The sequence below is a fragment of the Cucurbita pepo genome, chromosome 6 (genome assembly GCF_057944985.1).
Source record: "Cucurbita pepo subsp. pepo isolate OVF chromosome 6, ASM5794498v1, whole genome shotgun sequence".
In the NCBI taxonomy this organism is placed as follows: Eukaryota; Viridiplantae; Streptophyta; class Magnoliopsida; order Cucurbitales; family Cucurbitaceae; genus Cucurbita; species Cucurbita pepo.
Window position 1 is genome coordinate 3,842,421 of NC_141803.1, and position 119,469 is coordinate 3,961,889.

Sequence of the window (119,469 nt, forward strand, 5' to 3'; positions counted from 1 at the left end):
TATTTCATCTTATAGGAACCCAATAATAATAAATAAAACAAATATTTATATAAATTCAAAACATTTTATTATTTTTACGATTTAATAATTTTTGTTGCAATTCAATATTTATTATTTTTACAATTTAATAAATACAATTGTTTTTTTAATGGGTGTGGAGTATACATTTTAAAATTTTAAAATAAAATAATTATAAAACGACATCTTAAATATACTTCAGATTTAAATATAGTTAAAAAATTAAATTCAGTAATGTAATATTTTAAAATATAGAGATTAAATTAAAATTAACTAGAGAAAATATAATATTTTAAAAATAAAAGACTAAATTAAAATTGTTCCAAAAATTCAAGAATTTTTAGAATTTTTTTAATGTTATTAATTGATTAAATAAAGGCGGGAAATTTCAAATACAAGTGGACTAAACTTGTTCCGTCTTACTAGTCTAAAGAAAGGGAGGGGAAAAGTCCACACGTTATTGGGTGTGTTGTCCTATTTGACTGGGCCCTTCCCCATAAGACCCCACCGTTCGGGTAGAAGCGCCATCTTGCTACCCATTTGCAAGGCGACCCTTAGCTTTTTCCGACTAGGGTTGCTCCCACACGAGTAGCGTTCGTGATCAGACTACTCAACTATGGATCGACCACCAACCAAAGTAGTTTATTACATCCAATATGTCCCTCTTATTCGGGACATGTTATGATACCATGGGATGGGTAGGAGTGAGTCGAATACGTATCGCCACAAAGCAACCATCGCGTCCCTAATATGATTTATCTACTTCGCAATTCAGGGGTGAATTTAAAAAAAAAAATTAATTTATAACTTTATAAGAAAATTTAAGAATTAAAATATTAAATTTATAATTTAATCTGTACATTAAACAACAAAATAAAATAAAATAAAAAGAAAAAAAAGTTTATTTTATTTTATTTTTTATTAAAAAAAAAAAAAAAAAAAAAAAAAAAGCGAAGGGGAAAAAGGGCTGAAAGCGGCAATGCTATAATGACAAAAACAAATCGGTTACCAACGGCGGGTTCCACGAGTCTCGTGTTCCTCTGTTTCTGCCCTTCCTCCTCTTCTTCTTCATTCCGACTCTGAATTTCGATTCAATTTCTCTGAAACACACAGATAAACAGCTACGCGAGTGAATCGAGGAAGAAGAAGAAGATCCACTGGACAAAATTTGTTCAGATCTCCACCTTCACGCATTCCGATGTCTGGTTTTTCGTTTCTTTCTATTATTCGAAGTCTTTTGCTTAATTGTTTATGTTTAAAATCACTGCAATTTGTGAATTTCGGTTCTTGATTTTGTTTTCAGAATTGGGATTTCTGTTTTTGATCCCTTGAAGTATTCATTCTATCTTTTTCTCTCTCTGTCTCTGATTCTGTGCTCCTCGCATGGATGGCTATTACGTATTCTCATCGATCTCAACGGTTAGTGGTTCTCTTCCTTCTTGAGCTGTGCGCAATTTCCCTCTCAACGATTAGTGATTCTTTTAGCTATGCTGTTCGCACTTGGAGGTTTTCTGTAATGTGTGTAAATCTGAGCTCGGCAATTCTCGTTGGAGTTGATTTTTTTTTTGTATGATCTGATTCTGTGATTTGTCTTCTCTCGTCTATGCTGTTCGATTCATTTGATTTATTCTCCACATTCTATTTTTCTTGTTTTGCGTGGTTTGTTCTGAAATTTGTTTTTCTTGTCCAGTAGATTATTTCTGGATCTGGAGTGGTTGATGTTGCTCATAATGATTCTACCTGTTTTTCGTTTCCATCGATTTGGAATCGGACGGACATGGCAGCCATGATTACGCGGGGTATGCTGGTGTTCTACGGTGGTATTGGCCTAGGGTTTTGCTCTGGGGTTTTTCTGTGGTTTCTGTTGCCATGGGCTGTGGAGGATCCAAGGTAGACGAGCTTCAATTAGTGAGTCTCTGCAGAGAGAGGAAGGAGTTAATCAAAGCTGCGTCTCGACATCGTTATGCTCTGGCTGCAGCTCATGTTACGTATTTTCAGTCTCTCAAAGACATTGGCGAAGCTATACACAAATTTGTCGACGAAGAGATTGTGATCTCTGGTGCCGAATCATCATCCTCTCATGGCTCTCCTGTTCTTACACTGCCATCCGATGAAGGGAAAGGGAAGAGGAAGAAACCGACATCTGGCGAGAATCACATAAGCTCGTCTTCATCGTCCCCGATTTTACATTCTCTTTCGATTTCACAGTCTCCTCATGAGGACGAGATTAACGGTCACTTGCATTTATCATCTGGATCGGAGTCAGAATCTGAACACAACTCTTCCGGTCATATTCAAATTGAGGATAGCCCTTTACATGATGAAGGTTATAGCCATCCTCCTTATGCTTATCCGCCAAGGGATTGGAGCTCTCCGATGAATAGCCATCCTCCTTTTGCTTATCCGCCAAGGGATTGGAGCTCTTCGACGAATACATACGCCTATTATATGCAGAGGTCAACCACTCCGGCAACGACTGTTATGTATAATGGGCCGGAAACACATACAGCTTCAGATGGGCAGTGGCCTGATCCTTCGCACAACTATCCACCATATCAGCAGTATGGAAACGGAGGGTTCTATGGGTTTCCAATGGGTTCACCACCGGATTACAGCTTGCATAATCAGCAGCCAAGGCGCACTGCTACTTCACCGCCTCCCCCTTCTCCGCCGAAGGTCTCTGCTTGGGATTTTATGAATGTTTTTGATGACTATGATAATGGTTACCAGGTTTATAATTCGGGAAATAAATATGGGTATGGTTCCATTCAGAGCAGTCCTGATTCCAACGAAGTGAGGGAGAGAGAAGGGATACCTGAGTTGGAAGATGAAACGGAGCCTGAAGCTCTGAAAGAAATTAAAGAGAGGAAGAAATTGAACGTAGAAGCAATAAAAAAGAATATGAATTCAGGGGAGGGAACTTCAAAGTTTGTACCTCAACAGAGTAGTGAGGACAGCTCAAAATCAGTGCCATTGCCAAATAGCGGTAGCTCAACGGTAAGTAAGGAAAAGGGAATAAATAACAGTCCTGATACAATTGTGTCGAAAAAATCGGAACAGGAGGAGTCAGTGGGGAAGAAGGAGGTGAGTTTCGAGATCGAGGAGACTTCGACATTAGATGTTGAATCTTCCAAGAAAAGTAATTTAACCGCATTCACTGCTTTTGGTACAAGGGACCTCCAGGAAGTTGTAAGTGAAATTAAGGTTGAGTTTGAAGCTGCTTCTAGCTATGGGAAAGAGGTTGCCATGTTGCTTGAAGTGGGGAGATTGCCTTATCGGTCTAAGATCGCTGTACTTAAAGGTTGGTACCCTTAAAACATCTCTCTCTTTCTCTCTGAAAGGGTTTGATTGATTTAACATATATGTTTTGGCCTTGTTTGATAATCAATTTTTAGTTTTTGAAAATTAACCATATAAACACTATTTTTACTATAACTTTATATGTTTTATCACTCACTTTTTACTGATGTATTCGAGAACCACGTGAAGTTTGGAAAACTAGAAAAAAAGAGAGTAGTTTTTAAGGACTTGTTTTTATTTTTATAACTTGACTAGGAATTAAAGTGTTTGTTCTCAAAATGTGGAAAGTATAATTAGATAATTTGGAGAATACATGCATAAATAAAAAAACAGAAAACTAGACTTGAAGTAGCTATCAAATGCAGCATTACTCTTTGGATCCTTTCTATTTCCTACTGCTTATATAATTCCCATATAGGTAACAAATTAGTTTGCAGTGTTACAAAAATTCCTGTTATTGTGCAGTTATTCTTTCTCGGATCCAGTACTTGGTGGCCCCTTCCTCAGCATCTTCTCGGCCGCCATTGATTTGGTTGGACCCTAAGACAGTGAAAATGGCTAAAGCATACTCTGGGTCTGGCAGTCCTGGCAACGAGCTTGACCTGAAATCTGGAAGCCTTTCATCTACGCTGGAGAAGCTTTATGCATGGGAGAAGAAACTGTATAAAGAAGTTAAGGTATTGATGAATATGAGCTATATGCTAATTATTGCTTCTTGATTATGTAGTTGATTTGATTCCAGAGGTGTTCCTTAATAAATGCATTCAAATATAAATTTGTAGAGAGTCTAGATAAGCTTGATAGATTGGCATCCTTTTTAATGTCAACACCGTCAGAATGCGTTTTAAGATAAGGAGAATTCATGTCTACACAACTAAATTCTACACTAATAAAAAAGAAAGGAATTGTTATTGAGTAAGAACACATGCTTTTGATTTTGATTCAATGAACCTGATTTGTGTACTCTACTTTTGCTGAAGAGAAGACAAGCTCATTCTCATTGCGACTTCCTTTTGGTTTTCTGTTACTAGACCAGTTGTTCTTGTGATCCTTAGCATTCGCGTCTTGTTTTGTTGGTGGAAAGTGTTGGCTTTAGCAAAAGGAGCTTTCTCGTGTTAAGTTCTAAATGAAATTGTATCCCATATGTTAGTTACATGCTAACATTAAAAATACTCATTAAGCCATTTCCCCTCCTGCTTGACTATTAATTTTATCTACGTGGTTCTAGCTTTGTAAGTATATGAATGACCTTTAACGATGACTGGAGGTTATGAAATCATCGGGTGAAGATAGCTACAATTTTTTTAGGTAGAATAAAAAAAAGACTTGAATGATGTTGTGCATTGACATGAAAAGGCTGTCCTATTCATAACAAATCTCTAATGTGATGTTCTAGGATGGATGAATGTAGCTTCATTGCTTTTAGTTAGGTGTTTGGGTATAAATAACTTTCCTGACTACTGTTTTGTGTTTTTTGCCAGGATGAAGAAAGGTTACGTGTTATTTATGAAAAACTGTGCAAGAAGTTGAAAAGGTTAGACGACCAAGGAGCTGATTCCACTAAAATTGATGCTGTGCATGCCTCTATTAGAAGATTATCAACCAAGATCGACGTCTGTATCAAAGCCGCTGATGCTATATCGAGCAGTATACATAAGTTACGGGATGAAGAACTGCAGCCTCAATTAACTGAGCTGATTCATGGGTATTCAAACACTTCCATTCTTGATTATTCAATTCTTTATAATCTATAGTTGCAATGATTTGTGAAATAGATTTCATATCCTTAGTTTGAATGTTTATTGAGGGAACTTGCTAAATCACCGATCAATATTAATATTAATTTGAAGAGGAAATGACATTACAGATGGGATGTTCTGTTTTAATACCATACTAAAGTACTCATTAGCCAAATAAAACTAAGTTTAAGCTGATGGTTACTGTAAAATTAATTCTATCAATACTTCAACAAAACTGTATAAGATTTTCTCTTTGGCTTAAGATGAAATAGAGAGATGCAATGTAAGATCCCACATCGGTTGGAGAGGAGAGTGAATCACCCTTTATAAGGATGTGGAAACGTCTCCCTAGCAGATGTGTTTTAAAAACCTTGAGGGTAAGTCTGAAAGGGAAAGCCCAAATAGGACAATATCTACTACCGGTGGGCTTGGGCCGTTACATGCAATTTGCATAAGTTATTTTAACATGGGCTTTCACATGATACCTTTTGAATTCTTGGATTATATCACTATAAACAGCATATAAAGATAACCTGCCTATTAACTTTGGCAGTTTCCATGGCATCTTTGTTTGCAAGTGGCTAGACATGAACATGTAATGAATTTTGCTCTTTTTTACATGCAGGTGGATAAAAATGTGGAGATCCATTCTCAAATGCCACCAGAAACAGTTTCAAGCACTCATGGAGAGTAAGTTTCGGTCATTAAAAGCTAGAACGGGCTCGAGAAGAGATGAGAGTTTGAAAGCTACTGTGGATCTTGAAATGGAACTTGTCAATTGGTGCACCAGATTTAACAATTGGATCCACACCCAAAAAGCTTATGTTGAATCATTAAATGGATGGCTCTTACGATGCCTTAACAAGGAGCCTGAAGAAACCGCCGATGGAGTCGCTCCTTTTTCGCCAGGTCGAATGGGAGCTCCACCGGTTTTCATTATTTGCAATGATTGGCACCAAGCTATGCTTGAAATCTCAGAAGATAAAGTGGTTGGTGCCATTCATGGTTTTGCTTTGAACTTGCATGAGTTATGGGAAAGACAAGATGAGGAACAACGTCAGAGAATCAAAGCCAACTTCCTTTACAAGGATTTTGAAGAACATCTTAGATCCTTAAAAATCGAGAGGGCAACGATAAAACCCGACCAGGACGAGGCATCGGGAGGAACTGTACTTTCAAAAGCTCCTACTGAAAGTGGAGTTTCGCCACCAGAGGATGTGAAAGTTAATTTGGATTCATTGAGGAGGAAGCTATATGATGAGAGAGCAAAACACAAGGATGCCATTAAGCTGGTTCACAATGCTGCTTCAAATAGCATACAGGCAGGCTTGGTTCCAATCTTTGAGGCTTTGGAAAAATTCAGTTCTGAGGTCACAAAAGCTCATGAGCAAGTCAGGCTTTAAACCTTTTACAGGCTAATACCTGAAGTACGATTTGGCCCGCTACATCACGTTGTCGCATTTCATTCGGCCGGACAGGATTGTACCACAGCAGGTTGCGTGCACTCGGGGGACTCGCTACGACATACCGGCGCTCGTAAATCCTGGTAGATTCATGTAAGAATCCCCTCTCTTTCATGTACATATATATATATAAGCCATTGAGATGACCTGGTGTATGTAAACTATTAGTCTAGCTAGCAGATAGAAGCCATGGAAATGGATTAGACACACTGAGATAAAAAAGAATGAATAAGATAGCTAGAAGTGAGATTTTTGGAACAGAAAATTGGATGAGGAGAGGGGTCTTCTTAATCCTAAGGAGAACACAGATTTTAGTGGTTTGGTCAGTGTTACGGTCCTGCTTGTCCAGATCGTGTCCATAATTGTGTTGCAAGTTCAGAAGGAGTGTAATTGTGGCGCTTTTCACCTTCATTTGAGGAACATAGATGTTAGAAGTTTGCTTAGTGTTACGGTCATACTTGTCCAAAGCATGTTCATAATTGTATTGCAAGTTTAGAACGAGTGCAATCTTGACACTTAGCACCTTCATTTGAGGAACATAGATTTTAGAGGTTTGCTTAGTGTTGCAGTCATACTTGTCCACAACGTGTTCATAATTGTACTGCAAGTTCAGAACGAGTGCAATCCTGATACTTAGCACCTTCATTTGAGGAACATAGATTTTAGAGGTTTGTTCAGTATTACGGTCATACTTATCCAGAGCGTGTTCATAACTGTGTTGTGAGTTCAGAACGAGTGCAGTTGTGACACTTAACACCTTCATTTGAGGAACATAGATTTTAGAGTTTGTTTAGTGTTATGGTCATGCTTGTCCTGAGCATGTTCACAATTGTGTTACGAATCTTGAACGAGTGCAACTGTGGCACCTTCTTTGAGGAATGATGTATAGAAATTCATTTATCGATACATTTTTTTAGATTCTTCTAGAATCTCCGAGATGGAAGAACTTCCCAAAATTTTGATGATCTATGATTGAGGGAGGAGTACAGTTGTTGAATTATTATTATTATTATTATTATTTTTGCATTAAATTGAGTAGTAAGTAATGTATTGACGTTTCTTTTAGGGAAAATAATTCAAATTTAACCATGAATCGTTAGGTTTTATGAATTTGAGCTATAAACTTCCAATTTCATTTATTCAATTAATCTATTTATCCACTAATTTTAAATAAAAATAAAATAAAATTACGACTTTGTCAAAATTCATAAATTTTCAAAAAAATAATTAAGCTGTATATTAGTTTTTAAATTATAAAATTATAATGTGTTTGACTAATCTATGCTCAAATTAGCAATAATTAAATCATTGTTACAATTTATTTCTTTTTAAAAAATATAATATTGCAATCATTTTTTATTGTAATTATTTTTTAATTTCATAGGAGAAAATGCAAATATTTAACTTTATCACAAAAGTATTAAAATCAGAATAATATTTTAACAAATTTAATTTTAATAGAAAAATAAATATTTAATATTTTGGTGAATTTTAAACATGGAATAGGTAAATAAAATATTAAATTTTGTAAATTAAATAATCACAATTAACGTAATAATTGTGGTGTAAAAATAAATAAATAAATACGCATTATAAACGTTTTTTTTTTTTAATATGACGAAAATAAATTGTAAATGCCAAAGAGCTCAGAGTGGTCCTATCCAGGTTTGTCTTAAGCATGCGAAGCACGTGGTCGGCAAATGGCGCGATTTTCTCTCTTCTCTTGATCTCTACAATCAATGCTGTAAGCAGGCGAGAGAGAGCTCTGACCAACGGCTATGGCTATGGCTATGGCGATGGCGTCCGCCATTTCTCTCTGCTTCGTTGCTCTTTTTGCCTTACGTTCTTCTTTCTTCGTGCTCACAGTTGCTGCGACGTCCGATAACCCGGAGTTCGTCGTCGAGTTGGACCGTTCTAACTTCACCAACTTCGTAAGCAAGCTCGATTTCCTTATCGTCTCCTTCTACACTCCGAGGTATACTGATTTATCTGCTTAATTTGTGGTTCTTTTGTGTAGTTCAATTCCTTCATTGCTCGGTTCTTACTTGTTGCTTTTGTTATTTTACCTCTACGTCTTACTATCTTAAATTGAAGTATGTAAAACTAGGTGTTGCCGTTGTTTTTTACATTTCTTTCTTCATTTCGTTGTGGATTGTTCACTTTTCCTTGTATTTTGGTTGGTCGGTACTATCCTCTAAAACAATCGCGCGTTTCCTTTTTCTTGGCTATTAGTCGTGGCGTTTGATTACAACTTGCAATGATTTCGTTTCAGATGTGGACATTGTAAGAGGCTGGCACCGGAGGTGATATATATCTCTGTTCCTAATATCAGTAATTTGTAATCTGATTTTCGGAGTGCTATTGGACTGATCTTGAATCTCGAGAATTTAGGTATCGTAACTGACTGACTTGTTGAAATATTTTGCAGTATGAAAAAGCTGCTAATATTCTGAGTAAGCATGATCCTCCTTTGACTTTAGCAAAGGTTAATATTTTCAATGAAGCAAATGAGGGACTTGCTGGATCCGACGGCACAATTTCTATCAAGATTGTGAGAGAGGGAGGTAAGAATGTTCAAGAGTACAAGGGCCCTCTTGATGCAGATGGTATTGTTGAATACGTGAAGAGACAGTATGGGCCTGCCTCTGTTGAAATAAACACTGTGGAGGATGCCCAAAATTTCATATCTGACAATAAGATTGCTGTTGTGAGTACTCTATTTTGGGTACTCTCATCTTGCTGAAGCAAGTTAATAAGCTTGACTTAGCATTAGAGCAATTTTAGGATAATAGATTTTAGGATAATAGAAGTTATTGACTTGAATAGGTTTAGAAAAATTGTTAGTCTTTGATTAGGAAGAATTCGTTAGAAACTTGACGAGAAAGTTTAGGAGATCAATTGTGTTTTATCCAATACTCATGAGATGCATGTTATTTTTACGTCAACAAAGAGAATTGAAAAGCATAAGTGTTTAAGATTGCTTTGTTCCAAAAAGCTTTGTTATTTGGCTTCAATTATTTGTTTCGACATATTTAGATCGTGGGTCATTCATTTCAACATAATTCTCATATTTTCTCTACTTGCAGGTGGGCATATTCCCTCAATTTTCTGGGGAGGAGTTTGAAAACTATACTATCCTAGCCAAGAAATTGCGTTCTACTGAAGAATTTTTTCATACTTCAGATGCTAAACTTCTTCCGCGTGGTAAATCATCTGTCACTGGTCCCTTAATGAGGGTGCTCAAGCCATTCGATGAGCTCTTTGTTGATACTCAGGTAAAGGAGAATTCTCCATGTCTCTATGTTCTTGAATACCAATTATCCTGACATATCATAATTGGCTGCGAACTGGGATTCTTATGGAAGCTAAACTTTCAGGATTTCGACGTGGATGCCCTCGAAAAATTTGTTGAGAAATCAATTGTGCCTACAGTAACCATCATGGATGGTGACAAGAACAATCAACGTCTAGTTGATAATTTCATGTATAATTCAAATTCAAAGGTTAGAAGGAATCTAGGAACTACTTATTGGTTTATATAGATGATTTAATACTAGTAGTTGGAGATGGAAATTTTGCGTGGACAGGTGAGCATTCTAACAGTTCATATGCTAAAGTTATTCTTTTCTCGAGGATTTTCTAATCAAAATCCCGTCTCCAAATTTTGTAGGTCATGTTGTTTATAAATTTTAGCAGTGAGATTGCTGCTTCCTTTGAATACAAGTATCGTGAACTTGCTGAGCTATACAAAGGAGATGGCCTCAGTTTTCTGATGGCAGATATTGATGCTAGTTTGCATGCGATTAAGGTCCATAATTCGGTATCCCTTTATTGTCATTGTAATATATATGTTCAAAAACTTTATTGTTCTCTGTTCTTGTAAATTACAGCAATATGGAGTTAAGGATGGTCAAATACCCTTTATTATCTTACTAAGTGATAAAACAAAGTATCTGAAATCCAATGTGGAGCCTGATGAACTTTCTCCTTGGTTGAAAAGATATAAGGTGATACCTCTCCCTCTGTTCAAGTGTTCCATATTTCAAAATTTCCGATGAGTTTTTTCATTTCTCATCCTCAGTTTTGATGGTTAATTAGTTCATATTAATTGCTCTGGGATTTTGTTATGACTAGTTTCATTTCTGCAGAATAGAGAATTGGAACCATACATAAAATCTGAACCTATACCAGAGCATAATGACGAGCCCGTGAAAGTGGTGGTATCTCACACATTTCAGGACATAGTTTTCAAATCAAGGAAGAATGGTATGTATAAGCACATTCATTGGAACACATGTGAGTTTAAACGGTTATTTACTGCTGTTTTCGATTTTGATCTGGGTATTTACATGGCTCAAAATTGGAAATTGATCCTATCACTTTTGGTTAGTGATCTTGCATTGCAACTTAATTGATCAGTATCCAGAGAAAGTTGTTAATGGAGTGAAAATAGGGATTGCTGTGAATTAGTTTATGATATTCAACCATTGAAATTGGCTGAGATAACCGTCAAAAATCGAGCACGAATGTTACTTTTCGTGTCGTTTAATAACTATTTTGTTTTCTCAAACCTTTTTAGTAAGTTTTTCACCTTTTTAAAAAACACATTTGAATCTTTAGCCAAATTTCAAAAACCAATTCAAGTTTTTTAAAATTACTTATATAGTTTCAAAACTTTTGAATACGTTTTTTTAGAAGGTACATGATAAAACAAGAAAACTATACAGGGGTAGTAGTAGTGGTAAAAAATAAAATAGTTATCAAACGGGTCTTTCGTTTTTGTTATTCAGTTTGCATTTCTTAGTTGCATGATTACAATAGAATTGGCACGTCCCTGATACATGCTTCACCGCAGTTCTGCTCGAGTTTTACGCTCCTTCGCATAAAGCCTGCAAACAGCTGGCTTCAGTCTTTGAGGATCTTGCCATGGCATATCGAAGTGATCCTGATGTCATAATTGCTAAATTCGTAAGATATATTCTATACCCTTTTTTAATGCTTCTCTGCTACATCTTGTTATCTTTATACGCTTGCTTGCTCCGTATGCTAAAAAATAGATGGACATCATAGTGGCTGTTAGCACAATAAATCCATTTTTTTAGCATGCATGAAAACTGAAAAAAAAAACAGTCTCAGTGACTAGTTGCCAGTGATTGCTCCGTTTTGATCTTCGATCGAAGTAGTCAAAACGAATAACCGAAGCATAATGAAACACTCACAAATCACACTACGTACTAAAATACTTTAATCACAATACTTTTTCTACTCCAAAATAAGAGATTATTAACAATACTTTGTACTAATAACTTTTCTCCTAGAAATGCTCAACGATTAATAATTTCTCATAGTAATGCTCTACTCCACCATTAATAAATCATGGGTCAACAATGCACTTATAATATGACATGTAATTATTTCAAACAGTTTATTAACTTTTCAATGCATGATTCCAACGTTCAACTTTGAATAAGTCCTTCGGACATATATATATTAAAATAAATATTATTTTTGTCCAAATAATAGTTTTTATGATCTGAATAATTGCATCCCCTGTATATCTATTGTCCCTAAACTCCTATAAATTCTTGCATCACATCGTTTTGAGTCGTTTTCGAAGTAAATTTACACTAATTTTTATCATTGACGTACATGGTGACTTCTTCAGGATATTTTTGCAAATGACTTAGTACATGACTTTGAGATCTGGACACTCCCTACTATTTACTTCAAATCAGCTGATGGGAACATATCAAAATACACCGGGTATGCAACGAAGAAAGACTTAAGAGATTTCATTGAAAAGAATAGATCGAAAGCTGCTGATGAACATTCGGATTTGAAGGATGAGCTCTAATGGCGGTAAGCTCTCTGTTCTTACACATTATCTGTAGAATGTTTCTATTTTTCTTTTCTATGGGTATCAAATGGGTTAGATCTCTAACATTGCTAGCTCTCTACCCTTGAAAATTAGCATAAATTTAGCAAACGTAAATCATCTTAAATCTTTTGATATTTGTTTCTGTTTTATTGGAGTTTAGGATAACCAATTGTGAGAGCTATTATAGGCCAGAGACTAGGATTTGACACGTGGATATTAGATGAAGGGCTAAATTAATAAAAATATCTTAAACTTTTTACTTTCTTTCCAACCATACTTTTAAACTTTCCAAAGTTTCAAATTAACCCCTTTTAACTTTCAAAAATGTTTTAAAAAAACTTCAAAAAATGTTTTAAAATATTTTTACCGTTATTATTTTTTTTTTTATTTAATGAAAATGACGAGTGTTTTGTTTAAAAAATCTTTCTAATAGTAGTATTAATACGCTTTTTAACTTTATTAAAAAAAAACAAAAAAAAAAACTCATAAATTGTCTTTAAGCTTTTTATACATGTGTAGTTTTGATTATTTTTTTTTTAAATTAAAGGTATTTTTGAGGTTGTTTAATGGTATTAAAAATTTGAGGGTATTTTTTAAATAAATTATTAATGAGTTTTATTCAAAAATAAAAATAGGATATTTTCAAACTTTTTTGTTAAATATTTTTTTAGAGTTTATCTTTTAAATGATGTTATTAAAACTTTTAAAATTTTAGGAGTATTTTTTTTGTTTGATAAATTGCAAAAATTATTTTTATTAATTTAGCCTAGATAAAAAAAAATTGATCTTAGTTTTTAGGATAATTAATTAAATAAGTATGAACTAACTATGATATTAGATTTCGTTCTATAATATTATCAAAATCTTATGAATTTCTCGATAAATTATTGGCCCAATATTTATACAAACATAATTAAAAAAAAAAAAAAAAAATCAACATTTTTCTCTTCAAATTAAACCAAAAATAATGAACACTCAATTCATTACAACATCGAAACCCTTCGAAGCAAATTATTAATTGCTATATCATAAGCATCTTGGAATTTCCGAATCAAATTATTCGAATCTCCATAAACCAAGCCAGGCATTAGTTCATAAACAATATACCTTCTCATTTCCTCTCTTTTTTCCAATGAAATCCCTTTCAATTTTTCCACCACATTTTCTCCACTTCTCTTCAACTCTTTCTTGTCAATCATCACTGAATATTTCCCATAATCCTCCGGTAAATGCCATGGATACTGATAGTACGCCGTAAACGGATCGAAAAACACCGGAATACAACCTGAAATCAACGAATCAAATACCGATTTCCTGGTCGGACTGTCTCCGGGCGGCTGCAGGCAAAATTCCGATTCCAAAAACAGCTCAATCACCGCCTCCGGCCGGTCGCAGTCTCCACTCGTGCAGTCCATATGCCGGCAGAGCCGTTCCGCCGCCGCTGCTGCTGCGGCGCAATGGTTGATTAATAACGACCGTATGTTTTCCGGCGAGTCGGGTCGGGCTGCTCCTGCGAACCCGACGAGATGTTTCCTCTTCGATCGGTGGGCTTTTCGTTGCCAAGCGAAAACGTCGTCGTCTTTGTGAGGATGGAAGAATGTAGGATGGGGTATTCCGACGTCGTTTTGATGCCATGGTTGTCGTTCTATTAAGAGCTTGATAGGGTTCTGTAATTCGTCGAATTCTAGAAATTTTGTTCCCCAATTTGCGTTTCTTCGAAAATCCCATGAGATTTTCCCCAAAACAAAGACGTGATCCTTGCCGGAGTTTTGAATCCATGGCTTCTGATCCGACAGCCATTGAATTAGCTCTAAGCCTAATGAATCCTTCAGAGAATTCGTTACATTGTTCTTGAAATGCCATCGGAGAATGTCCATTCCGCCATAGTAGGGCACGTAGAAAAGCTTCGCTTCGTCTTGCTTGTAAACTCTGCAAGGATGCTTTAGAATCCTGGAATGGAAGATCGGCTCGAGCGCGTACTGATGAGTATTGTACCATCCTTTCCCCAGCGCCGGAATCGGATCTCCTAACCCTTCGTTTCTGAAATGTTTGCAGAAATCCATCCATGGAACCATCTCGCCGCACTGCTCCACCAGCTCTTTATTGAACTTCGCCGGAAGTTCGTACACGTAAATGCCTCTTCCGCCGCACTCCGCCGCCTCAACATTATTGTTCCCCGTCGACACCTTCATCCACGACCTCTGCCGCCGTAGCTGCTCTTCAATGGCCTTCATTGCATTCATAATCTCCTCTTCGTCTCCGCTTCCGGCCGTGATTCGACGGCCATCGACGGAATGTTCGCCGTCGTCGTCGTTGATCTCCTTGTTCTTCATGGAAGGTTCTGGAACTTCAACGATCTCGTTTATATACCCATTATTGGAACTGGAATTTCGTAGTTCTCTCGTTTCTAATTCCCTGTATGGAAATATTTATAAATAATTATTTAAATTGAGAATTAAATTAATATTTTATGGTTATTTATAGTAATACCATCACTAATAATTAATATTTATATCTAACGCTCCAATTAATTAAAAATAATAATAAGGAGAATTAAATCAATTTAACGCTTGCTGTAATAATAAAAAAAAAAATCAATTGAACATTTTAATTTTCTATTTTCTATTTTTTATTTTAAAAGTTAGAGAAAACTAATTGTGAATAAGCTAGGGATTATTTGGTTAATAATGATAATAATAATAATTTATTAAGGTTAAATTAAAACTTTCATTTTTGTATCTATTATTTTACTTAATTAAATCTATAGAAAAATATATATAACATTTTCATTTACTTTTAGAAAATTACAAATAAATCCTTTCCAATTGGCTTGTATCTATTATCGATTAAATCTATAAAAAAAATAATAATAATAGAAAATATCCCATTTTCATTAACTTTTAAAAAATTATAAATAAATCCTTAAAACTTTCAAATTTGTATAATCTATAAATAAATAAAAAGTTCCATTTTTATTCACTTTTAGAAAATTGCAAATAAAACCTTAAAACTTTCAAATTTGCATACTGTCCCATTTTCATTACTTTTAGAAAATTGCAAATAAATCCTTAAAATTCTTAAATTTGCATAAATTTATACCAAAGTAGAAAATGTCCCATTTTCATTACTTTTAAAAAATTGCAAATAAATCCTTAAAATTCTTAAATTTGCATAAATTTATACCAAAGTAGAAAATGTCCCATTTTCATTACTTTTAAAAAATTGCAAATAAATCCTTAAAATTCTTAAATTTGCATAAATTTATACCAAAGTAGAAAATATCCCATTTTCATTACTTTTCTAGTAAATCCTTAAAATTCTTAAATTTGCATAAATTTATACCAAAGTAGAAAATATCCCATTTTCATTACTTTTAGAAAATTGCAAATAAATCCTTAAAATTCTTAAATTTGCATAAATTTATACCAAAATAGAAAATGTCCCATTTTCATTACTTTTAGAAAATTGCAAATAAATCCTTAAAATTCTTAAATTTGCATAAATTTATACCAAAATAGAAAATGTCCCATTTTCATTACTTTTAGAAAATTGCAAATAAATCCTTAAAATTCTTAAATTTGCATAAATTTATACCAAAATAGAAAATGTCCCATTTTCATTACTTTTAGAAAATTACAAATAAATCCTTAAAACTCTCAAATTTGCATAAACTTATACCAAAATAGAAAAGTTCCTATTTACCTCACTTTTAGAAAATTGCAAATAAATCCTTAAAACTTTCAAATTTGCATAAACTTATACTAAAATAGAAAAGGTCCCGTTTTCATTACTTTTAGAAAATTGCAAATAAATCCTTTAAATTCTCATACTTTCATCTTAATCTATTAAATCTATATTAAAAAAAAAAAAAAAAAAAAAAAACATTTTGGTTCCCTTAAAAAAAAATATATGAAAGGTACTAAACTCGTAATTTAACAAAATAAAAACGAAAACATTACCGAAGGGCGAGCTCGGGACGACTATGATTAACAACTTGTACCGGAATCTCGAAGTCGGGGCGGGAGCCAGCAGAGAGGCAATAAAGATTGGTAAGCTTTCTAGAGGAAACACAAACATGAATGAATCTCCGAGAAACAATGGAGGTTGAAGAAGACCATAAAAGCATAAACAATGTCAACAAAATTGCAGCAGGGGTTCCGTACAAAACGGCGCCGTATAGACCCGCCTTCCTTCTTTCGTCCACTTTCTTGGATTGCTTGGCAATGGCGGACGACCTTCTAGAAACCGCCATTTTTGGGCTGGACTGAAGAAGCTTGTAGGTCGTGGCCATGGCTTCTCGAGTTTTTTTTTTTTTTTTTTTCTTTTATTTTCTCGAGGCTTAAATATGGCTTTATAGGGTACAAATTCGTAATTATTTCTATTTATTATGTAATTATTTCGAAAAATATTGATTTTTTAAAAAAGAAAAGTAATTAAATTGTGAATTTCTTGTTTTTTAAAGTCTAAATTCAATGGGAAAAAATGTATTTTTTTTTTCAGTTAATATATTTGAATTATTATTGTTTTTTAAGTACAAATGTGATGACTAGGAAGTACGGAAAATACAAAATAAAATGAAATTAATAAATAATAATAATAATTTGTTTAAAAATTAAACCCGAAAAAAATATATTTACTAAACCATTTTTTAAAAAATTAAATATATATATATTTTTTAGTTTAAGGATATTAATATTATTTTTAAAAATTTAATTAAAAGTATTTTTTAAAAATTTATAAAATATTTAAGGATATTTTTAAATTTTTAAGAGGAGTTTAAGAGATTAATAGTTTTTTTTTTTTTTAATTTTAAAAATTTAAAAGTTGGAAGGATATTTCTTTTTAATTAATTTAGTCCTAATAAATAAACATTGATTTAGTAATATAATGGAAATATTTATGAATATGTCCATATTTTAAAAGTTGGAAGGATATTTCTTTTTAATTAATTTAGTCCTAATAAATAAACACTGTTTTAGTAATATAATGGAAATATTTATGAATTGGAGGTTCAAAATCAAACAATTAATTACATACCATAAATTTGGAAGTAAAATTGTGAATTATTAATTTAATAAATTAATACACATTTTTTTACTCAGAGTAATATTATTTTAGCGATAAATCTATAAAATTAAAATCTCCAACGTCAATATTGATATTTTAGTTCCTTTAACTAATTTATACATATGAATTAAATACCGTCTATAAAAATAGGTGAAAATGCACGTTTTTTCAACATTCTTTAAGATTGAAAATTCGATCCCGAAATTTTATAATGAAGACCCGTTTGCTCCGGTTATTTGTTTACATTTATTTGAAAATGTGTGCATAGACTCGAAATAGATTTAAAAAAAAAAATTGAATACATTTATTATTAAACTAGGGGTGGTTGGAGGGCTTGGGCGTTTGGCGTACACTCAATAGCGTAAGTTTATAATTTAGTATTGATGGTAATAATTGAGGCAATAATACAGTAAATTTTTAATGCAGTAAATAATTTGTCCATTTTTGTATATTTATATTCATTTAAAAATAAATAAATAAATAATCTCTCTCTCTCTATATATATATAGACACACACACGTACACGTCACAACTAAAGGTTCTAGCTTTGTTGGACTGACTTGCTAAGTGACTAGGATGATTGTCCTGACTCTCGAGCCACTTTTATTCTCTGCCCCTTTAAGGTTGGGTTGGATTGTAACTTTATTTTCGAGTGGGTTAAGTTAATACTGTTTGATGAAAGTCTCACGTCGGTTATTTTAAGGAATAATCATGGTTTTATAATCAAGGAATACTATCTTCATTGTACGAGTCTTTTTGGAGAAGCCCAAAGTAAAGTCATGAGAGCTTATGCTCGAAGTGGACAGTATCATACCATTGTGGAGAGTCGTGTTCATCTAACATGGTATCAGAGTCATGCCCTAAACTTAGCAATGTTAATAAAATTCTCAAACGTCGAACAAATGACTCCAAAGAAAAAGGAGTCGAGCCTCGAGCTTCCTCGAAGGTATAGTAAAAAATGACCAAGACTCTAAAAGAAAAGGAGTCGAGCCTCAATTAAGGAGAGACGTACTTTAGAAAATGATCATTGGTTTATAATATAATACTATCTTCATTGTATAAGGTAATTTGTTCGAGGGGAGGTGTTGGATGAAAGTGTCGGACAATATCTTACCATTACTCAGTTTTAGGTATTTTTAAACATGTTTTAAAAAATAAAATTAATTAAAATTTGTAAAGCCCACTAATAATAATGGGCCGATTCATGTAACTGGGCCTTATACTGTTGGGCCATTCTGAGACGATGGTTGGGTCCTTTCTTCTCTCTACCGCTTACGGAGTATATAAGATGTAATGCATTTTCTTTTAGGCGGCAACGGATCGTCGTCGAGATTCCGAATTTTTTGTTCGACTTCCTTTCGTGTTCAGTTGCTAACCGGCGGTTCTAGTGCGTACCTTTTCTTCTCGGAGCCCCTTTCGTTGGCGGCGAGTGATTTATTGCGATCTGCGCGTTTCGGTTGTTTGATCAACATCGTAAGTATTCCATCAACTTATCATGCTTGTGATCTTTAATGTTATGTATGAAAATTGAGGATCGATTGTTCTTGGATTTTTCTGTTTGTTTACCTTCTGCCTCTCTTAATTGGAACATATTTAGGTCAAGCATCATCGTTTTTATCTTCCAGTTATCTAGGTTAGTTTTAAGGTTAGCCAATGATGAACTGAAGTTTTAGTACGTTGGTTTTCTGGTGAAGGCGATTCTTCTGCATTTGTTCAACCGATTTTTTAGTATGCCTTGAAAAGAAGGGTGGAAATACAGTAGACGTAAATGTGAAGTTAGTTCTCACGGTCTTGTTTTGTATTTTTGTATTTGTACATTGAAATAACAACTTTATTTTCGAGAAGGAGAATTCGGATATTGATCGTCAGTGTAATTCTCTTATGTTCATTAAATTTGCTTCTCAAAAAACGTCGGGCGGGAATTAGCATTTTTATTGAATTTGGAAGCATTTAGTCATTGTTATAATATATTTGACAATTCCAGTTTGTCTTTCTTATTTATTCTTGAGATGACATGTTTCTGGTTGGAACTATTTTTTTGGTTTGAGAAGGCTGACAAGTGTGTCACTGGACGTCGTAGCTTAAGAACGCTTTCTGTTTCTCTTTTCTTTCTCTCTTTCGTTTCGTTTCTTTTCGAACAACTACGGCTTTCTGGTATTAGTAGATTGTCATCGTCCATAGTTTTAAAAGATATAACATCCAGTTATTGAAACTGATTGCATTTTGATATTTGTAAATGTTGCTGTCGTTTTCAGATGAAAACTGCTGAGGCATCATTGTTCAGTGTGTTGTGCGAACATAAGGATGAAGATTCTTCATCCGATGATGAGTCAGAGGATCTTGGTGATGTTCTTGACAGTGAGGTGTCCTACTACTTAGCTTCTGGTTTCTTAAATTCTTGCATGTGTTGGTGTGGTGTTTTAACCTGTAGTTTTTCACAAATTATAGGTGAACTCTTACCTAAACACTAAGGAGGAGGCACATTATAAAAAGATTATTTGGGAGCAAATGAACAAAGATTATCTTCAGGTTAAAGGCTTCTTGTCCCTCTCAATAACCCTTTGATTGCTAAATAAAACTCTTCACTTATACTTACATTGGAAAAAGGCGTTTTATGCGTCGATCATAGTTTAATTTCCAAATCAATGCTATGCATGGGTTTCAGGAACAAGCAGCTAAGAAAGAAGGCCATGATGTTGTTGGAGCTGCGGCCATTGTCAAAAAGTCAAAGAAGGTATTTAGCTATCATTGCATTTTATGTTTGGTAAAAAGTTTCTTATCCAGGAAAACATTGGATAAGAATTTTGAATCTTTTCATTTTATAGTATGATTTATGTTTTCTCATCCTGTTGGAAAGCAGAGGCAAAGGGTAACAGAAGCTCCAATAAACAAACCTGCTCAAGCCGAAACAGATGCAACACGCGAAATGCTAACTAAGAAGGTATATCAGCAGCATAAACTAATGAATAGAATCATTGGGTGGGCATGTGTCTCGTTGAATCCGTTCTAGTCTCAATTTTCAATCGTTACGTTTCTTAACTTCGCATTCCTCAGGCATGTTACTTTCCAATTCTATAGGACCAACTTTGTATATAGAATCATCGGGTGGGGATGTGTCTCGTTGAATCTGTTCTAGTCTCAATTTTCAATTGTTATGTTTCTTATCTTCGCATTCCTCAGGCATCTTACTTTCCAATTCTATAGGACCAACTTTGTAATGCTTCAAGGCCACCGATAGCAGATATTGTCCTTTTTAGGCTTTCCCTTTTGAGCTTCCCCTCAAGGTTTTTAAAACGCGTCTGTTAGGAAGGGGTTTCCACGTCCTTATAAAAAAGGCTTCGTTTTCCTCTCCAATCGACGTGGGATCTCACAAACTTCCACTCACGATTATCTTATTGCACGTGAATAGGATGTGGTTTTATGAAAAAATTTCTTTGATATTCTTTTTCTCAAATCATTTTCTCACGAAAGTCTCGTATGTTATCCACATGATTGTTTTGGGATTGTTTTGGCATGGGGAAGGGTATCTATATCCATAATGCCATGATTTTCGTGCATGCTAAGCTAGTTTGTTTGTTTACGTTACACCTATTCAACCCATTAGCTTATTTCCCACAATTATTCTCTGCAGAGGCTCAGCTCAAAATTCAACTTTGATGTGTTGGACAAACTCTTCACCGACACGGTATGTTTATCGATTTCTTCCATATTGTTTCGGTATTTACATAATGACTGTAATTGTATCAGCAGATGAGGTCACCAAAGCTTAACCTTCCTGATTATTTCAATTAGTACTCAACGACACATGGTTCTTATAACTGCCTAACAATTTGTGTGCAGCCTGCCCCTGACTCAAGCAAAAAGCAGGAAGCCTCGAGTTTCGAAGAGAATAGTTTATCCGCACAAAACCACTCTATGAACCAGCTTGAAGAAGACCTAGAAGGCAATAATCATGTCGATACGATATCTGAAGAGAACGCCATCGACTTTGAAGATGAAGATCCCACAGAAGCTTATGGTAACGAGTATTATGATTACGAAAACGAAGAAGAGTATGGTTATGGATACGGTGACTATGGTGGTGAGGAGGAAGATTAGTTGATCAGTTCTTATATAGAAAGCTTCTTCTTCATTGGGCAAACTTCATGAGAGAAGAAAGGCAACATTTTTGGTCCAAATCTAACGCATCGACCGGAGAGGGGAACAAAACATTTCTTATAAGAGTGTAGAAAACTCTTCTTAATAGGTTCATTTTAAAATCGTGAAGTTGATGACGATATATAACGAGCTTAACCGTGATGTTGATGATAATACACAACGGGTCAAAGTAGATAATATCTATTAGTAATATGCTTTGAGCATTACAAATGGTATCAGAGCTAGACATCGAGCAGTGTGCCAACGAGGACGTTGGACCCCTAAAGGGGTGGAAGTGAGATATCACATAGTACTTTATAAGGGTGTGGAAACATCTTAGTAACGCCACCCAAGAGTGAATTGTGAGGTCCCACATCAGTTGGGGAATAAGGGTGTGGAAACATCTTAGTAACGCCACCCAAGAGTGAATTGTGAGGTCCCACATCAGTTGGGGAGTGGATTGTGAAGTCCCACGTCAGTTAGAGAGTAAAATGAAACATTTCTTATAAAGTTGGTCAGTTAGAGAGTAAAAATGAAACATTTCTTATAAAGTTGGTCAGTTAGAGAGTAAAATGAAACATTTCTTATAAAGTTGTGGAAATCTCTCTTTAATACGCTATTTTATTTAAAATCGATACGTAATAAAGCTAAAGTGAACACTATCTAATAGTTGTGGGCTTGAATCATAGTACGAAAATAATTAAAGTGTCAAAAATCTAAAAAAAAATATTATTGTTAAAATAAGTATAGAGATTTAATAAGGTCTAAATTCGACTTATTTGACGATCAAAATGACCAAAAAAAACATTTATAAATCTCGTATTAAATGCCACGTCATTAATTTAATTACGTCCAAAATTAAATAATATAATAGTATAAAACGATAATTTTTTAATCCTCAAAATAATTTCATCTATTTCCATTCCCCACTGTGTTGGGAGAGGGGACAGGGACCAGAAGGTTGGGGGTTAAATTACAGCCCCACGATCAGAATCTTAAATTACGTACCAATTCACAACAAAAGGGAAATCGAGGCTGGTTTCGGTTGATTTCTCTTCAATTTTTCCTACAGGATTGAGGATTTTACTCAAAATCATTCTACAAGGGAAGAATCCATTGCGCACTCATGGCTTCAGGTATGTTGTCGTTGATGTTCTGTAATTCGATCAAGTTCATACTCGGCCGAATTTTATGATTTCATCTGGGATCTTGCTTTGAGTTTATAGTGATTTCATTGATCTTTCTTTTCCTTTTCTGTTTTTTGTTTTTTCTAGGGTTTAGGCATGTCTTAATTTCTTCGCGTTGATTTCTCCTATCTTGATTGTCTTTCTCGAAAGGGCTTAATTAAGCCGTTTGCTACGAAGTACGAACTTGGAATTGAAGTTTTTAGGAATTATACTAATTTTTATCATGGTTTTATGATTCTACGAAGTACGAGCCCATTTCTTCTCTCTTGATTGCGTAGTTTTTACGTTAGATGAATTTTGTTGCTAGAATACACGTTTTTTCATTCATAAACACGCACATAGAAGCTTAGAATTTGGAATCGGGATAAATTTCGTTGTCTGTGTTCATTTTTTCTGGTATAAAGTTTTCCTGTTCTCTTGCAGATTATGCGTTGAAGGTCCCTGCTGAACTCGAATCAGCTTTGCGGTTGAAGACTGTTCAATACTTCATTACAAAAAGGCCGTGGCTTGGTAATTCCCCATGGCTCTAGCCCTTGTTTGTCGAGATGTTTAACGCTTCTGTTCCTCTCCTATAGAATTTAGTTTCTGTATTATGGTTTTTTTATATGTTCTTATTGTTTCAGGTCTTCTATTTCAGATCTCTATGGGGTTAATGTTAGACCTGTTGCGCCATTTGGAAGTTCCAGTCGTCAGCCATTTGTTGATCCAGCATTAATACATCGATGCTTGCCTGATGAGCTACTGTTTGAGGTAAGGTTTTCATGGTGGATCAATGCCTTGTTTCGAATTTTTTGCTTTCTTCCAGAACTTACTATAGATAGAGCTCTATTTTTCTTAAATAGGTCTTTGCCAGAATGACTCCTTTTGACCTGGGACGGGCGTCATGTGTCTGTCGAAAATGGAGATACACTATTCGTAATCCTGTATTCTGGCGTAGTGCTTGCTTGAAGGCTTGGCAGGTGAAGTAATCATAGGTGTAATGGCTGAATCTTCGTGATATATAGCATATAAATATTAAACACGAAATCTTACACGAGTTCTATTGTCTACAGCTCTCTGGTGTGGTTGAAAACTACAAGTTTTTGCATCATATGTATGATGGGTCTTGGAGAAAAATGTGGCTTTTACGGCCAAGGATCCGCACCGATGGTGAGAACTGTTAGATATATGAATCCTCATGAATTGACTTGGAGTATGTGATTTACCTTTGTTGTTTTCTTCTCCTCCCAAAATTATTAAACTATATAGGTTTTTCATGACTGAGATAGCCTCATAATTATTTCACGTTTTGGATAGCAAATATACATTTTCTTTAGACTTGCTTATTAAGTTTTAAAATGCCATATCAACATTTAAAATACATAATGCATCTTTCTTCCAAGATGCCTGGGTGTTATGTGCTAGAAAAGCTGAGGAATTGGGTTTAGCTTTGTTGATGGATGAGAGGTCTTCGTTGTTGTTTCGGAGATTGCCAACGGTGCTCATGTGCATCGGCCCGTTTGGCCATTTGTCTTCTGAGGAATATGTTTTCTACTGCCTTCTTGTTATCTGCCTTTTGGATTGAAAGGCATAGATCTAATTTTTGTTATGAGCTTCAGGTCTTTACGTTAGCAGGAATACGTATATACGTGCTGGGGTTGCAGAGTGGAAGATTACCAATCCAGTTCACCTGGTATGTTTGAGGAAATCAAAGGAGTGAGGTTATTTTGAGTTTTTTTTTTTTCCTTTCTTTTTGTTGATAAAAGGCCAACTTTCATGGAGAAAATAATGAATAAATACAAGGGCATACAAAAAAATAAAGCCCACAAAGGGGAGAAACCCTATAGAAAGAGACTCCACTCAAGAAAAATAAGACCCAACAAGAGAAACATGAAATCTCACAATGGACCAAACATGAGAAGACTCCCTATCAACGCTCTGAAATTTCTATTGTTTATCTCTCCTAAAAAATACCCCACAACGAATTGCACACCCTTGCTTGCCGTAAAAAACTCCTCTTCACCCGACATGGCTGATGAAGAAGAAATTCCTCGATTATATCACTAAAAACTATGTGTTGGAACAAGCCGAAGGTCAAACATACCAAAGTAGTTCTCGATTCTTCCCATTCTTTTCTCTATGTTAAATTGTATCTCCTTTTCCTTTGCCCAACTTCTGCAGGTCTGCTACTTCCGTTACATCAGATTTTTTCCTTCTGGGCGGTTTCTCTACAAGGTGCCTGTTAACTGTCATCTAGTCTTTCTAAATAGTTCATGTATGTGTTTTGTATCTAATTGCTGCCATTTGCATTTTTTATCTGTTACTTCTAGAATTCTTCACAGAAGATCAAGGATGTGGCTAAGTGCATGAACTTTCGTGCTTCAAAAGCAGACTGTATTTTTGGTGGACACTATACCTTGTCAGATGATAAGGTAATCTAAATTTGGTCTTTTTGGAGTGTTTCGTTCAACAACGTTTTTCAGATTGTAATCCGCAGGCTTTCTTTATGGTGCATTGACCCTCTCTGTAAAGTGGGGGATTCAATCCCTAGAGTGGGGGATTCAATCCCTAGGTGGACAAAAGCCTTAAATTTCTTTTGCATTTGTAGTAATTAATTTCGTTCTAACAGTTGGCTCTTACGCTTTGGCTTTCAACTAGCTATTTGTCCAAACCTGTTCTTTCTTTCCCAGTTTTTACACCAGAACTTATGATCATGTCACTGCAGGTTGAAGCTGCTGTTTTGTACCCGGGCGCACGTCCTACTGTGCTCAGAATCCGCATGAGGTTTGTTCTTGGCTTGTCTAATTTTTTAAACTGTGTTGATCTTGTTTAGTTCGGGGTTTTGGTCACCTATACGGTAGAATGGGTCTTGCATATTGTTCCTTCGTATCAGCCAAAGAATTTGGTGCTTTTTTAAAAAAGAAAATGAAGCAATCTAGTAATAGAACACCCTTGAATTGTGTTCCGCTTTATAAAAGAGTCTGGATGCAAATTGACTAACGAAGCACTAGTTGTAAAGAGGATTGAATTAAACTTATTTAAAGTCATTTAAGAGCGTTAATAATGAAACTTACTACAATTAGCTGAAGGTTTCTTTTGTTATCTGTTGTTCTATATAGGCTGAGAGGAACCTCGACAGGGGCTAACAACCGAATGGATCTATTGACCCTTGTTACCAGCGGTATGAACAATAATGAGGTTAGTGATCCAGAAGAAGACATCCTTGGCATAGTGGAAAGGTGGCGGGATGATGAAACACACAACCCAGATGTGCCTGCAGTTTCTCATAAGCGGGGTCTGACACCTTTTATATTTGTTCCTTTTGATCAGGTATTTCCTTTTACTTCATAGCACCGTGCCCGTTATAATTTAGAGATTTAAACACGCATTTAAAGTGAGGAAGATACCAGGATCTTGTCTTTTGAATTGCACAATAGTTCAAGTGGAATCTAGTGGGAAACACCAATGTTGGCTTGTAGTTGAACACCATTTAGATCTGCGGTTAAGGTAGAGTGGATATCCATGGAGATACTGTCTTCTTTGGGCTTTCCCTTTTGGGGTTTCTCTCAAGGTTTTTAAAACGCGTTTGCTAAGAAGATGATTCCACACCCTTGTAAAGAATGCTTTGTTCCCCTCTCCAACCGATGTGAGATCTCACAATCCACCCTTCGGGGCCCAACGTACTCGCTGACACTCCTTCCTTTCCCCAATCAATGTGGAATCTCACAATCCACCCCCTTTGGGGCTCAGCGTCTTCATTGGCACTCGTTCCTTTCTCCAATCGATGTGGGATCTCACAATCCACCTCCTTTCGGGGCTGAACGTCCTCGCTGACCTACCGCCCGTTGTCCACCCCCTCAGGGCTCAACGTCCTTGCTAGCGCACCGCCCGATGTTTGGCTCGAATACCATTTGTAACCGCCCAAGCCCACCGCTAACAGATATTGTCTTCTTTGGGCTTTTCCTTTTGGGGTTCCCCTCAAAGTTTTTAAAATGCATATGCTAGTGAGAGGTTTCCACAGCCTTGTAAAGAATGTTTCGTTCCCCTCTCCAACCGATGTGAGATCTCACAAATTAACTCGAACTCGAAGTTAGAATGTCATGCAAGACTTTGAAGTTCCAACTTTTGTGTTGTTCGGGTGGATATGTGAATGTAAAGTTAACAGTTTTTAAACTGCCATTTACCATCTTAGTTTCATTAGTAAATGAAATCCATGGTATAATTGAACAATTTTTTTTTTTTTTTTTCTATAACTGTTTGTATACTATGGTCCAAAAGTTTGGTACATGGACTGGACCCTTAATTTAGAAATGTAGTCTTAGAATCTCTGTTAAACGGTTCGAAATTTTTGGTATCTCAATGTTTTTGAATTCTTTGGCTGATACAGGTGGAAACATCAGAACTAAACTTGCCTGTAGAGAAGATGGACTATTTTTTACCTGGCTGATGCTCCAACTTTACTGCATCTTTCTGTATATATTAGTCAGTCCAGCCTTAGAGATCATATTTATTTATTTATTTCCCGGTCGCTGCCTGTGTATAAATAACGAAGCACGTGAAGTTGCCCGAAAACGTGACAATTTCTTTGTTTCCTCTCGTTCTTGCAAAAATGATGCCTGAGTTTGTTTATGAACAATGGTACCTTAGGAGATTGAAGATTGTAAATGTTTAAATTGTTACTAGGCTTGTTGAACAACACTTCTTGACCTAGATCCGCTGCTTAACTTATCACATGGATTACTCGTTTGCCATGGAAGGACTTGCAAGATACAAAATTGAAAGTTCGCATTTTTATTAAATTTACGTTTGAAAATTATATTTACTAGATTGATTCTTGTTTGAAAAATTCAAAATTTTCATGAACACATGAACACGCAAAAAGAGTACAGAGATTTGTTAGACACTTAAAGAATTGATTCTTGTTTGAAAAATTCAAAATTTTCATGAACACATGAACACGCAAAAAGAGTACAGAGATTTGTTAGACAGTTAAAGAAAGTTCGTAAATAAAATAGATAATTTGATAAAATATCGCACAATACTTTGTATTACAAATTTTACTTTATTTATATATATATATATAAAAAAAAGTGAAACATTTATTTATAATTGAGGGTTCGGATTTTTTTTTGAATTTTTTAAATTTTTTTTGAAAGAGTACTTTTTTAAATAAATTATTAAAGATTCCCGTCCAAAATTAATAGCAAAAGTATTTAAAAACCTTTTTCGAGGTTAAATATATTTTTGAGATTTTTCTTGAAAGTTCGAACGTAAAATTTATAAATATTTTTAATAATTTAGTCGGGTTTTAAAAATATTATGCTATGATTTATTTATTAATTTAGTAGATTTTTAAAATATGAATAGAAAGTAAATAACAAAATAAAAATAAATTTATAGTTATCAAATTAAAAATAAGTCTTTCCATCTTAAATCGACTAATTGATTTAATTTTTAACTAATTAAGCTATATTAGAGTTAATTTAGGCATAATATTGAAAAATAAAATAAAATAAAATAAAGCGGCGCTCTCCAGACTCTAGTAACGGCGGTTCGGTTTCCCTGGTTTTGATATAAAACCGAAAGTTTTCGGTCGTCTATACAAATAAACCGAAATAACCGAACCACTCCGGTCCATAAGAACCGATATGATTCGGGTTGGGATTTCATCGGTTTTTTTGGTTACCCATCTTCTCACGCGCTCATTGGCGCGGGAGTCTCTTGAAATGCTAACGAATTGGCGCCCTTACCAGAAATTCACTCTCCTTCTGCCCATTGCTCACTTCTCTTGTGGTCTCTTCATCCGTTTGGTGCTTGCGTTTTCCTCAACCCTCACCTTCGCGCTTTACTCTCCACCCTCCCAATTAGGGCTTCGTAGTTCAGGTCTTAGCAAATGGATCAGTCTTCGCTGCAACTCATCCACGACGTTGGAACTAAATTGAGCAAACAGTCTTGCCCAACTAAGGATTTCATCGTTAAATCCCTCCGGGTAATGTTCCTACGTCGAATTTTCTGTTGTATTACGCTCTGAAATTCCTCTTTGGTCGGTGTCTGATTGCATTGTCCCCGGGTGTGTTATTCTTTGCTTACTGAATAAGTTGACGATGGTTTTGTATTTGTGGTTAATTGTAAGTTCATACGTGTTTTTTTATACGAAGATCGAAGGGTTTTCTAGGGGTTTGTTTAAATTTAGGTGGGAGGTTGTCAGTGTCAGTAGCTTATTTGCTATTTTTGTCCAATTTGAAATGTTAGAAGGAGGTGCTTCTGTTCGTACTTACGCAGTTATGCTTATGAAGAACATGTCTAGTTCGTTGAGTTGTTTGGACTTGGACCTTCCGACACGCTCGAGATGAATCCATAAAACTTGGGATCAACTAATAGCTCGCTTTCTCCCTCTTTGGCTCTTTGCATTCACTATTGATAGGCGTTGAGCTGATAGGACAACATTTTCCATTGAATGTTAAAAAAATTACGCATTAAACTTGTCGGTTCCTCTGTTGTATTTTGATTTCTAATTAATTCCGAGCATTTCCGTGATTTTCTTAATTCATCAGAATGAAAACAATTCACCTGTAATATCTCGTCGATAAAACTCCGAGTTTCCTTTTGTTTTGCGCCAATTTATGAGTCATCATGTTCCTTAGTTCAGTTCTTACAAATTCTATCTGTCCATAAATGGGGGGTTTTCATTTCTTGACTATCTTTTCCATGTTACTTGATCTTCAAAATTTCTATTGCAGCAAGTTGTCGATGCTTTTGCATGTTTGGAACAGTCTTACGTTCCAGATGCCAGCGGGAAGTCAGAAGCAGCCAAGAAAATGGAGAGTTCTATAAACCCTCTAAGGAAATCTATAATTAATGGTCTTCTACGGAATAGAGATAAAGATGTGAGACTTCTATTAGCCATATGTGTTAGTGAGATTTTCCGGGTTTTGGCACCAGAACCACCTTTCGAAGATAAATATCTAAGGGTAATTCAATAATTTTGTTGAAATATACACTCCCTTCGTATTATAGTGAGTGTTCATGCGCTAATTTATCTTTCTGTTTACTATCCAATTTGTCCCAATTTTTAATTCTTTTTAATTTTAATTATTATAGGATGTTTTTATACTTCTTTTGAGTTCTTTTTCGGAGCTAGCGGATACAACAAGCCCACTTTTCTCTTGGAGGGTTAAAATACTAGAGACAGTGGCACGATGTAAATGTTGTGTGATAATGCTCGACATTGGATGCAACGACCTGGTATTGGAGATGTTCAATACATTTTTCTCTGTTTTGAGGTCAGTACCCTTTATCTTGCACTTCTCTAGTATTGGGGCTTGCAGTTTTTTTCTTCCAGTGTGTTCAATAAGTTTACTGATTTTCGGTTATGCCAATTTTTTTAAGTTACTCTTTTTCTTAATTCCTCCAAGTATTTTACAACCCGAGGCCTTATTTCATACATATCATCCTTAATGCTTTCAACTTTAATGGGTCAGTTTTGTTGTGTTTGAGACAACAAGTTGTATTGTATATTGGGGTATTTGTAGTTTATCAGAGGAATAATTTAATTTATCCCGTGCCTTTTGGAGGATTTTTATCACAGAAGAATTTAAAAAGGTTCATTTTATGCTCAGTTATAAACTAAGCAAGTTTCCTTCGAGGTAGTGGATTCGTGTTGGGGAGTATTGGCCCTCAACTAAAATGTAATGTCTTTTTTGCTTGCTCGTTTTTTTCTAATACATGCAAGCTTGAATGAAGAAAAAGTACTACTTGTACAAAATATGTATTTTTGGATCGCATAAGTTGTTAGTGTGTTTAGTATGATAATTTCTATTGGTTCTCGAACTTCAACTTATATATGCTTCTTTTAATATATGCTTCCCTATATTTTATTTGTTTGGTTACATTCACCGTAACAACCCTTTTAAATGGTTTTATATTAACAATAGCTCTTTTTTCTGTAGAGACTATCACGAGCCTAGTTTGGTTAACAACATTCTATCAATAATGACCCATATTCTTAGCGAGGATGCCTCTCTACCGCTAGTAGATGTGGTTTTGCATAATCTTGTAAAGGAGGAAAAGGTAATTAAATATATTGATGTTTTTTTCTCTCTCTTTGGAGTGATTAGAAATATTCGTCATGGAGAACATTATCTATGGGACAAAATTTAAGGTAACTGTAATTATGATACTCTTTTACTTACATAGTTTAGTTTTAGTACGATAGTTGTAGTAATCTTCTTGAATGATGGTGCATTCTGCATTGTATAATTAGTCGATTTTGTGAGAGAAAACAATTTAGGGCTATTTGATTGATAAAAAATCTAATGTTTTCAAAAGTAAAGTTAATTAGAACACAAGAGTTAAAAAAAAAAAAAAAAAAAAAAAGACAGTAAGAGAAGTACACTACATAAGAACTCCTTGAGTTCATAATTGATCCTCATTATGAGAAGGGTAACAGGTAACTAGATCAGAAATGTTGATTTTAGCTGACAAGTCCAACATACAGGTGTTATTCCTAACTCTCTTCACAATTTTGAAAAGCTCAAATGACACTGCACTAATTTTTCTACATCCCCATGAATCTGTGGTTAATGAAATCTAATGATTCTTCTTCTCTTGAGAAGAGTTGAAAATGACGGTTCTTCTATGGGTCTGAGTTATTGGCCTTCTGACAATTTGACTTCCAGGTGCTTGTCATTAGATCTACAGCTAGTAATTTCCTATCAATGAACAAACTCCTTCCTTTTGCAAGTCACTATAGAGATTATATTTATTTTTTGTTTTAGGAAATTTTTGTTTCCATTATAGGTGTGTCATTAACTCTACATCTAATCTCCAGTGTGCTAATAATTTCCAATTTATAAACAAGCTCTCTCCTTTTGCAGGTCACTGCTGAAACATTTTATTTTTATTTTAAAGAAATTTGTGTCTGTTTTAGACCCTGATTTAGTTAGTAAATGACCAATGATTACTTTTTTAAACGTGTGTTTGAGTGACTTCGTGTTTCCCTGACAACTCTCCTTTTCACATTTTCAGGGTGAACCTACAGCTGCTTCTCGCCTTGCAGTTTCCATCATTGAAACTTGTGCTGAGACGCTTGAACCATTTATTTGTGGATTCTTAACATCTTGTATTTCAGAGAGAGATGTTGTGGGGAGTGAACTCAAAGAATTTTACCATGAAATAATTTTTAGAATTTTCCAATGTGTCCCTCAAATGCTTCTTCCTGTGATTCCAAACTTGGCTCTAGAGCTTGTGGTATGTCATTTATTAATTTGGTTGGTTCATTTTTTTTTCCTTTTCACTCCTGTGTTGCAACTGTGGTATATGACTAGCAAATGGTTTTATACAATGTAACTAAGTTAACAAAAGGCAGAAGAAGATCAAATGAATGACCATAAAAATCTCCAGTTGGTCTGATATGAGATGAGTAGTTATAATGAAATGCCTTTGATTTTAGACTCCAAAAAGTAAAGACAACATCCCAGAACTAGTCTAGGCTTTCCTTATTTAGCTCTCTTCCTTTACGCTCAAATTTCACAAAACTGACTCAAAGCCTTTTCTTCTGATCCTTGAAGATGTGCCCACAAAATTACTGCACCACGAAATCTTTGATCAATTTTTCAGATTTATTATTATTATATTTTGTGCGTGTTCAAAGGCAACAACAATTTTTGCTTCTTGTAAAGAGTCCATTAGAGAACCTTACACTCTTAGGAATTTTGTTTTATCATCAAAGCTATTCACAAAAAGCTGACTGAATACTAAGAACTCTTTTTGGCCGAATGATTGGATAGAAATTTAACAGAAAATTTGTCACTCCTTTCAACCACCCTTTCTCATGCTCCCCAAAGTTTGCCTTCAACCATCTACACTGCACCCACTGGTCTCTAATAGTCACTCCTACACAATTTCCAGATGCTTAATTTGTTTGTTTCCTCATTATATCTCTATCCTTTGTAGACAGATCAGGTTGATGTAAGAATAAAAGCAGTTAAACTCATCGGTAGACTTTTATCTCTACCTGGACACTGTGTAGCACAGAAGTACCGAGGACTTTTTATGGAGTTCTTGAAAAGATTTTGTGACAAGTCTGCAGAAGTTAGAATTCATGCCATCCAATGTGCTAAAAATTGTTATACGGCCAATCCTGCTAGTTCAGAATCTCTGGAAGTTCTTGGTCAGTGGTTAAGTAGTTATGATGTTTTTGGATTCTTAATCCATTATGTATAGTATATCTGATTAGTTGGTACTCATGATCTCAGCTGCAGTTGAAGAACGGTTACTAGACTTGGATGATAGAGTGAGAACACAAGCAATAGTTGTTGTTTGTGATATTGCCCGATCAATTAGCAAATTTGTTCCAGTGACACTAATATCTCAAGTTGCTGAAAGACTACGAGATAAGAGGGTATGGTATTTTATTGTATGTGGTTTCTGTTTGCACTAGCAATCAAAACTCACCTATTATTTGATTCATTGATTTATTTTATTTGTAGATATCAGTTAGGAAAAAAGCCCTTCAGAAATTGTTGGAAGTATATCGAGATTACTGTGATAAATGTTCCAAAGACCAATTGACTATGAACAATGACTTTGAACAGATCCCATGTAAAGTCTTGATGCTTTGCTATGATAAAGATTGTAAGGAGTTCAGGTTGGCTTATCATCTCTTGGATTGAAACTATTTACATTATCTTTATATATAATAATTATTACCACATTTTAGGTCCCAGTGCATGGAACTTGTTCTTGTGGAAGATTTGTTCCCAGCTGATCTCTCTGTTGAGGAAAGAACTAGGCACTGGATCCATTTATTCTCTCTTTTCAATATCCATCATGAAAAGGCTCTCGGATACATTTTGCTGCAAAAACAGAGGTATTATCACTAGCATGTTTTTCATAGTAAGATTAATTAAAAGGTTTTACATTTTTCTTTTATTATTTTCCTTTATAGGTTACAAAATGAGTTGCGAACATATTTGGGTCTACGTAAAAAGGACAAGGTATGTTGCCTCGCTTCTCTTCCAAATTCTGTTGTTTGGTAAATTGTTTGCTGGATTATAGATTCATTTGTTCATGATACTGATCACATTGTGAAGATGTAATCCACTTATGTTTTATTTATTTTGTACATATAATATAATAACACTAGAACTGATATTGAGTCTTCCAAATGCATCTTAAGTCATCGGAGTGTGAAATTTTTGTGCAAAATGCATTTTAGAAGTGGACACATTGTTTAACCTTGCAAAGTTGTGATTTGCTCCGTTTCCCTTAAAAGGGGGTAAAAGAAACTCAACTCTATATTTCGTCCAAAGTGGTTCTGTGAGGCATGCGCTCTATTGTTAACCATAGAATCGAAGTCCCATACTCGCTTTTTCCTTTTTGCCAAAGGTAAAATTCATAACATGGTTTATTGTCACAGTTGAATTATGATCAAGAGAAAAAAACTTCTTAACAATCAGATGTCTGCTTTCTGAACATACGATTTGATGGTTTTCTTTTTCCTAGTAACATTTTGTTGTCTTGTTGCTACAGGAGAACCGATCAGAAGAAACAGAAAAGCAAATTGAAACTGCATTTGTCAAAATGGCAGCCTGCTTTCCCGATGCTACAAAAGCAAAGGAGTCCTTTCATAAATTAAATCAAATTAAAGATAATAATATTTTTAATTATTTGGAACTTCTACTCGATCAATCGACAATTGTTGAAGCTGAGGCCACCAGAGTGCGTAGTTTACCTTTTTTTCTTTTCTTTTTGTAGCTTATTTTTTGGCTGATATTTTAGTTGAATTATATGGTGTTTCAAGTTTTTGCTGCTGCTCTTTCTATTATTTGATTTGGAATAGTTCTTTACCTTGACTTGTTGATATATAAGATTATAAGATAGGTTTATTAATTCAGTATCTCCCTTATTGCTAATTGTTTGTCTCAATTACACAATTAGCAATACTTAAATTCAAAGCAATTATGTGCTAGTAATATATTTAGTCAATGGATGAACTTATTGCTTTAGTACATGATAGAGTTGTAACCTATTACTTTATTGCATGATGGAGTTTGCATCAAGTCGTATCAAACTCACTTTTCTGGGTTCACTGATTGTCGACAGGTTGAGTGGCTCTTATGTTTTCTTTGGCAATGAGCATTAATGACCTTGACTTTGTTTTATTTATAGGTTCCACTTGTTCTTTTTGTGGACTTGTATGATCTCATTAGAACCGTTGAACTAAAAATAATCATATTCATTAGAAGATGGGAAAAGAAAAGGTTTGACTGTGGCTGTTTATATATGATTTGTATATTTGACGGATGAGGCCTTGACTAGTTTACTCTCCTATGTGGGATTGTTACACAAATGATTGATGTATGTCATCTTGCATGGATTAATAGATTTTAACTTTTTTTAATTTTTTCTTTTCAGGACAAATTGTTGAGGATGATAGGAAGTAAACAGCCTCATTTTGAGTTTTTGAAATCACTCTCCTTAAAGTGCTCATATAGTTTATTCAGCACCGAACATGTACACTTTGCATTAGACTGCATTCTTAGCAACAGAGTCGGAAACAAACATTTGGAGAGTCCGACTGGCAAGCTTCTACTGGTAAGTAAAATTGCAACATGTTGTTGATTCTAGGTTGATGCGGCCATATTTAAATAACATTGGTTATGTAACTTATTTACTCTCATTTCTTTTAAATAATGATTTTTAGTAATTTCAGACCAAATTTTTTTTTTGGAGTTGGAATATTATGCATTATCACCACTAAACATCAATGCTTAAGCTGCTAGGCTAGGGTGTATTATATCTTATAATATATTCTTAACTATACAATTAACATAAACTCTAGGATTCACAACAATGCATTAGCTTCATTGTGAAGTTCAAACAAAATGTGTGGTTAGAAATTGTTTGGAACTTTGCGATAAACATAAAAAAACCATCTCCTTTTTCTTGCTTTTGTGGATTTCTTATTGGTATGCTGCTAGCAATGTTACTTGTTGAAAATTTTTATTGGACGAACTGTAGAAGTTTGTATAAAAGAACTAATTGATGACAAGGAGTTTTGGACAAGGCAGGTTACTTAGCTTCTGGGTGGAGTTTTTTTTCTTTGTATTTTATTTTTGTTTAAACTTTGTTATCATTATCCTATTTTGATTAGTGATAGTTGTGCTAGCTGAAACAAAAAAATCTATAAAACTAGTCAAACCATGTCGATTATGTCTTATAAAGTATAAAACTAAAAAATAGTTGAAAAAATAGTTGGTGAGTTTTGGCAAACAACTGACAGACCTGAACTTACTGCTTACACATTTGAATTCGTGATAGCTGGAGAGCCCTGTATTCTCTCTAGAAAATTTGAGTTGATAGGATGCCTTATTTCTTTCGTTGTTAAGGTTTTTTTTTTTTTTTTTTTTTTGCACTAAGAAAAGTTCTCAAAGCTTTCAAGGAATTTTAGTTATGATCTTATTTCCAAGGAAAAAAATCACTGCTTTACAATAAACACGCTATAGTTGTGGACCTCAGTACTTAGTCAGCACGGCCATTTGTTCTCAGGCTATCATCAGCATTTTCCCCTCACTCCTCAGAGGCTTGGAAGGCCAACTGCTGAGGTTGTTGGAAGAAAGCAATCCAATTGATAGTAAGCTGATCGAAGTATTGTCTAAAGCTGGCCCTCACTTATCAATTGAACTCAGGTAATCGCCATTAGCAGCTCATGTATGCATTCATAAAACATCATTTTACTTTTCAAGATGTTAACAAATGGAAACTTCGAAGTTATAATGTTGGGCAGTGTTTTTGTTAATGTGAGTTGATTGTGCCTGTTCTTTAATGTGTACTTTGCAAGTTAAATTTGAAATCTTTTCCTGTCTTGTATTCTCTCAATGAAAATTTGGTCGATTAAAAAAAACCTTCTACAGCTTTTAGATGATTATTGCAGACTCTGGATTCTCTTTCTGCTTTAATGAACATTAAGTAATTGTTTCTTATAAACAATAAATGAATTAATGAACATTAAGTGATGTTGAGAAGGCATAGATGCCTTGCTTTACATAAGTATCTCATTCATGGAGAAACTACACTTTTACTTTGAAGTTTGGGGTAGAATTTTAGGATAACCAATTTTATATCTTGTTCTTCCTATTAAAAGAGGTAGACAATTGATATAGGACATATTCTTGAATGTTTTTTTTTTCTTTTTTGGATAAGAAACAATTACATAGATAAAACTAAATTGTACAAAAAAGGTGAAAATCGCCTCCAAAGGAAGTTCCAACAAATTTCTTCAATTGGGTAAAAGTGTTCAATCTATACTAGCAAAAGGGGGAGACATTTTTGCACCATTATAAGATGTATGCTTGAATAATGTTTATACTATAGAAATCTTCCTCTTGAATAATCTTTTTGAATGACTTATTGGTTGATAATTGATATAAAAAATGTCTTGTAACTTTTTCCTCTTTTCTTGTTTGTATCTATGTTTGAAGTCTTTGGTCGCTAGCTGTATGCTTAGATAATGTTTTCCAGTGTTCTGGTGTTAGTTGGATGCAGAGTCTTTAGATGTGCAATATGAGTGTTATGGTGCACATGACGAAATCTTCTGGATAGTTGTGGATGGAGAGTATCCTAAAATTTCTTGTTTCTTTCTGTTTCTCTTCCCCTAATAGAGATGTATACCCATTTCTGGAGAGGTTATGCTTGGAGGGTACTCGTGCTGAATCAAAAAGAGCTGTTTCTGCCATTGCAGCTTTAGCTAGTACTTCTGGGCATTTTTGGTTCTCTAAATTATGTAAGGTACGCACAAATATCTTTTGGAGGTATTGCTATTCATATATTCTTTTAGTTATAGGTTAGTGACATTCAGAAGAATAGCTTATGGAACCCTTCTTCTACATTTTTTCTTCCAGGAACTGGTTGATTCTCTACACAGGGGATTGAATCTCCCAACAGTACTGCAGTCTTTAGGTTGTATTGCAAAATATTCTGTTTCAACATTTCATGATCAGGATGCAGGGATCATACCTTATATATATGAGAACATCTTCCACGTAATTCTTTTGAACTTCCTTTTTTAAGTTCATTTTTCTATAATGATTATATGCATATCTGATCTTCAATGCCAGTGCCTTCTAGTTTTGTTGATTTTTTTGCTTCCATGAGTTTTCTTTTTACCAATATGTTAACCTTATATATGAAGGTGGACTTATCAGATAATTTAAATAAATTAGACGACGATGCTGCAGGCAGCAATTCTTCCGATTTGAAGGTAAACATATGGCGACTTGGGTTTCATTTATTTTTCAGTTTACAAAGTTGCGATTTTCATCTGTTTTGAACCTTAATATTAGATGGGCATTGGAGGATGTTTGTATGAGGAGATAACATGTCATTTACTTGGGTAGTTTTTTCTTTTTCTTTTTATTATTTTTCAGGAAAGGAATCCTTTTTTTTTTTTTTTTTTTTCTGTTTCTTTAAAAAAGTAAGCACTGCAGAATGGAGGGGAAGATAAGATATAAACACTTTAGTTTGAAGGCAAGTGGGTATTATAAAAAGTTTCTCCAAATACCCCGTAACAAAAGAATGGAATAGTTAAAAAAACTTGAAAAGCACCATAAGGAATCCAAAAAAGAAGCTATTCCCAGATGCCATCACCGTGACCTCCTTATTTGTTTTATCTTCAACATTCTACCGGTTCTTTCAACACTGCCCATAAAATGGCTTTTATGTCATTCACGTTGAAGAAACAAGTTCAAAAGGAAAGAGACAAATACTTAGAAGAAAAAAACTTCTATTGAGATAGTAACAAAGATGTCTATTACTTATTTGAAAAGAAAAACAAACGAAGATGGTCATTTTTAAGCGAAGGCTCTCTCTCTCTCTCAATCCCTCACTTCACTCACTTTTCTCACTTATTGTAGCTTCGTTCCCTCTCTTTATATGTGGGTACACACCTCCTACTTATAGGCAAGAGATACTTATGGCTTGAAGGAAAGAGATTTTTCTTGGGCCCTTCATGAATATAAAATATCCGTGATATTTCTTTGAAATCTATCCTAACTGAAATAAATTATTTCTTATTTCTTGGAGCCAAATGAAAGACTAAGAAATTTATTTACTATCTCTAAGATAAATTTAGAGACTACATATATTTATGTCATTTACGTAGATACTCCAAGATACTTCTTAGTGTTGTATTTTATTTTAACAATTGAACTATAGAACTCTGATCTTCCGTTTGCAAATATGACCGCATATCATTTGTTGGATATTACCTGTTGACCAAACACCTTCAGTGTTTCAGCTCGCAATCCTTAGTCACCTCACTCCGAAGAAAAAAAAAGTTGCAGGTTCACTTTTTGTCCAGCGAAGTTGATGAAAAGAACAAATGCTGACTTTCTTTTTGGAATAACCTCCATAGTATAGATATTGCTAAAAGACCACATAAAGACCAAGAACTTCAACTTTTAGGGCATTCTATCCTCAAAATGCAGAGATAAAAGCATTGTCCAACATCAATTAACGAATAGACATTGAAGGAAAGCATAAAAATTTGGTCGAGAGAGTGAAGACACTTGACATCCAACTAATATCTTCTATCTTCTGTGAGGCTGGCATCCAAGATTATAGAAAGGCCAAACCCTGAAACTCTAGATTGTCACAAGAAAGGGAATTACTCTTGGACTATGGGGAAGCAGTCTAAAGTAGCCTTCATTGTCCTTCAACTCTAGAGCTGTTAAACCAGCCATCCACCTCTGAAATCAATCATTCCAGGACATTACAGGAGAATCCCTCACATTAGACTAGGAGAAATGACGGTTGGACATGGGAAGTTCAATCAAATTATGATCTTCAATCGTCCTATTTACTCTCATCATTGCTTCTAGAAAATGTACTATTAAAGGATTTTTCCAGGGATCTCTCAATGACATCGAACAATAAAGAGAATTTCTATCAATGGCAAACTTCTTTCTGAAGGATGAAAAAAAACTACTAAGCCATATTAATTCAATATCTCAGAGAAAATCGTTTCTTGCCATTTTAAATTGAGTTTTTTATGGTGAAAGATCTACTTGTTAGGCATTGAATTCATGTAACGGGAGGTACACTGTATTCTTGCATCATTAGAAGGTATTAGTCTGGTGGCCTATGGATGATTTTTTTTTCGTGTTGTAGTGTTATTAATTTCTTTATTTGCAGATTTATGGGCTGAAAACACTCGTTAAGAGTTTCTTGCCACATCAAGGAACTCCTAAAAGAAAGGTTGGCGAGTTTCTGAACATTTTATCACGGATGCTGAACAAGTGCGAAGCTTCTGTTGAAATCATTCCTATGTATGTATTGAAGTGCAATGATGGACAAAACTTGTTTTTAGAAACTTTTCCTTATCACACAAGGTTGCTACAGATTATGAATTGTTCCTTGTTTTGCAAGTTCTACACACCTATAATCTTAGGTTTGAAGCTGCAATTTTGTCATCCTTCTGAAGATTACATGATTTATTGTTATCGAATTAAATCTTTTCTTGACTATTGCAATTTCCCTAGCTGTTGAATTCTTTTCTAAACATGCACTTTTTTTTTGGCGCTCCTACTTTCAACAGATTACACTTGTCTTTTAATCTCTCAGTCAAGATTGATATTTTTTACTTCCACTAAGCTTGTATGTAACCGTAGTCGCTAATAAAAATATATTAGGGCATTATTTGCTTCTCCCAAGCTTTAAAATCCTGGAGATTTTATGATACAGTGAGGACAATCAGGCTCGGATCAGACTAGCTGCTGCAAAATCAGTTCTTCGTCTTGCCAAAAGATGGGATTCACAAATTACACCAGAGATTTTCCATTTGACAATCTTGATGGCAAAGGTACATTTCTTTGGTTTTGCTCATAAATCTGCATACAGACAGATGAACATGAATTGTAAGAAAACTGGGGCAATGTGAATTCTTAATTAATTAAACAAAAGACATGACTAATTATGACTGGTGCATGAGAGACCCTAGATTGAAAAAACAGTCAACTGTTATTCCATTTAACAAGTGTTGATGGCAGTTCATGTTAATGTTTTTATTAAGTTTAATGCTTATGATTGCAATTTATTTTTTTACCCTAGGATTTAACGTTCCTCATTCAGTAATTTTGTTCGAAGTATTACTGTAATGCTCCAAACACTGCCCAGAAATTGCCATGACCGAAACTTCAGGAATTGGTCCTGTCCTTGCTTTGTAAAAGAAATAAAAGTAAGCCTATTAAGTAAAGGCAAATGGCTTTCTTTTAGTTCTCATGAGACATCAACTGTTGGGCGTAATCCATACTATGGTTGCCAGATTTATGGAGAATTTGTGAGATCTAATGAAATGAACAAGTGAATGGTTTGAAAATTAAGGTGGGTAGTTATAAAACAATTGAAACAATTGGTCTTATGATTAGGCAGTTCATGAGTCTACCATCCAAAGTGGTGGGTTTTCCAATTCTGAGAAACTGATTTTCTTTATCGAGTTTTATTAAAATGTGTATATAGTAGACGCTATTCAGTTTAACCTGCTTCATCTTCATCTATTTTGCTTGACGTCAATTTATTTTTCTTTGACATTTACTCCTTGATTGCTATTTCTAGTTGATCTGATGGATATTAGTTTCCAAGCAACCCCTTTATGACCAGTTGGTACTTATTTCCTGTTACATTCCAGGACCCTTCTTCTTTTGTTAGAAGGCTATTCATTGACAAAGCACACAAGTTATTAAAGGAGCAGGCTATACCTACTCGATATTCTTGTGCTTTTGCATTTTGCATTTCGGACAGCATGAAAGATCTTCAGGATGATGTATGCCCATCTTTATCAGTTATGCAGTAATATTATTGTGCTTAGGTACTTTTGTCCTTTGGTCTAATGATTTACTTTCTGATGATACTATTCATTTCATTTCAGTCACTTAAATATATGGCAGAATTTATTGAGCAATACAGTAAGATAGCACGGATGCATCAAACATCTGTGGTTCAAGAAGAATCAATGACTTTTGTCCCTGCGTATATAGTAGTATTCTTGATATATATTCTAGCTCATGATTCAGACTTCCCACATGTAGACTGTCAAGATGAAAATGTATATGCTCAATTTTGTAGGTAAGTGTGCCTTTGGTTTGAATCTGGTTAAAATTTTTCCTGTCCTTAATATCAATTGGTGCCTCTGCTTGAAACATGCTCTTTTTTGCAGCCCACTCCTATTTGTGTTGCAGATGTTAGTCAATGCAGATGTAAATGGTTCCAAGGAGACTGTTTTGTATCTGCACAGTATTTTTCGTGCCATTAAGAGGGTTGAGGATGCTGTGGATATGGATTCATCGCATGTGAGAGTTTGTAGAAATGATTTTATATTCCCACTGGCCTTTGTTATCACACAGTTTTATTAACTGAAAGGGTTTTTCTTTTTATTCTTTCCTATTTTCTTTTTATATATATTTCAGAAATTGCACATCTTGGCGGACATTGGACTCTCTTTTGTAACAGCTCTAAATTCTTCTGGAGTTTCCCTGTCATGTGCCCCAAAGCAGATTTTGTTGCCGTTATCTCTATATAGAGTAAGTTTTCCAAAGATTTGACTCAGTGTGTGCTTGAGGAATCCGATCTCAAATGAACATATGATAGTTACCCTTTTTCTTGCAGGTAAATTCCAGGAAGCTTTCTCGACATGCTTATGATGAATGTTTTGTTGGAAGAGTTATTAAAGCATTTCAATCTCAAATCATTTTGGTATGTCTCTTAAGTGATTCTTTAATCTTTACTTATCATTTTATGAGTTCCATATGATTTGTGATTTGTCCTTTTGTTGCATGAATTATGTTTTTGCCCATGAAAGCCCGCTAATACTTCTATAAGAGGTGATCAAAAGTGCTTGGAGGAGGATATCATGCAAACCAATATCAACCCGTGTTCCTCAATGAGCATGAGAGCTTGTAAGCAAGTTGAAACCATTTCCTCCAGAGCAATGAAGATCAATAAAACTGTGAATCAGGAGATTATTGTTGGACGTAGACGAAAACGGGCAGCCTCTCCAACAATGTCTGCACCAATCGAATTGCGTGAATGTTCTCAAGTTCAACAAAATTTCCCAGCAAATAGAGAAAAAAGTAAATTTTCTTCTCAACGTGGAACTACAGAAGCTTCTCTGATTGAAGGCGACGCATCAATCCAGAATGTAGATGTAAATGTAACTTCTCAGGACGATGAGTTGGCAAAGAGAAGTTTGGATGATGCATCCCCAATGTACGTCAATGACCAGCTTACTGATCCTTACAGTATGAAGGTTGAAATTATTCTTAAGCTTTGTTTGTTGATCTCTGAGTAATATATCAAGTTATGCAGTCAAATTTTTATGAAATGGTATGGTTAATCAACTAATCAAAGGGCTCTCTCTCTTTACCTTACTGTTCCTTTTTGAAAAAAGAAACAGAACTTTTTTTTTGGGCATGGTTGATTTGTTACGACTTTTCAAAATTCCACGCAACAGTTTTTGCTGCAGTCTTCAATCAACGTGCCTTGTGATGATTGTTAATTAATGAAAACATGTTGACTGCTTTGAGTTTTGCATCCAGGTTGTATGTTTATTGGTTTATTTTGTATTTAATGGGCAAATGTTGCAGGTCGCAGATATCAGTGGGAATGTTGAACTGCTAAGCTCGGAAACTGAGAGTTAGGATACTATATCACATGGTTTCCTGGTGGAAAGGGTGAGAGCAATTATTATTATTTGCTGTACGTACGATCTATAATTTAGATGAATTTTACTTCCGGTGTTTACGAAAGATCTTCCCAATTTGCAACGAGGGAGGTATAACTATAGGAAGTAAAAATATTAGACAGTTTGTACCAAGATAGCTTGGTAAACAACATTGTCAAAAAGTTTTGTATAAGTCAGTGTCTTTTCTGCGAATATTCTCTGATTTCTTTCTTTCCACATATTCCAAAAGAAAGTCATGATGAGGTTTTTCTATAGTAGAGCTTTTGCATTCTTGAAAGGGTGGTATGTTAAGGTCATGTCCAATGGAGGAAATGTGATATGTCATCCGAATATATTGAGAATCGTTGTCTAGAAATTATGAGCGTATGTGGATTGCATAAATAAGTGGCTTTGTGATTCGCTTTCTTGCATAATGGACACTGATTTGGAGAAAGAGTGATATAAGGCATTCTCTTTTGAAAATTTTAACTTGTGCTAATGGCTTTATTGCTATTTTCGAAAGAGCTAAGGCAGGATATTATTTCTTCTTGTGGTTGTGGACTTCTCAAACTAACCTCTGCCTTTTGGTTTACCTTCGTTGTCATGAAATATTCTAGCACCTGATGAGTATTTTCTTCTCCAGGCCATGAAGATGGGCAATGGGTCACAGACATGTCATACGCAACATTAGTGAGTCAACCCTCTCTCTCAGCCTCCTTCAATGAGTATTAGGGACCCCTTTGAAATCGATTTCATTTTAATTTTTCAGTTTTTGAAAGTTATGGTTGTTTCTTCCCAATTTCCTTGTTTTCACCCTTTTTTTTGTAAACACTAGTTGTGAGATCCTACATTGGTTAGAGAAGAGAACGAAGCATTCCTTATTAGAGTGTGGAAACCTTTCCTTAATAGACACGTTTTAAAACTGTGAGGCTGACAACTATATGTAACGGGCCAAAGTAGACAATATCTGCAAGCAATGGCCTCGGCTGTTACACTAGTAGACAACAAAAGCCAAATGAGCATAATTTATTTATGCCCAAGTATATGCTCCCTCAAGTTTTAAAACAAAATCCAATTATCAGTTGAATTAATCAAGTTATGAGCTTAACCATACCCTTCCAAAAAGGGTGCTATCTTTAAAACTTCACTGATTCATCCCTTGAGAACCATATTTCTTCACTGGTTGTGTTTCCTTTATTCTCTTTGAAGACAAACAATTGGATAATATTTGCAAACACTCTAGCAGTCGTTCTTGAAAAAATCTATATTGGAGTGATGATGATGATGATAATATGAACCAATTTTCTTGCTCCTTTTCAGGTTGCTACAATCAACACGAATCAAATACGAGCATTTGCTGTGTTGAGGTGTTGATTTCCTAACTTTAAACCATTTTTTTAGCAGTTTATGAAATGGTATGGTAGTGTGTTTGTTTGATCTTATAGAAATGAAATTAGATGAACTGAAACCCAACACAGGGCATTCAATCTATGGCTTGTTTGAAGCCTTTCCGTATGTGTATATATATATATATATATATATATATATATATATATATATATAGATTCCCCATAACATTGGAGAAAAATTATCCTTGTATAGTCAAACTTAACTTTCTTTCAGATGATCATTTTTTAATCCCAGGATCAATTTTCCAGAGCTTTAATTCATGGCTTTTGAATCCATCTTTCACCAATTACTGTTTCTTTCTCATTTGTTCATTCCTTTTTTCTTCTTTTAGTTATGCTCAGATGTATTCATGTGTATACATACATATATATACATACATATGTATAGTTACGTGCCTATGGATCCTTAGAAGCATGTGTACAAGCTCGTAATGAGGGACGTGATCTTGCTCGTGAGGGTAATGAAATTATCCGTGAGGCTAGTAAATGGAGTCCTGAACTAGCTGCTGCTTGTGAAGTATGGAAGGCGATCAAATTCGAATTTGAGGCAGTAGATACTTTGTAATCCAGTAATTACTCTTCGTTCTTTTAATTGACTTTCAATTAAACAAAACTCGGCCCAATCTTTTACTAAAAGGATTGAGCCGAATACAATACAAAGATACTATTGTATATCTTTTCACTAGATATACAAAATTCAAAATTGAAATAAAAATCTAAGACGAAACAACGTAAACATTTTTGTTGTTGTGTCGGATCCGCAATTAAGCTTATGGATCCTTAGAATTGGTGTAGTCGTTTAATATATTATATATGTGATTCATGAAACGGAAAAAGACTTTGGTTCTTAATATCCGAACTCAACTTTTGCTTGTGTTAAGGATGAGAAATGGAGGCAGGATTGAAAGTCCAATTTTCATTAATGTTAACAATCTTTAAATAAAATACACACTACAGACTTCTTTAAATTTTTTTAAATTTAAAAAATAAGAGAAAATATTTTACTGATCAATCTTGGAAATAAGATAAAATATATCAAATATACTATTAACCAAATTCTGAGAAGGGAAAAGAATCATAATTGGTTTCGGCTATATAAAATATATTTCAATAGTTTTTAAATCGGTTTTTTCCCAATCCAATATAACTTCATAGAAATTAACTATTTAAACTACTAAACTTCTTATATTTATGTTTGAAAATACTAAAAAATGATAGAAAAATGATTGAAGTTGTAGAGATCAAAGATCGAAAGTAGATTAAAACGGTATTCAAGAAACCGACCTAAAAAAAATTAAGAAATAAAAAATTATTGAGTCATAAAACAAAAAAACAAAAAAACAAATTATCTATGAGGTGTAAATAATTGATTTTGATCGGTATTGTAAGAAATTTTTCGAGGAAAAAGACATTAACATTATTTTTAAAAGTTTGGTTTTTATATATATTATAATTTTAAATCTTTTAAAAAGTTTAAAAATATTAATAAATATTTTTGAAAATTGGAAATTATTTTTTTTGAATATTCTAAAGGTTAAGGTATTATAGATTTTTTAATTTAAGTTTGTATTTTCTAAAATTAATTTTGCGATTTTGTTATTAATTAAATGTGCACAGTAATACACGTTATTCGATTCCTACCTCTCTCTCTCTCTCTCTCTCTCTCTCTCTCTCTCTCTCCTCTTCTGTTCTCACGAAAAGTATATTTGGGTTGGAAGTTACCGCCATTCTTCTTTTACTCTTCACCACCATCAATCATAAGCTTCTTAAGCTTCTCAACTTCCTCAACGTTCCTGGAATTCCGAGCATTCTCTGCCCCGTCGCCGGATTTTTCCTCAGACCTCCATTTTAGGTTTACAGGCGGAGCCTCGCTTTTATCATGTGCGTTTCTCCATGGCTAACTTGAGAACCGACTCTCCAGTCGCTTGTCGCATCGTTCGTGCCTTTCTCGACTTCCTTAACTCCGGTTTGTACATTTCTCCCTTTCTTTGATCGCTTTTGTTCTTGTGTTGAGCTGTTTTCTGCGTTCTTCACTCGGCTTTCTTTTCTTCTTATGGCTAGCGCGATTGGACAGTAGGTTTTTTTTTTTTTTTTTTTTTTTTTTGGAAAAAAATCTTAATATGTTTCTTCGCTGTTGTATTCTTGAAAATGCTTCTTGTGAGATGTCATGTTGAATTTGTGTAAATTAAGCGATTTTGGTGGAGTGGAGCGTTGTGTTGTATTATGTAGTGTTCAATTACTCTTTGATGGTTGTTTTAGGGTTTTCACTAAGCAATTCGTTATGTGATGATATTTTTCTTCTTGTCTGCAGTGGAACCGGGTCCAGGTGTTGATGTCGAAGGCCTCGAGGTCGCAAAACAATGTTTAGAACAAGTGTTTCAAGTTGAGTCTCCTGCTGCCGACGAGTTGACGAAATTCGATTCACTGGTAGACATTTTTAGTTCTCCGGAATCTTCTCAGCGTTCTGGAACCAGTTCATTTGTTGATAATGGAGCTGTTCCAATGGATCATCACAGTTCTCTCGATGTGAATGATTCTGATGCCAATTTGTTAAAGTCGAATCCTCAGGTGAGCTTTGGTTTCAATCTTCTGTTCTCTATGAGAATTTCAACAATATTAAGTCATCAATTCTCTGTGATAATTTCCATTTGTTCATCTTCATATACGCATTAGGTTCCAACCATATGTGTTTATAAAACTAACATGCTAAGTTTATCATCACTAGGATAACACTGAAATATGTAATCATTTGTATACAATATGTAAGCATGGAAAAATGTTCAATCGATATATAGCCAGTTGGTAGTTAACTGCCCCGAGTGTAAGGTATTAATTTAATCCCCTTTCCTTGTGGCTGATCTTGTGTAATAATTTTTACTTCTTGAAAAAATGGTATTGCTAAGTATTGTTACTCTGCACTTTGAAAATATCCAAAGTATATAATTTTGTGAACACTCTCGTAAATGTTTCTATTATTAGCCTTCTTGTTCATTTGAAATATATTTTGAATTCAATCAATTGATATCTACCTGATCAAATCATTGCATAGTTTTGATTTTTGTTGAGTTTTGACTTCCTTCTCTCAATTTATCCAGGGGAATGATTGGTCGAGAGAATCTCATCCTGTTGGTAGGTTTTTTTTCTCTCCTCTTTTTTTTTTTTTTCTTTCTTGCATACCCTTGTCTTTGTATTTTTCTTTTTGGAACGTAAGTTTAGCTGTCACTATAGAAAACAGAAACTACACATCAGCATCCCACCTTTATTACCTCTTGTTCTTCAAGATTCCCTCTTAGGTTTTCAAGGGTTATGGAGAAGTTGTGAACAATTGTTGGAAAGGTGTTTAAGAAGTAGAAGGTTCATGCTTGGCTTGTTTGGAAATTTATTCTACTTCTTTGGTATGTTTTTCACTATTCTTACTAATAAATTTGATTTTTTAGCCAAATTTCAAAAATGAAAACAAGTTTTCAGAAGCTACTCCTTTTTTTTTTTTTTCTTTGTTAGTTTTATAACTTTTGACTTAGATTTTTTAAAATGTTTTTGAAAAATAGATAACAAAGCAAATAAACATGTGGGAGTTTATGTTCTAAATTTTCAAGAAGAGTAAATAGAAGACAAAATTGTTATCAAACGTGGTTAGCAATTTGTTGTAGAAAGGAAGGTCTTTGCCTCCCTGTATCATATTGGTTGTTCTTTTTGTAGTTGGGCCCATGAACCCTTCTTGGTTAAACATATTTCTTCTCTCACATAACTTTACTCTTAGATCATGGATCAAGTCTTATATCAATTTAATATTTATTGCAACTTTCAAAGAAAGCATCGTTCTTTGTTTCATGGAGACGTTCTTGGAGGAGCTGCTAGTAGGAAGAAGGGTTATTTTAAAATGTTCACTTTAAGCAATTTTTTGGATTAGTTGGGGTGAAAGAATCAAGTCTCCCGGAAGATAAGGAGAGTATGGAAGACTTGGGGAAAAGTTATAAATTTTCTTCAATAACCTTGTATTCTTGATGAGCAGCCTTTTTGTTCTTCATTTTCTTTTCCTTCTTGAAAGAGGGGATTGCCTTTTCTTTTCTAATTGGAAAATTGAAAAGGGATTTTTTTACCCTCTTCTTTTGTATATTCCCCTCTTTTGTTAGTATATTATATGTTTTTCTGTAAAAGAATTTTATAAGATTATACACCTTGAATCAATTAAATTGGTGGTTTGGATTTTCTTTTTTCTTTTTTTTTTTTCATATTGATCATCATTTTTGCAGGAGTATTGCAAGATGAACTTTTTGGGCAATTTGTTCTTGCACTTGAAAAACTTCACTACTTCAGGACAACAGCAGATGGGAGGGATGATCCTGACCAACTCGAGCGAGCAACACGTTTGTTTCATGATGCTCTTGGAGTATGATTTTTCTTGTACTTTTGTTTTAAATGTATTTTATTTCTTTGTATGCACCATTTTCTTTCCCTTTCACGCATACCAGTGTCTGTTTTTTGATATTCTTAATGCAGTTAATATCATCTGTTACTGACTCATTGTCTCTCAGACATGCCTTTACTTTTGAAGTGTACCGCTCTCTCTCTCTACCCCTGCCTGCTTCCTTGCATAATCCTCAACCAAATTTCTTATTGTATCAGGAGATGAAAAGATCTGGATGCACTGAAATTAATCACAAAAATCTGGCTGAGTCCTTGAAATCCCTTGGTACCAAGACTACTACAAATCTTTACTCTAGGAATAATCTTTTTTTCCTCATTTTCTCTTATGATGTCCTGCTTTTCTGCACACTCATTTAATGTGGTAAAGGTAAAAATAGGTTCCCCTCACACAAATGTACTGCTTAAATCCTTTTCTCCTTATACTTTCAGGCCTACGTTTATCCTTTAGTTGATAAAATAAGACATTGTTTATGCAGTACAATTGGAAAATTTTCATTTCTTTTTTCTCCCATTATTCGATAATTTCCACAGGACAAATTCAATTTTCTATCAGCCCCACTTGCTGAGGTGTTCTAATATGTAATAAAATGTTTTGTTTTAGGTAACAGGGCTATGCAGTCAAAACTATACACTGACGCAATTGAGTTGTATAGCTGTGCAATCGCACTATGTGAAAATAATGCCATTTACTACAGTAACAGGTAGAATGCTGTTAATTATAAAGATCATGCATGTGAATTGCGATTGAGTAGCTTATCATGGAAAGTTAAGGAATATCTTTTTCTTTTGTGTGCCCGAGATAAGAAACAGATTAATACATTCATTCATCTTTCTGAGTTAATGGAACTTAATATTTATCAAATTTTCCTAAAAAGACTTATGGATGATTTAGATTCCTGGACTTAATTAGGCTTTCTTTTTCCTCATGAAGCAGAATGTTAGACCCCCAATGATGATACAATATATCAGGAGGGGTAAGAAAAGGATTGTCATCGACCAGTTTGTTAGACGGGTGAGGGGACCACGAGGGAATGTGGCAGTCTTTCTTTACATTACTGCAGTATTTTTACGAATATCTTATTATCCTTCAATTTTTTTTTGACACTAAATGCTGTAGGATCACACATGCAGATACTGATCACATCTTTGTGCATAGTTGTTCTGGTTAACTTGCCTTTTCTTCCAATTTTTGTTTCAATTAATTTAAATGTATAGAAGTCAAATTAATCGCTGTTATTTTCCTCACCCCTGCTTTTTATTAATGATTTTTCTTTTCAATATGTCATTAATTGTATTTTTTTTCAATGTCAAAAAAAAAAAAAAAAAAAACTCCTTAGGGCTGCTGCTTACACCCAAATTCAGAAATACTGTGAAGCAACAAGAGACTGTTTGAAATCCATTGAGATTGATCCAAATTATAGCAAGGCATATAGTCGTCTGGGCTTGGCTTTATATGACCAGGGAAACTATCGGGATGCCATTGATAAGGGATTTATGAGAGGTTTGTTTGACTATAAACATTAGAAACCGTGCAAGTTAAATTTAGTGAAAGGAGAATCGAGATTTGTTCTCTCTCTAGGCATAAAACTTGTATTAAATTATGCAAGTACTTGTTACACAGACTATGTTTCGTTACTCGTATCTGCGTGCATTTAAAATGTTAGCTTTAACGTGCAGCCTTGCAGTTGGATCCAAACAACGACGCTGTCAAGGAAAATATTCGAGTTAATACACTGACTTTCACCATTACTGCAACTGATTCTTATATTACTTCAAACTCTACTAGTGTATGACAACGTTTTATTTTGAATTATCATAGGTAGCTGAACAGAAATTAAAGGAAGCACAGCGTCAAACTCAACATGAGCAGGTACAATGTGCTTCATTTTCTCATGAAATAAAGGGTCCTTATACACTCATAATATCATTTATGAAGACGGAGCTTTTTGTTTGACCAGCATTTTTCGATTCAAATTGTCGGTAAGGTGTAAATTACATTTACCGTTTTGATAGATTCGTGTAGGTCCTAATTCATTTAGCCCTCTATATTTTCTCGTATAGCTTCGTATTGGAGGCCCTCAGATCATTGCTAGAGTATTTTGGTCTACATTTATTATCCTTCTCTCTTAAGTTGTGAGACAATAATGGAGTTATAGTAGTTAAAGAGTGCAGGAACCCAGAGACAATTTGCTAGTTCTCTCTTAATATTCAACCTTTACATTACGTTACATAGTCGCTCGTACTGGTCAGGGTTCGCAGGTGTACTTTTTTTGTTTTCCATAGTGTTTTTAGTATGTAATATCTTTCTATGGCCGTCTAGAGCTGTTGGAAAACTGACTTCATTGATGTGATGTCAATGAAATGGCTTCGCCTACCAACCATGCCATTGTTCAGCTTTGCTATGGTTTTTCGCGCTCATCCTTTTGCTATAAACTCGTTGCAGTCCGCTACCTAGTTGCAATGCTGACCTGCACGGTTTATCTACGATTCTATGCAGGGTTCAACAAGTCGAAGTCGAGAATCCCAAAACCAGTCTGGTGGTGGAGGGTCAAGGAATGACACCCCCCCATCTCCTCCTCCTTTTCCTTCTATGCCATTTAATGTCACTCTACCTTCTGAAATTTCAAACATGTTCATGAACATGGCTGCCAATGCTACAAACCCATTGCACGGGCAACTTCCCGAAGACAGAGGAGAAGCAAATAGAAGCGGAAACAGTTCAGGCGATCCCGGAACGAATATGGATGGAAATTTCAGTTTCAGCATTGGAGATGGAATGCCACAGGATCTCAATGGTGCTTTGAGATCTATGATGCAGATGTTCACCGGAGCAGCAGCAGCCCCTGGTGGAAACCCTCAGGAGAACGTCAATGGAAGGCCCCCACAAGGCTGAAAACAATTGGTTGGTATTTTATTGCACAGAATCCCTTCTATTTTACTACTCTTTTATTGCCTTCTTCTCTGTTTGCTCGTATTTAGCTGTGATTTCCATGCCTTTTACATCCTTCCTTTGGGCGGTGGGTATGAATCTTTGGGACAAAAGTCTTCAAATAAGTGTTCTATATTAGCCACTTAACTAGCTTGTTTTTTTATTTTTATTTTTTTTAAAAAAATTGAACTGTTCTATGAATTTTGCATCTTATTATTATAGAAGCTAATTCGATTTTTTTTTGTCCAAGTCAGCTCTCGAACTCGGTCTCTATCTATGCAAAACGACTGTATATCATTTTCATTTTTTATTCCCCTCTTTTCTGTTTGCTAGTTAGCTGATTTCCATGCCTTTTTATATCCTTTGGGCGGTGGGTCCCTTTTTTCTGAAAAAGTCAACTCATGGGATTTGGATTTTTTTTAACTTAATATTGCTAAAAGGAAATTGTATTTTTCTTTTAAAATACTTGATTTTTTCTTTTTTTAATTTTAGGCTAAATTAATTAAAAAAATCCGAACTTTGTGTTTTATTTCAAAAATACTTTTGAATTTTAAGTAACAGCATCAAACTTTGAAAAAATAAAAATAAAAATAAAAAATACCCTTAAATTTTTTTAAAAAATATATTAATTTATAATTTTCAGCAGAAAACCGGGTAAAGAATAATGAAATATACTTTACCCATCAAGACTTGTCCAATGGGGAATGATTGTATTTACATTTTCTTACATATCGACATTCTCAATATTTCAAATTATTTTCCTAATTTATCCTTTTAAATTATTAAATTACTTAAATCAAAATAATTAATTACCCTTATTTTCTACATTTAATTAATAAACCATTAAATTACTTAAATCAAAATAATTAATTACCCCTTTTTTTTTCCTACATTTAATTAATAAACCATTAAATTACTTAAATCAAAATAATTAATTACCCTTATTTTCTACATTTAATTAATAAACCATAATGCTTTTTTAATGTGCTAATAAATTGTTATTGATTAGTACATTTTAACAAAATTTATTATAAATTTTATGATATTTGTTTTTGATTGACATTCACTGTAATCTTATCTGTACATACATTCCTTTAATTATAATTAATTAATTACAATAATTAAACTCCTAAATAATCATCAATTTATTATAATTTAATTCATTTTTTATTTATTAAACTTATAGCCGTAGGAATCCGACCACAAAAAAAATATAATAACAAATAAATAAAATTTTATTGTATTATTTTTACTTGCTATATATATATATTTATATTTATTTGAGAATTGCTGTCAATACCTTGGTGTAGGTCTGGGATAATCCTTTGTTACACAGTCTGACTCTCTGACTCTATTACAATCAGTCAATTAAGAATTCTCAAATTACTAGCAAGTGCATTTTTGATACCGTCATCGATTCTCCCGAGAGATCACAATTACTGTGAACAAACATACTAATGATTTTTGCTATTCTACTAATACTTGTACTTGCTCTGCTATTCTGCCGAAGCCTGGCTGAAAAAGAATTACGGGCGCGTAAAACAAAAAAAAAATACTGATTCGGGTTGATATATATATTGAAAGATAATATTACTTTATATTTCTTTGAAAGGGGAGTGGTTAAAAAACTCACGTCATGTAAAATTAAATAAATATTAATCAAAATTCTCAAGAAAGGAAAAAAATAAAAATAAAAATAAAGAAAATATTAAATTTTGTAGAAAATTATTTATTTAGTTTTAAAATATTAAACACTATCAAATACCAAATATAAAATTAAAAAGTATGGTTTGATTATATTAAAAAAGAATTAATTGAAAAAGATTTATTATCAAAAAATTTAAAAATAATTTATTAAAAAAAAGACACATATTTGGAATGGGTCAGGAACTAAAATGAACGGCCAGGATTTAAATCAGAAATGTGGAATTTATCAGCTACTTCTCACAGTCCGTGTTCCCATTTTCTGATAGCCGAGAGTTGGGGAGTTCCAAATCCGAACGTGGATCCGTACGGTAAAGCCCACAGCCAATAGCCATAGCCATAGCGTGCTGCTGTCGCCTTCATTCATTGCTACGCTTTGAAAGTCATGGCCTAAACTCAAAGCTGATTCGCTTTCAATCTCTCTCTCCCGCATGGACGCCTTCGCCTGATTCCGTTTTTCGCTTTTAAGTTTGGTCGCTTTCTTCTTCCATACTCGGATTTTACTATTACGAGCTGCTTTTGCCGCGCATCTGTTTCTGGATCTTGATCTTTGTTAATGTGTAATCTGTGAATTCGCCTCCTGTTGTTCCGTTGTTCGTTACGTCGGCGGTGAGCGAAGAAGCTTAAGGTATGAATGCTTGATTCGTCTGCTTTAGAAAATTCGGTTTTGCATTGTGATTGCTTGTGTGACGGTATCTCGAATTGTTTTTTTTTTTCTCTCTCTGTCTCTATTTTCTTTTTGGCGTTTACTTTGTTGGTTGGTTTAGTTTGCCTCGCATGTATGGTAATGTGGATTCGAAAGGAATTTCTGTTTTTGGCTATTGTTTCTTCGTTTGTGATACTTTCATGAGACGTTCCTGTTGGTGTTTGGATGGAATTTGGGAAGGTGTATGCGGCGTAGCTTTCATCGAAGGGCCGTAATTAGTTTTTTGAAAGGAGAACTGTCAGACTTCAAGTATGAGAAATTTTATATTCGGTTTAGTCGTTTTGTTTATTTTTGTTGTTATTTATCAACAGCTATTGATCGAGTCTTCATGTTGATTCATTTTGTTGTTTGTGATCAACTAATACTCTGTAAATGATCTTGCTGAATTTAGCTTTTTTCTTTTCATCTCTTAGTTACACTGGTGCTTGAAATCTTCAAGAAATGAGTGCATACATCGTTGGTGCTCTCTTACCTATTGTAGTTACACTTGTCTTACGGCATTCCAAAAAAGCAAAGAAAAGAGGATTGCCTGTTGATGCTGGTGGAGAGCCTGGGTTTGCTGTTCGGAATATTAAGTACACTTCGCCTGTGGAAACAGCATGGGAAGGCGTCCTTACTCTTGCTGAACTGTTTGAGTACTCATGCAAGCAGCACCAAGACAGACGCTTACTTGGAACCCGCAAATTGATCTCAATAGAAACTGAGGTAACTGCAGATGGAAGATCCTTTGATAAGGTTCATTTGGGCGACTATGAGTGGCTAACATATGGACAAGCATTTGAAGCCGTGTGTAGCTTTGCTTCTGGACTAGTGCAAATTGGGCATAATAAGGGAGAACGTGCAGCAATCTTTGCTGACACTAGAGAAGAATGGTTTATTGCTTTGCAGGTTCTTCTCCTTCATGCTTTGTTTTGTGTAAATTTAATCAATATTTGGAATAAGTTTTGGGACTTGTTTTTCTTTCGTCAAGAAATGTTGTCTATGCATTTTTTGATATTTTATTCTCATTAATTTATTTGAGCTCTAACTTTTGCCAATTTATAGAAATTGTATCGCCAAATGTTCTTTGTAATTCTATGATATGACCCGTGTGTTTTCTTGTTCCAGGGATGCTTTAGACGCAATATCACTGTTGTAACTATCTATGCATCTTTAGGGGAAGAGGCATTATGTCACTCGTTGAACGAGGTACTCTCTCGCTCTCTCTCATATGTATGCGCATATGCCACACACAAAATTAAATGAAGCTACATTTTTTAATTCTCCAAATTCATCGTACCACCATTATTCCTACTTAAAATTTTCAGAAACCAGGATCAGGAAACGAGCCAAATGTTTATATAAATATGTTTTTGTTCTCAAATTCTATCCCCTATTTCCTTCACGCTCAATTGTTTTGTTGGTTATCTCCTTACCAAGCATTGAACTCTTTTGATTATTTATACATGATGTATGATCTTTTTTTTTTTTTTTTTCATCTCCAGACAGAAGTCACGACTGTGATATGTGGCCAGAAAGAGCTGAATAAACTGTTAGGTATCAGTGGACGGCTTAAGACAGTGAAGAATGTGATATGTATGGATGAGATTCCTCAAAGCATTATAAACTCTGAGAAGAACGGGAACTGGAAAATTGCCTCATTTTCTAAAGTTCAATTGCTTGGCCAAGAATGTAATGTCGGTGCCGAGTTACCCATTTCAACTGACATTGCTGTTATAATGTATACAAGCGGAAGCACTGGATTACCCAAGGTGGGAAACGTCTATGTTTGTATGTAGGTACTTATATACACGCACACATACACATATATGTACATTTGCACATTTACCTATACCTTACTCAAGTTTCATTTCTGATATTTCCAAATCTCCAATTATTGTGTTATATACATTATATTTCCTACGCTTCTGCTATGAATATTCTCTCTGCATATAGGAAACTTGAGAGCTTAATATATCTTGGAATTTAATCTTTGTTTAGATAAACTATGATTCTCCTTAGCTTCTGTGTTGTTTTTCCACTGCATCTCAGTGTTGTTTGCATCTGGTAGTTGACTGTTTTGTTTGAAATTTCCGTGATGACCTGGAACCCTTTCTGATAGTTAATTAATAATGGCTGTGAGAACAGGGTGTGATGATGACACATGCAAATGTCCTGGCCACAGTTTCTGCTGTCATGACTATAGTTCCTGGTCTAGGGAAGAAGGATACCTATCTCGCATACTTACCTATGGCTCATATCCTTGAGTTAGCAGCAGAGGTCTCTATTCTTTTAATATCATAATTTTGGTAGCTTATGTTACGTTTATGCTGTTCAGTAAAATTCAACCATACATTTCTCTTTTTCTACTTTGTGACTAATTCTTATGTGTGATATTTGTTTCTATAGAGTGTAATGGCTGCTGTTGGATGTGCTATTGGATATGGGTCTCCTTTGACACTTACTGATACATCTAACAAGATTAAACGAGGGACAAAGGGCGATGCAACTGCTCTTGTGCCAACAGTAATGACTGCTGTCCCAGCAATTTTAGATCGTGTTCGAGAAGGGGTTCTTAAAAAGGTCTGTCAATTTTGCATGCACATTCTGTTCATGTTGCATTTATTTGAACACTCATGCTTTGCTATCCATTTATCTGGGTGCTAATAATAATATAATCTTCTGATTTCAGTTGAATGTGACAGGTGGATTAGCAAAGAAATTGTTTGATTTGGCATATTCTCGTAGGCTATCTGCCATGAATGGTAGTTGGTTTGGGGCTTGGGGTCTGGAAAAGCTTTTTTGGAACTTTCTTGTGTTTAGAAAGGTACGAGCAATTCTGGGAGGCCGGCTTCGTTTTCTGTTGTCTGGAGGGGCTCCCCTTTCTGGCGATACCCAAAGATTCATCAACATCTGTCTCAGGTATGCATGCCATGAAAATCTTATGAATGCCATAGACTTTTACTGTCAGAGTTGATGCACATATCATACAGACAATTATCCAAGAAACAAATGAACCTTTACTGCTGGATTTTTAAATTTCAGATGCCTAGGGACTATTTGATATCCGGATACTAATTACACGAGATACCAAATAATGTGCTTGCATAGATTCATATAGGGTTATAAACTGTTTCGTGAGGTTTGAACCTCAGTGTATCTTTTTTTTAATGTCATCATATGTTGTTGATCCAATCATATCTGCGGCAAAAACTATCCAGGATTATTGTTAATAAATAAATGCTAATGAATGCTGCACGTGACGGATACAATTTGGTAGTTGACAGAGATGCTAAAGTCCTGCAACCAATAATAGGCATTAAAACTTGGTTCACGGTCTATTATTGTACTATATATGCATGTGCATGCATTAGCATTGCAGGTACCATCTTGCTTATGTATCTCGTGGTATCCTATTCTCAGTGCTCCAATAGGTCAGGGTTATGGTCTTACTGAGACTTGTGCTGGTGGGACATTCTCTGAGTTTGATGACTTAACCGTTGGTCGTGTAGGAGCTCCACTTCCTTGCTCATTTGTTAAGGTATCTATGCACCCTTGTAATTCATTGATCCTTTATTGATACGTACAACTATCTGTGTACAAGTATAGGTATTTGTATGGGTTACAGGGTAGTTTACAAGTATGCTGGGCAAGAATAGTTTGCTGCTGTATTTGTCATATCAAAATCTTGGGCCTGAATGTATTACGTCCAACATTAGAGACTTGGAAAAAGTGCTTAAACAAAATATCCAACCTTGACAATTATACTAGATGTTCTTCTTCTGTGATCATACCATTTGTTCTCCAGGGTTCAACTTTAAGGCATTTGTTTTACTTTCTCAGTTGATTGATTGGCCCGAAGGTGGATACTTAACCAGTGATTTGCCAAGGCCACGGGGAGAAATTGTAATTGGTGGCCCAAATGTTACACTTGGATATTTCAAAAATGAAGAAAAAACTAGAGAATCATACAAGGTAAAGCCTCCCTGTTGATAGCTGTAGTATTTTTTTTGTCCCTCAAATTTGCAAATGATGCAATGTCTCTTTGTTGCAAAGGTCGATGCGAAGGGAATGCGGTGGTTCTACACCGGTGACATAGGACAATTTCATGCTGATGGTTGCCTTGAAATTATTGACCGCAAAAAGGATATAATTAAACTTCAACATGGAGAATATGTTTCTCTGGGGAAGGTATAACATGCAGGATTCCTTCTTTTATTTATCTTTTCTATGATGTTTTAATGGTTATTTTTTCCCTACAGGTTGAATCTGCACTCAGTGTGAGCCCATATGTTGACAATATCATGCTGCACGCTGATCCTTTTCATAGTTACTGTGTTGCTCTTGTTGTGGCCTCTCAACAAGCAGTACAAGCGTGGGCTTCTAAGCAAGGAATTGATACAAATGATTTCTCTGAACTCTGTCGTAAAGAAGAAGTAGTGAAGGAAGTGCAAGCTTCACTCGTAAAGGTACTTATATTCTGCCATGGATTTGGTTCTTGCTTCTTAATCCCATCCCAAGATGCCTTTCACGAGCACCTTGGGTTCTTCATTTACTATCTTCCCAAAACAACCAACTTCCTAATCCTAATCCTCCCCTGCCTCACACGAAGATTTTCAATCCTCTGCTCTACCAACTGAGCTATCCTCTGCTCTACCAACTGAGCTATACCGGCCATTTCATTTCCAAAACATTATCCTTATTTTAATAGCATATTTGAATCGGTGACACAAAGATTTTCAATCCTCTGCTCTACCAACTGAGCTATACCAACCATTTCATTTTCGACACATAAGACTTATTTATTTTAATAGCATATTTGAACTGAACCGGTGACACGAGGATTCCTAATGCAAAAATTGGAACGTTTTGAAATCCTCCTTTTTTGATACACACTCAATACACATACAATTATTGAACCAAATTGATATGAATATTTATTCTAGCCCAAGTTTCTTTGGTGTTCTTGAAGGAAACTAAAAGAATGGCACCATGTTTTTATTCTAATTGACAGGAAGCAAAGAAAGCACGATTAGAGAAGTTCGAGATCCCTGCAAAGATCAAATTGCTGTCTAACCCATGGACGCCTGAATCTGGGCTTGTTACTGCAGCGCTCAAGCTTAAAAGAGATGTAACTAGAAAGGCTTTCTCCGAAGACCTCTCTAAATTATATGCTTGATCATGATGCTTCTCCACAGCTTTGGATTAATCTCTCAATTTGGCCGTCTTGTGATTTTGGTTTGCTCTTAAATATTTTTCAAGGCTGTCGTCAACTATTCATGAGTTCTGGAATTTAACTTCTAATAAGAAATGAGAATGGCGCCAGTTTTGCTTTTCCTAGTAACATTTTATGTCATTTATGTTATTAAATTAACACTTTCGAGTGTGAACCAGTCGCACTCGTACCCTAAAGAAAGGCTAAATATCACTTAGGTACGTGTACATTTTAGTTCTTTAACAATTAAGTTAAATATTTTTAAATTTGTAACACGAATGGTGAAAATTGCTTTTGTTTATAAGTTTGTTTTGGTCATTCAATTAGTTTATCGATCTATACACATAAGAAACTATGAATTAAATCAACATGTTTTTTAACCGGAAAGAAGAGAATAGAATTACTATACTGTCATGATCAACTATACTTAATTCATTATCTCGATCGTGGGTGGATTAGTGGGAACTAGCCTTTAAACTAGGCTATCCTCATGTTACCGTAGTTAGTAGTCGCTACCTGGACGAGTACTGTAGTTGTGATAATCAAAGTCATTCCATTCCGGAGACTATCCTCGATCAAAAAATCGTATTTCTAAATTTTCATAAGGTCCCCCTAGAATTCCTTCCAAAGCTTGTTGAATAATTTTTATGGATTCCGTCATCTCACCAAGTTTGACTAAATAACGAGCTAATGAATCTCCTTCTTTTTGCCAAACTTCCCAATCAAATTCGTCATAACACTCGTAATAATCAACTTTATGTCATAAAGAGGCATTGGAATGAATCTTATAACTAAATTAAGATACTTATTTACTTCTATACTGTAAATAAATACAGATGAAAATGCATTGTTGCAAAACAAAAATAATGAAAAAACAAGCCAGAAACACAACAGTAGCTTTGAGACAATTCATTCTTATAAATCATACTTCAGTTTGCAGGAACAATATAAACTGTGAATCCTTTTCCTTCACACTTGGCTTCTTCCATTTCAGACCCGATTCTTCTATTCACAAGTAAAACAGCACATATCGAGAATCCTGCATTTGTTTCTGCTAGTAACTCTTGACCAATTCATAAACCTTTGTCCTTGTCCTTGTTTAAATAACTGGGAGACCGGTTTCGTGGGAGGACGAGGGTTGTAACGCACGAATTTTCACTTCATATTTCATGCACCTAGAGACTTCATTAGGCAAAGATGAATCTGATCCATCTGAAACAAGTGGGGAGGAGGAAGTATGGCTACTGTATGCATTTCCAATATGGTTTCCACATTTTCGACACAGTAGTTTGATTCTACGTTGAAACAGACCCCAAGAGTGCTTCGAGAAATGAGGCACACATTGAAGTTGATCAACCTGTGTAAATCTGCTCTCGTCGATGTTTAGAAACGATATGATCCCTCGCTTTATTGATTTTCCATATTTAGAGCCAATGGTCGATATATTGCGGTTAGAAGAGCTCAAGTTCAGTTCATATCCACAAGCACCACAGCTGTATGAAATAAACCATTGTCATTACAAGTTCACCAGAAACTAAGAAACTAAGGAATTGGAGGATTCCCAACTCTGAGGCATATCATTGTTGGCCCTATTAATACTCGTGCTTAACAAAACTGATCTTGGGTATATAGATATATATATATTTGACAATGACTCACAGATGTATAATTGTCATTACCTACCATTTCAAACAAAATTAGAAAATAATAAAAGTGTTTTCGATTCTCACCCAACACAAAGCTACTCGAATCCCCATCGTCACATGTCAAGGTTTCCAATTCCATGGGTAGCCATAATGCTCTGAACTCAACGGCTGCAAAGGAGTTATCGGTTCCAAGCCTTTTCTCGATCTTTATGTTCTAAGGGGTCAATTTAACTAAGAGGTTTCTACAAGGTGTCATAATATGAGGCAAGTTCATGACCTCTTGATTTGTTGTCTGGATCAATCTCAGGCCTTTTCAAGGAGTTATAGGAGAGTTCAATTAGCATCTTCCAAGAACATCTCACATCCCTCAAGAGTCTGGGATCAAATATATGTTTGCTACTGCTGCATTTATGTTTAATTGTCTGAGGAAAAAAAATCCTCTCCACTAGAAAGATCAGCTGACAGTAGATTTTATGTTCGACATCGTCGAGATGGTCTTAGACCCTACTCACCGGTCCAACGTCTATCTACAAAAGGGTCCTATCAGTTAAGCTCTTTCGTATAAGAACTTTTGGGTAGTTGTTCTTCTCTTTTTCTTCATGAAATGTGGAAAAACTACAGGGCTACCACAGAAAGCAGAGGGAAGAATTTCAAATATGAAAAAGAAGGGAATGCCATATATACAGCAAAGATGTCACATGGCAGAGTTCATTATGTGTTCCCCAACAGTTGGTTTAAATAAATTCTTAATAGGTCAGACCAGTCGGTGCCCTACAGTTCTGCTCTATTACAGTTCTTGACAATTCTCCAATTCCATTGTAAGCATAGAAAAATCTTGTTTATGTATTTGCCCTAAAATCTGCTGAATTCCCCTCGACTACTGTCCAATGTAACCCAACCCAAACAATCTTTCACCAAAAGCCGGATCAGATCGTTCTCAAAAGGCAATCACGATTTTAGGAATACTAATCAGTTCGAAATCGATTCAATTAACGCTACAAACCAAGAAATAATCGCCAAACCATCCCTTAATCAGGCAAATCAACCCAATTCTTCGATCAGAACATGAGAAAAAAGAAAACAAAAAGAAATTCAGAGGCTCCTACAGCATAAAGTAGAGCAATAAATTGACTGCACAGTAAGATATAAGCCAGAGATTAGATTGAACCTGTAATAAACATCTCTGAGAGAAGAAGAAGGGCAGAGCGAAGGCGACGAAAAGGCCCGAACGTGAGTTCCTTCGACGTGATCGTCTTCGAAGACCGGCGACTGTCTCATTCTTCTGCTTCAGAATACGACGCCGACTTCGATGCTGCCTGCAACGGTTGACAGAGATATCGAAGCCGTAAATGGCGAATCACAGTTGCTACAAAAAAATGATTAAATCTTGGCAGTAGCGATCAAGTTCCGACATAATCTGAGCGAGCATAGAAACCAACAACAAAAGCTGTGACCTAAGAACAAAAATTGAAGTTTCTACGAGACAAATTGCGGTGAAAGAGAGAATCGGAGGAAGAACGATGATCAAAAGCGCAGCTTGAAGACGAAAAATTGAAGAAATCGACGGGGAAAGGGAAACAGATTGTTTTTTCTTGTCTATCTGTATTTTCTCAATAATTTCTCAACACCCAAAACCGCATTTTAACGGAAAAATAAGATTTAATTTGATTGTGACATTTCAATTTGGCTAAATACCTTAAATTATACACTTTTTTTTTATAATAAATAAATAAATAATGAGTTGATAGAAATATTTTTCCTTTAATAAATATAATTAGCAAAAATATTTAACCGAGCGTTCCCGAGTTCGGTTAAGGTGGGTTGGAATAGAATTTTCAACCAACCCGAAACTACTCAAATAAACCGAATAACGTTCACAACGGATTGGATTTTTACAGTGTTTAATTTTTCTAGATTATTTTAAAAAATATTAATTATCCACAATATATATCCTAATAATAACTAAAATTTCATAAATTCAAATATAAAATATTATCGAGTATCGAACCTTAAATAATCTTAATTTTCGCAATAAACAAAATTAGAAAAAAAAAAAGTATATAATATTAGAAATAATTGTAAAGAAAAACCCTAATTTCTCAAAATTAAGTACAAAAACCAATTTAAATAAAAAATATTATATTATTATTAAATATAATTTTTGTAGGAATTACTCCAAAAAGGGTTCTATGGTGTAGTGGTTAGCACTCTGGACTTTGAATCCAGCGACCTAGGTTCGACTCCCGGTAGGACCTTTTTATTTTCCGACTTTATTTATGTAAAGGTTTTGTTAATTTTGAAAATATTCATTTAAAAATTAATATATTTTCGTCTTTAAAAAAAATAATTCATAAAATTCGAATAAAAATAAACACCCGAAGTTCTCGTGACTACACGTTCCAGATCAGATACGGTAAATAGAAAAGAATAGTAGGGCTATTAAGGTAATTTCACCTGATTAATCAGACTACTCCTGGCCTTTCTCCTGTTCGAAGAATCACCGGTGTTGCTATATCTTCATCTAAAGAACACATAAAGATTTTTTTTAAAAAAAAAAAAAAAAAAAAAAACAAAAAAAAAACCTAGAAAAGGTTACCGGAGTCTTGAGATCGGAAGCTATATTGGTTGCTCTGATCCGATGGCGTCTACTTTCAGTGGCGATGAAACTGCTCCTTTCTTCGGCTTCCTCGGGGCCGCTGCAGCTCTTGTGTTCTCATGTAAACTTCGCATCTCTGTCTTCCTTGTTTTCATTTTTCCTTTTCTCCATTTTAGTTGCGATGCGATGTGGATCGATCAGATTGGTTCTATTTCTTGTTATGTTTTTGGTTTGAATTCTAATTTGGCTGCTGATTGAATCTGAGAATTCAATCGGGATAATGAACTCTGTGGCTTGGTTGACGGAGATGAATCTTTTGTAATTGGTCAATTTGGAGATCTTTTGTTTGGGTGATGTAAGTGGCGTGGATCTATTGTGAGATGAGATTTGATCGATCGAAGCGGATCCTATGCTGTTTTCTTTGATCTGCGGAGATTTTTTTTTTGTTTTAATTCCTCGGAAAAGTAACTCGGATGATCAAATTGGCTCCTGAAACTCAAGATACAATTTAGATGATTGTCTTTTGTATTATTTTGTATTCCAGTACAACATATGAAGGTTTATGGTGTTTTCTTTCCTAGTGAAGTAACGCATCATAGCATTTTTTACCTATTTTTTCCTATCTGGAGCACGCAATCATCCAGTTGAAGCGGTAGTATGATGAAACGGGTGCTCAATAATTTCTCTTTTACAGGCATGGGTGCTGCTTATGGGACTGCAAAGAGTGGAGTTGGAGTGGCCTCCATGGGAGTTATGAGGCCAGAGCTTGTCATGAAATCTATAGTTCCTGTTGTTATGGCTGGAGTGTTGGGTATTTATGGATTGATCATTGCTGTTATTATTAGTACCGGAATAAACCCGAAAGCGAAATCGTACTATTTGTTTGATGGTTATGCTCATCTGTCTTCTGGACTTGCTTGTGGACTTGCTGGTCTCTCTGCTGGAATGGCAATTGGGATTGTTGGTGATGCTGGTGTTCGGTAATGTTTATACTCTATACCTTTTGGCTGTTAGGTTTTGATGTTTTTTGTCTTGTGGTTTGATATGATAATAGTATAATTACCCTGAATGGCTACGTTTCTGATAAATGCTTCAATTTTGTAGAGTCACAAATGTAGTTCAAAGTGGATAATAATTGCCTCTAGTGTTGGAATATCTTGTGTTTTGGCATAGAATTCTATCAACATGTTAGATTTCGAGAATAGTATCATGAACCTCCTTGTGAATAGGTGTGTGCTCCCATATTGATTAGATAGAGGAACGAGTGCCAGCGAGGACGCTGGGCTCCGAAGGGGGTAGATTGTGAGACCCCACATCGATTAGAGAGGGGAGAAACATTCTTTATAAGAGTGTGGAAACTTTTATCTAGCAGACACGTTTTAAAAACCGTGAGGGGAAGCTCGAAAGGGAAAGCCCAAAGAGGACATCTCCTAGCAGATGCGTGTTAAAAATCTTGAGGGGAAGCCCGAAATGGAAAACCCAAAGAGGACAATATCTGCTAGCGGTGTGCCATCACCGAAAGGAGGTGGATTGTGAGATCCCACATCAGTTTTAGAGAGAAATGAAACATTCTTTATAAGAATGTGGAGACCTCTCCCTGGGTTTTAAAAACCTTGAGGGGAAGCTTGAAAGGGAAAGCCTAAAAAGGACAATATCTGGTAGCGGTGGGCTTGGGCTGTTACAATAGGTGTCGATATTGGATGCGTAATTAAGCCATTTCTTTCAATGTTCAATGTTTGCTCTTAATCATCGCATGAGTTGTCTAACAGAGAGGATACTTTACCATCTGCTCTATCATTCTCAAGATTAATGAGTCTTCTTTCTCGTTCTTGGAGAGTTAGAACTACAATTCATTTGAGTTCTCTTTATTTTATGACTAGGTATTGATGCTAGCTTATACTGTTCTAGACCCGAAATATATTCCCGTCCTTTCGCTCGACCATTTCTTTCTACTGGTTTTCCTTTTGCTTTCATGCATCTGTACTTTTTGTCATACAGCATTAGATAACGACAATACTCGACATGGTTTACAGATCATTTTTCGAATTCTTTTCTCCCTCACTACGTAGCTAAGTCATTCTCAAATGATATTCTTACTCTTCCCTAACATGTTCTTGGGACTCAGGGCCAATGCACAACAACCTAAGCTCTTTGTTGGAATGATTCTCATCCTCATCTTCGCCGAAGCTCTCGCCCTCTACGGTCTCATTGTTGGTATCATTCTTTCCTCTCGAGCAGGCCAATCCCGTGCAGATTAAAGTACGTAAAGTCGATCCACCGTCTTTGAATTTGTGATTCAAATGTTTTAAGGAGATTTTGGTACTGTGTTACTTCTGTTGATGTCAAACTGAACCTATTGTATTGTATTGAGTTATGGTAATGAGCAGGTTTTATGACAAACCTCCATGCTCTTCTGGTTGTTTTGTGTGATATTCTTTCTAAATTTAGTCGGTGTGGACATTACCTTTGGATGCAGATTCCTTTGAAAATTACCCAAATATTCTTCAAATAAAATACCTTCCTTACTATGTTCTTAAAAATAGTATATATATATATATATATATATATATATATATATATATATATTTTTTTTTTTATTACCGTTAGTTTTGGATCGAAACCGTTAACGTTTTGTTTCAAATATACCTTTTTCACTTTAAAAAATGTCTAGAAAATACTAAGTTTTAAAAAATTTAATAATACCCTTAAACATTTTTAAGAATTCACCTTAAAATATATATATATATATATATATATATATATATATATATATATATATATTTTATGATAACTTCAAAAAACACTTTTAAACTTTTTTTAAAAATTCTAAAATATATTTATCGTAATATTACGTTTCAAAAATACTCTTACTAACCATCGTTCATGGTTCGATATTCTGGTGTCTCTGCTTGTCAACTTCTCCCTACCCGATAGTTATATGTAGTAAGCCATTGTTGTTGCCTTTTGCTTACATTCTCATTTAACACCAATTTCAATTTCTCAAATCTTGCTTTCAAAACCCTTCTCAAATCTTGCTTTCAAAACCCTCTTTCGAAATATCTCTGCCCCGTTTTCTAAAACTCTCTTCTTGTACCCCGTTTTTTAAAACTCTCTTCATGTATCGAAGCCAAAGAACGAATAGGCTTAATAGGAAGTGAGTCCCCTGTGACAAGCTTAACACCTCTAATCTATATAAGTGTCAATAGATAGTTTGGTGGTGGATGGTAATAATTTTTTTAATTTCTTTTTTATAATTTTAAGATTCAAAATTTGATGGATATTTGTTAAATATATTGGTAGCTAAGCGGAAACGAAAAAATCCGACCAGACAGGCAAGCAGCTAGACATCTAGTTAAGGCATAGTCCAAGGTTCCAATTCCAAAATAGAAAACCTCGAATTCCAAACAACGTAGCTATCTCCGAGGTTGAGCAGCCAAGGATTTCAAAGGGACAGCCATGGCGACTCCAAACCCTATAGCAGGATCTGGAACCAACCCTCCAAAGATAATCTGGAATGAAGCCCAACGGAGGTTCGAAACAGAGGACAAGAAGGCATATCTTCAGTACGTCATCAAAAACCAAGGTAAAGTCATTGATATGATTCACACTTTCGTTCCTTCTTCCAAAAGGGGTTTGGGATTGGCTTCTCATCTCTGCGCCGCCGCCTTCAATCACGCCGCCGCTCATTCCTTGGCCGTCGTTCCCTCTTGTTCTTACATTTCCGTGAGTTCTCTTCTCTCCAACTTCTAGGGTTTCTTCTAATTTTGATCCCCTTAGTTTCATTTAGTTCTGAATAACTTGTTTTAGTCTTAATTTCCTTACTGGGTTTGTGTGGTTTTGGTTTGTTTTGCTCATTTGGGTATCATTGCTGCGTTCTTGTGTGCTTCTTTTGGTACTCATCTTGAAATTTAATACCTCTGTTTGCTTGTGCGTTTGTATATGGCTATGGATTTCCAATAGGTTTAGATTTTTTTCCTTGGAACAGAAAGTAATCTGTCATTCACGTCGTTTGGAGAGGGGAACGGATCATTTCGTTTAAGGGGTGGAAACCTCGCTCTCTAGCCGACGCGTTTTGAAATCTTGAGGGGAAGTCTAGAAGAGAAAGCCCAAAAAAGACAATATCCGCTAGGGGTGGGTTTGGGCTGTTACAAATGGAATCAGAGCACCAGACACCAGGCGGTGTGTGCCATCCAGGACGTTGGGCTCCTAAGGAAGGCGGATTGTGAGATCCCACATTGGTTGGAGAGGAAAACGAATCCTTTCTTATAAGGGTGTGGAAATCTCTCCATAGTATACATGTTTTAAAACCGTGAGCTTGATGGCGATACATAATGGGCCAAAGCGGACAATATCTACTAGCGGTGGACTTGGGTCGTTACAAATGGTATTAGAGCCAGACACCGGACGGTGTATGCCAGCAATGATGCTGGGTTCCTAAGGGAGGTGGATTGTGAGATCCCATGTTGGTTGGAGAGGGAAACGAATCATTTCTTATAAGGGTGTGGAAACCTCTCCATAGTAAACGTGTTTTAAAACCGCGAGGTTGATGGCGATACATAATGGCCCAAAGTGGACAATATCTACTAGCGGTGGACTTGGGTCGTTACAAATGGTATCAGAGCCTGATACTGGACGTTGTGCCAGCAAGGACTCTGGGTCCTCAAGGGGGTGGATTGTGAGATCCCACATCGGTTGGAGAGGAGACCTTTTGGAGAAATAAAAAACAAAACCATGATGGCTCATGCTCAAAGTGGACAATATTATACCATTGTGAGAGTCGTGGTACCCAACATTTTTATTGTTAGATCCCACGTCGGGTTGGAGAGAGAAACGAACCATTCCTTATAAGGGTGTGGAAACCTCTCTTTAATAGATGCGTTTTAAAATCGTGAGATTGACAACGATACATAATAGGCCAAAACAGATAATATCTACTAACAGTGGACTTAGGTCGTTACAACCTTCCAACAGCCTAGAAATACTTCCCTCGAATTGACGTGGAAAATGGCACAACAAAACCATAGAACGTTATACAACCTTTGATGGTGCTCCTTGCAAAAAGATACACCGCCCAGGGAAATGGTTGTCGAGGAGGAATTCTACATGAAGTTGATGGTTTTCATCGTCAAAAAGAGAGAGATTTTGACTTCCCATAACTTACGCAAGATGGGGGAGCGGAAAATGCGTCTCACGGTTTTAAAATGCGCTAGGAAAAGGTTTTCACATCCTTATAAGGAATACGTTGTTTCTCTCTCTAACCGATGTGAGATCTCACAAGGGAACTTAGCTTCCTCGCTAGCACACCGTCCGGTGTCTGGTTTGATATCTTTGTAACTGCTCAAGCCCACTAATAACAAATATTGTCCACTTTAGCTCGTTACATATCGCTGTCAATCTCATAATTTTAAAAATGTCTGTTAAGAAGAGGTTTTCACACTCTTATAAAACTTTTATGAGCTTCTATGGGTACAGGGTATAGTGATTTGTTGTTCATAGCCATTAAGTTGACGTTTCCAATGAATCATTTTTGTGGCTTTCAGGACACCTTTCTCCCGAGGAATCCAACTTGGAACCATCTTTTATACTCTGAAGACAAGACATCGAACCTGTAAGCAACCTCGTATTATGTTTATAAATTTGTCCGTGTTCATCATTAGATAAGTCACAGATGCTCCTTGTGCACGTGCGCGTGCGCGTGCGTGTTCTTCGAGAAAGTCGACCTACTGCTTATATTACTACATTTAGGACGAACTGATCTGCTTGATCTATCAAATAAGTTTACAACAACATAAATGTGTTCTCTCTGCATATATCAAATGCAAATGGATCTGTATGTGCCCAAATTGAATGGTTTGAGTATGTTATGCTGTATATTGTAAAACTTGAATAAATGCCTTGGTTCGTGGAGTGTATATGACACTAACACGAGCATAGCTAAATTCGTTAAGGTATATATGCCTTTGATCGAGGGGTCGGAACTTTCCTAAATATTGTGTCGACCTAAAAAAATGGAGATATTTTGAGAATGCACTGATTGCAAATGCTCGCTGTGTGGTAGTAAAAACTAGAATGTTCGCTGGGAGGGGTGTGATTAGGGGTATACATGGTTTGGATTGAGTTGGGTTGAGTTTAGGGATTTTTTTTGTACCAACTCAAAAGTGTGGGTTGGTTGGATTGGTAACTCAACTCAACCCGAAAATTTTCACAACCCAACTCTTTATTTTTGGGTTGGGTTCAGGTTGTGAAACAACGGAGTGTCGAGTGGAGAAGTCCGACGTAAGTGGAACGGAGCGCCGAGCGGAGAGATAATTGGGAACGACGTCCGAGGAGAAACATAGAGACGAGATCAAGCGGAGAAATGGGAAATGAGAAGAGAGTCCAACGGAGAAATAAAGAGGCGAGTGACGTCAACGTTGGGAGAAACGTAGAGGCGAAACGAAGTCAAAGACGAACGTTGCGTGAGACTACAAGACAAAGTCTCGGGCTCACGGTCAAAGAGCAGGGAGAGTTAGTGAGTGTAGACTCGCCTGGGACAGGGGCAGATGTAAACGATGATTCATGGGCTTTGGCGATGTGGACTTGGGTCTATTTTATTTAAGGTTTTTGGGTCGGGTTGGGTTGGGTTGACCCAGTAATTTGAATTTCGAACTCGAACCTAACCCGAACTGGACCAGGTTCCAAAAAACGAACCCAACCTCAAGCTTTTTCCGATCCATTTTGTAATAGGTTTATGTTTCATATTTTTGTTAAATACACATGAAAATATACTTTTTTTTTTTTTTTTTTTTTTTTTTTTTTTTTTTTTTTTTTTTTTTTAATGGCTAAATTAATAGTTTCAATATAAAATTTAAATTAAAATTACGATAATTATTTAAATCTATAAATTTGAGTATAGGGATCGGGTTCAATTCTTTTGGCAAATAATGTATTTAATTAAGTTTAATTCCCTCCATTAACATATATAAAATTAAAAAATTTCTAGATTAAATTACAACCTCGTCCCTATTATTTGAAGAAATTTCATTAATAGTTAGATCTATCGGAGGACTAAACTGTCATTTACTTAAGATGCTCTTCCAATGGAATGTAGTGGGCCGTAAGCCCACTTTACGACCCAATTCATTTCAACTATGGGCCGGGAAAGCCCACGAAGATCTTTCTTCCCCCAAAAGAGGAAGACGACGGCGACGCGGCTGAAAAACCTCAGGGTTCCCCGATCTTCCCTGCAGAATGGACTTGGCCACCAAATTTCTTCGCACTGTAACCAGCGCCACCAACAACAACACCCTAATCAACGTCTGTTTGGTCATTTCCTTTGGCGCATTGAGCGCAAGATCAATCAAGCAGCAGCGGGAAATCGAAGCTCTGGAGGCTGAGAAAGATTCGCTTCTCAATTCCAATAAATCGCTGAAGAAAACCATGTGGGATTGGAAGCAACAGCTATACTCTGATGCCTCAACAGATTCCGCTTTGGTACCTCTCGCCAGGATCAAAGCTATCTATGGCGAAGCTCCGGTATCCCCGTCCGGTAATATACGCCTTCCTTCTTTCTTCGCTCTCTTGTTCTCTGATCTATTCTTTGTTTTTTTTTATATTCTGCTGTTGGAAGTGTGTGTGTTTAGTAGGATTTTGAAATTTTTGCTAGTTTTTTAAGGAAATGGTACAAGGCTTTATCCATATAGGACTCGTGTTAGAAATTGAGTTCGTCGTCGGGACATTCCAAGCACTTGAAACTCCCTTGGAAAATTATTGGCTTCCATTACCACTTCATCTATCATTGTTGGCCTGATTTTTCTCATTGTCGAATTCTGAAGTTCAATGTTGTCATAATGGATTAACGCGTTCTTGGTTGTCATTGATTCTAATTGTCTAAGAACTACCAGCCAAAACCAAAAGATTATGGATCTAAAGAGAATGGTTGTCATCACCATTATAGGCAAATAAGTGTTTGAGAATTGAATGTTCTATTATTGGATGCTGTAATTGATGACCAAATTTAAGATAAAAGAATGAACCAAAATCCGGTCAAGCCTAAAGCCACTATATACTTGTTTGTAAGAATTTGTGGATAGTATAAGATGCATAAAACTTTACCCAGAAAACATGGTAATTCAACTGTGATTTTGTGAGATCCCACATCGGTGGGAGAGGAGAACGAACCATTCTTTATAAGAGTGTGGAAACCTCTCCCTAGGAGACCTTTTTTAAAACTTTGAGGGAAAGCTCGAAAGTGGAAGCTCCAAGAGGACAATATCGGCTAGCAGTAGGCTTGGGCTGTTACAAATGGTATCAGAGCCAGACACCGAGTGATTTGCCAGCGAAGAGGCTGAGCTCCGAAGAGGGTGGACATGAGGTGGTGTGCCAGCAAGGATGCTACGCCCTGAAGGGGGTGGATTAGGGGGTCCCACATTGATTGGAGAAGGAAACAAGTGTTAGGTAGGACGCTGGGCCCGAAGGAGGTGGATTGTGAGATCCCACATCGGTTGGGGAGGAGAACGAAACATTCTTTATAAGGGTGTGGAAACCTCTCCCTAGCAGATGCATTTTAAAAACCTTGAGGAGAATCCCGAAAAGGACAATATTTGCTAGCGGTGGGCTTGGGCTTGGGCTTGGGCTGTTATAGAAAGGAAGGAGATGCTTTAAAAGCTTATATGGAAAACGAAGTAATTTCTCCTGCTCAGAATTTAAAGAGGGAAGTTAATTGCGAAGGTAGAATAGTCACAAAAGGAGATGGAAGAGGAAAATAAAAAAGAACATTGAACCTCTCTAAATTTCAGACTTCTTCCCTATATCTCTCCCTATTATTATAACTCTGTTAATATCAGATCCTGACTCTTAGTCCTAGACTGCATTCTTCCCTAGAATCACTGTTTTTCATTAGAATTGATTCCATACCGAAGCTGCATTGGACTATCCTTGGTTGAGAAACAAAAAACCGAAAATTTTGATGTAGAGGAAAAGTGCTTCACAAACCTTTCTGCCCAAGGAGAAGAAAACTAGTAATGGCTTTGTGTTTCCTTTGGATTCCCATATAAATGTTCACCAACTTGGTTGTAAAATCATCAATGGACATGGCATCTTCTTTGTAGTCTCTTTATTCTGTTTAGCTCAAGGCACACCAACCAGCAGAAACGCTCGGTTTTTATGGGTTGGTTACCTTTCCAAATTAAGAGTGATAAGTTTCTAGGTAGCAAGGAAACCAGTCCACCATCGAGTCGTGATTTAGTTTGTTTTAGTTTCGTCAACGGTGTGATAATAATACCATGTGGACGATGACTGTAGTTTGTATTTCACAACTTGTGTGGAGTTATAAAGATCTTTACTCCAGAACTGGTAATCATGTTAACGTGACTCAAATGTCTGCTTTTAGTAGAAACGGATCGTCAGCCCAAGTATAGACTGGATGAAAAAAACCATTCAAATGCATGTTTGATGCAAAACTCTTACCTTTTTTCTTGCTGAATCCATTCATAACAATGTAGGTAATGCATAAAACGATTACCTATGATAACCAGTTTTAAGTCTCAATTGAGATTTTAGGTCAAATTCCATCCATCTTATTTAGTTGAAGTGTTGAACATATGAACCAAATACTCTTGAAAGAGCTTTGTCAAGCTCGATAACGAAAAGAAGACCGACTTGGAATGACTTTTTAACGACACTTAGAAAGCCATTCTAAACCGGTCCAAGATCATAGTCGGATCTTTCAACACTGATCCAATTCTTATGGACTCATACAGGAGCAGAACAAGCTGCAACGGGAGATGCAAATTCACAAGGCTCCAAACTCATGGTTTAATCTTAGTTTAGTTAGCCGACTCTAGTTTCTGAAGTTTTGTTCCCAAGTTCAGGAAATTAAAACTCCATATTGTATGCTTGAGCCCCAGGAAAGTAGTGCAGAGAAGTATAAGGATTTAGATTTTCATTTCCATTTTCCATTAACCCCTCGAGAATAAAACAGCTATTTAGTACTGTGGTCAAAAGCTCTAAGATACAATCTTTTACATCTATTTTATAATATATTATCAAAAAAAATGAAAAATATAATACAAAAATAGTTTAGAAATACTATTTTGCTTTATATACGTTACAATTTTTTGCCAAATATTGAACAAAAAAATATCAAAATATTACTAATATAGACATTGATTATTTATCTATTTTTGTAAAATTGAAGATATTATATTTTCTTCTATCTTTGATATTTTACTTATTTACATTTTCTTTATGATAATTTGTGGTAAATTTTTTTTGTTGGTAAAAAATAGATATTGCTGCTATGAATGAGTTGTGTACGTGTTACAAAGTAATGAAAACGGTATCAGAAAAATGTCCCTTTTAAGAAAAAGCATTATAAAAATTATATTTTAAAAAAAAGATTAAAAAATCAACAAACCTGAATTAAAGTCAAAATTATTTTTATTACATGCATCCATCCAACGGTCAAAATCTAACCAATATCTATAAATAAGAATGAATGGAAAGGTTTGAAAAGTGGGGAAGCCGTGATGAAATTGCGCTCTTTAGCATTCCCACATCGGAATTGCGTTGCGTTTTCGCCTAATACATTATAGATCGTGCTAGCGTATTTATTGCGCGGGATGTATTTGAGATTAATAAATGCATATAAAATTGATTACCGAAAAGAAAAGTAACAGCCTTGTTTTTCCGGTTCATTTATTTGCTAATAATGTTTCATTAAATCATATTAATATATTTGACGGTTCCTAAAAACTTCCAAAACGCTTCTATTATTTTATTCTTGTTCTTCTTTATTAAATTATTGTCTATATATATATTATCATCTGCTACTATTTTTAAAATATTTATTTTATTATAAGTAAATTTTAGATTTATTTAATTTTAAAATTATTGAAATAAGATTGCTTTTAAACTCCAATATTCTTTTTGCTACACATCACTCTAAATTAAAACGAAAAATAAATAAAATTAATCAAAATGAGAGATAATATTTTTATTTTATAAAAAAAAAAAAAAAAAAACATGGGTCAAATTCTGTAATCCGTCAAAAACAAGGAACCAACGGCTGAGATTCGTCTAACGTGTCGTTGACGGTTTGACCTTCTTTAGTAATGGACACGTGTAAAGTGGTGGGACCCACAATCCCCAAGCCTTTTGGTGCGTGTAAAAAGGAGGAGAGAATATAAGCCAAAAGCTATTAGCCATAGCCATAGCCATAGCCATAGAGCCATGCCCTTGCGCTTGCCGTTCTCTTTTATGAGCACAGAGACCCTTAGAACAAACGAAAGCTGAAGCCATAGACGTGACAAACTGAAGCGTGTTTAGGATTTCAATGAATTAGTGAGAGAATTTCGAGTACGATCCTTGGCGGATGCCATGCCTTCTGCGTTTTTTTCGGGTTCAAATTCATCCGTTTCATGTACTCTAACTTCTAGCTGCTAAACCATTTTCTCAGGTCCCAACTACGCTCAATTGAGCGTTTTCCAATTCCGAATTCAGGTGGAGGTTTTTCGTTTAATCGGAATTTCGGTGTGATTGGGATTTTGTGGTCGGTCATTCGGTCATCTGAGGTCTGAAGCGAGAGAGATGGAGGAGGCTTGGTTGTGCCACTGGAGCACCATTAGATCTCTCTTCGCGATTCTTCAATGGTGGAGTTTCAATGTCACCGTCATTATCATGAACAAGTGGATCTTTCAGGTATTGCTGAATTTCCGCTGTTTTCTTCCATTTCTTGTTTAGTTCTTTCTCGATTCGGTTGCTTCCAGTTCAATTTGTTCGTGTTTTTATTCCTTGGATGTTTAGCGTCGTTGTGAATTTGATCTGTTTGTTTTCTGCAGAAATTGGATTTTAAATTTCCTCTAACAGTGTCTTGCATTCACTTCATCTGCTCCGCCATTGGAGCGTATATAGCGATTAAAGTGTTGAAAGTTAAGCCGCTGATTTCTGTTGACCCTCAAGATCGGTGGAGAAGGATATTCCCCATGTCGTTTGTGTTTTGTATCAACATAGTTTTGGGGAATGTGAGCTTGCGTTATATTCCGGTTTCTTTCATGCAGACAATAAAGTCCTTCACTCCTGCAACAACCGGTACGCTTTTGAATTCAAATTGTTTGGTGATTACCTGTTCTTTGTCATTGTTCTAAGTTTCTTTGATTTTTGCAATTTCAATTGAAAATTGTGTGGTTACATTCATTGTTCTTGACTTAAATTGGTTGTAAACAGTTGTCTTACAATGGCTAGTATGGAGAAAGTACTTTGACTGGAGAATATGGGCATCTTTGATACCCATTGTTGGAGGAATTCTTCTTACTTCTGTGACTGAGATGAGCTTTAACATGTTTGGGTTCTGTGCTGCCTTATTTGGTTGTTTGGCTACCTCAACAAAGACCATCCTTGCTGAGTCCTTATTGCATGGATACAAGTTCGACAGGTACTACTGCCCTTATGCGTGGTTAATTCATTTTGGATTTCAAGTTTCATCCTGAATTCCTGGGTGTTGCATTCTTTTTCTGGGTTTAGATGGATAGCTGTTGCTTGAAAACCCCAATTAAGAAATACCCTTAAGGAACAGATATCTGATATGTGTTCAGTATCGTTCATGCAATTAGTAGGACCATAGATACTGAAAAGTTAATTCCCTGTCAAGTATAAATTAAAGCCCACCGGTAAAGTTAATTCCCTAGTCTACAATGAATTGGTAGAGCTGTTCAAGCCCAAGTATAAGAAATCCAAGCCCACCGGTAGTAGATATTGTCCGTCCTCCCTTGGGGACCAGCGAACGTATTGCCATCAGCTTCACGATTTTAAAACGCGTCTACTAGGGAGAGGTTTCCACACTCTTATAATGGATGCTTCATTCCCCCCTCAAACCGTCGTGGGATCTCACAATCCAACCACTTGGAAGCCCAGCGTCCATGCTGGCACACCACCCGGTGTCTGGCTCTGATACCATTTGTTATAGCTCAAACCTACCGCTAGCAGATATTGTCCTCTTTGGGCTTTTCCTTTCGGGTTTTCTCTCAAGGTATTTAAACGCGTCTGCTAGGGAGAGGCTTCCACACCCTTATAATTCGCCAACCGATGTGGGATCTCACAATCCGCCCCCGTCCTCGTTGGCACACTGCCCAATGTTTGGCTCTGATACCATTTGTAACAACCCAAGCTTTGGCCAGCAGATATTGTCATCTTTGGGTTTTCCGTTCAAGGGCTTCCCCTCAAGGTTTTAAAGCAAAAACCTTGAGGAGAAGCCCAAAAAGAGAAAGCTCAAAGAGAACAATATCTGCTGCGGTGGGCTTGGGCGGTTACATTAGTCCTCGCCATTTGCTTTCATCCAGCTGCCTTTTTCTCTCTGTTTTTTGTTCTTTTTGGATCTGTCAAGAGAACATTACCATCTCTGAATATCAATTCTGCCATTACTAGTAATTTGTTCTTTGTTGCAGTCTGTATTATTCTCTCTTTAGCAATTCAACCTTTTCGATTTTCTATTGACTCCTGTCAATGTTATCAAAATACCGTGCTGTCGGTTCCGTTTCTTGCATCCTTCTCTTTTTGTAGTAATCTAAAAGAGTGACCTTCAAGAATGATATTCTTGGTGCTGGATTCTTATTATGGGAAGAACGACTACCTTAGCTTAGGTATTGTGTCAGTGTCCACCTCCACCAATTGTTGACATTTTGATACTCATTGGTCACTCGAATTACAATACAATTTATTACAATCCTTTTCTAGTTGTATGCATTCTCGCACTGTCACAAGTAATGAATTATGAGAATAACAACGGAACCAATTATGGATGCCTTTTAAGATCACATAATTGTAGGAATCCATGTAATGTTGAATTTTCTTTCAATGTTTTTAATATAGAACGTTGAATCATTAAAAATTTACTGTTTTTTACAAGTATTTTTCATTAGGTGTTGCATTTAATTTAGAACGATTGATATTATTCAGTCTTCTTGTTTGTAATCTTGATTTTATAGATACAATCCTTATAAACATGAACATTTGAATGGCTTCAATTATGTACGTGATATGCATACATGTATTATCACTGGCATTGATGGTTAAATGAAATGGCTTCTTCCTCCCACATATATTATAATATGACATGGTTCAGTTATCAGTAGTTGATCTTTATTTAATAGATAGTGATTGAACTTTTAAATCTTTTCCAATAAAACCCTCTTTTCCCCGAACCCCTACTGGTTTTCATTTTCCATTGATTCTCTACCATCCAACGAATAATCATCTGTGTCGTTCTTTGTTATTCTATTGTTTCATATATGTTTTGCTAATAATGTTGGATCTTTGGTGTTGGTTTTCTTTTGGACACACCAGCATAAATACAGTGTATTACATGGCGCCGTTCGCGACCATGATCTTGGCAGTACCTGCAATGCTCCTTGAAGGTAACGGTGTTCTCGATTGGCTTCACACTCACGAGTCAATTTCCTCGTCACTCATCATCATTTTCAGCTCTGGGGTGATGGCTTTCTGTCTGAACTTCTCCATATTTTATGTGATTCATTCTACCACTGCTGTGACGTTCAATGTTGCTGGAAACCTAAAGGTAAGATCTACCTGATACAATTGCCATGGATATTAGTCTTATAAACCACTATAATTGCATTCTCCCTACACAAATTTCCTTTCTTAATACTACGATGAGTTCATTTGAATTTTCATTTTGCTCAGGTAGCTGTTGCTGTTCTTGTTTCATGGTCGATATTTCGAAACCCGATTTCAATGCTAAATGCAGTTGGATGTGCAATTACACTTCTGGGTTGTACATTCTATGGCTATGTAAGACATCTTATCTCACAGCAGCCCCCTGGAACCCCTCGAACCCCTAGAACACCTCGGACCCCTCGGAGTCGGATGGAGCTGCTCCCCCTTGTAAATGATAAATTGGATGATACGGTCTAATTGGTTCCGTTGCGGTTGAAGTCTTGGTAGTTGGCACACGGGTAATAGAGAAAAGGAGTACTAAAAAATACAAGAGCAGAATACTGGGGCTTGTTTGTTCTGTCCACCTGCTTTAGGCGAACTTCAATTTTTTTTCCTCTTCATAATTCTATCTTTTTATCTCCCTGCCTCATATATCGTTGTTTGTAGCTTTAGCATATCAATGAGAGACTGATATTACCTTTTCCTTTGCTAGTTATCCCACGTATCTGTGATTATAGAGGCAATTATTGTTAGAGTTCCAATCAATTTTGTTCTTAAGCTTGCTTTCCATTCAAATTCTGTAACCAAAACATAAAACTATTCCCAGATTTCTGATGCTTAACTTGCTCCATTGCTTGGCAACCATCACAGTTTTCAAGTTCATCTGAATGGATGAATTATTAAATTTTGTTAGACTGAAAGATCTGAAGTTCGGATCATTCCAACTTTGATGGAGTGTTCTAAGGTCATCTGCATTTAGTTACAGGGTTAAGATAAGATTAGAGACAACTAAGCAAGAAGCCAGAAGTTCTTCTGCCACCTGGTGTTGATAAGGTAACCACCCATGCCATTGCTCTGTTTTCTAACTCCAATTGTAAAGCAATCGGCATGGCTGATGCACTGTTCCACAAGCTGCTCTGAGCTGCTGGTCCCACAGAAGCTGCAAGGAAATGACCATGTCGACCAGGTTAGTATTCATGATCATTCAAACTTTTTACTGCTTTTGTTTTTTTTTTGGATGAAAAAGGGGCCAAGATAAGATAATGAAAGGGTTGGTACCCACCATCCAAACAGAGAAGGCTTTTTCTGGGGCACCACCAAAACAGATGCCTCAAGCTTCTTCACTTGGCTCAAAATTGTCTCTAGTTTCGGGCCTTGTATCACCAGTGCTTCAACTTCCACCTGAAATTTTGCACCAGAAATAAGAAAAAGTCACCCACAGAACCCAACACCGCACTGATGTAATACTTAAAAAGATGGTTCCACCTCGATTTCCCCTTTCATTTGTCATTTACAAATGGCCCTCGAATCATCCGGATGATGGGGGAGCACTAGGAAAGGGCTAGCTACTAGTAGTCACTATGCTTTCTTTTTCCCTTCATTTTATTTATTAACACATGCATTAGAGGGACACCAATGGGTTAAATTAGAGATAACCCAATATGACCCATTTCCCACATAATAGTTCATCCATAACCTTCCCACTTCATATATTCAGTCTAAAGATGAAAATGCAAATTAAAGGCTAACAAATGGATGAAAAACAGAAGTTATATACCTCAGGTCTAGAAGCTTTGCAGAGGTAGCCAAGAGAGTTAGCAAGAAATGACGAGGAAGAAGAATGAGAAGGCGTTTCAGAGAGGAGCTTGTTTGAGTGAGAAACAACGTGAAGAAGAGTGAGGAAATCACCATTATTGGCCACATGGGTTAGAGCCCACATCATAGCATGCTTGGACTGCGATGTATGATCTACCACCACCATCACCCTCTTCTTATTACCGTACTTCTCAAACCCTTCCATTGTCGTCGCTCAGTTTAAAGCTTCTTTTGCTGCCAACCAGCCAACTTTTCTTGTAGGGTAAAACTCAAACCCCACCTCTTTCAAGCCTCTCTTTCACCTTTGGTTGCCTTAAAAATTGAACCCCTTTTCACTAGGAAGATGGTAGTTGGTTGGTTATATAGAATCTTTAGTTTTTTACTTGTAGGAGAGAGAGAGAGAGAAAAGGAGAGTTGGAATGGAATGGGGTTGAGATGGGACAGAGTGATAAATACAAAGCCATGATTTAGAACTTTTTTTTTTTGAGTCACGGGAGTCACTGAAGCTGATGGTGGGTGGCTTTTACAGATTACCTGAAACATCGATGCAAATAAGAAGGGTACCGTACCCCGCAAACTGGCTATTTTGATGATGACAGGGAAGACTCTCTCTACTGTTACCATCTTGCATCTTTTGCTAATCGTTTCAAAAATCTTATCATTACCAAGAAAGCTTTATTAGGGGTGGGAAGGGAAAGGTCTTTCAAAGAGATGAACTAATAGGGTAAAAAATGGCCAATTCTCATTGAAAGAAATGGTTGGGGAGTTCCGTCAGGACACGACTAGGCCTCTTTGAAAAGCCTAATTTTATTGGAACTTTTTCTTAATGCAACCGACAGGCATTAATGCAAAGGGCGGATTTTTTGTTCATCAAAATTTTCAGTCCAGATTCAAGACGAGCTTGACATGCATGGCAGATATGAAATGCATTGATTAAACTACAAATTTCTTTCATTTTCCACCTTCCCGCACCCCTAACTTATTTATGAAAGAAAGTAAGAGGTCCTATTAACTTCTAGAATCAATGAAATAACATCGATTTTGACTTAGTTAGCTACAACAAGAAGCCATACAAAGTACACTGCATCCCCATTCTAGAGTTCAATTTAGGCCAATTTTGCTGATAACTAATTCAAACAAAATTGAATTACAAACTTTAGTCTTGTAACTTATTTTCGTTGACAAAAGAAAAATTGAATGTCGAAAATTGAAATGAAAGTTTAATCTATTAAACAGTTTTGAAAGTTAAAAAGAGATTAACTAAATACATAGAAACCAAATTTAAGAGGAAAAAAAAAACATTTATTTGTAAGTTCATTCTGCCACTCATTTCACAATGGCAACCCACATGCCAACCAAATCGTGAGTAATGGTCTACTAAGAAGTATTTTTCAAGAGTAACTCATTTCACAATGGCAACCCACATGCCAACCAAATCGTGAGTAATGGTCTACTAAGAAGTATTTTTCAAGAGTAACAGTTGGTGCATGTTTGACTGGACCCATTTTTGTGGGTTAAGTCACAATCGTATTAGAAAAAAGTAATTTGTGACTCATATTGTGTACAAGAGTGGTGGTGGCATGCAAGTGTCGTGTCAGTAATGTGTGACCAAAGAAGACAATGCATCATCTAACACACCAAGAAGAAGATAATGCATCATCTAACACACCAAGAAAAGTGAGCAAATTCGTCAAACTCAAATGCAAGCAAGAATAGAGCAACATTCATGTCAAGAGTTTAGAGATGACTTCAATGAAGGTCGAAATGAATCTCCAAGCCATAACCTTGAAAGTCAAAGTTTTGTCATGAGTTTTGCTCTAGAGTGAACAAAAAAAAAAGGCAAAAACAAATTCAGCATAAAGTGTTCATCGTTGTCCGACTTAAAAGAAGGGGTTTATGTTGTCTGCTTTAAAGGCTTTCCTCTTACTTCCGTGGGTGGGAAAGTCTAGACTAGGATCGATGAAGTTCACATTAATATAGATGTAACCTCACTAGAGTCAAACCAACACCAAACAAACATTCCAATTGTGGCCATTTTGAAGTGCATGGTGTCAAATCAAAATATTAACATCAAAGTTTGTTGTGAGTTTTGAAAGCATGACTGACCTCTAAATCTTTTACCCTGGCACCAGAACTGAAGAAACACAATGCTTTTCCGTATATCTTTGTGGCAACAATGAATAATACCTTAAAGTAAGAATGGTTGGTTGCTGACTCCTTCAGCAACACAAATCTGAAAGGTAACCGATAACGAATCAACTGAATGGAAATTAAGCTATATGTCATTAGTAGTAGATGAGCCAGAAGCACGCACCTTATATTAAAATGGCTGAGTAGCTCCGTTGATGGTGATCGTATAAAAAAGACCTGTAGCCTATCCAAAAGTATTAAGGAGAACAGGATTGCTACCTGTAGTTCAACGATAAAACAAGAGTGAATAAATCATTGTAAACTGTAAACAAAATGAAATCGATTCCACAAGTAAGCACTCTCACTATTGCTGGTCAAAATTATGGGTTCCTGTGTCAGCAATCTCTTGAATTGCAGAAACAAAACCAGGATCCTCAAGAAAAATGATATCCACGTCCTCTAAAAGAATTAAAAGGCTTAGCTTCAACTTGGTTGCTGGGGCTTACAGATGCGATGAATTCAAATTCTCCAACACCTTTAATGTAATCTTTAGAATCATCGTCTGATGAAGGGATAAGTTCAATCACCTTAGTCGCTAAACATTTGGATGGTGTACTCTCTTGAAGAGAACAACATTTCCCAATAAAATTGTTCCTCGACCCCTGGAAATGTTTTACTGACCTATAATATAATCATCTTTTCAGTCATTATTAAAGAGATTTATGGCCAGCGAAAAGGAGAATTTGATAAAGAGCTAATTTCACAGTTGGTTGAGTTGGTTGAACAACATCATAATGTCCCAATTTGATGCTCTTTTTGAAGGAGAAATCAGCAATACAGATTCACCAGACAACGAAATTTAAATTTTTTTTTTTTTCTTTCTAATACCATTCTCTTCAAGGAGTAACCAAACACATGCAGAACGAGCAAGGCCATAAAGTTCAAGAAAGAAATTATAACATGGAGAAATCCAAGCCAAAATTGAAATAGAACGGACCATTTTAGCTGATGAGATTGTAAAGCCTCTCCAATCATATGCTCGAGAACAGCTCCCGATTGAATGACAGATGCACTGAACTGAAGAAGAATATATTAGACACAGTCAAGTTTTTTTTTTTTTTTGTATGAAACAATATTTATACTTTATATTTATATTCATAATCCATCAATCAAAAATGGAGTCACTACACAGGCTGCGGGTAGAGGAGACCAGCACTAAGGAATCCATTGCAAAAAAGGCCATCCATCGAGGTTGAACAAAAGAGCACTGTGGTTATTAACAATCGAAGTCCCTTGATTTCTTTGTATCCATAAAAGCAACAACAACAAAAGTTTTTTAAAAAAAGAGTAGTCCAGACTCCAAGCAAACAGTGCAAAGTTAGCAAATTTTGAGTAGATAAATTGGCATATAGAATAAAAACACACAGCAAATTCATACTCAATTAGTTTTTCCTTCATAACAAATATTCCTCAAGTAAACATTCAATTCATAGGACAAATGAAACAATAAAAAAAATAAAAACAAAAACTATTTGATATTCGACAATAGATGCCATTCTAATATGATAATTTGCAAGAATTAAAGACGAATTCCACTAAAAATATGGCACAGCTGCACCTCAAAACAAATTTTCAGTTGCCTTCATAGCCATCTAACACCATACAAGTAGCAAATATTCAGAAGAGATTTGGAGGTGGAATAAAATGGCAAAGAAACATATAACGGCCAAAAGAATGATTTATTTACTTGTATTTACAATGATGAACAAAAACAACCCAACAGAGTTTCACAAAACCAGCTTCAACATAATTTTAAGATATCATCAAGACTAAAAAGAAGAAACTGCATAGACGAGACACATTGTTTCAATGAAAAGTACAAAATCTAAACAACGTAAACATAGATCAGGTGATAATAGTGAGTTTCTGCATACCCCGTGATGAGGAGAATATTCTTCAGGCTTATCATCTCTTTAGACACCAAAGATACCTATAGAAAACTACCACTGAAATGTTGAAACATTTAGAAATGCAAGAAGCCATTCATAAGAATGAATGATGCCTTAATCGAACAAAAATAATATAATCCAAGACATTACAGAACTATGAAGGTTTAAAACTACTAATTCCTCATGTAAATTATGAATCGACCACAATTCAAGTTTGCTTGTCAACGGAAGTAATAAACTGACAGCAGCAACTAAATGAGCAGTAAAGGAACCAAGTGATATATTAAAAATCCCATATCCTTAAATGGAGGAACATTATAATCGTGAAACGAATAAGTGAAATGAGCACACATTTGCAGGAGGTATCATACACTGAAGCCATAAGTCTTCGCAGCATTTTCAAATTATGGTCAACAGCTCTGCATAGCATGCTTCTTCCACCTCTCATATCAATTAATTCTCTCGGTAGTTAAAAAGAAACGTTCACAATAAAATTAAGCAGGAAAATGGCAGGAAAAGATGGGGGAATATACTAAAATTCAACCCACAACACAGAACAACGTGTAAAATTTTAAACGACGTTATAGAGCTTTAAACTTTCTTTTAAGAAAGTTTATTGTTGTGTAAAATAGAAATACGTAACTGTTAGAGTTCAATATCATAATTAAGGCAGGCAGCGTTTGAGAGGAAGGGGGTAAATGTAAATAAAAGTCATGGTTCTCTAGGAAGAAGAAGAGAGATCAAAGAACTTAATCATTCATAATTAGTAATAACCTGTCCTGAAGAAATCTACTTTGATGCTCAAGAATTGGCCTTTCTGCAGAATCACTAAACCCAAGTGTTTTATTCAGGTTATCATCCTGATAATAAATCACGAGAAGTAGATGATAAGCTCAAAAATAGACATCGGCAGGTTACAACTTGTGAAGTTTAAGTTGAAACAGTTCAACTTTCAAAAGTAGAGAAAGAAAGAAAGTAACACTTGAATGCAGGATGAAATATACCATTTCTGCACTTTTTGGGAGGTGATGGAGCACTATTTCCTTGTCAGCATCCACGTTAGCACATTGCTAATGTTGGCCCCAACTCTTCTGTGGGAAACACTCATACTTTTTATTAAGACCAAGTGATTATAAGACACTCTTTAGAGGATACTACTACAATTCTCTTTTCTTAGATGAAAAACTTGGTGGAGTGGAAGGGTATTTATATATGGTCTAGATTTATTTCTGAAGTATCTAGATATCTAAATCTTTTTAGAACATTTGAAACTTCTAGATAATAGACTCGTAAAATTATTGAGCTTGACATTATTAGGCTAGTGATAATCTTTTAACATCCTCCCTCAACACTAACACTCATTCATTGTACCATATTGGTCATCCGTCTTCTATAATAGTTGCGTTGACGTACTTAGGATTTGACTTTTGGACTTTATTGGTCATTTGTCTTCTCTAATAGTTGCATTGACATACTTACGATTTTCCTTTTGGATTCTTTAGGATCGCCTAAGTTGTTGAGGTGTCATTTCCTTTTCACCGAGTTTGCTTGGTTGAGCATTTCTTGCTAACCAACATCAGTGTCACTTGGATATTCAAGCGCATCAACACTTGACCAAATGTGTGCAGTTTGCTTCAGTCTTCTACTGTAGAATTTCTTCAATGTTGTTCGAGAATGGTAAGACTTTCTTCTTCAATGCTTCATCAAAAGCTACATCTCTGGAAGTGTAGCATCTTCCACTTGTTGGATCAAACACTTCCTTTTCTTTGGTTGTCATATCCAACAAATATATACTTGACTGCTTTCTTGTCAAACTTGTTGGGTAGATGACTAGGCACAAATACGTAGCAAATTCAACCAAATACTCGAAAGTAGCTAAATGTTTGTGAGATTGATAATACCTGTTCTCTAGAAGTTGTAACCTTGTATCATTCTTCTTTTTTCAAAAAAAAAAAAAAAAAAGTGTCACAAACGTGTCCCATGCTTCTTTCGGCATCTTGTTATCCCGAATGTGCTCCAACATTTCTTCTTTGGTTGTGGTCTTCAAGGCATGCATTGTTTTGTTTGCTTTGATTTTCCAATTGCATAAGGTGCCATTAGCATCCTCCTCTGGGGGCGTAATTTCGCTTCCGCCAACAACTTTCCAAAGGTCTTGTCCTTGTAGATAGAACATCATACATGTTGTCCACGTGTTATAGTTGTTGTTGTTGAGTTTCTTGATTCTTCCGATGACTTGGAGATCACTCATCGTGTTAGTCGTGCCTCAGCAATACCAAACAAGCTTTTTCGACACATAACTCGCAGACCACGTATGACACGAAGAAACTCACTCACTAATAATCTCAAGAGATTGTGTCAGATGTGGAAAATTAAGCAGAGCTGCAACTACAGAGCAAACTAAGAATTTCAAAAGATCAGACAACCTATACCAACCTTGCTCTGATATAACAATCCATAGAACACAACTCTTTGTGGAAACACTCACACTTTTTATTAAGATCAATCAAGAAGATATTACAAAACACTATCTACGACACTACTACACTTTTCTTTTCTTGGATGAAAATCTTAGGGGTGAAAACTTGGTGGAGGTGGAGGGTATTTATAGTAGATGCTAGATAATGTAGACCACACATTTGTGATCTTCTATCATATCTTTTGCATATTTGTGATCTTCTATCTTATTTTTTAAAATCTTCTAAATTTATTCCTGAAATATCTAGATATCTAAATATCTATTTCTAAAATGTCTAGATAGCTAAATCTTTCTAGAACATTCTAAAAACTTCTCAATGGACTCGTACAATTATTGAGTTTGACCCTACTGGGCTAGTGATGAGTGCTTACTCAGTGGGATCATGATCCATGGGCTCCTCATTTGCACCCGGAGAAGAATCGGAGGGTGGCAACACATATGGAAGGTCGTCTAAACTTAAAGAGTTAACAAGCCTTCGAATACTGAAGAACAAGCTTTTTGTAATGTATGGTCATTATTTACAATATTTTCTGTCAGTGAATGTCCAATTTTTCCAGTGTGGAGATAGTTCATCATCCTGCTTGGTATTATCAATATTGTCACCCTCGATTAAAGAAAAGAAAAGGCAAGGATAAATGCAACAATCACTTCGTATACAAACTCCAAATTCAAGGGTGGAAATTTCAAAACCGAGATATAAACTAAAATCTCAACGAGTAGCACATCATGAAAACACAAACAGCAACTGATAGAACACAAGTTCATAATTGACATGCGGAACTTAAATATGTGAGAGCAACAAAAGGCTATAAACTGACCTCTCTAATCATTTTTACCTACAGACGCATGTCGGGAATTGTCGGTGTTGCCTCTTCAGAATGAACAATTGTCTTAGGCGTCAAGTTTATGGCTCGCTTTTCCTTCGCCTGCTGTTTGTAAAACATAGTTATTTCATCTTGGAGATGACTATAGTTTGATGTAAAGGTGCAAACCTAGTCCAATTTGAAATCACCGAAAAAAAAAACATATCATATATCATATTTCAGGACCTAATTCCAGCATTTTCCCTATTCGCAACTCAAACATCGAGTAGTTTTGTCTAATTGAACTACTCATGCTACAACGATTCTCGGACCTATCGACAATCATGAAGAAATTAGAGTAGTAATTTATCCAATTAAATCCACTTCACCTTCTTCGAACTTCTCGACTGAGGCGTCGTCTTCCCCTTCGACTTACTTTTCTTCTTGTTCCGACTCCCGCATAACTCCACATCCTCACCGTAATTGTTCCTTCTCGGGATCGACTCCATTCTCCTCCTGTTCTTGACGGCGAACACTTCTGAGCGACCGTTTAACGATCTCAGTGGCGCCAACTTCCGCCGCATTCCCCGATTGCTCAGCCGGTCAGTCCATGAATTTACGCCTAGTTGTCAGTGATCTGATTACTGAAATGTGGGTGCTAGGGTCGAGAATCTCTTAGAGTGAGATTAAGCATTGTTCCTAACGAAACGCGATCCGGAGTACAGCAGGAACCTCGGAAGGGAAAAGGGGAGTTAAATTTGGAGGGAATCGGCTTGTTTGTTCCGGCTCTAACGATGATTGTTTTATATGTATTTATATACTTATGACACGTGTCGAGTTTTTATTGGATTGTAAAACAATTTGGACCGAGATCGGACCCCTCACAATTCAACATATTTTTTTTATTATTACTAATTACAAAATATATTTACCCACTTTATATATTACATTAATTTAATATTCTAAATATTCCTCAAATATAACCCAACACAAATATTAGTTACAAACATTAAATATTATTTATGATTAAATAATCTTAAAAGTTGGATTGAATTGAACCCTATTTTTAGATCGGTTGATTTGACCCGACAAAAAAAAAATTTACCCAATCGTACCTTTATAGTTTGAGTTTGATAGTCTAGATGGGTCGAGTTTTCAAGTCACATGAACACTTCTGTAATATTATATTCTCTTAAGCTTATTGGATTATGGGAATGATCCCTGTTCAAGTTGGAATTTCTTATCACTTATTTATCTATACTAGCACGAGCTTAGATTTAAATAATTAACTAATTTACTTATTTTCTTTTGAAATCAACGAAAAATAATCATCTTTTAACGTCTTAAATATCAACAATAAAAAAAATGTGACGAACTTAGCATTTTCAACGGCAACCATCAATGAAATTTAACACTAAGACGCGTGAATGAGTTGTCTCGATAGGGCATTCATTTTAAATATTGAATAGGAAACTTTAACCAATCACAAGCTGACACGTCACTAGTTTAAGTACATGAAAACATCGTATAAGCCAACGACAAATTCGTGCAATAAATATGACAAAAAAAGAAACTAAATAATGTCGGTCCCACACGACATAGTAATTGGGTTGGAAGAATTTGCCTCGAAGCCCAAGACCAAATATATAGGCCCAACTTAAACAAGGCCCAAGCCCAAATGGTTTCCAAAGTTCACAAAGTCGGTCCCACACAATACCCATAAATAAATAAAAAATTAAAAAAAAAAAATAATAATAATTTTATCTACGATTCACTCGGAAAAAAAAAACCTAGCTAGTACTGACCAGGCACCGTTCGCCACTTTGTTATCAACTATTCACATCCCTTCGAAAGGCGAGATAAGCTACCTTTATCTAGGAGTCTCTTTTCCTTCTAACTAGCTCCGCGAAAACAACGTTCAACCTAGCGTTCCTTATGAGCCATAATCAAACGCAGATTTTGAGTACGAGTGGACATTGCTATGGTAGAACCTAGTGAACCGAACCTTCTAGGAACCTTGATTCTCTTATGATTTAAGCTATTTTCTTTTTCTTACCAAAGCGATTGATATCAAAGTCTCAGTCTAGTTAATCAACTAATACACTCGTGGAATTTTCGTGGTATAGTACTTTAGACTCCGTCCCTCTCTCTTAAAGTTACAACATCCCACTGTTCCTCGCATCGGCTATGCTAGTTACCTTTGCGATCAAGGCACAGCATTCTATAGACTCTTTCACCACGTCCATAAATGGTATGCCAACATGTTTTTTCCTTAACCAACCATAGTCTAATGACAAACAATAACCGCATTTGCCGTTAAAAGTCAATCTTCTTCCTACATAGGTAACGCGCTATTTATATTACCACGACCTTCTGAATAAAAAATAAAAACCGAAAATCCTTTAAAATTTGAGGGTACAATTGAAATTTACTCGAAACGAGTCTTTTTTCGGGTCGTCTGCAAGTTTCTTTAATCCCTATCTAGACGTGAAAGTTCTTTTAATAAAGCCACGGTGAATGTTCTTTCATTTCCACGTTCAATCTCCTTTATTTTAGAATCTCATCATGCCCACCTTTGAAATTGTTATAGGATTCATTCCCTTTTCCTTTTTTCTTTTGTTTTTTTTTCAAACGACGATTACGAGTATTTTCCCGAATAACTATAATGATAAGACAACCGATAATAACAGTATACTCACGTGAAGCTGATTATATTCCAGCTGGATCTAAAAATTTTGATTTATAACAAAACGACAAAAATACGTAAAGAAAAGATAGAGCAGTGAGCCCCCGTAAACTTTTTGCTTGATCTCCACATGCATGATTGACCCAACAACGATAGTCTCCAGAAATTGAATGAAAAGACAGAGATCAGTGAGCCCAAACAAGCTTTTTGCTTACCATATATGATAAACCAGGTGTCGGTCTTTCCATAGGTTAAATGGAAAGATAGAGAGTGGTGAACTGGTCCCTACGAGCTTTTTACTTCTCCCACATGATAAAACCTACCGACAACGTCACTATAAGCTAAACAAAAATAGATAAAGAGTAGTAAGCTCCTACAAACTTTTTGCTCGACTTAGTCACAGTGTCTCGTGGATTGAAAATACAGACGACCAATTTTATTAAATTAATGACGTAATTTCTTTATTTAAAATCATGAGAAAACGCAACAAAATATATGTAGAATTACACGATCTTTATAAACATCATCGTAATAAACTCGAAGCCCCATAGTTTCTACATATTACAAAGAGAGAACACCGAGCCAAAACTCGAACATTTATATATATATTTAAATTATAAACCCACCAAAAAAAAAAAAAGTAAAAAGACGAAAAACACCCCAACATTTATATATATTAAGATGCCGATGAGAAAATTAAAATTTAACGAAAAACCAAAAAGTTGACAAAATAAAAATGGGCCGCCTCTTTCATTTCTTCATGATTCGACAGCTCTCACAATGATCACGCCGGTGGAGTCTTGGAGGAGCAGCGCTCGGCGGCGGCGGCGGCGGTGGTGGTTTCCGGCTCGGCGGTGATCGGTAATTCGGTGGCGGCGCCGCCTTTTTGGTTCGTCGGTTTGTTTATATGGTCCTTGGCTTTGCCCCATACCACTAAGTATAGTCCCATCACTATGAAAATGGCTCCGATTATGCTGTAAATTTAAATATTTAAAAAATTAATTATGAATTTAATTTTAAAAAACTAAATTATTATTAATTATGGGAAGGTAAGAAAAAAGTTACCTTCCGAGGTGAATTTGCTCGGCCAAAACAATGGAGCCAAGGATGGCGGTAATAATCATACAGAGAGGGGTAAAAGAGGTAACAAAAACAGGGCCACGTTCACGAATTACCACGCCTTGTATGTAATATGCAAGTCCAGAGCATATCACACCCTAAAAAATATATATATATTTGTTTAATTAATTATTTAAATAAATCTAAATAAAAGGAGATTTATTTATTTATTTATTTATTTTTGGCTTACGGTATAAACGGCGGCAAGAAGCCGAGAGTCCCAGCCGATGACCCAGACGCTCATGTCGCGCTCCATAATAAGGGTAACAATGGAGCCCTCCACCGTGCCGGCGATGCATATCAAGGCGGTCAACGACAACTCTGCCGGGTATTTCTTTAGTGTGAACGACTAAAAACAAGATCGCTAGAGTTAGAAATTATTATATTTGATCTTTTATTATAGATAAATATCTTGTATTGATTTATTGCTATTTTTATTTATTGTTTTTTTTCGTATCTTTTGTGATTATAAATAGAGGACTTTGGAGAATTACTTGTAAGATGAAGAAACCGGACCAACCGACGATGCTGCCGAGGAGCATGAGAGTGCCGAGGACCCAGTGCTGGTCGGAGGATTCGCTGCCGCTGTTTTGGTGGGCGGCGTGGCGTCCTTGGCCGTGGAAGATGTCGACGATGGGTCCTTTGTACAGAGTCATCACCATTGCTCCGCCGATCGTCACCAATGTTCCGACCACCTTCGCAATGCTACGAACCTTCTTGAAGTTCACTCTTTCTAGCCTGATTCACAAAATTCATTAAATTATTTTTAATATATTTTAAAATTTGAAAAAAAAAATAGTTTAAATGAAATTTAAGAAAATAGTTATTCAACAAATATTTTCAAAATATTGTTCTCTTTGATTTTTTTCATTTGAGATTTTCTCTTTAAATTTTTTAAAACGGGTCGATTGGAGAGGAATGCCCAAGTCCACCGACAACAGATATTGTCTTATTTGATCTTTTCATTTTGGGGTTCCTCTCAACGTTTTTAAAATAGGTCAGTTGGAGAGAGATGTCTAACCCCACCGACAGTCGATATCGTCCTCTTTAATCTTTCCCTTTTGGGCTTACTATCAAGGTTTTTAAAACGGATCGAGTGAAGAGAGGTTTCCACACCCTTACAAAGAACGTTTCGTTTTCCTCTCAAACCAACATGGGATCTCACAATCCACCTCCTTTGAAGCTCAACGTTCTCATTGGCACTCGTTCCCTTCTCGAACAGATCTCACACTAACTAATCGCTAGTTCAAGGGAAACAAATAATATAATAAATAAATAGGTGAAAATTTTAGTTACTTATGTAGGGTTAAGGTAATTCCATTTTAACCTACTAAAATATTAACAGTAATGGATCAGTAAATAATTAAACACAACCGACAATAAATATATATTATTAAGGAAAAATGGGATGCGGAAAATAGAGAAGAAAATTAAAAATTAAGGAAAATGAACAGTAAAAAAAAAACACCTGAAAATGAGAGCCATAATGAAGGTAACAGCAGGAAGAATATTGATGGTGACAGAGGTGAATGTTGCTGAGGTAAGTTTCAGTCCCACATAGTACAAATTTTGATCCAACACAGGCCTGTTCTCACAAAAAAAAAAACATAATTTAAAAAAAAAAACCTTAATTCCTCCGAATAAAAGACACACATAAATCCATGCATGTGATAATTACTCGAGAAAGCCGAGCGCCAATATCCGAGCGAGGATCGGGAATGTCATTTTCGGCCTTATTTTCCTAAAGAAAAAAGAAAAAAACCCGAGTTAGAGCGTAACCATAACCATAACCATAACCATAACCATGTACCCCAGATTCAAAATCCACAACAGTTTTCAAACCTTTCGAGGACGAAAGCGAACGGAGCAATGACAATGGTAGCAACGACGTGTCGATACACCGCAAGAACGTAATGGTTCATACCCTTTTTAAAACAAAGCATGGTAACGATGTACATCCCGGCGTAGCCGAATTGCAAGGAGATCATAGCTAAGTAGGGTTTGATTTTATGAATGAGACCACAAAACATAGCAAGGCCAGTGTCAGCACCCATGGCTGTCTGTGTCTCTGTGTCTGTGTCTCTCTCTAGATTGAAGGGTATGAGGGTGGTGAAGAAAGGGTGAAAGGTTAAGGGCTTCTTATAGCTCATAAAAAGGCAAACCACTAACGTAAGCATTTGCCTTTTTTTTTTTCTTTTTTTTTTTAATAATTATTTTAATTTGTATTATCCACTTGGAAAAACATTATGCAAATTGCAAAGCTAACACTGTGGCAATATCAAATCCATTAATTTCTGTTTTTTTTTTTTTTTTTTTTTTTGAGTGGGAATGTAAAAAGCTGAGCTAATATTTGGATTTATATGAAGAAAAAAAATAATAATTATTTTATTTTGTGAAGTGGAAAATTGATTCATGTAATAAAGGATATCAACTGGGTTGGGTTAGTGCTCTCTAGCAAATGACCCATTAATTGGTTTGTGTGGAATTTTTATTTATTTATTTATTTATTTATTTTAATTTTTGGGTATTTAATTGTTCATGTGTTTGAAGAGTGGACAGCACTATTGTTATAAAGATTCAATACAAATATGCAATGAAGGTATATAATTCGATAATTTATACAAATTATTCCGATTCGGTTGAATAAATCGAATATTTGTGTCCTTTTTATTCTTAAACGTGTTTTGTTTAGTTAATGAATCTCGAATATATTTGATAACGAACGAGAAGTGATGTTTGGAATGTAATGCTATTCTTTAGAAGGTAGATAGTGATGACCGATCGTGTTTCGTTAATTATATACTGTAATCGTTTTGTATGGTTTAGACGTAATGGTTTAAACGTCATGCTAACTCGTTGTGTATAATCAGTGTAAAGAATAGGGGTGTATACGGGTTGGGTTGAGAAATTTTTTTGGACCAACCCAAAATTTTAGATCGTTGGTTTGATGACCCGAGCAACAGAATAGAGTTAAGAACCCAACCCAGATTGTCGGTTTTTTTAGTTATTTAACAAATCTTATTTACCTAACATACATGTTCAGTTAATAACTAAAATCTCATAAATCTCAAATATCAAACATTCACCAGTCACAACACATCACTAACATTAGTTACAAATGTCAAATATTTTTAATTTTCATAATAATCTTAAAAGTAGGATACGCTTCAGTTAATTTGTAACATAATTTCAGGTTGGACACGTTAACCTGACTAAAAAGTGTCAATCTACAAACCGACACAAATTTTTTTTAAAAAAATTAACTTAACCCAATTTTTTATGGTTTGATTTAAGTAGTTGGGTTGTTCGAGTTCTCAGGTCATTTGAACATCCTAGTACAGAGAGCTATCCTCGTTTTTATTCCGTATTATATTCTTTATATACCATATTTAAATTAATTTTTAATATAAATAAGATTTAAAATTTTAATATGTTTGAATATTTTAATGTATTCTTATAATATTTTATTAAATTTAAAATTCCCAAGTGCAAAAGATAATATTGACCAGCAACAAATTAAATAATATTAAATTTTTTGTAGCATCCGAATCACCAATCATTAACGGAAATAAATATTAATTATGGAAGAATTAATTAATGGACTTAAAATCAAATAATTAAAAAAAAAAACACTTGAAATAATTAGATAATTAGTGGCCGACTTTTGTTGGTGAAATCCTCGTCATACAAAATTCACTCTCGAATATAAACAGAATTATTGCCCGAGGGCAATTCCGTCCAAAAAAAAGCCATTCCAATTATAGTTAAATATATATATATATGTTAGAATATTTATGGTTACTTTATTAAGAGATTAAATTTTTAATTAGTTTATATTTGACTAATTTCAATGATTAATATATTTTATTAAATAAAAACAAATCAGGTTAAAGAGTAGTTAGAGATTATTTATTTATTAAAAATATATAATTAATGACTTTTTTTTTTTAATTAAAAAATTTGGTTGAAACCCATTAACTAAATAAATAAGATATTTATTACCAATAATTTTTTTTTAATCTTTATTTTATTTAAAAATAAATAAAAAAAGGAATTCGTCTTGATTTTGAACACGGCTTTTCACGAAAATTGAGACAACTGATCTAATGATTGAAGTCAAAATCAATTTAATCGAACGAATTCAATGATCTCGAGACATCGTTCTTCTTCTAAAAATTGATCCACGTTGCATAAAGCTGAGTTAGACAATTCTCGACGAATAATTTTCACTTGGACCAGTTTTTCAAGGACCGCTACTCCTGGTCCTGTCACTAAAGCGTCTTTCGAACCGTAAAAGTTGCAACTTTACTTTTAAAAACTTACCAAAATTAGACGATCTCACTCGTTATCGTTTTTCAAACTCGATGAATCGTTGTTGTATGAATAAACCCGTAAAAATGTTAGCGACGGTCGCATTTTATTTATCGTTATAAATTTAACCATTAATAATAAAAATTTGGAGAAAATAATGTTATTAATCGCAATAAATTATGGTTTGGAAAAGTGAAACAAATGTGTGGTTTGATTTTAGGATTGAAATTATGTCGACGTGGCGCATATTTTTCCACATAGACGGCTAATTGGAGGCCACGTCACTAAATCATTTGCAAAAAAAAAAAATCATTTGTGGTTGGATTTTTTTTATAGAAAATAAGTGGGGTGAGTCTTTATTATCTATACGAGCAATATAAATAAAATAAAATAAAGGATTAAAAAATAAAAATAATAAATAAAGGATATTTAAAAACAATATTCTAGAAATGATTCAAATATTGGTTGAATAATATGTCGGATATAGTTATATCAAATCAAGTATCATTTTTTTCATGTCATATCATAAAATTATATCAAATATTTTTCTTATTTATTCGTAAATATTGAGTAGGTAGAAGATTTTAACGTCATAAATTGTAACAATAATCTTAATTTTATATATAGTGTTGAATTACCGTGGACGTCTTCTAAGTTTTACACATCGGTTATCGTATTTTATTTCAGTGGACTGTATATATTTATTTATTTTAATATCGAGGGTACTTTTGAAAAGGCTTTAAAAAAAATTAAAATCTAATGAAGTAATTAAAACCGAGCTCATGGTATTACCCTAAAAATACATATTCGTTGTCGATAATATCTTATTCACTAAACTATGCTCGAATTGAAGATTCATCAATTATTAAGAACATGTTTAATATACACGTATATTTAGACCCTGACACACGGAACTAAGAAATTTAAACCTTAATAAGTAAGGAGATGTTTAAGAACTAATACTTAACCACTGAGAGTACAATAATTGAAACAAGCTCATGCATTTAATGATCGGCCGGTGAAGTTCAATCTATAATTAAATAGGACGGAATAATACAACCCATTTACATTCATATTAAATTTCACAGAGAAAAGTTTCCACTTTTTAAGATATTTCGAGCCTGTTTTTATTAAAAATAGGAGAAAATCAAATTTGACTTGTAAACTTGTCATATCGTATCAATCTATACCTTAAAACTTTAGAATTGTCGTATTAAAGAGATGCCGTTTTAACCGTATAATTAATATTTATTATAAATAGAATTATATATGTACAATAAGAAATAAATTAATAAAATTTTAGAAAAGGCTAGATTTTCACGGTAGAAATCTATGAATTTTGATAAATTATTAAATTAATAATTTGTGCATTAGTAAGTAAATTATTTACTTAATTTTTTAAACTAAGTACAATTGTACATATATTATTTACTTAATTTTTTTAATTAATTTTTCAAAATTAAGCTTTTCCTCACAACTTCACAGTATTATTGGTTAAATTTTAAAAATAAACAATACTTTTTAAAGGACTTTTTAGTTTTCAAAAGTTTATTTGAATTTTAAAATCATTTATTAAAAAGTATATAACAATTCATAAGAATAAAACGTGTTTAGCAGCTTTCCAAATAATTATCAAACATTATTTTAAAGTTTAATACACAAAAATACATAAAGACAAAAGAGTGAATTAAAAAGTTTGAATTATAGAGTCAATTTCCAAAAGATTTGCACATATTATATATATAAATATAAAGTAATTATACAACTGTTACCTAATTTTAATAAAAATATTCATACCAATCGATCGACTTAATTATTGTTTCAATCACTGACTCATGAATAGTTTACTTTTCCAAGTTAAATTACATATTCGACCTCTCTATAGTTCGAAGAAAATTAAAATTTTGCCAAATAATTTATTTTTAACTTAAATTACACATTTATTCTATAGTTCGAGAAAATTAAAATTTAGCTGCATTGTCAAAATAATAATAATAATAATAGAAACCTAGAGATTCTCCTAGGAGACATGTCTTGAAAATCAGAAGATTAAATAATTTAAGTACAATTCCCTCTAAATAAAGTACAATTTCAAAATGCCCCCTCACACTTCCAAATTCCAACAAAATGATTCACTAACTTTAAATCATTCATCAATTGACCCAGTTGTCATGCATGAATGAATAATTTAAGTAGATGTCTTTGTAAGAACACACCAAAAACCCTAAAAAAAATGAAAATAAAAAGGGAAAAGCTTGAAGAAAGCTCTGGCAAACAAGATATACATACACTACATGATCAAGAAAGAAAGAATTGTTATAAAGTGAGAGTTGTTAAAAGTTGTATGAAAATAAGTTTGCCATTAAATTACAAATCCCAAGTGCTACTAAAGGAATCTAATCTAATTATTGGGCACTTTGATTGTGTAAAACAAGAAATAACAACTCCAAAGCAAGAGACCCCATTGATATAAAGTTTGTTCATCCTTTTCTCAAGAGGAAATGGAAAAAAATTGGAGTTTGTTTGGTGTAGGGATCAAAGATGTGAGATCCCACTTCGATTAGAGAGGAACGAGTGCCACAAGGATACTAGGCCCTGAAGTGAGGTGGATTGTGAGATCTCACACATCGATTTAAGAGAGGAATGAGTGCGAGCGAGGATGCTGAGTTCTGAAAGTGGGTGGATTGTGAGATTACACAACCGTTGAAGAAGAAAACGAAACATTTTTTATAAGGGTGTGGAAACCTCCCCTAACAAACACATTTTAAAAACCTTGAAGATAATATCTACTAGTAGTGGGCTTGGACAGTTACAAAAGAAATCAAACCAAACCAAACCTTGTCATTGCAATACACCCAAAAGAAAGAAAGCAAAAAGCGCCTTTGTTTTGGCAGCAAGTGTTTGGTGATTGATTGACACGGTAAAGCCAGTCAGAGGAGCAATAAAGGAGGAAAGCAAGACAGCCTAGCTTGAGTGTGGCAAGGTAAATCTTGAATCAGATTTCAAAAAGAGTACAGGAGATTCATTTGCCATTGGGAGATTCAGAATCATCAATCAAGCAATCATAAAGAACAACAGAATCTAACAGTTAAATTTGAGGTTTACCAAAACAGATCACGTGGTCGGCCGGGGAAGTCGGGTAAATGAATGATCCTCCCCTTCATGAACAGAACTATCAGGGCCTTTTCTTTTTTGAGCTGTCACAATATAAGAACAGATCAATTATAACAAAAAGAGAGGTTTTTGCAATGAACCCAGAAGAGATTGAGTTAACTTACAAGTTTGGAACTCTGGTAATCATGTGGAGATAAGAAACCTACAAAACCTTCAAATGAATGTTGTGTTTGTTCATGTTTACAACTTTTGACCAGGTCAAAATCTCTACTTTTCTGCCCTTTTTCCCTTCCACGGCCAAACCTTCTTTTGCAAACCCTTTCTGAAGCATAAATGGACGACTTTTCACTTTCACTAAAAGAAAAATAAATGAAAGAAAGAAAGAAAGAGTGGGAATCGATGGCGTATTTGAACACATTATGATAATGATGGTCAATAATTTCATGCAAAGAGAAACATGGTCAAACATGGTATATTAGAAAGTGAAAACGACATAAATTTCTTTTGGTGAAGAAAAGAAGCCACACGATGCATCAATGGTCCTTGTTTTTTTTATCTCAAGTTGATGGAATAAAGTATTTATTTATTTATTACATTACAGCCTGTGGAGATCAGAATTTTAATAACAAGTGTATAAAGTTTCTCTATGAATTTCAGATTCAAGAATAATTGAATTGCACATGAAAAAGGGAAGCAATGTGTGTAGCATTACTAAAAAATGTTCAGCCAAGCAAAAGCACCCAAAAGAGAGGAAAAGGAAAGATGAAAGGACAGTATATCTCCAGAGTCTAAGAAGAACTTTCGAACACAAATATTGCATCAATTTTCTTCAATTGACACGTGGACTGGTGTTAAAGAGAATTCCATCAATTGAAAGCAAGCTTCCTTGAATGAAAATTGGGCCAAAAGATGAACAATAATACAAAAAATGGAATCCACATCCATCAGTGAGCAATGAGTCAGGATCAGCAATTGTCTGTAATTGCTTTTGTGTTTCTAGTGCATATTAGTTCATGACATCAGGAAACAGTACACAACATAAGGAAATCTCCTGACCCCAAAATATAAGAGAGCAATGAACAAAAATCATAGAAACTAGATTAATAAGCTAACTTGCCGTCTGCGTAACTAAGTATTATCTGAAAAGGACTACTTGAGATAGAAATGGAAGACAAAAAGAAATAAAAAAGCAAATAAAGATAGATAAACTCTACATACATCTAGATATCTCTAATGCCAAGTAACCCAAATCGAATAATTGAGAATATTACTTGGTATCTAGTAAAAAGGAGAACAGTTTTCTAGATATAAAATATAAACATTTGTTTATCCTGAGCTCTATTAAATAATAAAACCAGTGTATAACACAACATACATAAAGGTGTATAGTACAATTAATACACCTGACCTAGATTTCTAACTCTGCTGCTATCTCTTACGAGATACTAGAAATACACGATACGCGACTGCTTAAATAAATTACAGAAAAACAGATGACCTAGATCTATAAATCTGCAGCTATCACACGTGGGATATTAGCAAGTACAAGAATTCTAACTACTTTTGAGGGTTAGAGGTCAAACATCAAAGGAATGGTAATCTCGAATGCTATCATTTAAAAGAGAAGCTTTTGTAGATAAGCATGTGTGAAGCTAATCACATGATTACTTTAAGTAAGTAGGTTGTCTTAACTATGGAAACTTTCGTGCTACATAACATCCATAAAGTAATTGAAACAAATTTTACAGGAACTTCAAGAAAAGACAATGTATCCACTGAATAATCTTAATGATGGAAAATGTTCATAAAGTTCGGAATGACGTTAAGATGGAGAAAGAAAATTAAACTAAACTATCAACACAAACTCAAATCGTGCAAGGCATCATATAAAGAGAGTCCAAAAGAAGGCAGAAAAAGATGAAGACATTGAACCTAAGTAAACAGAAGCACGGCATATATAAGTCTGCAGGAATACACAAAAACTAAAAGAAAAAATTAACATTTGTCCAGATACAACATCTTATAATCCACATATCCCAAGGGAACGAGCAGTAGTCGAATTCAATTATAGAATATATAATTTCAAGAACCACACTACATAGTTATTTATTTTCTGGGATTGCAAGCTTGTTTAATTTATTTTCTCAAAATCTGACCAGGAACAAGTATCAGAATAAACAATAACTATCCAAGTCAGTATATTATAAAAAAATATCAGATGAAAAATTATTACTGTAAATAAAGTAAAATAAAAACTACTTTTCAACTCCCCCCTTCGTAAAAGGAAAAGGAAAGATAAAGTGAACACAGTAAAGTAAGTGAGATATTCGTCATACAATTTGGGAGAAGAAAGAATAAGGTTATAAATGTACCAGCAACCCCATATCAAGCTACCTCGTCAGGAAAAACAAAAGGCATACTCCATCAGGCTTGAAGAATTTTGAACTTAAAAGGTCTTAAAAGGTGATAGTGTTCTTTAAATAAGTACACTAATATTTCCCACTTTTAATAACTGTATTGGCGATATTACAACGTAGCTGGAGGTGGAGATTTGAACTTATAACTTCTTCAAGGAAGTAGAAATGTTGTTAAGAATGAGAAATAGAAATAGAATTGGGATCGAAAGTATGATCTTCATTCATGTTTACCACGTTTAAATAGGATACAAACTATCAACTAATACCTACAAATAGAAAAAATATATATCTAACTAAATCTGGTAAATAAATAAAATATACGGTTAATCAAATCTATACTAACAACTCCCTAAATATGTGAGATATATTCTAACTAATTATCACCGCAAAATATCCTCTTAATACTCCCCCTCAAGTTGGAGAGTGTATGTCGATCACACCCAACTTGTCCTTCAAAAAGTCAAATTGTTGTCTTCCCAAAGCTTTAGTAAAAACATCTGCCAATTGCATTTTGGTCGATACATAATACGGTTTGATGATTCCAGCTTGTAACTTTTCTCGAACTATATGACAATCTATTTCAATGTGTTTCGTACGTTCATGAAAAACTGGATTGGCTGCTATATGTAATGCTGCTTGATTATCACAATATAATAATGCTGGTTCGGACAGTGGAACATTCAAGTCTTGAAGAATGTATCTTAACCAAGTTAACTCTAAACAAGTATTTGCCATAGCTCGATACTCGGCTTCTGCTGATGATCTGGACACATTAGTCTGCTTTTTAGACTTCCAAGAAATAATTGAATTTCCGAGGAAAATGCAGAACCCAGAAATAGATCGTCTGGAAGTTCGACAACCACCCCAGTCAGAATCGCAATATGCCTGTAATCTTAAATTGTTTTCAGATGGCAGTAGAAGTCCTTGACCAGGAGTGCCTTTGATGTACCTCAGAACTCGAAGAGCTGCCTCCCAATGTGGTTTTCTTGGTTCATGCATAAATTGGCTAAGCATACGAACTGAATAAGCTATGTCAGGCCTAGTGACGGTCAAATATATTAATCTGCCAATCAACCGTCTGTATTTACTTGGATCATTCAACTTCTCTCCTTCAGTTAAAGAAAGTTTCAGATTTTGCTCCATAGGAAATTTGTCTGGACGTGCTCCTGTAAGACCTGTGTCTTGAAGGATGTCTAGAGCATACTTCCTTTGAGACATAAAAATTCCTTTTCTTGATCGAGAAAATTCAATGCCTAGAAAATATTTCAAATTTCCTAAATCTTTGATAAGAAATTTCTGGAGTAAACTAGTCTTGAGATATTGAATTTCTTCGAGATCATTGCCTGTCAACAGAATATCATCAACATAGATTAGAACTGCAGTGAAAGAAGTACCTTTACTCTTAGTAAACAAAGAGTAATCTGCTTTGGACTGAGTGTAGCCTGCATTTTGTATAGTTGTAGAAAATATGGAGAACCAATTGCGAGAAGCCTGTTTTAATCCATAAAGAGATTTATGGAGCCGACATACTGTATTCTCCCCCTGTCGGCGAAGACCTGGTGGTAAAGACATATAAACTTCCTCGTCTAGATTACCATGGAGAAAGGCATTTTGAACATCCAACTGATGGGTGAACCATTTTCGAGCAGCAGCAACAGTGAGTAAGCAACGAAGTGTAGTAAGTTTCGCTGTAGGGGAAAATGTTTCTGTGTAATCAATACCTTCAACCTGAGTGTATCCCTTTGCTACTAGTCGAGCTTTATAACGTTCAACAGAACCATCAGAGTTGTATTTAATTTTGTACACCCAACGACAACCAATAGCTTTATGACCAAGTGGTAGAGGAACGAGAGACCATGTATGATTACGTTCCAAAGCTGCAATTTCATCATTCATAGCCTGCTGCCATAACGGGTCGCCAACTGCCTCGTCATAGGTTTTAGGTTCTGTCTGGGATGTAATAAGAGCTAGAAAAGCACGTTGAGTAGGAGAAAAACGAGAGAATGAAAGGTAATGATGAAGGGGATACCTGGTGCCAGTGCCGGGACTTGAGCTAGAGGTTAAATGATTGGCTCCAGAAGACATCTCATAATCCTTATGCCAAGCTGGAGGCTGTTTAGTACGAGTAGAACGTCGAAGTGGAGCTGATGTATCAGGTGGGATAGGATTGGAATTAGTGGGCGAATCTGGAGAAGGTGGAGGAGACGACGGAGTAGGAGGTGAAGGAATAGAAGGTGGAGGATGGATGTTTGAGTAGGATGGATCATGAAGTGGTACAACAGGAGTCGAAGGAGCTAATGTCGAAGTTTGTGAAGCAGATGAAAAAGGAAAATCATCTTCACAAAATTTGACATCACGGCTGATAAAGAATTTGTGAGATTGCATGTCATACAACTTGTAACCTTTATGACCACAAGGATATCCTACGAAAACACAAGGAGTTGCCCTAGGTTCAAATTTTTGCTTAGGATGTACTATAGTTGCATAACATTTACAACCAAAAACTTTAAGATGATGAAATGTAGGTGGTCGTTTGTAGAGTGCTTCAAAGGGTGTCTTGTTAGATAATAATGGTGATGGCGTTCTATTTATAAGATAAACAGCCGTTAAAATGCACTCTCCCCAAAAATTAAGTGGAACCTGTGACTGAAAAAGAAGAGACCTAGCTACATTTAGGATATGGCGATGCTTGCGTTCTACGACTCCATTTTGTTGTGGAGTATAGACACAAGTGCGCTGAAATTCAATACCACAAGAAGTAAAGAATGGTTGCAAAGATAGGAACTCAGTCCCATTGTCTGATCGAACTATCTTGATAGTAGTATGAAATTGAGTTTGAACGAATTTAACAAAGTTCATTAACAAATGATGTACTTCTGACTTATGTTGCATTAAAAAAACCCAAGTACATCGAGTAAAATCATCAACAATAGTGAGAAAAAAACGCAAACCAGAATGGGTAGGAATTTTATGTGGTCCCCAAACATCACAATGTATCAGATCAAAAGCAGAATGGGTTGTTATTGAACTTCTTGGGAAAGACAACCTAGTTTGTTTTGCTAACGGGCAGATACTACAATTATGAGAATAACTCGCATTATTAAGATGCAATTGATCAGCTAGAAATTTAAAACGAGAAAAGGAAGGATGACCTAGGCGTAAATGCCACAAATCAGATGACTGAGATACTTGATGAGCTGAAGATTTGATTGGAGATGAAGAAATATGATAGAGACCTCCAAATTGTTTACCCGAGCCAATCATCTTCCCCGTAGCCAAGTCCTGCATAACACAAGAATCAGGATAGAAGGTGACATAACATTTCAAGTTATTGGTAAGTTTGCTGATCGACATTAGGTTTAAATTGAATGAAGGCACACATAAAACGTTGTTTAATTGAAGGTTAGGGCTAAGAGAAATATTGCCAGTATGTGACACACGTGCTGTCTCTCCATTAGGCAAATTTATTGCAGACATGATGGCAGCCTTTGGTTCAGTCATAACAGAAGATTTTGATACTATATGATCCGTAGCTCCACTATCGAGAATCCATGAATTAGAACTCGCAGAGTTAATAGATAATGTAGATATGGGAAGCAAACCTGCAACATTGACGTGATTGTCGGAATTACCAGAAGGGTGATGATTGATTGCAGATAAGGCTTGTGCTATCTGTCGTAATTGCTCAGAAGAAAAATTTGGAATGGAATTAGGTGACTGTTCTTCTGTATTCAACTGTGAAACATCGGCCATATTTGCAGATGATCGATATCCACGGTTCTTGTGTTGATTGTCTTGTCTTGTCCTTCCAGAATTATTTTTCTGTCGACACCGATCTTCTGTATGGCCCCTTCTATCACAAAAGTTACAGTGAAACTTAAGAATTCGACACTCATTGATTGTATGACCACTTTTATTGCAGTGTTCACACTTTTTGTCCTTGGCGAATTTTGAATATATTGTTTTCTTTTGCACTGCTGATGCAATCGAGAAATTCTCAGTAGGTTCGGAAGTTACCTGACGCTGCATCTCTTCTTGTACAAGTAATGAATAGGCTTGCCTCACATTAGGTAATGGAGACATCATCAATATGTTAGATCTCACCGTTTTATAAGACTGATTAAGCCCCATGAGCAATTGCATCAATTTGTCTTCTTCGCGTTGATCAATATGTATTTGACGTTGATTACAGGTAAATGGTGTGCGGTACGCTTCCAGTTCATCCCAAAGTGCTTTGAGCTTGGTGAAATATGTTGACAGCGCCATGGTTCCTTGTGACATCGTTGCTATCGAGTTTTGTATTTGAAAAATTGCTGGAGCATTCTTTTGTGAGAATTGATCGTGAAGATCAACCCACACTTGATGAGCTGTCTTGGCGTGAATAATGCCTTTAGCGATATCTGCTTCAACGGAATGAGTTAACCAAGATATTATCATACTGTTGCACTGATTCCAGAGTTCGAATTCGGTTGAATTTGCATCTTGGGACGGTTCCTCAATTGTGCCATCAATGAAGCCAATTTTCTTCTTGGCAATAAGAGCATGCATAACTGATTTACTCCAGGATTGGTAATTTGCTCCATTTAATTTGATTGGAACAAGTGAATATCCTGGCTGATCAGAGTGATGAATATAGTACGGATGTGTTAAATCAACATCCGAAATTTTGAAGCTGGATTTGGCTGATTCCGCCATAAAGGAAATTTTGATATTTAAGAACACCAAGATCGGTGCTCTGATACCATGTTAAGAATGAGAAATAGAAATAGAATTGGGATCGAAAGTATGATCTTCATTCATGTTTACCACGTTTAAATAGGATACAAACTATCAACTAATACCTACAAATAGAAAAAATATATATCTAACTAAATCTGGTAAATAAATAAAATATACGGTTAATCAAATCTATACTAACAACTCCCTAAATATGTGAGATATATTCTAACTAATTATCACCGCAAAATATCCTCTTAATAAATGTCTTAACCATTGAAGTATCCTCATGATGGCATAATAGTGTAAATGGACTGCTGAAATACTTTCAAAAATTGCAGAGTTATAGCCTTTGTGATTATAGCCTTTCCTTTGATTCATGCCAATCGAGATGCATATTTTTAAGTTACTTGATTTATAGGGAGATTTCTCGTCTTCTTTGGTAACTGATTTTTGTGATAATAGCCCTTTCCTCTTATTCTTTTCAATCAAAAGGCAAAACCTCTAAGTGACACCTATTTTGCAACAATTCCCTCTCAGTCAAACTAGAAAAGAGTTGTACGAGAATAATTGAACATGAGTAATGCACCTCCTCAGTCGGGTACTCCCCATGCTCGAAAGGAGGGTTTTTAAGTTTTCGCATCCCAGCAAAAACAAAAAAGAATAGTTCAACAGTTTGTGTCAGATTATCTTTGCTTTATTTTCTTTATAGATGCCACTTAGGCGACAAACTCAATTTCACCCACACTCCTCCGAAGGTTGAGGGGTGATAAAGGAGAGAGATAAATTCACTACTTAGAGCTTTCCAAATGCTAACTTGCTACTAACAGAGTGATGGAACTAATATGAGAGAATATTTAGAATGTATGGATCTCTATGTTACTTGCATCTTCATATTAGTTGTGTTTTTCTTTACCATATAGCCACCTTGTTCGTTATTTTGATTTTGACAGTTCACAGTAAAACCCTCCCAATAGCTTACTCGTTTCATATTTTCCTCTCTAAGAAAGAAACCCATATCTCCTTCGTTCATACTAAGAATTCCAGGAAGGTATAGGTCTAGCTAGCTTAGTTTACAGCACATTTAAGCACAGGAAATGGAAGTAGAAGTAACCATGTGCAACTTTGATAGTATATGAGGCTTCTGCTTCAGGTCTATCTTTTCCACACAGGAGTTTCAATTGGAATAGGCCTCTACATGTTTAACAATATAGTATTAATATTAACAACCCAATCCCTTAGTTTAAGATGTCAGGTAATTTAGAATATTCATAAGATCTACAAAAACGTGCAAATCTATCGAGTTCATTCAAACGTTACCATACTTTCAACAAGCCATCATCGGTAAAGCCCTTTTGATTCACTGGCATTCAATAAATGTTTATCAGGGATGTTATTATGGATAGATCCAAGTGAGCTGAAAGCCATCCCCAGAAGACTTCTTTTGTTGCATGTCATATTGATTCAGTAGGTTTCTTTGATAAAACAGGACAAGAATATTAAGATTTAAACGCTTTTTTATCCCATACTGATTCCTAAAATGCAGTAAGACAACCAACGCTGACTGTCTCAGTTTCAGACACCAAAGAAACGTATTTTTAGAGGAAGCCTTCTATGTAGATAAGGTCAGGATACATAGCATATCAAATCTTAATTGAAGAAATGAACTATTCAGTGGTTCAGAATCCTAGATTGCAAGGTTTTCTATTTCCCTTTTATTTTTGTTATTATTCTTTTAATCTTACTTCACTTAATATGACTTTAGGCACTCTATTACTGGCTTATTTCCACATTATACCGGATGCCTATGGCAAGAAAGAATAGGAAGAGACAAACCTAGGAAACAAAATACTCATAACAGTCAATAAACAAATTACACAAAATAGGACGAAAGTACTTGAATCAAGCAGATGGAACACAGTTACCAGTACATTGATAAAAGCCTTCCTTGTTGGATTAATCACAAACCCAACAGGATTCATAATTATAGTCATCCAATAACTTAAATGAAGACAGAAGACGAGGTGACCAAATCATTGGAACCTCAAACTCCAACGTTAAATGCAAGAACAAGGGGTTACTAATCTAGTGCCTGGAAAATAGAATTTCAGTACAACACCAGCCAAGAACTTAAAAACAAGCAGGGGACGGAAACAAGCAGTGCACAAACATTTGATCATTTTCTAAACCCATAAGCACAATTCTAGATTAGAAGCCCCAGGAAGAGCTCCGCAAATCTGAAATCGACATTCCTTCCAAATAAGCTAAAACAACCAAAATACATGTTCATACTAATCAGAATCACAAGAATGAATGAATATAACCAACCTCCGAGCCATCGGAGAGCACTTTCGCGAGCACGGGAGTCTCATACTGGTCAGCTCTCTCCCATTCTGGGTTAGTAGTGATATCCCTCACCTACTTGAAAACAAACATCACATATCAAATTTAAGCGCTTACAACAGTAAAGGAACTACAAATACAATGAAAGGGGGCTGTGAAGTGAGTGCCTGCAAACCAACATCGTGGAGAGAATCGGAGCCGGCGATCAGATAGGCGGCTTGCAGTTTTTCTTTGAGACCATCGCACAAACAGCATCCGGGCTTCAAGTAAAGAATCAGTTTGCGATAATGAAGCCGAAGGAGTCAAAATCCGACGGGCTGTTTGCGCTTTGAGCAGTAACTATGAAGAAGAAGGTCGCGTGACTATCGTAGCAGCTATAGATATCATTCTTACAGGTGAGTCTCGCGTTGCCCGGAGATTGGGAAGTGGAATTGGATTCTTTCGATTGAGAATCCCCCAGCTGCTGAGAAAAATGGCTTTCCAAAATTTAATTTCCATTTTTAGACTTAATTGCTATTATTATTGTTCTTTATTCTTATTATTATTAGTTTTAATATAAACGAGAATACCGAGGCTATTTATATCATGGGAGCTGCTCTCCTCTCCGTCGCGGTTGCCGCCATCTTCCGCGAAACAGGCCGTGTAGATTCCAGGTTCTTCGGTCGAAAATCCGAATCCACCACTCGCATTTTTCTCGCGGGAAGATTCTTGCCGCAAGTAGACCTCACATTTGTCCGCCGAACATCAAAACGGAAAAATCACAAAAATTATAGATAGGCAAATGATCAATCACACGCAACAACTTGCCAGCACAGAGATGGTAGGCGAAGTGGCATTATCATCTTCGTCGTAGTCGAGAACAGTACTCTGCCAGAACCAAGCCGTTTCGGCGAAGATCATCAGACAGACAGTTCCAAATCTCGAAATGGTTAGCCACAGCGCCTCCGAGAGAGGCAGCTTACGACAAACAAAGTAAAACAATACGAACAATCACCACAAATTCAAACCACACAATACGATTACACCTGAACAGATTTCTGAGAAATCACCTAAGTTCATACTCGTAAACAATTCCATGACTGTCTCTACAAATGAATCGTGGCTCTCATGCAATTCAATCCGAAATCAACAATAAGGAGTTTCTTACCGACGCCATGGATTGGACATTTGATAGCATCCGGAAACGGCTTACTGCGTTCCAAGCTTCGGCATCTTCGTAAAGCGTTGCCATGTTTTGTTCTTCGCCCTCTGGTTCTCGATGGATGGTGAAAAATAGCCCAATCAGAAAAGGTCTGTTTAAGAACAATTTTTAATCATAGTCCATTTCCCGGGTACGAGGGCGAATAAAGCTGCCAGCTGTCTTTGGGCCGTAAATAGTCCATTTTGGGTAGTCTAAGCGTGGGCTTAGGCCCATCTTGAACAGTGTCTTCGGATTGGGCTTCGTTTTGTCAAGATTGGGCTTTCTAGACCATAAAGCCCAATTAATTTTTTATTTGCAATTAAATAATAAAAATAATAAATCGCTTTAATTACGTCATCACAACGTAGACCGGGCAACAGAAACAGCTATCCGCCATAAAAGCAAGTGGATCTTGCTCAGTAACGGTTATTTAATTGCTTATTTCTCTACTTCCTAGAAATTTCGTAAAATAATAAATAAATAAAAATACTATATAATTTTTTATTTTTTTAAAACTAAATAAATAAATATAATTAAACCTTCTATTTAAAAATAAAAATAAATAAATAAAAATGGAAAGAGGGTCCAGGGAATGTAGAAAGGGTCATGTGAATAGTGATATCAATGAATGAAGAGTACGGAGGGCAGGTACGGTGGCAGAGTGCCAGTTAAGAGGCTTACACAAACCCTCCAACCCTCCAATTTATTGCCTATTTTATTTTCATATTTTTAATAATATACATCAGATCCTACATTGGTGGAAGACGAGAACAAAACACATGATACACAGACTGTTGGATGATGAAAGTCTCACATTTGCTAATTTAGGGAATGATTATGGGTTTATAATCAATCAATACTATCTCTATTCTTACGAGGCCTTTTAGTAAGCCCAAAGCAAAGCCATGAGAGCTTATACTCAGCCTGGACAATATCATACCATTATGGAGAGTCGCGTTCGTCTGACATGGTATTAGAGTCATGCCCCAAACTTAGTCATGTCAATAGAATCCTCAAATGTCGAACAAAAGACTCCAAAAGAAAAAAAAGTCGAGCCTCGATTAAGGAGAGGCGTATTTTGTTCGAGAGGAGGTGTTGGATGATGAAAGTTATACTAATTGAGAGATTATGCTCAAAGTGGACAATATCATACCATTGTGGAGAGTCGTGTTCATCTACCTAATAAACACGGAGAACAATATCTGACATTAATGGATTTAGTCGTTACAATATCACAGTCATGCCAATAACTATGGATTATTTTTTTTAAATTTTTAAGGGAAGAAATTCAAAATCAAACAAATATTAAATTTATTAACATTATGAGAAAGGAAACTTCCACCGAACTTCGAACTCGACACAACAAAAAAATCCTATTTTGATTCGTTGCGTACGAAAAAACACCACATGCAAAAGCGAATAAAAGTTAATTTCCAATATTCAATTAATTATTTTTTAAAATAATTTCCCACGAGCAAAAAAATTAATTTTGATGGTACGAAACTAGAAACCTTGGTGGGTGCAACGACATTTATTGGAATTCGAACATCAAATAATTAAGTTAAAATCATATTTGGAAAATATTATATTTGGGATTTGGGAATGTAAAATTCAGTTTATTATTTAATGTAAATTTGTTTAATTTTGAGGTAATTTTGTACGGACATAAGATACTATTTGTTTCACTTGTGTACTGTTTTGGGGAAAACAAAAACATTTATTTTCGGATAAATATATTTTATTTATTTATTTATTTATTTAATGGAATATTCTTCGATTAAGATATGACAGCTGGCTTGGATTTCATATCGTAACTTGAGGGTACACTGAGCGACCTCCAGATTTCTAGTCAAAAAAAAGTCGGCAGTATTTTTTTTTAATATAATATAACCTTTTTTAATGGTAAATAAAACGTTTATGGTTTAGATTTTTATTAAAAATGTCAATAGCTCAATTTTTAAAAAAATATAATTTCTTTCGTAAATAAATTTTTTAAAAATTAAAAATTTGAGTCCGGTTGACTTTTTTTTTTACTGAGTTTACTTAACCAATCTAAAAGTAAAATTACAGATACGAATATTAAAAATATTTAATATTTATAACTAACTTAAGCGAGTTCATTATTATTTATAAATATTTATATATGGTTTTATGAGATTTTAATAGTTGATATGATATATAGTGTTAATGAGTATGATTTTTTAAATAATTATATAAAATTATTTTTAAAAATTTATTAAAAAAATTAAGATTTTTTTAAAACCATACTTTAATATTATTACGAATATTAAAAATATTTAATATTTGTAATTAATATTAGTAATTCATTATTATTTATAAATATTTATATACGAGTTTTATGATATTTTAATGGTTAATTATATAATGTTAGTGAGTACTATTTTTTTTAAATAATTAAAGATAATTATGTTAAAATAAAAATTATATTAAAAAATTAAGATTATTAAAAAAATTAAGATTTTTTTTTAAACCATACCCGTCCACCAATATTAAAAATATATTTAATATTAGTTATACAGTATTAATTATAAATATTTATATATGAATTTTAAGAGACTTTAATAGTTAATATATATAATGTTAATGAGTATGTACAATTTTTTAAAATAATTTTTAAAAATAATTATACGGTTCGACCAAATTCAACTCGAGTTAGGCAAGGTTTAGTTTTGAGCTTTATTTTAGTTGATTGAGTCACCGATTCGAAATTATATTTCTTCATTTAAGCAACGTATCGTCGAATAACTCAATAATCATATTTTTAAATAAAATAATTAAATATTAAATATTTCCGTCCCACTGGCCCAACTTGGAAAGCTTATTTATTTTTTTGCTTTCTGGTCCTCGAATTTATATATATTTGGTAAAAAAACCCCTCGAAAATAATATAATAACATTAAATAAAGAGGTTATTTATTTTAAATTGCCGTACGTACCCATCAGAATCGGAAATTCACAAATTGGCCACACAACATTTATTATGAAATATGTATGGGGGGTAATAAAGTCAAATCATTCCAACCTAAACCGTTTAAAAAAACAGTTGAGACGTCATTTTTCTGTATTTTTCTTTTAATATTTATAAAATCAATTTCAAATTTAATTAAAATAAAATAAAATAAAATTACTAGTAGATAAGTGATATTGTAAAACGCGTTTTCAGCTGACAGTGGAGCACCAGCTGTATAGCTTCATCAGACTCCGCGTCTTTCTATTTCATTAATCTTTTTATTTATTTTTTTCCGCTTTAATAAATAATTATCCTTTTATTTTCCTTATCCAATTATAATTTATATGGGAATAAACTACATATTTGGCTTTAATTTCAATTTTAGCTAAATTAATAATAAAAAATTATTTTAAAAAAACACGCTATAGCTTTCAATTTTTGAAGAATATTAATAAAACTTTTTAAGAATTTCAACTAATTTTTAAACTTTTTATATAGTTCAATAACATTTTTAAAACAAATTGTTAACCGTTTTGATCCAAAACTGGTCGTAAAATTATGTACGACATGGTGTATAATCCAACCTTTCACATATGGGTTAGTTTTGAATGGATGTGTTCGAGCAAATCTAGATGGTCGATGTGTTCCGAGACATGGATGACATTGTTGGATGATGAAAGTCTCACATAGACTAATTTAGGGAATGATGAGTTTATAATCAAAGAATACTCTTTCCATTGGTGTGAGGCCTTTTGGGGAAGCTCAAAGCAAAGCGACAAGAGCTTATACTCAAAGTGAACAATATCATACCATTGTAGAGAGTTGTGTTCATTTAACAGACATCACAGTGCATGGATCGTGTTGTTGGGAATCGAGATGACAATGAGATGCGACATATTATGTTGCAATGATTGAACATGCACGCATGAATGACGTGTGTGGGCGAACAAGCTTGGATTCCATACAAGCCGTGTTTGGTAGGCAAATGCTAACCTTAAACCATAAAGTCAGACAAGAAATGTGAATGGGGCTCGAGTTTTCTCTTAAAGGCTTGTCGTAAGCGTATCAAAATCACAACGCCACATGGTTGAAGAAGTAGAACGATAATAGTTACTACCGAATCTTCTTTTTCAAAATTAGAGAAAAAAATGAAAAGTTTTAAGGGTATGTTCGTAATTCATCTTTTAACCTCGGTTTTTCTAAATCATTGAATTTGTTTAATACTTAAAATTTTTAAAATGATTTTTTTTTTGTTTTTAAGCTTGAATTTAGTCATTAAATAATGCGATAATATAATTGACAATTACGATGATAATAGTTTAAATACGACGAACAAACCATCCTCATTCGTATTTTAAAATCGACACTTAAACTAATTAGAAATTAAATTTAAATCTCAATCATTTTACGACTTCAAAATAAAAAAAAAATTAATTTAAAAAAAAGTTAGGTTTGGAAGATTTTGCATTAATGAAGATTTGGGAGTGCAAAATCTCGGAAGCTGCCTATTTGGTACTATTATTATCATACGATTTTGTCTCTCTTTTATCCTTATTTCTCATCTTCGTACCGCATCATTTTTTTATTAAATATAATGTACGTTGCTCAATGTAGCTTGAAATTACCTTTGTGCCCCCTAAAATTTAAACTTGGTTAATTAATTGGGAGTTGGTTTCTTAGTGTTAAATAACAAATAATAAGTAAAAGAGTTAGTTTTGGGGGTAGTTTAGGTTTTTAATTAAGTTTAGAGGTAGTTTTCAAAACGGAGGGGTAAATTGGTAAATTCACAAAAATATCTAAAAATTTAAGGGTAATTATAAAATATTAATTTAAAGGAGGGCGAAAGGAATTAATTTACGAAAAATAATAAATCTTAAAATTTAGAGGTATTTAGTTTAATGGGCGGCTAAATTGACTAATTTATAAAAAATTAAGATTTTAAATATTAAAAAAAAAACCATGAAAGTTTAAGATAATTTAATGGAGGTTAAATTAATTAATTTAAGAATTTTAATTGTTATTTATTGGTAGTTTTAAAATGACAATTTAATAAAGGAATAAATAGATTAATTTATGAAAATATATGGTTTTAATTGATATAATTCATAAAATTTAGGGGTAATTTAGGGTTTTAATTCAAAGAATATCGGAGATAATTAATATTTATCCAAAAAATAAAGAAAAGACCAAAAATACGATTTAAATGAAATATTTACATATTAGGAAAGAAGGGATGTAATGTTTGGGAAATGAAAATGATAGACAGACAATATACATCCGAAAATAATAAAATCACATTTTTGACCAATTCAATTCAATACATTATAAGGACAAAATGGTAATTTCATCACAGCTACATTAATATTAAATACTATTTAAAAAAAAAAAAAAAAAAAAAAAAAACATCTGTCCCCCATTCTTGCATGTGTAGACTAACAGATCAGATAAGCCTATTAGATCCACACTTCTTCTATATATAAATCTCCGCCTCCTTTCCAATTCACAATCAATCCATAGTCAATGGTGAAGAAGGCTGAGAGCACGGCGGCGGGATCCTCTCCGGCGTTACCGCCGTCGAAGAAAAAGTACAAGGGTGTCAGAATGCGAAGCTGGGGCTCATGGGTTTCCGAAATTCGAGCGCCAAATCAAAAGACAAGAATTTGGTTAGGGTCTTATTCGACGGCGGAAGCCGCGGCGCGTGCATACGACGCGGCACTTTTATGTCTCAAAGGCGCGTCCGCCTTCGCCAGTCTTAACTTCCCGGACGTTGCTAACTCCGTTCCCGTTTCCGATTACTGTCACTTCCGTCGTTTACATCATCACATTGATTCCTCCGATGATATTATGTCTCCTAAATCCATCCAACGTGTAGCGGCTGCTGCCGCTAATGGCTTCCCGGAAAATGTCTCTGCCGTTGTTACTCCATTATCCTCCACCGTTTCGTCACCTTCCGATCAAGTGGATGATGACGTGTCGGTTATATTTGAGAATCCGACGGCGGAGATGGAATCTTGGTGCCATTATTTTGACGCGCTTCAGTCGCCGAAGTACGTTACCGAAATGATCACCGGAGATTGGTTGGATTTCGATTCAATGCCGGAGGGTGAAATTGACGGTTTTTACGAAGAGGAATGCGACATCAGCTTGTGGAGCTTCTGCTGAAAAAAAAAAATTAAAATTAAAATCGATAATTAATTTTACAAAATATTATATTTCTTTTTCTTTTTTTAATTTAATATCTTCGGATATTACTAACAGTGACAAAAATATATATTTTTCTTTTTTTTTTTAATTAGTGTGATTAACCGACGAGCTCACATGAGATTGGACTTTTTTTTGCCAATGTAATCTCTGTGGTAGTTGGTATTATTATGTAATTTTTGTTATTAATTGTTGATTATATATTATAATTAATATGAATTAAAATTTAATTATATTATTAGCAGAGATCATGGGAAATCAGGAAACTAGGTGGAAATATTAAAAGAGTTAATTATTTTTTTTTTATTATTGTCAAAAAAGGAATTTTGATTGGGTGTTATATAGGGCAGGGTAGTTATAGTGTGGTTGCGGCTTTCTTTTCGTAGCTAACTATGTTGATTACAGCTTTATTATTTTTCCAGTTTTTTTTACGTCAAATCTTGTTAGGAGGAGATGGTGACGTCATAAATAATAATATATATGATTGATTGAAAGGTTTCTTATCGTTTACTAAACCTGTCTCCTTAATTTCGGAAAATTAACTAAATGGATTAATAATTTTCAAAATTGTTTTATTAGTAATGCTACCTTTATAATGACGTCATGTTTTTTTTCCTTTTTACGAGGTTTTATATAAATAAAAAATCATGAATAAATTTTCCTTGGATGAAAATTTATTCATGGTTTTTTTTTTTTATTATATATAAATAGATAAATATATTTATAAATTTTAATTATTTCTTTCTTCTTTATTTGAATTTGAATTATATAATTTTATATAATTTGCCGACTATTGGACATTTTTCCACTCGCAATCCAAAAAAAATAATAATTTCCTTTATTAAAAAAATATAATATATTAAATTACAAATTTAGTGTCTATCAGATGCGCATAAACGACGAAAAGCTACAACCACGATCATTCAAAAAGGTGCGAATGAGGAGGCTGGTTTTCAAAGAGTGTATGTGGAGGGTCGAAGAGAGGGACCAGGAAGGTCTTGTAACATTATAGTTAAACTTGCTTTGCTTATAATAATTTTATGTTCAGCGACGTCCTAAATTCTTTTATAAGAGACTTGTGAGTGAAGACCGAAACATTAAATTTGTGTTGGTCTATCGAAATAGTCTCCACTCTTATAAATAAAAAATAGGTACACATGACAGTGTCGTCGTTATAAGGATAGTCTTGACAATAACGTGACATTTCGCAGTTGCGGATATGTCGCGATCATCAGATGTTGAATCCGAATCTTCGGTGTTACATAAAATAGTAGATGGATAGGTATGGATGTGGTCGCCTACAATCAACGGTCGCTCTCTTCGTATTAATTAAGTTCAGTGACGATTTGTTGCAAGCTGTGGCTTAAATTCCATTTTGTTATATTCCCTCACTGTGTGTGTTTAATATCTATGTCATTTTCGAACCCATGAATAATAATAATAATAAACTAAATTAAAAAAAATACTTATATATTTGTCAAATAATATACTAATTTTTTTTAATCTAAAAAATTAATTATTTTTTGTTAATATAATTATAAAACTAAAAAAAATGCAAAGTTAAATTTAGTTTTATTAATTTAATAATAATTATTATATTATTAAACTTCCCTAGAATTAAAGAATATTTATAAAAAAGAAACAAACCGACTTAAATTAAATAAATGGGTGAGTCCCATCCTGGACCGTTTGTGCTACATTGCATTTGGACCATGTTGGGTAGCCTCACGGACCATCACGGACCATCATGGACCATGGTGCTTCTTCCTCAACGAAACAAACTAATTTACAAGATCTTTTAGGACCCCATTGGCTCTATGCAAATTTAATTATTTTATATATTTTAATTTTATTAATATTATCATTAAATTATTATTTTATTAATATATTTAAACGTATAAGTATTTAGACTATAATAACCATTTAAAAAATTGAACATATTTTGTTTTAAATATGGGGATTAATTGAAAATTTTGGAAATATAAGGATAAAATCAAGAATTTTAAAATAATGATGGATTAAATTTAGAATTATCTGAAAATTGTGATGGGCCGGGGTTTGACTCGGTCGGGCTAAATTTGGGTTTCGGCTGTGGATCGATTTGGACCGTTGGTCCAAGAAAGCAAGGGGAGCTAAATCAGCGATTGCGACATGGATTCATACCAGTCTGGTTGTGGAGTTTGGATTTCCTCAGGTGTTTCATCTTGGTGTAAACTTTCGTCCTCAAGGCCTACTCTCTCCGGCGTACTTCTTTGCTCTGAGTTTGAGCTTTCTCCTTCAGTATGGCGGAGGAGGTTGTCACTAGGGAAGAGTTACTTTCGCTGTTGCAGGTACTTGATTTTCGCTCTTTTTCGTTCTATTTCTATCAATTTCCATGGCTTAAGTTTATGCCTCGTGCTGTGATTGAGAGCGTAGGTCTTTTCTCCCGGTCGAACGTTAGAGGCCTGTTGTAGGTTTTTGTAGAACTCCGATCATTCTCATTTCTTTGGTATTGGCGTTATAATCACTTGCTTGGATTAGCTCTGGAACAGAGCGGCAGATTAGTTTGTACGATGCCTCAGTGATTTCCTCTAGATTAGGGAGTGAACTTGTTTGCTTCATTGTTCATCGTTTCCAGATTGATATCTGATGACTAGATTATGTTTATTTGATTTTCCGTTTTGTTTCTTATTGTCTCTCGCTAATGTAGTTGATAAATCTCTGTAGGAGCTTCAAATTGATTTTTCCAGATACGAACATCCTGCTGTATTGGCGGTTGAAGCACAGGTAATTCTAATGTTAATTTCCTTACAAGCTAACGGAAGAGTATTTTCTACCGAATCAACATCAGGCAAAATATGTTGAAAATTTGTGCGGTGGACTCTGTAAGAATCTGTTTTTGAAGGTAGACATCTGAACAAACTGTTTCTAAATGCGTTCTATATTACAGTGAATGTTTATAACATCTGCGACACATTCCACCTATTGGCAGGAGAAAAAGAACAGATACTATATTGTTTCACCGGACCTAAAGGGTCTGTACACTTTACTAGCCTGTGATTCCTTCTAAGTTTTTTTTAGGTCTAAAGAGAAAAAGTCTATGATCATATATTTATGCGATGTGATTCATGGTGCATTTTAGTCATGCAGTTCTATCTGCAAGGCTTGGTTTGGGTAAAGGAGGTCTGAGAATGGCTCCCGAGGAAGCATTGGGCAAGAAACTAAGGTTAGAACTAGCATTTTCAGGGAAATTTGGGCTGTGAGATAATTCTTTCACTTTATTTTGTTAGATCTTGCATGGGTTCATTTCTTGAAAATCATGGTGTTACAGACAAGAAGTCTAAGGCAGTTGCAGGTAGTATATGAAGCTTATGCTTGTAAGCTACATAGCACAAAAAGATAGGGGAGACAAAGTAGTGTAGGTGATGAAATTGTATGTAGGTTTTGTTGCTTCAGGACTGAAGAATTGGGGCAACTAAATGTTAGGTTTGGTTAGGATATCTAGTTTTGCCTTTAAGTTCGTTTTATAGTTACACAGGCGATTTTTTTCCCCACCGCTTTCTAGGATTTTGCCAACCACTTCTGTTGCTAAATAATAATTGATGGTCAACCGATTGCATAACTGCTGTATAGCCCGACCATAACTATTAAGGATTGTTGGAATCTCATATTGGCTAATTAAGGGGAAGATCATGGGTATATGAGTGAAGGACACTAACTCCGTTGACGCGAG

At 35.0% G+C, this 119,469-nt stretch overlaps 15 protein-coding genes, 1 non-coding gene and 1 pseudogene across 41 annotated transcripts; 13 read left to right on the plus strand and 4 right to left on the minus strand.

Annotated features, from left to right (window-relative positions):
* Positions 1-997: 997 nt before the first annotated feature.
* LOC111797128 (DUF630 family protein, putative (DUF630 and DUF632)) lies at positions 998-7,551 on the plus strand. Of its 2 annotated transcripts, none has more exons than XM_023680032.2 (6): positions 998-1,218; positions 1,322-1,437; positions 1,709-3,319; positions 3,784-3,995; positions 4,800-5,023; positions 5,683-7,551. In XM_023680032.2, exons 3-6 carry the CDS (start codon positions 1,888-1,890, stop codon positions 6,458-6,460), a joined length of 2,646 nt encoding a protein of 881 aa, XP_023535800.1. In that variant the 5' UTR covers positions 998-1,218; positions 1,322-1,437; positions 1,709-1,887; the 3' UTR covers positions 6,461-7,551. The 2 variants fall into 2 exon arrangements, with proteins under 2 accessions (XP_023535800.1, XP_023535799.1); XM_023680031.2 differs by having other exon boundaries at positions 1,712-3,319.
* Positions 7,552-8,207: 656 nt separating this feature from the next.
* LOC111797131 (protein disulfide-isomerase) lies at positions 8,208-12,532 on the plus strand. Its single transcript, XM_023680034.2, has 10 exons — positions 8,208-8,495; positions 8,793-8,823; positions 8,949-9,227; positions 9,607-9,795; positions 9,898-10,023; positions 10,191-10,328; positions 10,411-10,527; positions 10,669-10,786; positions 11,376-11,488; positions 12,186-12,532. The coding sequence occupies exons 1-10, from the start codon at positions 8,299-8,301 to the stop codon at positions 12,372-12,374; spliced, it is 1,497 nt and encodes a 498-aa protein (XP_023535802.2). The 5' UTR covers positions 8,208-8,298; the 3' UTR covers positions 12,375-12,532.
* Positions 12,533-13,221: 689 nt separating this feature from the next.
* Positions 13,222-16,748, minus strand: LOC111797129 (xyloglucan-specific galacturonosyltransferase 1-like). Its single transcript, XM_023680033.2, has 2 exons — positions 16,358-16,748; positions 13,222-14,813 (listed from the first exon to the last, which is right to left on the minus strand). Exons 1-2 carry the CDS (start codon positions 16,687-16,689, stop codon positions 13,382-13,384), a joined length of 1,764 nt encoding a protein of 587 aa, XP_023535801.2. The 5' UTR covers positions 16,690-16,748; the 3' UTR covers positions 13,222-13,381.
* Positions 16,749-18,779: 2,031 nt separating this feature from the next.
* Positions 18,780-22,134, plus strand: LOC111797407 (uncharacterized). Of its 2 annotated transcripts, none has more exons than XM_087124915.1 (7): positions 18,780-18,938; positions 19,721-19,828; positions 19,914-19,994; positions 20,131-20,199; positions 20,323-20,406; positions 21,097-21,150; positions 21,306-22,134. In XM_087124915.1, exons 2-7 carry the CDS (start codon positions 19,721-19,723, stop codon positions 21,561-21,563), a joined length of 654 nt encoding a protein of 217 aa, XP_086981041.1. In that variant the 5' UTR covers positions 18,780-18,938; the 3' UTR covers positions 21,564-22,134. The 2 variants fall into 2 exon arrangements, with proteins under 2 accessions (XP_086981041.1, XP_023536162.2); XM_023680394.2 differs by having other exon boundaries at positions 20,326-20,406; positions 21,306-22,129.
* A 391-nt stretch (positions 22,135-22,525) lies between these two features.
* Positions 22,526-27,519, plus strand: FBP7 (F-box protein 7). The gene is made up of 11 exons (XM_023680489.2): positions 22,526-22,738; positions 23,213-23,299; positions 23,427-23,539; positions 23,632-23,748; positions 23,842-23,938; positions 24,388-24,461; positions 24,950-25,003; positions 25,099-25,200; positions 25,494-25,552; positions 25,888-26,098; positions 27,156-27,519. Exons 1-11 carry the CDS (start codon positions 22,729-22,731, stop codon positions 27,213-27,215), a joined length of 984 nt encoding a protein of 327 aa, XP_023536257.1. The 5' UTR covers positions 22,526-22,728; the 3' UTR covers positions 27,216-27,519.
* Positions 27,520-28,496: 977 nt separating this feature from the next.
* On the plus strand, positions 28,497-45,552 carry LOC111797281 (sister chromatid cohesion protein PDS5 homolog B). 10 transcript variants are annotated; one of them, XM_023680244.2, is made up of 27 exons: positions 28,497-28,757; positions 29,509-29,739; positions 29,870-30,051; positions 30,718-30,838; positions 31,796-32,017; positions 32,723-32,939; positions 33,025-33,170; positions 33,259-33,416; positions 33,489-33,638; positions 33,717-33,765; positions 34,301-34,489; positions 35,186-35,365; positions 36,320-36,459; positions 37,432-37,558; positions 37,672-37,812; positions 37,962-38,030; positions 39,962-40,095; positions 40,511-40,628; positions 41,454-41,588; positions 41,694-41,890; positions 41,982-42,114; positions 42,232-42,345; positions 42,431-42,517; positions 42,624-43,070; positions 43,415-43,519; positions 44,128-44,174; positions 44,805-45,552. In XM_023680244.2, the coding sequence occupies exons 1-25, from the start codon at positions 28,662-28,664 to the stop codon at positions 43,439-43,441; spliced, it is 3,810 nt and encodes a 1,269-aa protein (XP_023536012.2). In that variant the 5' UTR covers positions 28,497-28,661; the 3' UTR covers positions 43,442-43,519; positions 44,128-44,174; positions 44,805-45,552. The 10 variants fall into 10 exon arrangements, with proteins under 10 accessions (XP_023536012.2, XP_023536013.2, XP_023536015.2 ...); XM_023680245.2 differs by having other exon boundaries at positions 43,415-43,494; XM_023680247.2 differs by having other exon boundaries at positions 42,624-43,030; positions 43,408-43,519.
* A 1,015-nt stretch (positions 45,553-46,567) lies between these two features.
* LOC111797233 (uncharacterized) lies at positions 46,568-52,451 on the plus strand. The gene is made up of 10 exons (XM_023680184.2): positions 46,568-46,859; positions 47,205-47,461; positions 47,989-48,022; positions 49,147-49,283; positions 49,520-49,586; positions 49,923-50,022; positions 50,659-50,822; positions 50,999-51,045; positions 51,141-51,191; positions 51,819-52,451. The coding sequence occupies exons 1-10, from the start codon at positions 46,787-46,789 to the stop codon at positions 52,212-52,214; spliced, it is 1,326 nt and encodes a 441-aa protein (XP_023535952.2). The 5' UTR covers positions 46,568-46,786; the 3' UTR covers positions 52,215-52,451.
* Positions 52,452-54,171: 1,720 nt separating this feature from the next.
* On the plus strand, positions 54,172-59,981 carry LOC111797084 (long chain acyl-CoA synthetase 9, chloroplastic). Of its 3 annotated transcripts, none has more exons than XM_087124910.1 (12): positions 54,172-54,582; positions 55,074-55,548; positions 55,768-55,848; positions 56,145-56,411; positions 56,788-56,919; positions 57,049-57,222; positions 57,332-57,561; positions 58,063-58,180; positions 58,483-58,614; positions 58,696-58,830; positions 58,902-59,108; positions 59,654-59,981. In XM_087124910.1, the coding sequence occupies exons 2-12, from the start codon at positions 55,102-55,104 to the stop codon at positions 59,816-59,818; spliced, it is 2,088 nt and encodes a 695-aa protein (XP_086981036.1). In that variant the 5' UTR covers positions 54,172-54,582; positions 55,074-55,101; the 3' UTR covers positions 59,819-59,981. The 3 variants fall into 3 exon arrangements, with proteins under 3 accessions (XP_086981036.1, XP_086981037.1, XP_023535749.2); XM_087124911.1 differs by lacking the exon at positions 54,172-54,582 and adding an exon at positions 54,641-54,909; XM_023679981.2 differs by lacking the exon at positions 54,172-54,582 and having other exon boundaries at positions 54,948-55,548.
* Positions 59,982-60,639: 658 nt separating this feature from the next.
* On the minus strand, positions 60,640-63,129 carry LOC111796461 (uncharacterized protein At4g08330, chloroplastic). Its single transcript, XM_023679075.2, has 2 exons — positions 62,669-63,129; positions 60,640-61,347 (listed from the first exon to the last, which is right to left on the minus strand). The coding sequence occupies exons 1-2, from the start codon at positions 62,776-62,778 to the stop codon at positions 60,954-60,956; spliced, it is 504 nt and encodes a 167-aa protein (XP_023534843.2). The 5' UTR covers positions 62,779-63,129; the 3' UTR covers positions 60,640-60,953.
* A 554-nt stretch (positions 63,130-63,683) lies between these two features.
* TRNAQ-UUG (transfer RNA glutamine (anticodon UUG)) lies at positions 63,684-63,755 on the plus strand. Its single transcript has one exon. It is a non-coding gene; the product is annotated as a tRNA-Gln (tRNA).
* A 295-nt stretch (positions 63,756-64,050) lies between these two features.
* On the plus strand, positions 64,051-66,496 carry LOC111797279 (V-type proton ATPase 16 kDa proteolipid subunit). Its single transcript, XM_087125044.1, has 3 exons — positions 64,051-64,217; positions 64,791-65,076; positions 66,222-66,496. Exons 1-3 carry the CDS (start codon positions 64,139-64,141, stop codon positions 66,352-66,354), a joined length of 498 nt encoding a protein of 165 aa, XP_086981170.1. The 5' UTR covers positions 64,051-64,138; the 3' UTR covers positions 66,355-66,496.
* A 907-nt stretch (positions 66,497-67,403) lies between these two features.
* LOC111797683 (acetyltransferase At1g77540) lies at positions 67,404-70,809 on the plus strand. Its single transcript, XM_023680779.2, has 2 exons — positions 67,404-67,819; positions 69,637-70,809. Exons 1-2 carry the CDS (start codon positions 67,553-67,555, stop codon positions 69,706-69,708), a joined length of 339 nt encoding a protein of 112 aa, XP_023536547.1. The 5' UTR covers positions 67,404-67,552; the 3' UTR covers positions 69,709-70,809.
* A 456-nt stretch (positions 70,810-71,265) lies between these two features.
* On the plus strand, positions 71,266-74,071 carry LOC111797682 (uncharacterized). The gene is made up of 2 exons (XM_023680776.2): positions 71,266-71,624; positions 73,837-74,071. The coding sequence occupies exons 1-2, from the start codon at positions 71,327-71,329 to the stop codon at positions 73,893-73,895; spliced, it is 357 nt and encodes a 118-aa protein (XP_023536544.1). The 5' UTR covers positions 71,266-71,326; the 3' UTR covers positions 73,896-74,071.
* Positions 74,072-75,284: 1,213 nt separating this feature from the next.
* LOC111785737 (UDP-galactose transporter 1) lies at positions 75,285-79,303 on the plus strand. Of its 2 annotated transcripts, XM_023666118.2 has the most exons (6): positions 75,285-75,433; positions 75,534-75,775; positions 75,916-76,165; positions 76,301-76,508; positions 78,416-78,647; positions 78,773-79,303. In XM_023666118.2, the coding sequence occupies exons 2-6, from the start codon at positions 75,665-75,667 to the stop codon at positions 79,001-79,003; spliced, it is 1,032 nt and encodes a 343-aa protein (XP_023521886.1). In that variant the 5' UTR covers positions 75,285-75,433; positions 75,534-75,664; the 3' UTR covers positions 79,004-79,303. The 2 variants fall into 2 exon arrangements, with proteins under 2 accessions (XP_023521886.1, XP_023521887.1); XM_023666119.2 differs by lacking the exon at positions 75,285-75,433 and having other exon boundaries at positions 75,440-75,775.
* Positions 79,304-79,396: 93 nt separating this feature from the next.
* LOC111797679 (uncharacterized) lies at positions 79,397-88,479 on the minus strand. 12 transcript variants are annotated; one of them, XR_015421392.1, is made up of 10 exons: positions 88,089-88,479; positions 87,715-87,822; positions 84,406-84,461; positions 83,469-83,543; positions 83,059-83,152; positions 82,656-82,750; positions 82,448-82,574; positions 80,435-80,875; positions 79,809-79,927; positions 79,604-79,685 (listed from the first exon to the last, which is right to left on the minus strand). XR_015421392.1 is itself a non-coding variant. In XM_023680762.2 (9 exons), exons 2-9 carry the CDS (start codon positions 87,724-87,726, stop codon positions 79,535-79,537), a joined length of 729 nt encoding a protein of 242 aa, XP_023536530.1. In that variant the 5' UTR covers positions 87,727-87,822; positions 88,089-88,479; the 3' UTR covers positions 79,397-79,534. The 12 variants fall into 12 exon arrangements, 10 of the variants coding, with proteins under 10 accessions (XP_023536530.1, XP_023536539.1, XP_086980785.1 ...); XR_015421391.1 differs by lacking the exon at positions 79,604-79,685 and adding an exon at positions 80,304-80,317; XM_023680762.2 differs by lacking the exon at positions 80,435-80,875 and having other exon boundaries at positions 79,397-79,685.
* A 2,400-nt stretch (positions 88,480-90,879) lies between these two features.
* Positions 90,880-93,628, minus strand: LOC111796455 (WAT1-related protein At4g08300). Its single transcript, XM_023679063.2, has 7 exons — positions 93,347-93,628; positions 93,183-93,245; positions 92,973-93,089; positions 91,999-92,242; positions 91,695-91,853; positions 91,451-91,602; positions 90,880-91,359 (listed from the first exon to the last, which is right to left on the minus strand). The coding sequence occupies exons 1-7, from the start codon at positions 93,556-93,558 to the stop codon at positions 91,170-91,172; spliced, it is 1,137 nt and encodes a 378-aa protein (XP_023534831.2). The 5' UTR covers positions 93,559-93,628; the 3' UTR covers positions 90,880-91,169.
* A 21,419-nt stretch (positions 93,629-115,047) lies between these two features.
* LOC111797588 (ethylene-responsive transcription factor ERF014 pseudogene) lies at positions 115,048-115,987 on the plus strand (annotated as a pseudogene).
* The last annotated feature ends 3,482 nt before the right edge of the window (positions 115,988-119,469 follow it).

Excerpts from the sequence above, each read along its gene's own strand:
- LOC111797128 (XM_023680032.2), top strand. The coding sequence starts at position 1,888 with ATGGGCTGTGGAGGATCCAAGGTAGACGAGCTTCAATTAGTGAGTCTC. Across the intron at positions 3,320-3,783 it reads TAAGATCGCTGTACTTAAAG|TTATTCTTTCTCGGATCCAG; the intron begins GTTGGTACCCTT and ends GTTATTGTGCAG. Across the intron at positions 5,024-5,682 it reads TTAACTGAGCTGATTCATGG|GTGGATAAAAATGTGGAGAT; the intron begins GTATTCAAACAC and ends TTTTACATGCAG.
- LOC111797131 (XM_023680034.2), top strand. The coding sequence starts at position 8,299 with ATGGCTATGGCTATGGCGATGGCGTCCGCCATTTCTCTCTGCTTCGTT. Across the intron at positions 8,496-8,792 it reads GTCTCCTTCTACACTCCGAG|ATGTGGACATTGTAAGAGGC; the intron begins GTATACTGATTT and ends ATTTCGTTTCAG. Across the intron at positions 8,824-8,948 it reads GTAAGAGGCTGGCACCGGAG|TATGAAAAAGCTGCTAATAT; the intron begins GTGATATATATC and ends AATATTTTGCAG.
- LOC111797129 (XM_023680033.2), bottom strand. The coding sequence starts at position 16,689 with ATGGCCACGACCTACAAGCTTCTTCAGTCCAGCCCAAAAATGGCGGTT. Across the intron at positions 14,814-16,357 it reads CGTCCCGAGCTCGCCCTTCG|GGAATTAGAAACGAGAGAAC; the intron begins GTAATGTTTTCG and ends ATTTCCATACAG.
- LOC111797407 (XM_087124915.1), top strand. The coding sequence starts at position 19,721 with ATGAAAACTGCTGAGGCATCATTGTTCAGTGTGTTGTGCGAACATAAG. Across the intron at positions 19,829-19,913 it reads GTGATGTTCTTGACAGTGAG|GTGAACTCTTACCTAAACAC; the intron begins GTGTCCTACTAC and ends CACAAATTATAG. Across the intron at positions 20,200-20,322 it reads TTGTCAAAAAGTCAAAGAAG|CAGAGGCAAAGGGTAACAGA; the intron begins GTATTTAGCTAT and ends CCTGTTGGAAAG.
- FBP7 (XM_023680489.2), top strand. Across the intron at positions 25,004-25,098 it reads CTGGGCGGTTTCTCTACAAG|AATTCTTCACAGAAGATCAA; the intron begins GTGCCTGTTAAC and ends TGTTACTTCTAG. Across the intron at positions 26,099-27,155 it reads TATTTGTTCCTTTTGATCAG|GTGGAAACATCAGAACTAAA; the intron begins GTATTTCCTTTT and ends TGGCTGATACAG.
- LOC111797281 (XM_023680241.2), top strand. The coding sequence starts at position 28,662 with ATGGATCAGTCTTCGCTGCAACTCATCCACGACGTTGGAACTAAATTG. Across the intron at positions 28,758-29,508 it reads TCATCGTTAAATCCCTCCGG|CAAGTTGTCGATGCTTTTGC; the intron begins GTAATGTTCCTA and ends TTTCTATTGCAG. Across the intron at positions 41,891-41,981 it reads GTATATGCTCAATTTTGTAG|CCCACTCCTATTTGTGTTGC; the intron begins GTAAGTGTGCCT and ends TCTTTTTTGCAG.
- LOC111797233 (XM_023680184.2), top strand. The coding sequence starts at position 46,787 with ATGGCTAACTTGAGAACCGACTCTCCAGTCGCTTGTCGCATCGTTCGT. Across the intron at positions 49,284-49,519 it reads TGTTTCATGATGCTCTTGGA|GAGATGAAAAGATCTGGATG; the intron begins GTATGATTTTTC and ends TTATTGTATCAG. Across the intron at positions 50,823-50,998 it reads TGATAAGGGATTTATGAGAG|CCTTGCAGTTGGATCCAAAC; the intron begins GTTTGTTTGACT and ends TTTAACGTGCAG.
- LOC111797084 (XM_087124910.1), top strand. The coding sequence starts at position 55,102 with ATGAGTGCATACATCGTTGGTGCTCTCTTACCTATTGTAGTTACACTT. Across the intron at positions 55,549-55,767 it reads AATGGTTTATTGCTTTGCAG|GGATGCTTTAGACGCAATAT; the intron begins GTTCTTCTCCTT and ends TTCTTGTTCCAG. Across the intron at positions 58,615-58,695 it reads AAACTAGAGAATCATACAAG|GTCGATGCGAAGGGAATGCG; the intron begins GTAAAGCCTCCC and ends TTTGTTGCAAAG.
- LOC111796461 (XM_023679075.2), bottom strand. The coding sequence starts at position 62,778 with ATGAGACAGTCGCCGGTCTTCGAAGACGATCACGTCGAAGGAACTCAC. Across the intron at positions 61,348-62,668 it reads CTCAGAGATGTTTATTACAG|CTGTGGTGCTTGTGGATATG; the intron begins GTTCAATCTAAT and ends TATTTCATACAG.
- LOC111797279 (XM_087125044.1), top strand. The coding sequence starts at position 64,139 with ATGGCGTCTACTTTCAGTGGCGATGAAACTGCTCCTTTCTTCGGCTTC. Across the intron at positions 64,218-64,790 it reads TGCAGCTCTTGTGTTCTCAT|GCATGGGTGCTGCTTATGGG; the intron begins GTAAACTTCGCA and ends TCTCTTTTACAG. Across the intron at positions 65,077-66,221 it reads GTTGGTGATGCTGGTGTTCG|GGCCAATGCACAACAACCTA; the intron begins GTAATGTTTATA and ends CTTGGGACTCAG.
- LOC111797683 (XM_023680779.2), top strand. The coding sequence starts at position 67,553 with ATGGCGACTCCAAACCCTATAGCAGGATCTGGAACCAACCCTCCAAAG. Across the intron at positions 67,820-69,636 it reads CCTCTTGTTCTTACATTTCC|GACACCTTTCTCCCGAGGAA; the intron begins GTGAGTTCTCTT and ends TGTGGCTTTCAG.
- LOC111797682 (XM_023680776.2), top strand. The coding sequence starts at position 71,327 with ATGGACTTGGCCACCAAATTTCTTCGCACTGTAACCAGCGCCACCAAC. Across the intron at positions 71,625-73,836 it reads AGCTCCGGTATCCCCGTCCG|GAGCAGAACAAGCTGCAACG; the intron begins GTAATATACGCC and ends GGACTCATACAG.
- LOC111785737 (XM_023666118.2), top strand. The coding sequence starts at position 75,665 with ATGGAGGAGGCTTGGTTGTGCCACTGGAGCACCATTAGATCTCTCTTC. Across the intron at positions 76,166-76,300 it reads CTTCACTCCTGCAACAACCG|TTGTCTTACAATGGCTAGTA; the intron begins GTACGCTTTTGA and ends GGTTGTAAACAG. Across the intron at positions 76,509-78,415 it reads CATGGATACAAGTTCGACAG|CATAAATACAGTGTATTACA; the intron begins GTACTACTGCCC and ends TGGACACACCAG.
- LOC111797679 (XM_023680762.2), bottom strand. Across the intron at positions 82,751-83,058 it reads CCAAATGTTTAGCGACTAAG|GTAGCAATCCTGTTCTCCTT; the intron begins GTGATTGAACTT and ends GTTGAACTACAG. Across the intron at positions 82,575-82,655 it reads CTCAGCCATTTTAATATAAG|ATTTGTGTTGCTGAAGGAGT; the intron begins GTGCGTGCTTCT and ends GTTACCTTTCAG.
- LOC111796455 (XM_023679063.2), bottom strand. The coding sequence starts at position 93,558 with ATGGGTGCTGACACTGGCCTTGCTATGTTTTGTGGTCTCATTCATAAA. Across the intron at positions 93,090-93,182 it reads TTGGCGCTCGGCTTTCTCGA|GCCTGTGTTGGATCAAAATT; the intron begins GTAATTATCACA and ends TTGTGAGAACAG. Across the intron at positions 91,603-91,694 it reads TTCTTGCCGCCGTTTATACC|GGTGTGATATGCTCTGGACT; the intron begins GTAAGCCAAAAA and ends TATATTTTTTAG.